This window comes from Clinocottus analis, unplaced genomic scaffold (assembly GCF_023055335.1).
Source record: "Clinocottus analis isolate CAN_PGR_092001 unplaced genomic scaffold, fCliAna1.0.p SCAF_6, whole genome shotgun sequence".
Lineage (NCBI taxonomy): Eukaryota > Metazoa > Chordata > Actinopteri > Perciformes > Cottidae > Clinocottus > Clinocottus analis.
Genome location: NW_027176218.1, coordinates 3,105,094 through 3,219,930, shown reverse-complemented (window position 1 = coordinate 3,219,930; position 114,837 = coordinate 3,105,094). Strand labels below are relative to the sequence as shown.

The 114,837-nt window shown below is 44.0% G+C and overlaps 6 protein-coding genes across 7 annotated transcripts in view; 4 read left to right on the top strand and 2 right to left on the bottom strand.

The window, feature by feature from the left end:
- Nucleotides 1–21,818: 21,818 nt before the first annotated feature.
- snx33 (sorting nexin 33) lies at nt 21,819–39,315 on the bottom strand. The gene is made up of 2 exons (XM_068603833.1): nt 36,936–39,315; nt 21,819–24,946 (listed from the first exon to the last, which is right to left on the bottom strand). The coding sequence occupies exons 1-2, from the start codon at nt 38,368–38,370 to the stop codon at nt 24,693–24,695; spliced, it is 1,689 nt and encodes a 562-aa protein (XP_068459934.1). The 5' UTR covers nt 38,371–39,315; the 3' UTR covers nt 21,819–24,692.
- Nucleotides 39,316–40,469: 1,154 nt separating this feature from the next.
- snupn (snurportin 1) lies at nt 40,470–48,204 on the top strand. Its single transcript, XM_068604068.1, has 9 exons — nt 40,470–40,525; nt 41,305–41,469; nt 41,885–42,068; nt 42,222–42,326; nt 45,424–45,520; nt 46,242–46,339; nt 46,506–46,583; nt 47,049–47,129; nt 47,244–48,204. The coding sequence occupies exons 2-9, from the start codon at nt 41,312–41,314 to the stop codon at nt 47,562–47,564; spliced, it is 1,122 nt and encodes a 373-aa protein (XP_068460169.1). The 5' UTR covers nt 40,470–40,525; nt 41,305–41,311; the 3' UTR covers nt 47,565–48,204.
- Nucleotides 48,205–52,600: 4,396 nt separating this feature from the next.
- Nucleotides 52,601–72,356, top strand: ptpn9a (protein tyrosine phosphatase non-receptor type 9a). Of its 2 annotated transcripts, XM_068603208.1 has the most exons (14): nt 52,601–52,703; nt 53,383–53,520; nt 60,071–60,214; nt 62,384–62,473; nt 63,705–63,829; nt 64,128–64,233; nt 65,546–65,656; nt 66,370–66,686; nt 67,194–67,281; nt 67,598–67,667; nt 68,613–68,691; nt 68,880–69,030; nt 69,585–69,792; nt 69,884–72,356. In XM_068603208.1, exons 2-14 carry the CDS (start codon nt 53,488–53,490, stop codon nt 70,072–70,074), a joined length of 1,713 nt encoding a protein of 570 aa, XP_068459309.1. In that variant the 5' UTR covers nt 52,601–52,703; nt 53,383–53,487; the 3' UTR covers nt 70,075–72,356. The 2 variants fall into 2 exon arrangements, with proteins under 2 accessions (XP_068459309.1, XP_068459308.1); XM_068603207.1 differs by lacking the exon at nt 52,601–52,703 and having other exon boundaries at nt 52,717–53,520.
- An 811-nt stretch (nt 72,357–73,167) lies between these two features.
- On the top strand, nt 73,168–77,274 carry LOC137804354 (paired amphipathic helix protein Sin3a-like). The gene is made up of 4 exons (XM_068603538.1): nt 73,168–73,379; nt 75,412–75,519; nt 75,880–75,986; nt 76,957–77,274. Exons 2-4 carry the CDS (start codon nt 75,421–75,423, stop codon nt 77,084–77,086), a joined length of 336 nt encoding a protein of 111 aa, XP_068459639.1. The 5' UTR covers nt 73,168–73,379; nt 75,412–75,420; the 3' UTR covers nt 77,087–77,274.
- A 4,455-nt stretch (nt 77,275–81,729) lies between these two features.
- sin3aa (SIN3 transcription regulator family member Aa) lies at nt 81,730–96,622 on the top strand. Its single transcript, XM_068602672.1, has 21 exons — nt 81,730–81,913; nt 83,731–83,947; nt 84,253–84,450; nt 84,729–84,835; nt 85,105–85,399; nt 85,528–85,779; nt 86,521–86,673; nt 86,897–87,052; nt 87,192–87,281; nt 87,631–87,749; nt 87,858–88,068; nt 88,185–88,301; nt 89,245–89,483; nt 89,642–89,825; nt 90,098–90,713; nt 90,876–91,045; nt 91,182–91,355; nt 92,379–92,471; nt 92,888–92,982; nt 93,316–93,508; nt 94,475–96,622. The coding sequence occupies exons 2-21, from the start codon at nt 83,762–83,764 to the stop codon at nt 94,703–94,705; spliced, it is 3,879 nt and encodes a 1,292-aa protein (XP_068458773.1). The 5' UTR covers nt 81,730–81,913; nt 83,731–83,761; the 3' UTR covers nt 94,706–96,622.
- A 9,165-nt stretch (nt 96,623–105,787) lies between these two features.
- The window catches only part of crabp1a (cellular retinoic acid binding protein 1a), a 14,256-nt gene continuing 5,206 nt past the window's right edge, over nt 105,788–114,837 (bottom strand). Inside the window, exons 3-4 of the mRNA XM_068603177.1 lie at nt 109,746–109,859; nt 105,788–106,181 (exon numbers count right to left, since the gene is read on the bottom strand). Coding sequence (XP_068459278.1) covers nt 106,131–106,181; nt 109,746–109,859 — 165 coding nt within the window. The 3' untranslated portion in view covers nt 105,788–106,130. The remainder of the gene's footprint in view (nt 106,182–109,745; nt 109,860–114,837) is intronic.

The window sequence follows — 114,837 nt, the reverse complement described above, 5'->3', positions numbered from 1 at the left end:
TAGCTGTGACAAGCTAGCTGAAACAAGCTAGCTGTGACAAGCTTGCTGAGACAAGCTAGCTGAAACACGCTAGCTGAACAAGCTAGCTGTCTGTCTGCCTGTCTTTCTGCTCTCCTAAGCTCACTGTCTCTTGGCCGTGGCTTCGTATTTAACAAATAACAGATATGACAGCGGTATCTTTCCTCTCCTCTAACTCAGTGAGAGAGCAAATAACCCAAAATGTCAAACTATTACTTTAACATCATCACACGATAACATTTTTCAGTAGTTTTGCTTTTGTGTGGAAAGAGGAGCACTTAATACGAACAAACTATTTAAAATGAAAAACCTGTTGCGACAACTTGCGCGGGTTCGATTGAATTTAGCTCGGAGTTATGTCATCATCCGTCATATGTTATTATCTCTGCATGCTTCCAGAGTGCTTGTAAATATTCACTGGACTGGCACAGCACTGACCGCAAATCTACACAGTATACACACTTTGCAGGCCACAGGCAGGAGGAGGAGGTTGCTCCGCTGGTGTTGGTCTTTAACACATCCGTGCTGGCTGACAGGCCCGGGGTGAGGTCATCTCACACTGGGATGCTTCCAGTTTCCAAGTCTGCAATTAAGACTTCATAAAAGCTGGTTGGTGCTGGGACGAGGGTAACGAATAAAATGCTCGACTGTTACATCGGGTAATGAAAATGAAGATATTCACAGTGTGTCTTTTTAAAATCTTCCCAGCTATTTTTTATTTTATTTTAAGCATTCCATATGTAAGCTAAATATACAAACTGTCATATATTGAACTTCTTTTTTACTCTCTAGGCTTGTTTTGTATGTTGAAACTAAGAAGCGCTTTGTTTCTCTCTGTACGTCTTTATCGTCACTCTGACCTGAGAGGGTTATCTGGTGGATGGATGTTGAATGAAGTACTTCCGGTGAAGTATAAAACGTGTACAATGAGAAAATCACATTTTCTTTATCCACTAAAGAACAGACTTTTCTAAAAGATGTTTGACTATTTGCTGTACATTTCTTTTCTCAAACTGTATACCGATGACACCTTATTCATTGTGAGTCATATACCCATACAATAGTTTCTCTGCAGTATTCGTCACCTCTTAAACTTATATTTTTTGTGGTGTTTCGAGAGCAGGACATGTGGGTAGAGATCGTAACAGAGCAGCACAGAGCTCAGGAAGTGATGTGTTTTAGGAGATTTACAGTGACATCTCTCACAAATAACTGAAATAAAAGTATTGGTTTTACCTTCGGGATACCACAGCCACATAATTCAGAATTTTACGTGTAAATATTGTTTTTTCGAGTAAGAATTTTGGGCTTTATTAACATCTCTCTATATATATTTCATGTTTTGTACATGTAACCACATTTCATTTGATCAACTGCAAAGTATGGCTGTGTTTGTATGTCTCTTTTTGTGTGTGTTTGTGCATTGGTGCCCATCACTCTTCTCTTGTCTGCTTCATGGCAGACTTTCATCGCCACCCCTCATTTTTCCTTATTTATTATTTCTGTCACTCCCTCACGCATCAAGTCATTATGTGCTTCGTCAGAGATTAAACTGTAATCTGTAAACTGCAGGTGCCTTTTAAAAAAATAATGATAATACAGAGCAATGTTTAGATTATGGAACAATTGAAATGTATTTTGCTGCAAATTGCCTCTGAGCTTTGATCTCGGCACAAATGGAAATAAAAAAACGTTCTTGCAACAAAACTTGCGTTCATTGTTTTCAGACTTTGTTCTTCTTCTGTTCAAAGCTCGTGTAATAAAAATGTAAACTGTAGACTTTCTTGAAAGAAATATCAATCCTTTTTATTTAAAACATCACCCCTTTAATTTGTACTTCTGCTGTATTATTTGCTGTGCATGCAGTAATTCATATTATAGCATGTTGAGAGTCTCACAGTATATTTATTTTTAAGGTGTTCAAAGGAAAGCTGGGCGTTGTACACACTCTATTTTCAACACATGACATGGCGCTACACATGCTGTGAAATGAATTATAATGCACGTAAATGTTATTTACAGTAATGGCTCGCGGTACATTTGGGCAAAGAGAAGAAATTAGAGACGAGAGACAGCTTTAAAAACGGTTTCCCAGAGAAAAACTTTTGATTGTCTACGTTTTAATTATTTACCGTAATAGAAAGTGCTGCATCTTTCTCAGGAAAACATCTTTTTTGTCGACCTTTTGTTGTCTGCTCTGTCGATGCTGTGAGGGCTTCTGACCACCAGGTGGCGTCGGGGTGCAAACCTCCCCTGATAGAAACCAGAACCGGTCTCGCAGCCATTAGTCAGCACTTTAACACGGATGTCTCCGTCTGTCATTCTTTCCAGTGAATGGCCTTTGCTTTCTGTGTTTTCTCTCGGCTTTGTACGCGTCCCTGCTCTCCTGTCTTCTCCCGGCTCTCACCGCTCGTCCTCCGCTCCGCTCGCGGCCCGCTCATCTTGCAGGTTTCATAAGCTGCATGGCCACAGCTGTTCCTCCACATGTGTCTGCTTATGTCATGGTCTCTGAGCAGCCGCTGTGTGGTGGATGTCAAGTCTCAAGTCGGATACGTGTAGAAATTACTGTCAAAAGTTAATATTGCTGAGAGGAAACCCAATAAAAACCACTCTAATGGACAGCGCAGGTGTAGAGTTAGCAGTTCAATTAGCATTTAAAAGCCGAAATGCTACTTTGTTTTCTTAACTTTGCCATAAATAAACGAAGGGAGTTGCTACCAGATGTGAATGAATACCTGATCTGAAGATCAAACATGAATCTCGGTGTTGTAATAGCTTGTATTTAAGGAGTCAAAACCAACTTGTGCAGGGACTGCATGTTCTTACATCGAAGGAGTGATTGTGGTGTTGTTCAAACTCGAGGAAGACATCATTTCCTTCTCCTGATACCGAGTGGGCGCCTCCCTCTGTCCACTCCCACAGATGTGCTTGCATATCGGTATTGGAGCGCTCTTTGTGACCGCATTGCCCCTCACTGGATGCTCCGGGTTTCGTCTTCAGGTTCCTCTTTTTGGATTGAAATGTGTTTCTTGACGCAGGAAAACCTCCTTAATGGGTTCTGCCTGGTTAGAACGAAGGGGCAGATGTTGTCTTCCTGACTCCCTGAAGACCAAGAGGAATGAAAACACACACAGGGAAGAGGAATCATTCTCAAGGAGCCATCTTGTATATATTCTAGTTGTGTTTTGAGGTACTGCCAACGGAGGGTATCAGAATCGCGAGAGACGGCGTCATTGTTCATCCATTGGGGAGAGAAATTGGCAGAAAAGAAGTCGATTCTGGCAGATGTTTCAACACATCTTGTGACACACTTCCCCTGCAGGAAATGTTCTCGATAACCCAAGTCCCTTTACAAGCAATTAAGTCAGCATTAGCTTTCAGCCTCTTGGAGTTTCAGAACATCGGTTTGCTTGTTAACCTTCAATAGAAGTCTGAGCCGGGGTCGTGTTGACATTGGCTTCAGCTCTAACAGAGACGTTGGCAGAGAAATGCCTGTTTGCGTTGGACTTTGCTTCACCGCAGTATCTACACACTCCATCAGCTCAGACGTGCAGCGAGTGGCATTCAAAAAAAAGGGACAGAGCTTCAGAAGCTGAATGTGTTTTAGGCGCAGGCTGTTCCCACCTTCCCCTCACATCTCTCACGTCGGTGCAGAAGTCACGACCCCGAACATGAAAACCTTCTCCGCCTCGTCGCTCCATCTCCGCCGTCAAATCTAATCCTCCACGGCATCGAATGCGCTCCAGATGATGCGGCTGTCCGCTGCCAATCCTGAGGGATCTCCTCTCAATGCAACAGTGTGGGGGCGACACCGTGATGTCTCATTATCGAGATTTCCAGTTCGTGAGTTTCTGTGGGAGTTATAAAAGCTGGAGAAACCACGCACTTTCATGCGCGATGCCACAGCTACAAATGTGAAGTATTTTGTGTATTAAGGCACTCACTGGTGACATGAACCTCCACTGAGTGAGACACACAAGCGTAGCCTACTTGTCATACAGATAAAATACAGTTGTATGGAGGACTCGCGTCATGTTGTCGACCTTATAGACAAACATACTTTTCATGTGTCTTTAAAAGAGGAATTAACGTGAATCTTTTAGTCTGAGTTTAAGCAAATAACTTAAAGTCAGAGGATGAAAATGTTTGCATGCAGCAGTTACCAGTAAAACAACAGATGTTGATGTTTCACTGCTGTTACTTGGTTTGACTTTATTGGGATGACAACGAGCCGAATTGAAGTTTGAAAATAAAATGCACCAAAAATAAAAACAGGTTCCTCATTTCTTTTTTTAGCTAAAATATATACTGTAAAAGCATTTCAACCACATGTAACATTCAGACTGTGTTCACACGCAGCTGTCAGAGAAGGTTGAGGTCGGGTCTACGAGGAAGGGTGTGTGTGCGTGTGTGTGTGTGTGTGTGTGTGTGGTGGGGGGTCAGGAGAGCAGTGTGTGATGCCTCGGGACGGGGCGAGGGTGGAACCTGGAGAACAGACTTTGAGACAGAAGGATATGCACAGACAGCTGGAAGAGTGTGTGTGTGTCAGTGTTTGTGTGTCCGTTTCCTTACAAACGTTCATGTTTACACCAAATCGCCTTCATGTTCTTTCGCGTCACTCAGATTAAGAATCGCTTTCCTAAAGCGGTCTGGTCTTCGGCCTGCTACTAAATCCTTCTTAAATGCGTCTGTAACCGACACGTTCACGGTGATAATTTCCCTGGCGGCTACTTGTACACTAAAGGGTCATCGGGAGTGACAAACCCCACAGAGGATAAACGCCACGGCTCTGCAGTTCACCGCCGCTCTTTGGCTTCTCTCCGCTCGCTGCTTTCGGTTCACTCACAGCTCCCATCAGCAAACTTTTCCAGATGCAGGCTGCTGTTTTTTTAGTGTTAAAAAAAGTGATAAACCACTTGGGCAGCAGTGAAGTACAAGCAGACAAAGTGAATGACGAGCTGATGAACACAGAGACGCAGATAAATAGCCAGAATGGAGACTCGCTTGAGACCAAAAACAGAGACTTTCATTCATCAGAAGGATAGAAACACAACTCTAAATGAATGCTCATGTTGCTTTACGCCTGCTGTGTGTGTGTAAATACATGTCAATATGTTCCCCACATCATCTTTTGAGGTAGACACCATGTCAATGTTCACTATGACAACTTGTTTCAGACATTAATGTCATGACAGAACATAGAAATCAGAGATGGACAGCAGAAAAGTCATAATATGTTTTGTATAGCGTCCGGATTTATAACTAAATTAGAAATGTTTTACATTCACCGGTCAAGTCTGCAAGGTGTGTGAATGTTATACTCAAAAACAGATTTGTAGGCTGAGCATCAAATATTTCTGGAAGTCGGATTACCAATAATCTAGACAACCTGAAGACTAATTTGTTTGAATTGCCGCTTATTGTTTAAATGAAAGTCTCGTACGAGTATCGATGGCGTGTCACACTTCAGAATTAGTAACCTTTTTTTAATCGAAACATCCCACGAATCTGTCTGTTAACTAGAGACATATTCTCTTTTTGGGAAATCAACAGAAGCGATAGAGGAAGGACGACGCGTCTGTTCTGCTTTTTTATTCTCGATTGTTTCAACCACATGTACTGATGTTTGTATGCTTCCCCTTGAACCTATGACCTCGTCTCCCAGCTCCTGATACCATGTAATTACGTACTTGCACGTCAACCTGAGACATGCTTCATGACTGTTGGGGGGAAATAAACCAGAGGGCTCGTCTGTGGACTTATTTTGTTATTTTGTCGTCGTCTTTGCTTTTTCCACTCAAAAGGTTTCGGTGTTCATGTTTCTCCCCCCGAACAAGTTCCCGGATCTGAACAAATAACTTGACGCGTCTTGTGGTATTGTTGTGATTAGTTGTCATGGTTTACAACTACAGTGTGTAACTATTCAGGCTGAATAAGTCAAACAGAAACGGATCTTTCGCCCGCGAGACCGCCGTTTGTTCCCCACGTGAAACGAGAAGTTTACTCCGTCACAAAGCCAGTAACGCCGTAGTTTATCTGACCCCGAACGACAGATCTATTCCTCAACCTAACTTAGAACACGTGAAACTGCAGCAAGGCATCATGGGAACCCTTTACATCTGCAGCAAGACATCATGGGAACCCTTTACATCTGCAGCAAGGCATCATGGGAACCCTTTACATCTGCAGCAAGACATCATGGGAACCCTTTACATCTGCAGCAAGGCATCATGGGAACCCTTTACATCTGCAGCAAGGCATCATGGGAACCCGTTTGCCTAAATCTAAGTTAAAGCCAGTTGTTTCCAGATGAAAGTTCATTTAAAAAAACAGGACAAATGAGGAGTTCCTCTTTGCAGATAAATGATCAACGCTCTTTCTACCTTTTCCCATTAAACCTCAACAGCAACAAGTGATTTCTATTGAATGAGAGTTCATTAACACGACTCATTCCTCAGCTCGCCCCTGACCCCCCGTTCCCCCCGTCCCTCTTGATGGCGGCCTGGAGGCCGGCTTGCCTCTGAAGTCACTGCACAGCTTATGTGGTTTTGTGGCTCTGACCAGCGGAGCAGATGATTCCTCGGGTCCGGCGCTGAGAGAGACTTTCACCCTCTCTCCTCCTGTGAGAAACGCTCTGCGGTCGCCGGGCTTTGTCACTCCCACTGGCTGGAGCACTATTGTCATGGAAATCCCTGTTGTGTTTCCCGTGTGTGTGCATGTGTGTGTGTGTGTGTGAGTGCAATACCCCGCAGTGGGGTGGGACAGACTACAGGGAGAGCCAAGAAAAACACAGCACTGGTCCAATATCGCCGCCCGCCCTGCTTTCATCCCTCCATTGCACCTCGTCCTTCTCCCCTTCCTTCACCACCCACCCTGCAACCTCGCCATATTTTCATGTACGAGCTCACCAAAAGTCACGAAGAGAGGCCAAGAGTCTGGCCTGGGCAGGAAACACTCAGGGTGGACCCCCGTCACCCCTCCCTGGAAGCCCGGGGTGGAGGGTGGAGGAGGGGGGTCATGCCCTCGGATCTGGGTGGTGCCGTTTCTCCGTCCATCTCTCAGGGTGGAGCTCTCTTTCCTGGGTGTATTCTGTCAATACGAAACAAATCGCATTAGTTTGAATGCACACATGCATGAACAAAATGCAGGTTTTTGCCATCTTTTCCGCACATAAAGTAAACACAAAATCCACATAGTTTCAAAATTGGCCGTTAAAATTTGCCAAAGTTTTCCCTCCTAGCTATTTTTTTTTTTTTGCAGTTTGTGATTTAAGCCAGAAAAGTTAATGCGAGTTCTCCCTGTTGATTTTGGACAAACGAAGGCACCAAACTGTAACGCGACCCGGAGCGAGCGCGGCCCCTGAAGGCGCGTGAGCGAGACGAGGTGGCGGTCGGATCCGATCCGGGCGGGCCAAAGGGAGAATCGGGCCGCACGCAGAGACGAAAGGTATGCGCGACCTAACGGGGAAGTTATTTTAAGAGAAAGACCTTCTGGAAATTCACTCAGGACTGTCTGGCTCCGCTGATTTTCATCACCGATGTTGTTCTACCGACGACCACATAGAAATCAGAAGGATGGGGAGGAAATGATGTTGGTCAAAAGACGTGAAATTGAACTTAACAATGTGAACATCAGGTCACCAAATAGAAGGAAATGAATAGACGACAACTAATGTGCTCTAAAAGGAAGGAAAAGTCAGTTTATTAGGCACAGCCAGCACGACGCAGCATGAGAACAGTTGAAAAATAACTTCCTGTGGCTCTGGACGAGCTTTGTGATAACTTAAGAAAGCTTTGCTTGGACTTTGGAACAAACAGTCTTACACAAGAGTGTGAAATATGAGATTATCAGAATCAGAACCATTTAATGTTGTATATGTTTTAACATACAAGGAATTTGTCATAGCGGGAGGTAACATTACATAATATTAAACAATAAACAGTGCAAGTAATGGGAGCATGACATCTACAATAGAATATGAAATTAAGATAAAGTGCACAGACAAAACAGATAAAAGTACTTTAAGGTGTAATGTGAAAGTGACTGTTTTATTGTCATTATACTTACTTATTATCCAGATAATCGTAGAGGAGCCACCTTGGATTTTTAGCTAATCTGTGGCAGCTAAACAAGCTGTAAACATAAGGTTGATATTTCATTTTTTCAGCATGAATTACTTTGAAAAGAACACAGAGTTATGACAAAATGTGAAGTCTGACTGCTTCGTGCTTGGTTGACAGCAGCCACGATGTTGTAGACCAACTTGTTTTTTAATCATTTCAAAGTTTGGAGGCGGAGGGAAGTGGCTGCCATCTGCATTCCAGCCGGGAGGCTCCACCCTACAGCTCGTTAGGAGAGCATTGAGAGCAGGTGTGAGGAAAGACACACCTGATCCTGATCTGCTCGTTAGGGAGGTGAACAAAAGGGGGGGGGGGGGGGTAGAGGAGGAGCAGAGGAGGCGTGCGACTAAAGAAGAGTGGCGCCTCCTCTCCAGGACAGAGATTATGTCGGCTAGCGGCTCGGCTGATGTAGTTTACTTAGTGTGTTTGAATTGATGTTTTTTCAGTTATTTTGTGTTTGTTGTATTAAAAACCTACATAACTGACTCTGTGATTAACTACCTTGTGTGTCCTCCGTACCGTCCTGTTACAATATCTTCACCAATGTATCGTTAAAATACTTTGCGACGACACAGTTTTGACAACACGCAGTTGGTTCACGGCTCCTGAAGAGCTGAAGTCTTCAGGTTTGCAAAACAGTAGAACATTATGTTCTAATAATGGATTATAGTATTTATACAGATGTTGTTTTGGCCCCTTGTTATTGTCAACCTGGTGTAACATGTTTTTTTCCTGACTTCTGTACAGCACTTGGTGACCTTTGTCTGTGATAAGTGCAATATAAATAAACTTTACTTATCAAAAGCATAGATTGAGCCATTTCTATCTGCTTTCCACCACATTGCACCGCCATCTTTCTAAAGTAGCCCAGAATGGACAAACCAAACCCTGACTCTGAAAAAGGCCCTTCGTGTTTGCACGTTACCTGAAGGTCACCAGAGTTCTCCCACATGCGTGTGAAGGGAGGTTTCAGTCGGTAACAGCTCTCATCACATGCAACTTGTTTGCAAATTGGGTGTTTTCTCTGCCGGCATGGAAGAGTCACTGGGATCTGTCTAATTGCTGGTAACATCCGTTCACAGTTTAGTCTCCAAACATCCAGGAATGCTTGAAACCACAGTCGGAGGAGGAGGAGGAGGAGGAGGTGTGGGGAGAATACAAAATCACAGCTCTGCAGGCTAGAGGGGGGGAAATGTTTGGCATGCCTCCACAGCTGAGCTTTTTTTTCTTTCCGTATCTTTTTCCCCTCGTGCTCTGACATTTGCACAGGGCGTGACGTGAGCAGGTTAAGTCTTTACACTTCTGTGCCGCATGCCACGATAATAATGCTATCTGGTGCTACGTTAAATCTCACCCTTGATGTGACTCCTGGAATGAAAAAGAGCCGCTACAGTTCAGGCTGGGCTGCAACTTTCTGTCATTCTTTGTGTGTTTTTTGTGTGTTTCTTTTTGGTTTCTTCCTTATCAATCAATGTTTTCAACATCCGTGGCTGGGTGTAACTCCTATCTGGTGAAGTAACATTAGCTAATGGAATATTTTACTTTCCTTTTGAACCTCAAAGTGAATGCATCGCCTGACAAAAAAATGAACAATTAGCTCTCAGATGCTAACAATCAGGGCTCTGCCTTTCTCTTTCATCATCACAAATGTTCTCATGCTTCGAGCTGCCTGGATTAAGTTGCCTGGCTCTCAAATGCTCAGTCTTTGAGTTTAGTGATGGATTATTTGTCTATGACGGGATGAACAGATCTTCCTTCCAACGCTAGTTCCACTATTTCCAAACGGAGTCCCGCCCTTAAAACACTGAGGGCAGTGGGTGTAAAACTCACGTAGCATGATGTTGAGCTGCATGAAGTCATGGAGATATTTAGCTTTGATTAAAACCTTTATGATGTTAGCAGTTCCTGTTTGAGAGCAGTTTGGTATGAAACAGTTTGACTGAGCAGGTGCACGGACCATGGCTCACCTGTCAGTTTAACAAATGCATTTTCCTCCTCTAAATAGAAGGTGAATGTAAGATCAAACAAACAAAATCTGCAGGGGTGGTGTTGTGCAATGTCTGTGACCGGGTGATTTTCTTGTCCAGTTTCTTCGATTCAAAACACAACTGTTTGGCCTTCACAAGCAAAACATTCATCTGACTTATTGTCCCTAAAGTTGTCGAACGCAATGTTCCAGGAAAGCAGTTGAAACATATCGGTGCCGTTTTTCTTCTCAAGGCAGTCGAAACTAAACGCACATTTGTAATCCTGGTTATTTTTGCCCTGGTGCTTTCATGCAGTTTTAATGGCCGCGTGGTTAAGCAAAAATGAAGGGTGAAGAGAAGACTCTTTGAGTGACAGGTGCCGTGCGGTCCCTGATCCAAGATGGCGGCGGCCGAAATAGCTCACGGCTTCAAAATGGTAATCCGCTGATGACTCCGACCACTTTTTATACACACTCCATGGTTCAGGGTTGCCTTCAGTGAAAACATCATTAGAGCGAATGAACTGTAGTAAGAGAGAGAACTTTGATCAGGGAGATAATGTTTTTTTGTGGCTTTTGTTCGTCCCAAAGCAGGAATGTTGTTTACGGGGATTGAACAGTGTCTCAGGAATGCAGACCGTCTTTACAGGAAGTAGTTGTCGTCTCCAGAGGGAACTTCTGCAGCCCGACTGCAGACCCAGAAGGGAGCGGTCGACCTATTCATTTCACGTTAATCAACAACGGGATGATACAACATACCTGTTTATAGCCTCTCACGGACAAAATGCAAACTCAGGTTTAATTAGGACGTTTAAGGTTTGAGAAGCTCGGTCTGAAACGGATCAGATCATCTAACCACGGGCCAAGTTGTTTAAATAATTACACCACTTGTCTCGACTTTCAAACCTTTAAAGCGACATATTAAATGAGCGAAATGAGTCCGCAGCTCCGAGGCCAAAATCTTGCCGTGGATTTATCGAGAAGCAGATTTTTTGGTAATTAGTTCGGAAGAATTTCCAGCCACATGTTTTTACAGCTTTTTAAAATCGGAGCCAGTGCCTGTGACGCTCCGGTTAAGTGAAAAGAAGGGGTTGCAAGAAGTGAACAGAAGTGAACTGTTGTGCAGTCGTCACGCCAAAGAGACGCGCTTCAGCTTCTGTGGTGGAAGCGCTCGCCTCCTGTTGAGGAGGCGTTCACAGCGGTTGGTGGGAGGACGAGATGGCTGCAGGTTAACTGGTTTGCGCCTCGATATATCACCTGTTAATACGGAGGGTTAAATCTGTAAATGAGCAGCTAATGGCTGCAGGGCGCGCTCGTTTTACGCATCTGAATCCCTCAGCGAGCCGAGAGGAGAACCAACACAACCCCAAAACGCTTTGTGGCTCGGTGCATTTTATTGAGGTCTATTTCGAACAGGACGCTTTAATTTCCTCCAGATTTTAAGGTTTTTATTGTGTTTTCTTGTATCTCAGTTGCCACTAACGCATATTTCTTCGAGCAATGTTGAAATGATTTGGGACTTTGACATCTTGACTTTATTTGGTAAACTGCACGCAGCCATTTTTAGATGTTACTGCAACATTACAAGTCAAAGGGACGGATGATATATATAATCACGGTGTGATGACATCATCTTCAGTTGAAATTAATGATAGTCGCGCCCTGCGTTTCATATTTGCAAGAGGTAACTTGCATATTTTTACCTCATCCTCCATATTTTCCACTTGTCGTCACAGTTAATACTGTCTTAAAATCTTTTCTTCTTTCACCCCATCAGCTCTTTCATACGTGATCACCCAGGGTTACAGTTTGAAGCCTAATATTTTGGGATGGCATAACCTTTTAAACTCCAGTCAGCACAGTCGTGTCCGTGCAGCACTTTGTCTCTTTAACGTCTCGTTAGATGAGAAATCTCTGTGCGGCTGCTAAGAAGCCGTCAGGTTTCAGGGTGTGACCTGACATTTCCACGACTTCTAAACGTCTGCGTTGTCAGCAGTCCAGTTCTTGGGAGAACAACTTCTCGTGCTCTTATTTGCAGAAACACTTTACGACATACCATCGACGTAGCCCAGCTATCTTAGCCAAGAACATACAAACCAAACTGGCTCTTTTGCGTCGGCCTCCGTGGTTCTCCTGCTAACTTTCAGCTGTTTGTGCAACCTTTCTGCTGTGCTGTAAAGTCCTACATGTGATTACATTTGTGACAAAGTATTACTATTAAAGGTTACAATCTAGATATAGAAGTATGAGATGATTTCCACACATTTGTGCATAAAACTTCAAGTTAGAAAAGTTCCAGTTAGCTGATGTTTTTTCCAAAGCGACTTACAATAAGTGCATTCAACAGGGAGTACAAACTCAAGAGAGTACAATTTCTTCAATAAAGTCAAACTAAGCGCTGCAAAAGTGCTGCTGCTGTCTTCATTCAAGGTGTAGTTAAAAAATGTCACGCGCCTGGAAAAAAAATTATGAAGAAATGTGCTTATTTAAGGGAAATCGACACAGACAACTGCACCCAAATACATTTGATCAAGTCCAAAGGCTGGCGAGGCCAAGACAGGCTGGACTCGAGTACTTCACCCCTGACATTACGGCGCGTTTTTTGTATTTCATCCTGGAAAAAATACTTCCAAAACTATTAACTAACATGGAGCCATTGTTGCAAAGATACATTTTTTTAAAGGTAGCAAACGAATGTCTCTGGAGTCGGCGTGTTTATTGAAAAGAAGGTGAAAGAGCATTGATGACATGTTTTATAAGGATACAGAAGTGCCCAGATTAGATTTACCATCCCTGCAGTTTCCATGCGACGATGACACAGCAGTACTTTTGTCTTGCTCAATTAGAGGCCGTGGTCCGGATGCAACAGCTGCATTTTGTGTCCTGGAATAATCGTTTACAGACCTTGTACTTGTCTGATCTGAGCCGGCGCTGTTCTCTTTGTTTACCCAGCAGCCCCTGCAATTTCCACAGCTACCTCCTGGCTGACTCGCTCGCTATCTAAAGATTTTTTGGGGGGGAAATTTCACAATTTCAGCAGAGAAGCTGAAAAAAATGAATCACCTGTTTCGGCCTGTGGCGAGGAAAATATGCCATCATCTTAATCAAAAACACACAGAGACACATGTATACATTCACAGGCCGAGTAAACATCTGTTGAATTAAGTACCGGGATTTAAGTATTCTATATTTTTGACGGATTACAATGTGTATGAAGTTCTCAGCACTTGAAATTCACTCTAATGTTAACAAACAAATGTCGAGGAGTAAAACGTTCAGTATGTTCCTCTGAATGGTCTCGAAGTATCTCGTTGCAGAAAATGGAAATGCATAAGTACAGGTACCTCAAAGTTGTACTTGAGTGAACTATGTCCCACTAATACTGCCTCACAGAGAGTAACGTGTGATTTAGGACCATTATCACAAGAAAAATATAATGCTGGCTCATAAATTAGCTCAATACATCCATAAAATCCGTTTCCTAGTCATTGTCTGTGGAGCCGCTCATCTTTCTGTCTTCCTGGCTCTCTTGTTTTTCATTTTTTGGCAAAAAATGAAAAACAAGGAAGGACACATTGGATGTTATACATACATATGTATATACAGAGTGTTTTTGGCATTTGTACTAGATGTGTATTCGAAAATAAGTACTAATATGAACTTGAGGTGGATACTTTTATCCCAAAAAGTGACCTCAGGGACCATATCATCAAACAGTCATTGCAACAGTGGAACCAGTAAAGATGTGACCTTTAACCCCTTTGATCTGCATAGAGCAAATGCTGTGTGTGTGTGTGTGTGTGTGTGTGTGTGTGTGTGTGAGAGAGAGAGAGAGAATTAGAGTTTTTAAAGACACACCGTCCCATTTTTCAGAGTTCTGTGCAGCAAAGTGGCACCAACATTGCTAAAGGGAATGAAAAACTAAATCTAACGTCTGCACCAACTTTACTGACCATTTAAAGACTTCAATCTGGAATTCCTACTACGCAAGAAAACAATAAACAACTTCAGCCTCCGGAAATGCACTTTTCTGATGGGTCCGAACAATAAGATTCATCTGGAACCAGTCAGTCCAAAGTCTTCGTCACCCCTCAACAATGCCGGAGTGGAGACAGAGAGGTGAAGGAAGGCAGAGAGACAGAAAGACAGATACATACAGAGATATAAGAAAAGTCTAGGTACTATAGACATTACGTAATGTCACATGAAGTGGCTACTGAGAGAGCCTTCTTTGGGAAGAGAAGGTTCAGCCCGATGTTCCCTGAACCCAATGTTTCCTCAGCTCTATGTTCCATCAGCCCCCATGTCGCCTTTATCCAATCTTCCTTCAACCCTTTGTACCCTTAGCCCTATGTTCCCTCAGTCCTGTTCACTCAACCCAATGTTCACTCAACCCAATGTTCCCTCAACGTAATGTTCCCTCAACGTAATGTTCCCTCAACGTAATGTTCCCTCAGTCCTGTTTCCTCAACCCAATGTTCACTCAACCCAATGTTCCCTCAACGTAATTCCCTCAACGTAATGTTCCCTCAGTCCTGTTTCCTCAACCCAATGTTCCCTCAACGTAATGTTCCCTCAGTCCTGTTTCCTCATCCCAATGTTCACTCAACCCTATGTTTTCTAAACCCAATGTTTTCTTAAACCAATGTTCCCTCAACCCGATGTTCCCTCAACTTAATGTTCCCTCAACGTAATGTTCCCTCAACATAATGTTCCCTAAACCCAATGTTCCCTCAACCCTATGTTTCCTCAACCCAATGTTCCCTCAACCCAATGTTCCCTAAACCCAATGTTCCCTCAATCCAATGGTTTCTTAACCCAATGTTCCCTCGACTCAATGTTCCCTCAACCCGATGTTCCCTCAACCCGATGTTTTCTTAACCCAATGTTCCCTCAACCCTATGTTCCCTCAACTCAATGTTCCCTCAACCCAATGTTTTCTTAACTCAATGTTCCCTCGACTCAATGTTCCCTCAACTCAATGTTCCCTCAACCCGATGTTCCCTCAACCCTACGTTCCCTCAACTCAATGTTACCTCAACCCAATGTTCCCTCAACCCGATGTTCCCTCAACCTGTTCCCTCAACCTGATGTTCCCTCGACTCAATGTTCCCTCAACCCAATGTTTTCTCAACCCAATGTTCCCTCAATTCCATATTTTTGTTGACATGTATAAATCATTTGCTGACATGTCAAACACTGACTGGATTTAGACCCCATCATGTAAACTGGCAGCAGCTGTATGCTGGGAACTGTTTATTCTCAAAGGGCTTTGACTGAGGAATAAGAATGAATGTTCAAGCTTTGAAGAAACATGAGTCATTATTTGTCGTACTTTCCCACATGTGTGTCAGTTTATAATAGTTTATAAATGGCCACTTTTTGTTGAGTTCCTTATTTGAAAACAAATGTGTGTCATAGTAAAAGGCCACATGGCCTGGGTTTAAAGTGTAATCTGTAAGATAAGGACAACATATTTGTTTAAAACATTTTTTTTAATCATTATCAATATCAACAGCAAATATAGAAGTCACAATATGTCAAAGACATCCATGTATTGTGTTGCAGAGATGGATTAGATTGGACCGGAGTTTCATTAGTTTGATTGAGTTTTACTTATTTATAATGGAATTGTTTTTCCAACTGTATCACACGTTGCACCTTTACTAGATAATATCGCTTTATTTCACCAGATTACAAGCTAAAAGCGTTTGGAACATCTGCGATAAAGAGTAATCTGGATCATCCTTTGTGTTTCTGCATAAAACTGAATGAGGAAAATACTGACCGTGACCTCTGTGGAAAGGTTGAAATAACACTTTTCCATGATTAAAGCTCATATTGGTAATTCAGGAAAGGGACAACAACAACCCTCAAAGACCGACTCCCCCAAAACTAGCTCGCAAACCTGGTCTGAGTGTTGGCTTTTGGCCCCAGCAGCAAGCAGCAGGAGCACGAGGAGGAGGGATTAGGAAACCCACCATGTGTGTTGATTCGACCATCTGTTGCCTTTGTTTCCTCCGCATGCTCGAGGAGGAGGACGCTGTAATCCTCGGCACCGAGGAGGTCAAGTCCGTGTCACTCCAGTCAATCCCGGAGGGAGACGACAATCCTGTCTGGTCATCCGTGAAAGTGATAGTGATGACACAATTTAACGCGAGAATCCCTTTTACCTCTTTAAGTACAGAGCAAATCACCTCGAGGGAACGCTTACTGGGGACTTTGAAGTTTTAAAAACTTGGATTCTTGACATGTTTGAAAAAAAAGTGTGCTGCGGTCAAACAGTTGCACCTCCACACATTCGCTTCTCTGCAGCTCGGGCTGATTTTTCATGAAGGGAAACTAATGAGGACTGTGAGTACGTCGTGTCCTCTGAGGCGTCCTGTCCAGCGGCTGGAGGTGCACTTTTCCTCCCGAGGCTACGCAGACATGAAACTGCTCCTTCCCTTCGCTCAGCATCTTGTTTTTTTCTTTTTACATTTTTTTATGGACATCTGCTGGCACTTTGGGCCATAACGCTTTTACCATGTGCCCCAGCAGCAGCAGCAGCAGCAGCAGCAGCAGCAGCAGACGTAAAAGAAATCCACACTTTTCCGCCTTTTTTTAGACGCGCCAGGTGTGTTGCATTGAAAGTTAGAGGGCATGAAGAGAAGCTAAGAATGTGCTAAGTCATATAAAAGTGAATCGCAACATGACACCCAGACCGGTAAGCAACAGGGTGTTTTTGAGTTTTATTTTTTTTATTTTTTATGATACAACGATTTTAGCACCGAGCTGGATCATTATCAACAACTGTTCCCTTCTGGAAAAGAGGTAGTTAGCTCATCCAGGCTTAGCTGTGTCTGATGGAAAAAGCCTCAAATGAGGCAAAGTTGACCGGTTTTCATTCCTCCCCTCTCCCTCCTCCACTTCCCCACTCTCACAAACTGGGTTGCTGCATAAAAGTGCACTGTTAGCATTACTTTGGCAATACCGTATGGTCTTGGAACTTTTTCCAAGGTGTCATTTTACTAGCATTGAGGCCTTTTTTTGCTGCACGAATAAATACTCTGCGGTGTGCAATATTCAAGTGTGTGAAAGGCAAACGTAATAAGTCTGAAAATACCGTTTAAATCTGCTTTCCATTTAGTGCAGGGATTTATGCTGCACATTTAGATATGCACTCCCCTGTCAGTCTCGGGTTTTCGGAGTGATTTTGATGACGCCGCCTGCTCCTGGCGCAAGTCACGACGGTGACATCACTGCGCCGTTCCAGTTGCACACCAAAGCCGGAAACATTACCGTCAGACCCGAGCGTTGGGGTTCAAATAGAAACATCTGGATTTGTTTTTATTTTCTTTTCAAAGGTTGAAAAGGAATTGGAAGAGCGTCTGTAACGTACACCTTGTTCCTGACAAACAGTGGAGCGACTGTGATCCTCCAGCGTCACTATTACGTCAACGCGACAGAGAGGAAGTGTTACCATAACGGTCCCAAAACAAAGACACCTGTTGTCGGGGGGTGAAAACAGAACAGGGAGCGGACCACTCAAAAAACGACACCATGCGTTGCCCATGCACTCAATGCATCACGTGTGTGTGTGTTTTTGTCATAGCATATATAATTTGGTAGTGAAAGGTCACAGTGACCTCACAGAGCACGTTTGTCGGCCATAACTCGAGTCCAAGTGGACGCTTGTGCCGAATTTGAAGAAATTCTCTTTGGGCATTTTTTTGTGACGCACAGACTCGACGACTTTAAAGAAAGCAAACGCACAAGCTTGTGTCACAAACGGGAATGTGAGGTAGCATCAAAGGTAACATAGGAGATCTGAACGCCTCTGGCGCCGGGAAGGACGCAAGTGAAGGAAACGGGGATGCAATTTAGAGACAAGGGAGCACTCGGGTGCTTCAGGCTCAGGTGTACTTCCTTGAGCACGCTTATAGCCTCACGCTCAGGTGTACCAACCGAGGCCTCTTTCAGAGTCTATTTAAGCTCGCACATTTGCAATAGCTTTGCAATTGTTATGACAATTTGAGACAAATTGTGAATTTATAAAAAAAATATATTCTCCTCAACTGAGCATCCTGTGAAAGCCCATTCCCGCCACAAAAAAAAAAAGTAGGACCAAAAAAAAAAAAAAAAAAAAAATTAGGACCAGAAAAAAACAAAAAAACAAATTAGGACCAAAAAAAAATAATTTTTTTTTTGGTCCTATTTTTTTTTTTTTTGCGTGGCGGGAATGGGCTTCCATAGTTTTTGAAAGAAAACATAATTATAGTTAAATAAAACAGAAAACAAAATAGATAATAAATATAGATGACTAATAAATACTATATGTACTACTACTATAGTAAGATAGATTCAATAATTAAAAATACAGGATGTTTGCAATTGTTATGACAATTTGAGACAAATTGTGAATTTATAAAAAAAAAATATTCTCCTCAACTGAGCATCCTATGAAAGCCCATTCTCGCCACACAAAAAAAAAAATTAGGATCAGAAAAAAACAACAAAAAAACAAAACAATTAGGAACAAAAAAAAATAAATTAGGACCAGAAAAAAAATAAAAAAATAAATTAGGACCAAAAAAAAAAATGTTTTTTTTTGCGTGGCAGGAATGGGCTTCCATAGAATCCGGATATGTTTTTGAAAGAAAACATAATTATAGTTAAATAAAACAGAAAACAAAATAGATACTACATAACTAATGACTAATAAATACTATACGTACTACTACTACTATAGTAAGATAGATTCAATAATTAAAAATACAGGATGTTTCCCCTGGCGGTGTGTGCACTAGCGGGAACGCTGCACGCAGGTGAACGAACTCAGAATAGGCGACCTTGAACTGGATTATTTCTACATGATCCTATGCCTTCAACTGTCCTATGCCTTCAACTGGATTATTTCTACATGATCCTATGCCTTCAACTGTCCTATGCCTTGAACTGGATTATTTCAACATGATCCTATGCCTTCAACTGGATTATTTCTACATGATCCTATGCCTTCAACTGTCCTATGCCTTCAACTGGATTATTTCTACATGATCCTATGCCTTCAACTGGATTATTTCTACATGATCCTATGCCTTCAACTGGATTATTTCTACATGATCCTATGCCTTCAACTGGATTATTTCTACATGATCCTATGCCTTCAACTGGATTATTTCTACATGATCCTACGCCCTGTTCCATGCCTTCAACCCATGTCCTATACACCAAACCTTCGTACAATCGGACTCTGGCTGTCTGAGCGGAGCCTCTTCGCTCAGGAGGCTGTGAGGAAAGCCTGCGAGGAGAGCGCTGCCTGAGCGGATCCTCACTCCACTCAGGTAACTGTGAGGAAAGCCCTGATGTCAGCCTCGAACCCGGAACCCCCGCGTGAGGTTCGTCTGCCTAACCCACTACACCACCGTCCTCCCGGACAAATACAATATATTCCTGGATACGTTTATCTTTAGTTTCGTGGTTCGTGGTCGTTCACTCGTTGCTTTAATTAGGTTATACTGGGAGACGGAATAAACAAAGACAGACTAACTGCGTGGACTCTAAATCTAAATCTAAATATAAAGCCTGGAGCTTTCAGATGTGCATTTTTCAAAAATAAAATGAAAAATGTCTAGAGTTTGAAAAACCCATGACGCAATGCAAAAAAAAATAAATTAAAAAATAACAGAATCTAAACTAACGGTGCCGGCCCAGGTGCATTTATAGTCACATGGGAATAAAAAAACAATATCAGCAAGGTACAAAATATGTAAATACTCACTCGTTTGTAATAGTAGAGAAACTTTACAACGGATTTTTCACTCCCAGTATAACACTGTGTTTAATGTTTTCCAATGCGCGAGTGGCGAGTCAGAAACACACTAAGTTACGTCTCAGCGTTGATATTGTTGACCCATTTTGTGCTTTGTAGATAAGAAAATGCCACCAAAAAAAAATAAAAAGAGACATCTGACGTTTTTTTCACCACGTGAGTAACTATCAACAAGCCAGGTTGTTGTTGTTAGTTAGTTAGCAGCAAGCTAACTACTCACACAGTGCAAACCTGCATTATTTTGAAATGCATTCAGCCTGCATCCTGCACGTCTTCCTGCTCTAATGAGTGAAGAGAGGAAGCTTTCTCTTCTACAGGGGGAGAACAATACTGTCTTCCCTTCAGTCAGTATGTGTACAGGTCATCAATGTTCTCAAACATTGGAATAACAACTTGTGAATTAACTCATTTAAAGTAAATTATTAGAAATGGACAGTCATATTAAATCATAAAAAATGTGAAATAACATATGTCCAGGTGCTATAACAGCACTTTTGGATTGTGAATTATGTTATGTTGAATATAAAACAAGGCTGTGCCATAAAATCTGAACCTATTACCAAAATGTTCTAAATTGCTTTCAAAATAAATACATATACTACTCATGAGGTCTACATTTATTCATTAAGGCATTATTTTGAAATGCATTCAGGAAACTCCCGTGCAGATGTAGTGCATGTAGTCTGTATTATCATGGTTGACAGTGTAAACATTGTCTACCTGTTTCTCGTGCATTATTGTGTTGTTGTTTTGCTCTATAGGGAACAGTCAGTTTGAGCCACAGTGACCATCAAGGAAGTCGGACATGAGGAGTGAACCACACCGGCCTGATCCCAAATTCATCCAAGTACCAAGATGTCTTCCTTCCCCTTAAATATAATGGGAGAATAGAAGTTTGTTGTTCAACTCATTGCTTTTGCAACTGCAACGCTTGTGACTTCACCTGTGATTGAGGAAATAAATAAACGAGAACGAGAGAAGCTGTCGAACTGATTTCTTCTGGATGCTACACCGGGCTTCCAATAATTGTACACGCTAACAATGGCGCTAAGCTAAAAAAAAAAGCGACAAAAAAAACCTTTGAAAAACTCAACAGGAAGGTCTCTCTCAATAAATCTGGAGACTTTGTCTTTAGGGTGAGCTGTCGCTTCAAGTGTTCACAAAAGTTAGCAGGACGCATCGTCTTTGGGGCCGTTAATGTCTTCGTAATCCGTCCAGTGGTTGTCTAGATATTTTACTTAAACCCAAAACAGTCATGCTCTCTGGTGGAAACCTCACATAGCTGCGGGGAACACAAGTGTCTGTACAAAATGTCACGACAACCCGACCAATAGTCGCGGAGATATTTCAGTCCGACAGACGCAACGTTACCACGTTACCACCCAATGCTTTTCAAAACACGCAGATGATAGACCTAACAGATTCCCCACTGCAACCCGACCATGGATGTGATGCGAAGAATTGGGCTCTATTCGGACTTTCAGCAAGATTTGCACTCACACTTCTTCTTTGAGTGTCATTTATTTCGGCACAACGTCATTGTGTACACAGACGTTTGCATAGCAGCTCCTGGGTGTCCTGGTTTTGGTTATATTCAGGACAAACTGTTTGTGTGTGTCATCACATCCCGCTCACACATATCCTTGTGTTCTACGTATGAGAGGGTGAAAACAGTGCAGGAGGAAGGTTTTGTCACGGTTTTCCTTCAGTGTTTCTTTGGTAAATTGCTTGTTGTTTCGACTTATAAAGGAGTTATATGGGCAATTGGAACTAAAATATGACAATCACATTTTCCGAGTACTTTAGTATAGTGAAGATATCGACGCCTGCGTGGAAACAAACTCACAGTATTGCTTTAGAAACCCACAAAGAAGAGAAAGACAGCAGGCGATCACCCTCATTACTTTTATTAAAACATTTTTTTCGGTCCCCTTCCCCTAAATCAAGTGACAAAGTACTTATGGAAAATCCCCATCTGTTATTTCAGAGACTGAAACCCAAGCATTGAGTTCCTGCAACTCACCCGGTCACACATCCATGTTGAGAAGCAGTCACCTGTGTGAAATGCCTGGCATTTAACGTGTTGTGCAGCTTTGGAACACGAGAGGAAAATGTCTTCTTTTTTTTTTTTTTTCTTTTGCACCTTGCATGTCGTTCATTTGCCTGAAATATGTCTCCTCATTTAATGTCCTTTACAGTTTCTTTGTGGAATGTGTTTTTTTCTTCTTCTTCCAAATGCTCCCTTCACATTTTCCTCAGAGTAGAACAGATTCAATTACAAAACCAGAGTGAACAATCAATTTCACTTCAACCTAACCTTGAAAAAGAAAAGAAAAAGGAAACCCAGTAGAAAATGGCCGACTTCTTTGGTCTCAGAGAAACTGTGATGAGTGCAAATGCTGACAGAGAAAAAAAATAAAAGTATGAAAAGCAAAGGGTCGTTAAAAAAACATAACCAACACCACATTTAGACAGCAAAGAGTTAAAGGCTGCAGATGTGGACTGACACACATCTGAGTCACGCACACACACGCACACAAACACGCACAGACCATTTGTTTACTGAGAAGCCTGCACTGACTCAGCATTTTTTTGTTGAGAGAGAGAGAACCATAACAAGGCTCTAACTTCAGATTTTGAATCTCTCAAGCACCGGGCGGAGATAACAAAATAATCCTTTCACGTTTCATCCTCACCCAAACGCACCACCGACTGAGAGATCAAAACCCTCTTCCATTAAAAAAAAAAGAAGAAGAAGAATCAGGTTTCCACCACTGAGGAATAAACACGGGCTGGAGGAGGAGCGTGTCGAGCTCACATAAAAAACATTCCCTACACTTGATGAGGTAATGCTCATAATTGCCGAAGCAGACGCCACATAAATAGGTTAACGTGTCGCTAAAGATAGTCTCGTCGAACCGCAGGTCGCCATGATTTATTTATTTTTTTTCTCTTGTTAAACAGGATGAGTAATGTTACTGGAACAACTCTTATTTAGTTATAAACATGTCATTCGGGCAGTGAAGAGTGCTGCTCGGATCCTCGCGGTCACTTAAATCTCATCCGGTAATGCAGAATTAGTGCACGAAATGTGAGAAACAAAACGTTAAAAAGTGACACATCACCGTGATCACAGCTGAAGGTAGAGCATTACAGTATTATTAATAAAGAAATAGGTCAACATTTTAGTAAATATGCTTATTTGCTTTCCTTCTTGGCTCTGTCCAGCAGCTTGTTAGCTTAGCTTAGTGTAAAGCCTGGAAACTGGAGGAAACAGCTAGCTCTGTCCACAGCTAGCTAAATTAGCCTCCCAGTTTCTCCAAATCTCACCAATGGCGTACTTCTTTTTTAATAATTCGTACAAAATCCAAGTGTAAAAAAACAAATTGAAGCCTTTTCACTTTGTTTTATGTACAAGTAAGTAACAGTAAGTGTTAGATACGCTTTGGACAGAGCCAAGCTAGCTGCGTCCCCCTCTTTCCAGTCTTCATGCTAATCTAAGCTAACCGTCTGCCGGCTGTAGCTTTGTATTAAACAGAGAGACATGAGAGTGGTATCGATCATCTCATCAAACTCAAGGCACAAAAGCAAAGAAGCATATTTGAGTTATTACAGCGACAGAGCATCTAGATGATCGGAATGATATTGTTTGTGCATTAGATGTTGTTTTAAATCATACTGTTTTTGGACCCAGACAACATTAAACACAGAACTCTACTAACAGGAGGAATTTGGTCTTGTGTCAACTAAGTTATTCAAACATTGAAACGCCAACTAGATGTTCTGCCTCACAAACTTTGCTTCAGACACTTCAGCTGTTTGACTTTGGTTGGCGAGATAAACCTGCTGCGACATAGAAGAATATATATTTTGTTGTTTTCCACCGTGGGAAAGCGAAGTAGTTGACTCGCTCACCCACACACACACACACTAAGACCCACTAGTGTGTAAAACATGTGCAAACTTGTTTCTAAATGCAACTCAATTGTAATAATACCCCGAATAAGCCATTATACAGGTAAATGGCCCATTTAAAATGATTCCGTCAGATTGCCTCAGATCCTTAAAGGCACACAAGAAAAAAGCTGATTTGCGCGGTATAAGTCCTCCACACGGTGCGACGTTAAGACGGACATTTGTGACTAGTTGAAGGAACGGAAACCAATTTTAAAGCAGTGAACACCTGAGCAAGGTGAGCACCGGGGATGGTGAAATCCCACTGAAGTATGCAGTGCACTTATAAGTTTGGTCAGAAATACAATATTTTCGTGGTCCGAGGGGTAAAAAAAAAAATCAGTGACTGGATTGTTTATCAGATGTTGCTCAATAAACCTGAAAATATACGGGGAGTTTAAAGAAAAAAAAATAGAAGCCAAAGTGCATGATGTTGGAGAGAAGGGGACAATTTAAAAACAGGACCCGTTTCATGGTGTTTACACTTTAAAACATCTACAGACTCGCTATGAATCTGAAACCTATAGTTACGAACACATTAAATTATGTAAAATAAACAATATGCTGTGACATTGCCTATGTGATGTGAATAAAAAGGTACAGTAGGTCTTGAAAAAAGTGACTTTGAATCCATCAAAGTGAAAGTTTTGTACTTTTTTTTCTCTCCAGTAACTATCGCTTAATTTATCCGCAAGTCTTTTCCAACTCAACCAAACACGACGAACACAAAACGCCTCGAGAGTCAAGACTTGGATCCGTCCTTCTCGTTTGTGTCTTGTCGTTTGTTGTTTTTTTTGGCATCTCGAGCGGTTCGGTGTCTTCACAGACAGTCGTACATGCGCAGGGTGCGCTCCAGTTGCTGGACGACGCGCTGGTAAAAGGCGATCTGCTCCGTGAGGTAGGCCTGCATCATGTCTTTGAAGTCCACCTCTCTCTGCTGGTGGAAGTGGCTCATCTCGGCCTGGAGGGCGAACCCGACCGTCCGGCAGCGTTTCCTGATGCCGTCGGCCTCGTCCTGGTCCATTTTCCCTTCGTCGCTCATCCGCTGGCTCTCCTTCACCTTGGCAAAGGCACCTGGGGAGTGAAGAAAAGAAAGTGATGTGTTATTCTAAAAAAAAAACTGTCACATTATATTGGTAAACTGTTTTACCAGCAGGTTAAAATGTCGTCCAAATAACAATTTGTGCCACGTTTGAGAAAAAAAACAGACAGTTCCTTAGATGGTACAGAAACTAAATACGTGCAGCAGACATAGAAAAAACAACCTAATCTAATTTATCTCAAGCGGTATGTGGTGATGCAGATAGTTCTGTTCCTACTTGCCCAGCTTGTGAGAAGCCATGACGTTTGAGCCTTGACCCGAATGCAACAACACATTTGATCGCATCGGTATCTAAGCCATGCAGGGAGTTCAGGTTTTCTTTACTTCATATTTTGGCCGTCACCCCAGTACAATGCAGGTCCAGTGTATTTGCTGCTCCTCATAGCGTCATAAAACTACTGGACATGTAGTAATATTAAACAAAAATGTGTCAGGATGTGGATAATCATTCATGTCTGCCGTGAGCCTTCCGAACACATTTAAAGAAGCATTCAAACCCGAACAAAGATGTTGTATCTGGTAGGACGGACCTTTAAAAGGCAACTAAAAAGTCACTATTTTCAGACAAAGTCAAACGTGTAGATTACGTCCCAAAAAGAGTTATTCGAAAAGCAGTAAAATGTGCTCCTAATGAAAGCATGAACATAAAAACCCTGTAACTAAAGTTGTAATAAAAGTTAAGCAAAGTTCAAAACCGTCTGAGATGTGTATTGCTCTGTGGGCTTTGGGTGGGACTGTGTATAAAAACTAAATAGAAAAAAACTCCTCTAGTAAAGTTCACCCAGTACCTCTTCCATGGCACTCAGCAAGACCAACAGTGTAGCTTTTGCCCCAGAAATTCACTCAGAAACAATTATTTTAATGTCGCTTTCCAAGGAGAAGAACACGGCAGACGAATGGCATGTCGCCACTCTGCATTTCCCAGCGGATTAGCGAGTCGGCGTCAGTCTCAAACAAGCATGCGCCCGATACCAGGAAGAAGACAAGTAACTGCTAGTTGTTACTTTAATGTCTTTCATGTACCCGCTGCTAGCCTGCAAGTTTTATCCATTAACGGTATATATATGTGCGTTCATGCCGCCCCTGGATTTCGTACATATGGAATTCCTGGCAGAAGTCTGGGAAAGCTTGAACAGCACTTGCAGTCGGTTCCAGCAAAAGGAGGCGTGTGGACTGAAGTCTGTGGCAGTGACCTACATTCATGTATTCTGTTTTCCACATGAGAGGAGAATGTGCATCACCAGATAGCATGTCTGTGGGACATAAAGGAAAGGCGCTCATGGTTGTGTGTGTGTGTGTGTGAACACGTACGTGGGGGTTGAATCAACATTTTTTTTGGATCAGCTAATGCAAAATCTCATCACAAAGAAAGCGTCACGTGCTCACCCTCGCAGCTAAACCTGCTCTCTAAAACTAAGCTAAAAACGATACCGCTAAAGCCGAAAAATACAAGCTACGCAAAGAAAAGCTGTGGCCAAATTAAAAGCAAAAGCAGTGTAAGTTTCCTACTATTATATGAAAAATTTAAAAAAAATCCCTCTTTCCCACGAAGGGCTTTCTGCCTCTTCTCACCGAGTTGATTTTATGATAAATGGGCAGTGGTCTGGAGAGTCGCCGGATTTGTTTATTTTGCCCAACCAGACTGGCTACCGAAGAGAGAGTTTAACTATTTCACATGTGACAGCTTCATGCATCTGTGCTGGGTAGATACCAACGAGGGAGAGAAAAGGGAGCAGCAAGGAGCTAAAAACACAAACAAGGCCTTCCAGGTTCTGCCAAGTTAAATCTGCCTCAGACCTTTTCATAGCCACCTAGATCGCAAATGCAATACCTGCTTCATGATCATACCAAAAGTATGAAGGTCTGAGGGAAAACCTGTGGCTTGTTTTCTTTCTATACTCTCAGCAGTTTATAAAAGTGGTTCATCATGATATATTTCATTTAATTAATGCAACCCTGGATTTGCAAAAGTGGATGGATGGATGAACCATTTCTAACATGTTTAATACATTTTAAGTTGCTGCTATAGCAGATAGTTAGCTGTAGCTGCTATGGCAGCTAGTTAGCTATAGCAGCTAGCCAGATATAGCTGCTATAGCTAGCCGTAGTGCCTCCTGTACATACTGCACTGTTGCAACAACCACACTCATAGTTTAAGTGTTTATAGGAATGATTGTGAACAATTCTTTTTTTTTTTTTTTACAATTAACACAAATGCCAATGCCTGGCAAAAGAAAATATTCAAGACTTTTTAATAGCTTCTAAACAAATCCAACGCTTTTCAAGACGTTTAGGATCTGCAGACACTCTGTCTAGTTTCAGTCATACAGTATGTGTGTGTGTGTGTGTGGTTGTGTGTGTGTGTTTGTCTGACAGAGAGAACAAGAATGAGGATAGTCAAGATTAATTATGGCCACAACCCTGTGGGGAATTGAACTCAGGCATGAATTCCTCATTCCCACAGCCCGGGGTCAGTGCGGTGATGCATTCAGGAAGTGCAGCACTTCTTCTCTTCGTCTTCATCTATCTTCTATCCATTTGACACAAACTGGGAACGGAAGTCCCCCTTTTTTAATTTGTTAGCGCCGCGTGTTGCTTGTGTTGACGACATTTCCCACCTCCCTATAGTAGCTGTGCTCCGGTTAAACAAAGCCGACACTGTTGTTGTTTTTATCCACAAAACTGCGAATCGTTCTAAGATCCAAACATTTCCAGAAAGCAGTTTGAAGCAAAGTGTGCTCTAAGTTGAACTATTCATCATCTGGAATCACAGTTTCCAGTAACAGCTGATTAAATAATTCCTCCTAGTTAATACAAAAGTGGAGGCGCCAGTAAACTGGCGTTGAACCTCTTTGGTTTGTTTAAAATCAACTGACCCCTGTAACATGGAGGCCGAATGCATCAATCAACACAACATGAGCTGATGTGGTGTGGCGCTAGTATCAACTGTTTAATGGAGGATTTTACTAGAATTGGTGTCTTTAGGGAAGCCGTATGTAGCGTGACTTCATGTGCCGGATTAGCTATCAAGCTGCATCCAGACACAACGTGGTTCTTGTAGTCGTGTAGCTTGTGTTTGTGCTGTGAACCGTTTTTAAATCAAGATGTGCTGCTTCAAAGTTGTACCTTTCTCTTTGGAGGTTAATTAAACACATGGGAAATCCTGCTTATGGTTCCACAATCCTCTAGAGGTGTGTGAGTTTGTGTGTGAAGGTTAATATGTGAAGGCATAGTCATTGACTTCACTGCTGCAATGCAAACCATATATATATATATATATATATATATATATATATATATATATATATATATATATATATATATATATATATATATATATATAACCATTTTTCCTGTAAGACTTGTAAGTGGGCTAAAGGTACAAATATTTATGAAGATTATGTGCTGTGGTTTGGTGTATAAACTGCCATAAATCGTTAACTCTCATACCCCAAAAACTGCTTCAATGTCCAAATACTGACGAGAAAACACGGTGTCGTTTTCGAATTTGCGTAATACGAATGACTCTCAAATAAACAAATCTGTGACTGTCGTTCAAAGACTTCAAACATAGGAAGAACTAACGTGAGTGAGTAAGTTTAGGGGACATTTTAGACGGGTAAACAGAAAAATGTTTCAACAGAAGACAAATGAGCCTTTTCACCACAAAACACAAAGCATTAGCGAGTTGTGTGTGTTTGGAGGGGGCGGCTGATATCTGAGTCAAGCGCCACTAAATTGATGAGGCGTTTGTTCCCTGTTGATCTCTCAATAAATAAATTTAAATAGTAACGACAACAAATAAGGCTTCTTGCTGAAACATGCTGACACTTGAAAGTGTTATTTTCCTGTGTTCACACCAGACAGTGGCTTACGATGTATCCAGATGCTTGCAGACAAATGCTGCCTTCAAAATCGGGTCGTGTTTACTGTATTGACGAGAAGAGTCCATAAGAAACATATGTAGTGGTAATGTGGTTTTCAGAAATGGAAGCCCATGGAGGTTAATGTTTTGGTGGATGATGGATGATGTTTTTCTTTGTTATTTTATGTCTGAGCTATATTTAGATTTTCCTCAGAGCCTCAGTTTTTACTGCAGCGTTCCTTGAGCATACCTGCTCGCCAGCTAGCTAAATTGTTAGCCCTGGTGGCTTCTAAACGACGACAGCAGGGTTACGTTAATGTCCACGTTGTCGTTGAACAGCAATAGTTGTCTCACGAGACGGAAACGCTTGAACGCCAAGCGCTTTGAATACTTGACGTCCCGCGTTGTAGCGCTTACAAGTTGCATTTTAGATAGCTTGTCGGGTTAGCTGGTGAGCTAACAGATAACACCGTTACAAGTCAAAAACATGCTGGCTCTAATCTGTCGCAATAGCTCTCTGGTCTTCTTTCTCTTTTCTCTGTGCCCCTTAACGTCTCAGGATTGTACAACATTTAATTCAACAATAGGTTATTGAAGAGGTAACAAGCCAGGAGAGGTAGCTAGCTTACATTTTGGTTCGCTATAAGGAGCAAACTGTCAGTTAATTTCCCATTTCCCTTGCTAATTGATGGACATAGCTGGGAATGATGTCGCCCTTTCAGTACAGTAAGTTGGAAAACTTCAGCGGGGAGTGGGTTTGCTGACAGACGGGCTAATAAAATAAACAACTACTACAGTGTTTTTTATTGTGTGTTGATGCACAAGGCAGCCATCTTGGATTTTGAGGTTGGGTTTGGTGGGGTTCGTCCAACTTTCCCAGTTTAAAAGAGAACGCAGCTTAATTGACAGCAATTTGAAAAGACATGTATTGACCTATTACAAGTTTCTGCAACTATTTCTTATTGTGGTGAAGTTCATACTCTGACAGAGGAAGAAAGACATGAAAGTGAATGCAGCAATAAGCATCCTCCCTGTGGCGCTCCCTTCCATCAAAGATCAGCACTGTCAAAACAGCAGAAATGTCAAAATTCCCCAAGTTGAAGTCGAGGCAATAAAAAAGTACATATTTACATCTTCCCCACAGTTGGAATGATGAACTGTGGTGATTTGAAAATGCTGGAATAACTGGGTTCTTAGCAGTGACAAAGTAAATACTGACATCTGAGCTTGACGGAAAGGAGAGGAAAGCTGAAAAGCACAGAAAGGAAAAAAGACAGGAAAAGAGATGTACAGCTGAAAATACAGAGGAAAGAGAGGCTTTAGGAGAGAAGAGAGGAAGAAAAACCGAGACGCAGCTTCAAGAATGCATGAGAGGGTCAAAAGACTGTAATATCTGCCAGTGTTTAATGTGGCTCTTAAGATCCTTGAAGATACACAAACATGAAAAAACCCTCTGCTGAGTAAGCTAACATTAGGTAATGGTGTTTACACCAACCAATCAGATACACAGATAAACCTGGAGCTGGAGTTTATGTCCTGAGCTGGAATGTGCTCACAATCGAGTTAAACCATCTCAAATATAATTTTCCATTTATCTTTTGGGTCTAATTGGCTACGGGACACTGACACAAATATTTCCAATTCTTTTTTCTTTCTTTTTTTTTATTACTTCAGGGATGAGGAATGTTTCAAAACAGAACCACCCTCTCTCCAGCTTCCAGAGAATCAATTACCAGAAAGCCTTAATCTGCGATCAGGCAACTTCCTCTGCAGACTGGATATTACTTTGTGCACATCTTCTGCTTTCTTGCTTGACCATGACTGCATCGGTCAAAGAAATAAGACATCGAGCTTCCCATAGCTCTTGATTTAAGCCATGCAAATAAATGTTCAACAGATGTTTATATATAATGTATATGCACAGACAAACTGAGGTAAAACTATTCTACAGTTACAAATCTACGCTCCTTTCAGAGATGTTTATTTAGAGGAAAACACTCAGCGCTGATCTTGAAGGGGAGTTTAATCAAACCCCCATAATGTGTATCTTACAACATTCCTCCACAAGGTCATTTGGTTTTATCCCTTTTCAGCTTATTTTTCATGCATTTGGATGAAGAAAACGGGGGTTTAATCACAGAGAAATCAGAAATTGGACTTGATATAGATACAGAATATGTTTTAAGCTGTTACGTCATCACACATCAAGTAAAAAACAACCTCACAATGTTACATCACAGTCTCTGTGACACTTGATTGATCTACAACAGTTTCAGCTCTTTTGCTCTGGAGCAGATGGATGATTTTCTCTGTTTGTTTGCCCCTTGTAACATTTATCTACCAAGAACTGTCGCGATAACCTTAGAGAGGCCTCGAATGAAAGATGTTTGGACGACCCTTCTGCCAAATGAAGCACTCGGTCAAAATGCCCCGGGGGTTTTCCCCCCCATTGTCCTGACTTTTACGATGCGCTTCTGCGCGACCGGAGAAAAGGCCAGAGAATGCAACGGCCAACAATGTCCTCCCTTCGGTGTCTCCATGTCAACCCCAGAGCATCTTGTCTAGCGCTACCATGACCACAGCTCCACTGGCAGCCGCCCAGCCGCTTCCTGACAGCGAAAGCTTCATTCCTGTCAGGAGAGGGGGGGGGTGGAGATCGGGTCGCTGACGGAGTAAACGCTCCCTTCGAACGTGACAAAGAAGACTGCGTTTTAAGGTTTTTTTTCGCCGCAGTGGGCGGTCAATGGTCCGAGCCAGAAAAAACAATGAATCTGTGAGCTAACAAATGCCAAGGGATGAATTGATCAAAACACCATCAAATGCAGATGCCTTCGATGACTTCTATTTTCCATGTATTCATAACAACGCGGGGACTCGGAGAGGCAACCTCTAGAACCCCTTTTTCCTGTTAAAGTCTATCCCAGCGTGCACCGAGCTAAAGGTGTCCACCCTGGACAGGTTTAGGTCTTAAACAAGACATATGGACAGACAAACCCATTCACATACACCGGCTTCCTTTGGGCCTGAGGGAACAAATGCAGAGAGAGAGAGAAAGCAAACTGGCCTCCAGCTGTGTGGCTAAACCGCAAACCACTTCTGCTACAAGAATTATGGATATTTGTCTTATGAGAGAGATTAATTGTTATAAGATACCTTATAGCAATTAATATTAGACACAATCACCGAACAAGAAACATTTTAAACGTCTTGTTCTACTTTAAATCTACCTTTTGAGGCACACCACTTCCAAATACAAGTGAAATATAGCTCAAATTCAGTTTTTTCAGCTCATGTCAACAACTATTTTTGATCTTTCTTGAGTTGCGGGGTCAGTCCTGTGATGAGCATACACGTGCACTTTATTTGTCCGCTTCATTGTGTGCCTAAACGCGTTGCATTGCTGCGAGGGCACAACCCCACCGCCAATGCAGCGGTCCCATTGAAATGAATGAGGAGGCTACATTTTTAGCGACGCTATTGTTTGCCTACACGTGACCTAAATATCTACAGACCGTGCCCAGTTTAAGCTTTAAAAAAAAATCAGCTGCGATAGCAAGCCGTCGCTGCCACTCCTTGGTGAAACACAGCTTTGTTGACACAGTGTTAAACTCTGTTGTAACCGACGTCACGGTTAGCCGTGGCGGCGCATCGGACCGCGGTGAACACGGACAGGTATCGATGCTTTGTCTAATCCCAGTTAAGCTAGATCCTCTCTTACCTCGTGCTAAAATCCGTCTCATGACACTTCACCACAGAAACCTCAGCGAGGAGGAGGAGGGAGGCTGAAGGCCGAGTTCTTGGAGACATCTGTAATCCCCTTCAGTGTGAAACAGCAGCGGTGGCTCAACCGGGCCAGCACAGACAGGAATGCAGAGTCATGAGGGATTGACAATTTGTGTGAAGACGTGGGAGACGAGGGCCTAGCCTTCGTTGAGATTTATGAGCGGGTAGACTGGAGAGAAAAAAATGTCACAACATAAAATAAACACGCGATTGATGTCCAGAAGGGTGCCAGAACCGGGTCCTGAGGTTTTTCGTCTACCTGCCGACGCTGCGGTTTTTCCCCTTCGCGTGTTGCGACCAGCGTGAGGAATGTTAATCCGCACCACGTTTTGTGAGACGACGTAAACACAGCGTGAGCTCCCGGCCGGCACTTTTGAGAAAAATTAAACAATATCGAGGACCGGTTCGGGTTAAAACAAAGACGTTCGCGTGCGTCCGTGTGCAGATCAAGGGGGCATTCGGCGCACACGTTTCCGTCAGAGCTGGCGGCAGGGCTTCTTCTCTTCCTTCGAAACTGATGGAGCGCGCATGTGGTGTTGTAATGTGTTGCCATGTGGAGGACAACTAACCTCTTGTCCAGACCGGCTGGTGCGCCGGGGGAGCGTCCCAGCGGAGCTCGCTCGTTCTCAAAATGAATAATGCTCCGCTCTGGTGGGGGATCCCAGAAGGTTTTATCCCACCATCAGCTACAACCCACCCCACTTTCTAGCATCTGAATGCTAAAAAGAACAAGTCGAGATGGAGAACGACGAAGCTCTGGTGCAGTTTATTTAAAAAACACGTTGTTGACTTTGTTTCCCTCGGTTGTACGTCCTTTATGGACTTGTACTTTTGAAAGTTTCAGGCCTTTTCGAGCGATTCACAAGATTGCAACCTCAAACGTTGCCTTACTCTTTCCTCAACGTGTCGTTCTGGGCACACAGGTGATGCAGATCGGCATCGCACGCAGAGCCAACGCCTCACATTTCATCATCGGATCAGATCAGATCAGACTGCGAGGCGGGTCGGTTTCACTCCATTGTGTTTTCTCCTTTGTGTTTAGTCAAAGCTCCGCCAGGTGGTTTTGTCTCAGATTAGAGGCCCGGTTGTCGCCAGAACCTGATCTATCTGCTTTACTCTCACGAATGCCTCACGTCAGCCCGCTGCTGTCCAATGTGACCTCAGAGGTAACACATTTAATATTCGAAGACCAGCTTGATGCCGGACCCGCGCAGCTCGGTTTGTGATTATGTACCATAACTCAATGCATTTCCAGGATTAGCAAAAGAGTAATCTGCCTCTCACACTAAATCCTCGCAGGCCCTTTATTTTATAACAATGCAATGTAATCAACCCGGGACTTCAAGATCTTCAGTGGTATGCTGGTGAGTTCAAGGTATTCGGGGTTAGTTTTGGCAGAGATTCAAAGTACAGCGGAGCATTGTGAGGTCAGACGAGATGTACTTTCCTTCGCAGATTGAGCAACAACAGAGACACAAAAAAGAAAAGTTGAAAAACAGGCCAGAGAAAAAGTGGGAGACAGAGATGTATGGAGACGTTTTTCTTTTCTTTCTCCCCTGACAAAACCTTTCCCCTCCCTAAGATCCGTTTTATCAAGGCCACATGCCGTCCCTTCCCAACGCCGCCGCGTCTCAAAGACGCTTCACATTCCTGCAGCTCACATGCTCACCAGGATCACAGTTACAGTGATTAAAAAAAAAGAAATATCCCAAGCTCATATAGAACAAAGTCAGGCAAAGGAAAAGGACATGAAGAGGAGGAGCAGAGCACCGGAAAAAGGTTGACCTCAGTTCTGTGTGTCCTGAGTGTTGCCACAGCTGTATCTGCTCCGGCTGAACACAAGTCCCATCAAGGGGAGCCGGCGGGCCGGCGGGGAAGAGCCCGCGGAGGGAAAAAGGGACTCTCGGCCTCCACGAAGACCTCCAGTAGTTGTTGTCTCTCGGCCGTGTACATTTACAATACCAGAGTTTCGGTACAGATAAATATGAGGTGATATTAGATGCTGCGAGCGATTGCATTGTAATTTGTTTTCATTGCCATGAAGCACATGTTTGGCATCTGTGCAAGATGTGGTCATCTTAAAAAATGATTCTCTTCCTCCTTTTTATGGCAACAACAAAAATCCCTTGGGGGTTTAAAAGAAATGTCAAACGTGATTGCAAAGAAATCATTGAAAAAATGTGTATACTTTCTCTCTCTCGCTTCCTTTCGTCCTAGTTTTGTTGATAATATTTCCATAAAGTGACGCTGTGCACCTTCGCAGTGCGGCTGCCACAATTACAAGATGATGGGGAAACGTACAAAAAAAACAGGAACAGTAGCACAGGTAGGAAAATAAAGGCCGTAAATCTGACTCGGTGATGTCATAAGCTTGACAGTGTTGAATTGAGGAAGTGGTGGTATTGAGCTTTTCATTTGAATGAGGAAGAACGTGTTATTCCTTTTAAAACGTTACAGGTCAGTTGACCAAAATTACAGATGTTACACATGTTCCTACTTATCCCGGGGTGGTGCTGAGCCAAGAGGACATTTTGGGGATATCCACCTTTATCAACCCAATATAATGTGGGTAAATGGAAATTTTTCCGCCGCGGGGCTCCGAGCGTTTTTAAAAATCATATTTCCGAGCCAGATATTTCAAAAACTTGGCTGGCACGTGAAACCAGAACTATCTCCACGATCGGACACCACACCAGGGTTCAATGACAATAATCATATCATGTCTGTGTGTGATTTGGGTGGACTGGTCCTTTTTTTTTAAAATATCCTTCAGATGGCTTTGTTTTTCATATTTATTCGTGGACGGAGTGACGAATTGTATCACAAATGACCTCTGCGATAACGATTGCCAGCTGTTTGAAGGAACGACGCTAACATTTACTGACGGCACATTTCCTTCCTGGCAGCAGCGGGGCCTTTTTTTTCCTTCTTTTCTTTCTTCCAACAGCTGATACAGTTATTTGTCCGAGAGCCGACACAGAATGCTGATACGCCCGTTCTCCCGCTGTCGAGGTGCCAACGTCGAACAGGGCCGACCTGAGCGGCGCTAACATTTCAAGAACGAGGTTTATGGAAAAAAAAAAAAAAAAATCTAAAAAATCGTCCGTCACAAACACACAACGGCCACGGAGTATTCAAACCAGGAATGTTAGTTTCAGTTTGGAAATGGTTAGTCATAAACCGCAGTTATGCTCGTGCGAAGTATGGAACGAACCAAAAGGAAGGACGACGTCACAGTTCGAGGTGACAGAAATTGGACATTCGGAGCATTTAGCAGCAAACAAGCATTTGCATCGTGAAGAGATAGAGTGTCTACCTGAGCAGTGAAAAGAAGTCCCTCCCCCTCTGTGTGTGTGTGTGTGTGCGTGTGCATGTGCGTGTGCCCCACCAGCTGTCTCCTCGTCAGACATATGTTCTGAATTTGGGATTCGGCACCTTTTTTTTTTAAAAAAAGGTGAGCTGATAAGAATAGCGCTCATCCGTGAAGCCGCTCCCTGCTCCCTCGAGCCCTCGGGTGGTCTGCTGTCACGTCCCGGCAGTCGGCTGTGTGATTGCATGTGTGTGCACGTGGTGAAGGGGGAGATGCTGGTGGGGGGGGGGGTGCACTCTTCACCTGACCTGTTATCCACAACAGAACGCCGAATCGGGAACAAACGTGCGTCATATTTGTATGAATTACTGAAGCCTCCGCAACTCTCACAGCTGCTGCTCGCCTCAGCCGGAGGACGCTACACTGTGGCTCGGTTGTGAGCGGGGTCGTCCTTCAATCGGCGGTTCAATCCCCGACTCCGCTAGCCCATGTCGATGTGTAATTGAACTTAACCCTAAAATTGCTCCCGTAGACGCGCCTACGGGCTGTATGAATGGTTGATGATACTGATGTGGCACCTTGCACGGTAGCTCCTCTCATCAGCTTGTGAATGGGTGAATTATGTCATGTGGTGTTAAAGCGCTTTGAGTGGTCAGAACACTAGAAAAGCGCTTTACAAGTCTGGGTCCATTTACAGCACTTGTTACGCAGCAATATTGAGCATTTAAGTCCAACTATAATCCAGTTCGTGATCAATTCTAATAGCTGTGACACGAGGAGCCCATTATGTGGCCTTGTGGCTGGAGGAAAGGCAAAAAGTTACTGTTCATTAAATTCAAAATAGGAAAGCCTTTGGACATTCAGTTCAAACATGACTGAAGCTGCAGGAATTAAAACCAGCTGGGAGGCTGAGGATACGTCCAAACATCTGCGTCGATCGAGGGTGTAATCATTGTCAGAGGATTCTCTCACATGTCAAAACTTCTCGCGTGTGATTCCTTACCTTTCTGTAGATGAATGATGTCGGGGAAGTTGACGAGCAGGCCTTGGTAGAGCGACAGCTTGTCCAGCATGTGGAAGAGGTCGTACTTGGGTTGCTCCGCAAACATCTCTCCGATGTTCTCGTAGGTGCGGCCCGTGTGGGAGATGGCTTTGTTGAGGGCCTCCGAGCTCTGGGGAGGGTCCAGCATGAACGCCTGGCTGACGGACTGGAAAGAATTCCCCAGCCGCTGGAACTCCTTCCTGAACCCGCCCAGGTGCTTGCGCACCAGCTCCGAGGCGACGTGCGTGAGCTGCATCACGCTGTCGTCCATTTTCTTGGCGAAGACCTTGAAGGTGTCGATGCGCTCCTCCACGTCCTGAAGGTCCTGGTGCTCGTTGGGGATCTGCAGGGTCAGCATGAAGTGGGCGCCCACCATCTCGTCCTTCTCCGCCCGCCTCTTGCCCAGCTTCCACTGCTTGTCGTCGGCGCACATCATGAAGTGCTCGAAGCCCTCGTACTGGGAGAGGACCGGGTGGCTGGTCATGTGGTTCATCCACAGGATCAGCCGCCGCTTGCGCTTCTCGATGAAGTCCTCCTCGAAGCGCCCCGTGGCCTGCTTCTCGGGCAGGTGGGGCACGGAGATCACGGTGAACTTGTGCAGCAGGCGGTTGTACAGCCAGTCGAAGTGTTTGTAGCGCCTGTAGACGGGACGCCCCGTGTGGCTCGGCGTGACCCGGTACGAAATGTACGTCTTGATGCCCTTGAACTTTGTCTGCTTCGTGGGGTCCTCGATGGAGCAGCAGAAAGGCTGCGGGCTCTCCTTCCACAGGGGCCCCACGGGGCCCATCTCGATGGTGTACGACTCGGCTATCTTTGCGTTCATGGGCACGTCGCCCAGCACGAACGCTTCCACCCCCGAGCGGACGAAGCTGGAGAACCGGTTGAGGTTCCGGCCCACCATGCTGCCCTTCCTGGAGCTGGAGATGCTGTCCTGCCTCTCCATGTGCGGCTTGGCCCGGTAGTGCACGTTGGGGTTGTTGGAGTTGGACACGGGGCCGCGGGCGTGCCCGTTGGCCCCGGGGCTCCTGGCGTGGTCGCCGTCGTCCACCACCGTCGACCGGTCGTCCCAGTCGTCCCAGTCGTCGTCGTCGTCGTCATCGTAGCTGGGCTGCAGGTGCAGCGGCGTGCTCGGGGTCGAGGGGAAATAGGAGGAGTCGTTTCCCAGAGAGCCCGCCGGGCTGATGGAGCAGTCGGTCACGTTCGAGTTCGAGCGCATGCGGATGATCTCCACGTAGGACGCCGGGAAGAGGCCCTTCTCCCCGCGGCTGTTCTCCCCCTGGAACCAGCCGTCCACCGAGTTCTCGTCAAAGATGACCAGCTCCTCGTTCTCCTGGATGCTGATCTCCTCTTTGTTTTCGCTCTGAAAAGTGTAGAGGGCTTTGGCTTTGGCTGACATCTTGGCGCTCCAGTGGGTCCGAAAGCAAACCACAAAAACAAAAACAAAAAACCTACATGCACATGGTGGCTTAGTTCATGTGGACCCTGCTGTCTCGACGCATGCTGTGTGTTGGAAACCTCTGACACGAGCTCACTGTAATATTTAAACTCATCTCAGATTACATGGCAGCTGTTGCGTCAGGTGTGCAACAGCACAGTACAACTTCAGCAAATTTGAACGCAGACACTTAGTAAGTCAACAGTTACGTACAACTATTACCTTTATTTGCCTCCTCTCCACAAAAACAGAAGTGTAAAATAGACCTACTGTGACCATTTGCATCCTCAGCCCATTGAGGCTCTCAGTCTTTTGTCTTTCTGCCTATTCTTCCCCCTTCAAAGTCTAACAACGACTTCCAGCTCTTAACGCTCCACAACACATGAACTTCCTCACGACAGAAGGGACTCTTGTTCCTCCTTTTACATCACAAACACAACAGGTTCAAACACACACGCGCACGCATACACACACACACACGTTCAAAAAAGCGGGTTTCACCAAAAAAATAACTCCGTGGGGTGATTTTAATCCGTAAAAAACAGGACCCGCAACCTCGCGTGGCATCGGGACACTTTGCTTCCTCAGTAGATCCTCGAGTCAAACATCTCTGGGACAAAGTGTCGTGAGGGAGCGCAGAGGGATGAGGGACTGTTCCCCCTCGTCGGGACTCAAACTTGCTGCGTTTCCCCTTGTAAACAGGTTCCTGCGCATCTTCAGGCAATTCCCTCTCCTTCCCCCCCCCAACAAAATAGCAACAAAAAAAAACAGCAACTAAGCAATCTCCTTCTCCAGAGTATCAACACAGACCACGGGGCAGTGTTGATCCTTGTGGGTTTATTCCCGTGCGCGCTGCAACAAAGTAACTCTTTCCATGACGTGAGGCTTGGACAATTGGAGGCAAGTTCGTCGTTCTTTTCCTTTTTTTTCTTCCTTTTTTTTCTTTTCTTCATCGGCTCCTTTTATATTCTTTGTGGAGGAGAACGAAACCGACTCAACGTCGCCCCCAACAGGAGGGTCACGGTATAGCATGACACGCAGATTACAACGTCAGGCCTCAGGTGATGTTAGATTAAATACAAATATAAAACATATATTTCTTTATTAGACCCGCAGGATTACAGCAGCAGACAGGTAAAGTGCACACAAGAGACACATTGTAAAATAAAGTCTAAAAAGTAATCTAAATAAACAGTAAAACATTAAATAATTCACAATAGCAATAATATATATACAGACAGAATGCAATTTATTAAAACAAAACATTTATTTTGCATCAGTTGAAGGGATTTAAGTGACCAAAGTGATTGAAGTGTTTTTGTGGTTTACTTTTAATCAGTTTACTGTTCATTGTTCCCGAGTACGTTATACATCCTAGTGATTTTACTTGGTAAAAAGGTGTAGAATAATACTTTATATATATATATATATATATATATATATATATATATATATATATATATATATATATATATATATATATATCAACAGTGCAATAACATGAGACATAATAAAATATCAAATAATATTAAAACGTACAATACAAATATCGTAAACAAACAAACTAATAACAGTATTTTAAAATAAGTGTATGAATAATGTTGCAGCTACTGTAATAGTATTATTATCCTTCCTACACAGTAGGAAATATGCATTGTATACACATATCTGAGTACTTCCATTTTATACAACTTTACACTTTTACTCCACTTCATTTATTTAAAAGCGTCAGTTACTTTGCAGATTTAGATAATTGATCCAATATATAAATTATCTAATGAATTATATACATTAGTGTAAATACAGGCTACCCAGCAACATACAAAACAGAGTACTTTTACTATTGGTACTTTAAGCATTTTTTGGTACTTTAGTTCTTTTAGTGAGGTAATATTTTAAATACAGGACTTTTACGTGGGTATTTATACACAGTAGTATTGTTAGTGTATTAATTCAGTCAAATATCCGAAAGATCCACTTTGTGTCTGTGAAATGCAGAAGTTTGTAAAACTCCGGGATAGTTTTCAGTATTTTTGTCGGCCAATTTAAAGTCGTCGTTGGTGGGAAAAGAAATGACAGCGTGACGTCACAGCAGCAGCCTCCCTGAGTCTCCAAGGTATCTACTGAAGCTAGCTCGTGATGTTATCACCGATGCTTATATCTGTATATATTTATCTGACGTTTTTTTGGGTCCCGGTCTTATGCCGGTAGACATTTAAAACAGTGGCTTAAAGCTCTAGAAACCGTGTTGCTCATGAACGGCCCGGCTAGCTAAGCTAGGAGGTTTAGCATGGTTCTGGTTAGCATTAGCTGCTAACTGGCAACGCGAAGCTAGCTAGCATTGCCCGGGCTTTTTAAATATAACATATATTCTTATATTTATTTATGTGGATTTAATGAAGTTACATGCGTGAATATTACAGTCAAAACTTCCTGCTAAACAGACACAGTGTCACATTGTGTTTGTAGCACCAGCTAGAGTTAATTTAGCTTGTAACGAAAGTACTCATGACTTTACTTTGTGGTCGAGAGTGCAGACGTTATCCACGTAGAAATGATACATAATCTGGCCATTAGTGATAACTTTAATAATCCCCAGTGGAGAAACTAATTTGCCACCAAAACCTCATACAACAATATACAGTGTCCACAGTGCACAAGAGACAATAAACACATTACAAATAATAAATAACACCATAAAAATGCCATATGAAACATGATTGACATTAGGTAAATCAACAACAACACTTTTATTGTTAAAGCTTCCTAAAAGTCAGGATCTTCAGCTTTTTGCAAAACAAGCAATCACCCACCTTTCCTCACGGTATCAGCAGTTCCAATACTCTCGAGAAATCGAATTGATTTAGGAAATCTTGAATGTATTGCTTTCAACAGAGCCCCCATGGATGACCTGACCCAAGCCCTCTCGGCCAGCTTCGCTGTGTCCAAGGAGCCCAACAGCACCGCCGCCCCCCACCCTCGGCTGGCCCAGTACAAGAGCAAATTCAGCGTGCTGGAGCAGAGCGAGCGACGGCGGCGCTTCCTTGAACTGCAGAAAAGGTAAATGACCTTTTACGTTTCAGGATTTGACCCTGGAGTTTTTAAATGTTAACTCACAGTATGGAGCTCTCATTGCTTCTACGGTGCACCTTGAACACATTTTTAGCACCACTGGTACTAAATCATGCAGGAGAAAAGCACGAGAGACCCTTTCTCCATTCACTTCTGCTTTATACCGCTCCAAGCTGCATACTTAGGACTACAGTAACAGTACTAGACACGCTAATGCTCCAGAAAGCACTTTAAAGACGGCTTCCTCCCAGCTCGACAGAATTTATCAACTTAAGAACGCAGGGCGTGCCGATGCATCGATGTGCGTTCCGGCTCAAATTTAAATGTCTGTCTGTGTGTTAATGTTGTGAGTGACTACCAGGGCTGATGTGCAGGTAAATTACACAGACGCTTTCATCTTCAGTAAAAGGTTAAACTACGTCAACCACGCGCGGCGTCTGGCTGATGGGGACTGGACGGGGGCAGACAGCGATGGAGAGGAGGACATGGAGAAAAAAGAGGCGGGGGAACAAGAAAAAGACGACCACACGGAGGAAGAGGGCATGGAGATTGAGAGGAGGAAGCTGCCAAAACATTATGCGAACCAGGTCGGTGTTTGATAAGATATCTCCTCTGCTGTATTCATCATTTTGTCCAGCAGAGGGCACAGGAGTTTCTCCAATGACAGCCTCACAGGCTCTTTGAACACAGTGTTTATGAAATGCTGCTTTGCTGCTAACAAAGTTCGTCCTCCTTCTCAGCTCATGCTGTCAGAGTGGCTGGTGGATGTGCCGTCAGAACTGGCCACCGATTGGGTGATGGTGGTCTGTCCTGTGGGGAAAAGATCTCTCATCGTTGCCTCCAAGGTACGAACCCGTCGCTGCCTTTCTGCTGTTTCACAGGATGTCAGACTGCTGGATGAAGAAGATTATTTTCATGCACCTCATTGATAATTCACCACCTTTTAGAACTACCAATCAAATACAGCTGAGATTCTGCAAGCTGCTATTGATTGGCTGTTGAACTGGTTTCCATCTCGTCGAGCCTTGATCAAGTCTTTCCACTTCCAACATTTGATTAACACGAATGCTGCAACTCATAATGTAGTAATTTCCAGCTACTTTAAAAAAAATATGTATGAAACAATTATTTCACATGCTACACATCCAGTATATTAAGTTCAGCATCATCTCTGTGAAAGTTATTTTATTTATTACACTATGCACTGAATTTATTACATATTCAACGTTTCTACTGTCATATTTTTTTGTGTTGAGATGGGGCAATATATGTTCTTAACGTGGAACACAATAAGTTGATTGTAAAGATAGTGGTGGGAAAATGCGCCTCGTGGTTTTACGATTATTACATTATGAGCTTTGATTTAATTTAAATTATTACATCATGCACCGTTAAGTCACTCTGTACGGTTATTGCGTTATGAGTTGCTACTCATGAACAACAGCAATCGGTATCTTTTCTAGCTTGAAAGCGCTGCGACGACTGCACAGAATCAATATTTTGAGAGGATTGTTTCACTTTGCATTCATTATCTGTGAATTTAACTGCCTTCCTGGTAACGGGGAGGAACTAGGTGAGTTGTTCCCGTGAGCAAGAACAGCAAAGTGCTGCAATTTTAAAATTAATAATATGGGTGAACCGTTGGGAATAATTTTCCTGACCCTGGCTGAGTTAGCGGTAAGTCTGAAGTGATATAATTTTCAGACTGTAAAGATGTGTGCTCATGGGACCATGTCAATCATAAAAATTAGCAGACTTCTGAGTTGATTTAGAGTCAGTTTGATAAAAATAATAGTATGCAGACCCTCTATAGTTGTTTAACCTCTTAAAATCATAAGTATGTCACATGACTACAAGAATATGATGCAAAAAGAAAATGGGTTGGCCATGAAAATATAAAACAAGAAATACAAAAAGTATGTTGTGTCTCACACACACATTTTTGCGATGACCACATTGTGTCCCAACGTTTAATACAGTATGTGCTCACGTAAATGTGAATGATGTATTTGTCAGAAAAAATCAACTCGTGTGAGAAACTAGACAATAGGATATTTGACAATTTTGCTTTAAAATGTATCTAATTACATTACATTACATTTCATTTAGCTGACGCTTTTATCCAAAGCGACTGACAATAAGTGCATTCAACCGTAAGTACGAAGTTGGAACAACAAGAATCAAGACAGAACAATTTCTCAAATAAAGTCAAACTACTGAGTGCCATCAGTAAGAGCCATCGAAGTGCCGCCTAAGTGCTGCCGTCATTGTCTTTATTCAAGGTATAGTCGAAAAAGATGAGTTTTCAGTTTGCGGCGGGAGATGTAGACACTTTCTGCTGTCCTGATGTCAATGGGGAGCTCATTGCACCATCGAGGAGCCAGCACTGCAAACACTCGTGATTTTGTTGAGTGTTGAGTTCGCAGCGACGGAGCGACAAGCTGATTGGCTGAAGCTGAGCGGAGCGAACGAGCTGGTGTGTACGGTTTCACCATGTCCTGGATGTAGGTCGGACCCGATCTGTTCGTAGCACGGTACGTAAGTACCAATGTCTTGAAGCGGATGCGGGCGGCCACCGGTAGCCAGCGGAGGAGTGGAGTAGTGTGAGTGAACTTCGGGAGGTTGAAGATCAGTCGAGCCGCTGCGTTCTGGATGAGCTGTAGAGGTCGAGTTGCATTGGCAGGAAGACCTGCCGGGAGGGAGTTGCAGTAGTCGAGGCGGGAGATGATCATGGCCTGGACCAGAACCTGTGCTGCCTTCTGTGTGAGCAGGTATTCTCCTGATGTTGTACAGCATGAACCTACAGGAGCGTGTTGTTGCAGTGATGTTGGCAGTCAGGGAAAGTTGACGGTCAAGTGTCACACCGAGGTTCCTGGCAGTTGGGGTCAGGGCCAACACTTAATTAAAATGTTGTCGATCAGTTGATGGTAGCAGGATACAGAAAGGGTTCTGACACTCTCTCTGTGGATCAATACTAACGTTGAGATTGTGAATATGGAGATGTCTTTAGTCGAAATACACGGCGACAATTATTTAGTTGCTGACTCGCGTCAAATTTTTACAGTTTCCTTGTAAGTAAAGATTTTGAACCTACAATGGACTTTTGTTTGCCGTCTTGTGGTTGTTGCACAATCATTGACTCAGTGGCCGTTGTTAAAGAGCTGATTAATCTAATTCGCTGAAGGCCTTTATCTTGCAGCCAGCAGCAGTCACGGCTGTAAGTCTCTAAGAAGTCTCGCTCTGAATGTTTTTTTTCATTGCTCAGTGTCTCGGGGATTACTTTGCTTTGTTACCTTTTTTAAAATTTTTTATCTAAATCTCACCCTTCAAGCTTTACTCTACAGTTTCAAAATCATCATCAGGACATAATTAAGAAGTTTGCATTTGTTTTTTTTTCCTGTGATAGTGTTGAATGTTGAACCCGTGCTTTGTTTACCTCCTATTGTTTTCTTTCCGTGGTTTACGATGAACCAAAATGCTGATCGGCGTTAGATTCCCGGTAACTCTGGACAAACCTGTCCCAGTCATACCGGCCCCAGAGGACAGGCATCCTGTCTCGACTCACACTAGTGTCACTCCAAACCCTTTGACGCAACCGTCTAGAATGTCCTCGCAGTGACAGTCATCTGGATCCCTCAATCAGTATTTCAGAGCTCACTGGCGACAAATCTAAAACAGAGCTCTTCACCAAACCGATGGTTTCCGTTGCTTGAGGATAACTTCATGAGACGGCTTTCATCTGCTCGCTCGTACTCACAATAAATTACGGTTACCCGCCGTGACACTTTTATCTTCGCCGAAGTTCCCGCGCAGCCACTGTGGGAAGTTGATGCTTAAAAATATCCACACGCGTGCTGGTGTGTTTCTAATACAGCTGAGCATTAATTCAGAAGTAACGTCCTCTTCAAATGTGTTTTTTATTCATTTCTTTTTTTCCTGAAGGGCTCCACTGCGGCGTACACTAAAAGCGGCTACTGCGTGAACCGCTTCCCCTCCCTGCTGCCCGGTGGGAACCGACACAACTCGGCCATGGGGAAAGGTAGGTGTGTCCTGTTGCGTGTGCATGCGGCGCAGTGACGCACAGGACGTCACACTTACACTCACGCAGAGGCCTTTTGGAAGATGAAGGGGAGACCACAGGTATGAAATAGGACACAGTGTTTGGTAAATGTGGATAAAATGTTAGTTAAATATGGAGACTATCAAAAGGAGATTTTAGTAAAAAAAAAATTTACACTTTTATTGCTACTTAAGTGGAAATAAAAGGAAAAAAACTGATTGTTAGTTGCCTTAATTGGGAGTATAGATCTGACTAAAACACCTAGTGAAGAGTTAATACTGTTATAATTACTCAGTTTAGCTTTTTTTTCTTGTTAACAAGCTTTTTTTTAGTCTTTTGGGAAAATCGTGTTCCAAAATCTCATTCAGAACCTAAAAGGGATTTGGACAATAAAATATATATATCAGGTTGTTTTTTGTTGACTTTATTATTTGGGAAATACCGAGTTACGATAATAAGTGACTATAAAGAATGTAATTATATATTAGTTTAGATTAAATCTTCCTTTATTAGTCCTGCAGTGGATAAATCCAGGATTACAGCAGCAAACGGGTTAAAGAGACAGAGTAAAATCAAAACAAGTAATATAAATAATAAACGCACAAAAGAAATTCTACAATACTGAATATTATACATACATACACACAGAGATAGATTTTCTCTATATCCGTAAATGGCTCTTTGTACGTTCCCCACGCAGACTACACGATCCTGGACTGCATCTACAGCGAGGTGGACCGAACGTACTACATCCTGGATGTCATGTGCTGGAGAGGCCACCCGGTCTACGACTGCCCGGTAAGACCGGCGTCCACTCCTACAGCGAGCAACCAGCAATCCAGGAATGCTCGTCTAATTGCCTCTGTAGCAAAGTCTGGGCCACAGATGTGCTCTTTTTTTTTTGGGCTTGGTATGCGAAAAGCAGTTTTTTGCTTGTTGACAGTATTTGTTTTCTCATCAACAGACCGAGTTTCGTTTCTTCTGGCTCCAGTCCAAAGTCCAGGAGACGGACGGCCTTTCAGAAATCGCCAAACGCAACCCCGTGAGTAACGGGTATAGAGCCGCCTCACTTTCGCGCACTCCATTTTGGTCCTTCCTCACGGCTGTTTGAGATACTGGAACTGTTGATTCGATCTTGGCTTTCTGCGTGTTGTGTTTGTTGTGCTTTGTGCCTCGCTGCATGTATGGGAACCGTGAGACAAAAGAAAAATGAAAGGTCCAAAAACGTCCATTACCGTCTTTGCGCCTAATTGGGCACTGAAGGGATTATTGCACACAAATCTAGACGATTACAGGGCTTCGAGGAAGCCCGAGTGAACTTTGAGTTTTACCTCTTAATCTGTGTGTTTGTGTGTTTGCGTGGTGCTGGCCAAGCAGGATCCTAATCAGGGGCTTAGTCTTTGAAGAGTAAACTCACTGCCGGAAAGCAATTCCTCACATTTGACAAAGGAGACAAACTGTGTTTGGACCTAACGACGTGGCGCTCTGGTTTTGTTTGGGCCCACAGTTCCGGTTCGTGAGCCTCCAAAGCGTCGACTGCGCCGCGGAGCCGATCCAGAAAGCCCTGGCCGCAGAGTACAGCTTCAGCGTGAGAAAAGTTCTCTTACGGCTGCTGCCGTAGTGTCCAGAGTCCGATTTAAAAGCAACTTTTCATAGGAACGCACACAGACAAACGTTTTGTCTTTGAATTTCCCGCCTGCAGGTGGACGGCCTGCTCTTCTACCACCGGCAGACCCACTACACCCCCGGCAGCACGCCCCTGGTGGGCTGGCTCCGCCCCTACATGGTGAGCGACATCCTGGGCATCGAGGTCCCCGTGGGGCCGCTCACCGCCAAGCCCGAGTACGCCGGCCAGCAGCTGCAGCAGATCCTGGAGCACAAAAAAACGTCGAGCGAGGTCCGCCCGGCCAACCGCAGCGGAGGCTACGAGCTGGAGTACCTGTCCACGCCGAGCCAGGACAGCGAGGACCCTCTGAACTTCTTGAATCAAAAGCCCATAAGGGAAGCCACCATGGAGGTCTGAGCAGGGAGGGGGGTTGCCTAACGAGATGCAAATTGCTAACTTGTCGTTGGAGTGGCGGCGGCCCACATATGGCTCTTTAGAATGTCTGCTGAATGACCAATTGCAAAGCATGGCTAATTCTAATCCGGCACCGCTCAGGACGCCCTCAGAGTGCAGATCAGCAGAGCTGTGCCTCCTATGCAATTTCTTTTAAACTCCGCCATTTACATCCTGCACCTGTCGCAGAAACCCCCCGAAACAGATCAGTGTCTTTCGGGGAGTAATTGCACAGTATTTAGCCGCTAAAGCGACTCGGTCTCGGTCTGTTAGGCCGCTTCCCCGTCGCAACGCCGTCGCATACATTCAACACGTAAAATGAGAGGATTTGTGCAGCGGTAAATGTTGTGCTGTGGTGTTATTTTTGCCACTCTGCGCTTTAAACGAATAATGCATAAGATAAATCAACTATCATCAATTTTTTAGCAACTTAAAAAGGGGAGTAGCGCTCGGGCGCGCTGACCTTTTCTAAGTTGCAATTGATGCAGAAATGCAGCAGTGACACGTGGACTTTAACGATTTAATGTTAAGTTTACAATCTGTGTCTAAGAGGTTTTAAGATGTTTCTAAATAAATGTTTTTTTTATTGACCTACACCGTGCAACGTGTTCACAAGTCGTCGTCTTATTTCTGAATCTCGAGGAGAGACATTTCATATTGGATTTATTTTTTAATCGCACTTTAAAAACTGTTGAAGTTGCAAAAATACTTCTTTTAATTGGAATCTGGTTGTTTTTGGATGCAATTAAAAGTATTAAACCAATTACAAATGTGGCGGTTCGACGATGAATTAAAGTTCCAAACCGAATGAAATCAGGAAAAACTTAAATAAATAAATAAATAGATGGATAGATAATTACTTTATTGATCCCCAAGGGGAAATTCAGATATAAATTACATAATTTACTCATACACTGAAGTGGAAGTTCTGTCATAGAATATCCTCTTTAACTGACTCTTAAACCCTGTGCAGGAACACCTCAGACCTGACGGCTGGTGTTCCAGTACAACGGGGAGACGTGACTCATACCGCCGATCAGCAGAATCCACGAGCATCTCTTCCCCGTCCGCGCTGAGCTCAGTGTGCTCATTCACCCAAAGAGCTGGGCGGAAATTGTCGAAAGTGTCTGGCAGGGAGGTGAACTCTGCTAGCGGCGACATGCACCAGCACGTCTTCTGAGAAACAGAAAACGACGAAGATCATCGCCTCTGGTTATCAGATCTGGGCTGCGTGGAGTAGTTTACAAAATCCAAGCAAGGGAGAGATCCAACTGGATTTTCTTGTTCTTTTTTTCTTTATAGGGAGGCTGGTTTGCTTGTGGGTTTTAACTAAAAGTGCACCTGTATCATACCGAGGTCTAGTCTCATGAGACAGATTATTAATGTGGTTTTAAAGGTCGTAGTGACAGCTATTGAAGGAGCTACCCACCCTTTTGGGGTCCTTCAACATGTATGTGGTACGATCATCACATTCCCTTCCACCTCTTCTGTACTTTGTGTTTAATGCCGAGTCGTAGATGATTTGCATTTTTCCAGAGAAAAGCCTCATAAGCAGCAACTTGGCCGAAGCCTCTGAACCTATAAAGCACTGAAACGTACTTTTGGAGGGCCTCGTTTCTCATGTGGAGACATCTTTTTGCGTCCCTGTTTAGAAGACGCGACATTAAAGAATACACAGCTGTCAAAATGGAGTACACGTTTCAGCTGGTTCAGCTATTTTTGTGTATTTGAGGAGGCTTCTTTCTACAAACATCTTAAATGTCCAGAAAAACCACGCAGTAAAAACAGATCGTAGAACAAGTTTTATCGCCTCTACTTTTGCGGCTTCGCTCGACTGGCACGCACTGCAGCTAAAATTGTTTGTTTTTTTCCAACGTAGATGAAAAAACAATCTTGTTTTCACCTTTTTTCCTGCTCTTTCGATGGTATCGCTGTTGCTCTCGCCACCTACGCGGAACGTAAGCAGGTGAAAACACCCCCCTCGTCCTCCTCCTCTGTGGAGGATTGTCATGACTTATTCTGGGAAACGTAGGAGATCTCTGAAGAAGAGGAAGGCGCACAACGCTGCTGAAGGGAAACTCTTCTTCAACCACAGTTGCAGTATCTGATCACGCACCAACTCCTGGAAAGCATTAAACGTCACTAATACACATAACGGTATTCAGTATCTGGCGGGTTGTTGGTCTTTTTTGGGTGAGTTTACACCTAAAAGTAGTCGCTCAGTAACGGATGTTTTGCTATAAAGGGTTTAAAGTATTTTGACTCCCTCCAGGCTTCTAGTATCTGAGAACAAGATGTTTGAAGAACGCATTTCATCGAGTACAGTCGGATGTTGTTGTGTGTTTTTTTTTTTTCCTTTCACATTCAGTCACCACGGAGCCGAGAGGCGTGTCGAAGAGAGCAGAGTCAGCCGTGCGGTTGCTGCAAGAATCCCGCTATTAGTCAGCAGCGCTGATCACTTTCCAGGAACTGAGCACCTGTCTGTCCGCAGTTACACTCTACAGAGTGCCCTCAGTCTCACGCACACACACACACACACACACACACAATGTCAGTTACTTGAGGCCTCTGTGATCTCTATGAAAACCCACCGTCACAAAGCTGCTGAGGAGGTAGATTTGTGTTTCTTCTGCAACTCCCTAGACGTGTGATGTGTGTAGCTAGCACCTGGCCGATCAGATCTTCTAAAGTTCACAACTTTAACATCATTTTATAATGTCTCGGTTTTTTCACGATAAAACCCGAGTGTGTTAAGACTTCTGTCCGTTTCCAGTCTCTGTGCTAAGCTAAGCTAACCGGCTAGCTTCATCTTTGAAGCGCAGACACGAGAGTTGTATTCATCTTCTCGTCAAATACTCGGCAACGTAGTGAAATGTCGACCTGTGACCTCTAACAGTTTGGTTGTGTATATATATTTTTGTAAATATGATCTTCCTAAATGCTGCCAAAAAAATCCTTTTCACTTTTTTAAGTTTTGAGAATAAAAAAAACATTTAAATCTTTTTTTTCTTTAAAAAAAAAAAAAACATCAGAATCAAACTTCACATTGTCAAGGATGTAAACTCCTCTTCATTAGGAGGCATTAAAAATCCTATTAAAACAATACTGAGGATATGACCTCCTTAACCTCCACAATAGGCCACGAGTACACAACGTTCACACAGTACAGGCCTCCACACAGTTGTGTAAACGATGAAAAACTTGTTACGAGTTAAACCAGGCCTTCATCTCTTGATTGAATGCATCGTTTGATGCATTCAATCCTTTTCTGTGCGGGTGGCCGTAACGTGGGCAGTGTTTAGCCAATCACTTGTTCCCAAATGACATGTCAGCTGGTTTGACAGGAAGTCTATTGTTGTCCACTCCCTTTTCCTTTTACTTTTCAAGCCAGACTTTCTCACGCCTTATTATTTACAGTTCGCCTCTTGTGGGATCTATTTTTTTTGTGGAAGGAAAATATAAGCGGCATGTGAATGTACCTACAACTTCCGACCTCTTCTTAGAAAAACACTTGAAGTCAGAGGGCTTTTCCTTGTTTAGCTGTAACAAGATGATGCGAAGGTTAACACAGCATTGAGGAATCTTACCAAACTTCTCACACACACACACACACACTCTGTTTTGCATCGGATTACTTTTACAACCCCATTAAAAACACATCAAGGTATGAATTAAAGGGCTGTCAGTGCTGTAGGAAATGCAATCTCCTGACTGCTGAAATATATTTGCAGCACATAATATTTCAATGAGTATTTTCTGTTTCCTATGGTGTCATGCAATTCCTGTAAAGCGCACTGGATTATGATGTAGCCTGGGGGATGCATGAGTCGAGTTTCACTAATTAAATTGCTATTCTTGCAACCAACTATTGCGGAAGGGCCTGCTCCTATTATTAGTTATTTCCTCTCACTTTATTTCATGCATTATTAATGTGTAGTGATAGTTTGGAGAGTGCTTTTGTGATGTTCACTTATAGCTAATGCACATAATGTGCAGAAAAAACAGTATATTTTTAAGTACAGACTAAAAAGCAGTATGTCAAAGAACCCTTCCTGCCACGATTTAAGACATGAAATGCTTCTTTTTCACTATTTAAAGCATGCTTAAGCCTTCAAGTTTCTGCATCCCACTTGAGTAAGTTGCGTATTTGGCCACGGTTGTCGTCCAAACTTGCAGTGATGTCTTAAAAGCATGCTCGTAAATGCACTTCTTCAACTGAGATGAGACGACGGACAGTCAGGACTCTGCAGAGGGAAGGGAGAAAGTCATCCGTGCCAGCCTGCCCTCCGTCCAGCAGAGTGAGGAAACAGGATGCTCACTGCAGACACCTTCACGCCCTGGACACAACCTATTAAAACGTCTCCTCTCTGGTAGGCGCAACATAACACCGAACATCAACACTGTACATCAACACTAGCAGACACAAGAGCGGCTTCTTCCCACAGGCCTCCACTCTGATGGAACACTTAAATCACTCATACGCTGTGAATAACACTCGAACACCAAGATATCCACTGCTGCCTTTATAGATTACACTTTTACTGTGTTTAATTCTGTTTATTTTCATTATGCGCATGATATATCACTCCTAATATGAAGCCTGCACTATTATACAGTTTATCTGTACATGGAGCCTGCACACACTGTACATAATAGCCGTGTCCAGATATCAATTTGGTATTAATTTATCTGCACTTTTTGTGTTTTTCTTTCATTACTTGTGTAATAAAATGAACATTTCTTTCATTTGAAGCCGGTTAGCTTAGCATACAAAATATAAACATAAGCTCAATCTACCAGGTAACATGTATGTTTACTTGTGTGTAATGTGTAGAGGGGGTTAGCTAAATAAACTAGCTAACTAACTTAAGCTAACGTTTAAGCTATATGAACGTTACGTTTACGCAACGTGAACATTACGTAACATTACGTCGCGTTAACGTCAACGGACAAACGTCCGAGTTGTGTCAGTCTTCTCGCATAACTCTTGGCTAATGAACGTCAGACCAACATGCACAGAAAAAGTTAAAAAGTTAAGCCACGTCCACGTAACGTCTCTCCATTATTAGTGAACAAAGTTTAAAGTCAAAACGTCCAATACAGGTAGTCCGTCCGTTATATTTTTAGCGTCGTGTGTGTGAGCGTGTGTATGTGTGTGTGTTTGTGTTCGTCAGAAGCTCCTCTAAAGGTGCAAGCTGACACTCAAAATGGTGATTTTCCTGTTTGGTTTCCTATTTTTATGAATGGAGGCGGAGGTCGTGAGCTTTTGTCATATGTTCTAGTCTTAACCACCAGGGGGGAGAGCAACATGGAGAATGAATACCGTCTCTCTCTCTCTCTCTCCTTCTCTCTCTTTCGCTCTCTCTCTCGCGCGCGCGCTGCGTGTGCGTGTCTCTCTCCCACAACATAAAGGCGAGGTTCAAGGGTAAAAACTTGCAATTCATGGCATGGAGGAGTCAGTGGGTTGAGCAGCAGCTCATGGTCTGAGCCCAGTTATCATCGAGCCGAAGCATTGCCTCGTCTAGCTGCTCGAGTGTTGTCCTCTTTTTATTTTTTTTCTCTCCCCTCTTCCCTGTCCTATTTCTTCTTCTTCTTCTACTACTCGTTTTTCTCAGTGCAGTTTGGGTGGCAAAGAGTCAAGCTAATTTGCCCCGCGTGTGTCTGTAGAGGGGGGAGAAGAAGAAAAAAGAGAAAACAGCGATTCCGATGCCTTCTTCCACTTTGAACGAGAGGGACAACCCCTAACCCCCCGTTTTTTCTGTTTTTTTTTTTTTTACACGAGGGACAGACACACAGACGTCTCCGTCATCTTCCACTTCATGAAAAAAGGACGCGTCTCGGTAAAAAAAAAAAAAGGAAAAGGTGACCAGAGAAACTGACGGGGATCATGGCAGCTACTTTATCGGCGGAGGAAGAACAGGTAGGCCTTTTACAGTCTTTACACTTCTTCCTTCTCTGTGTTTCCGTCGCCTCATTATTAAACGTCCCAGCCTCGGCCCTACCTGGAGGTATTTCTGTTTGTTTGTTTGGCCCTGAAGGGTTGCGTGAACGCACCGCGGCGATGGCGGGTGCGCAGTGGGGTTTTGTTGCGAAATGTTCCCTGAATGCGTCGCGGAAATATTGTATCGATTTTTGACGATTTTTTTTTTTTTTTTTTTTTTTTTTTTTGTGGACTCTCGCTGCATCAATATGTCAGTTCCTCTCCAGCGGCTGAGCTGCAAGTCTTGCGAAACAGGGCCGATATCGCCTCTGTTTTTTTAAATCATCCTCCGCAGACATACAATATTAATTCCTGGTGCTTTTAAGAGTTGTTGGTTCCAGGGCACAGACCGTGTTATGACTCCGGGAAAGAGTTGCAGACGCTGTCTGGCTCCACATTTGGCTCATCCAGGAGTGTATACAGTAAAAACCTGTTTGCAATGTGAATAAAGTAACGTGGCTTTGAAATATATTGGTTAAACTGACATGCATTCACACATGTAATCCAATTTTAAGAATAGAAAATGCATTGTTCCTTAATTTTTCTCTCTTTTTTTTTACATAGCCATAAGCCTAAATGAGTTTCATCAATAGTTGCTGTACTGTGAAACGTTTATGTAAGCACAACACAACTGGAGACTTAGTTTTGACAAGTTGCTATTGTTTCCTAACATCCCAGTATATTAAGATTGTTCAATAAAAACTTAAAGTGGCAAATCAAAAGTATATTCAAATTTGACAGTCTGGAATCAGGGAAAGTTTAACCCTAAAGGTTGTTGCATATTAACTGTTCCTCTTGATTGACTAAACATGCCTTTCAACTCTAATATTATGTGCGTGTATCATGCTCCATGGATGCAGGCCCTTAGGGCTGGATTTAGTTTTGGGGATTAAAAGAGCCAATTAGAATCTTTCCAGCAAAACCTGCTTTCCTCAACGTGTATTTATTACTCTTAATACACAAAGTGGCCCACTTATAAGGCTGTTCTACACCGAGATAAAAGTAGCTCAGTCTACTAAAACAGTCCTGCAGTAAATCTTATCTTCATGAACGTTATAAAATTCATTTCCCAAGCCATTTGAATTGTATTGTGTTATACGGAGAGGTGTCTCTAATATTTTGTCCACCTCATTTATATCACTGATGGTAGGCCGGTTACAGTTGCATTGACACCTCTCTAAAACAGTTTCTACAAAAAAGGAGCATTATAACGTCGATGAAGATTCAACTGGCAACGAGTGTAACTGCATTTTATCTTGATTTGTAGATTAAAGACCAAAGTTAAAGTGGCATGAACGGTATTAAACCGCACGAAACCCAACATGAGCAAAGAGACTGTTGTTGTAGTTACTGTGGGGGGAAATAATAATCAGTTTGTAGTATCTAGATGTTGAGTTGACGATTCTTTCTTTCTTCTCTGGTCTCGTGCGTGTCTTCTCTTCTAACTCCTCATCATCTGGCCAGCAGAAAGCCTTATCTGGCTACTCCATTTCCTGTGTGAGCCAGGGCCCCCGCTCGGGTACCGGACGCCCTCATTACATCCACAGCCTTGTGGGGGGTGGTTGGGGATGTGTGTGTGTGTGTGTGTGTGTGTGTGTGTGTGTGTGTGTGTGTGTGTGTGTGTGTGTGTGTGTATAGAGGGTGGAGGGAGGGGGGGGGGGGGCAGGGTGGCTCTCTCGGGAGCATACACGGGTGTAGTGGAACTTCATTCTAAAGGCAGCTGTTAAAAGCATTTCCACTAGACTCGGGGGAAGGGGGGAAGTTTATGAGTTACAGAGTCGTTTGTGTGTGTGTGTGTGTGTCATGTGCTTTAGAGAAACTGTGTGTGTTTGTGTGCGGTGAGTCTACTCCCAGGAAGCAGTGGAGTGAGAGAAATTGGGGAATAGGGAGAGAGTGACGTCACTGACTTCCTGTTTTGGTATTGACTCGTGCCAAATGGGACTCGCAGCAGCAGCAGCAGCAGCAGCAGCAGCAGCAGCAGCAGTCCCACATTTGTAAATAGGTTAGCGTGGCTTCTGTTATCAAATGGATTTTTGGAAAGACCATGTCAAGGTCAGCCATGAATCCGTTCCTAAAATGTAAAGACAAATGAATATGCATTGAGGTCTGTCGAGGTGTAATCATGATGCTGCAGTAAACACCCCCCTCACACACACACACTCACACACACACACACACACACACACACACACATTACTTCCCATAACCCCTTCAATAGAGTTTCTGTCTGCTGAGACAATAACGCAGTCACCGTGTACATTATGACTCCTGGCTGGAATGTGAATACTGCAGACTGTATGTCAATACTCAGACAGTATTCCCTGTAACAAAAGGATCACCAAGTAAAACAATACGTAAAAAAAAAATCTACTTGTAAGCCACTGCGGTACCATTTTTGGTGGCACTGACACATCTAAATGAAAGGCTATCAATTGAGTTACACCTAATATCTCAAAGAGTAACTCAAAAATGTGTTTATATAAACGCACGTTTTGGCCAATCCAGTGACTTAAAGGGGACATATCACGTTCATCTTCAGGTTCACACTGTTGTGTTTTCAGTTTCTACTAGAACACGTTTACATGCTTCAATGTTCCAGAATTACATTATTTTTCTCTCCGTTTCAGCAACTGTCTCTTTTTAAGCACCCAAAAACAACATTGTTCGCTCTGATTTGCTCGCAAGGAAAATGTGTTTGCAGCGTTTGCAAAGGTAACTTTCTCAAGACGTGGGTGGTATACACTAATGAGCCTCATGTGACACATGGGAGCTACATCTAAATGGCTGGTTGAATCACATGATTTCTGATCCGAGCAGACGACCAATAAAGTGATTTAGTTTGTGGGTCGGTAGGAACTCCAACACGCAATTGTATGCGCACGCAAGCACCGGACAAGTGAGTTTTTCAAGATATGCCCTCCTATAAATATTTGAAGAACAATATGGAGCTGACACAAATAGTCAAACGTGCGGAAAATTAACCTCATTCCAGCATCTGAAATATAAATAATTACTGGTTTTCTTGAGTCTTTGAATGTGAAAACATTGGTCGGACAAAACAAGCAGATCAGATTCAACTTTATTGTCATTGCACAAATACTGTGACAACGAAATGTAGTTTGCTTCCGTCCAGACTGCAAAAGAGGCAGTTAGGGCGCAGTGTGGTGGATAATATGATATTGACATAGACGGTATTGACATAGACAGCATTGACAGTATAAACAGGCAATCTGCAGACTTCTAAGTGTTCATCAGTTACTCGTGGTAGAGATTCAGATCCCACTTTTCTCTTCCTGATACCGATTCCTTTACCTGAACTTGCGTACCTGCAGATAACGTGTACCGATCTGATATAATTGCATTACATTTTTTAAAATTATTATTATTACTCCTTCAAACACATGGATTTATTCAAGTTTGTCGCCCAAAACTAGATTTCACAAGACTGCATTTGATAACGTGATGTCATGATTTACTTTTGCTTAACACTTAGTTTTACTGCATGGAGCTTGAACGCACCAACCGTGCTGCTAGTGGCCATTGGAAAGCTTTGTGTTTCCCGGTATCTCCACAACTCTGCTCGTGTGTGTATAGCACATGGCTGCACATGGCTAAAGTAAATCTGAGTCAGGGTCTCAAACCTTTTTTGGACCCGTGGACTTGTTTTCAGAGATGTTTTGGCAAGAAACCAACTACAACTCCATCCACTAACTCGCGGCACGACGTGTCCCGCTGCAGTGAACCCAATCAATGACCTATCGACGGTCATTGTCAACACCACCAATAAACAACCCCCTGACGACAAACTGGATTATGTAATGTCAGCTGTTAGCTGTCCGCGAGTGTTTTAAAATGTCTCTCAGCATTTGGGAAACACCAACCGAGGACATAAAGGCAGCGGAAAAATATAAAGACTTGTGGTCGGATGGACTCATTTCCGTCCGTTTAGATTAGCGTCTGTCAGTTAAAGCCGGAAATTAAGTGTTTCAAGAACTTCGAAGAAAACATCTCCTGCTTTTTTTTTATCAGAACTGGAGCGAGCCGAGCAAATATTTATGCATCCTCCAGGAGTTGAGTAAGTCACTCCTCCGCATTTGAGTCTTCCACTGCAGTCTTTTGGTGCGCTATCGCAAAAACAAACTGGTTTCATCCTCAAAATTCCACTCCGGCGGATATGGCCCCTAGTGCAGAAAAACCAAACAAGACGGGCTTCTCCAGGAACAGAGGGGTCACTGCCTGGAGTTGGCGGGGCCTCTCCTTTTAAAAGGCTAAGAGGGAAAAGAGCAGCTGTCAAACCATTGGAAATCTTGGAAACCCGGAGTGTACCTGACAGCCATCTGACAGGAAGTTGTCTTTGGCCGACGCCGGAGGATTGCCGCTCCACAGCGCGACAACAAAGAGCGCACGGGCCCACGTCGGGATGGAGCAACGTGGAGTTTCTGCTGAAGGACGGTACCGCAGAATGCGATGGTTCGTCTGGTCAGCGAGGTCCAACACATGTGACAATGATTTGGAATACTGCCTTTTTTTGTAGCTATAAAAGTTCTACAAGTTTGTTTTTTTTCCTCCGAAGAAAACCATGTTGACTTTTTTCACCTTTTTTCCATCTTTAGGCAGTTTTCCCTGTAAATAATTTGCAATAATACGACAAATCATTGATCCACACAGTATCTTACCTTCACTTGAACCAACTCAACTCTTTAGAAGGTTAAAGATTTAAGGCACGTCTTGTGATTTCCACCAAATAAACTAATAGACTAATTTGCACGGCAATAAACTCCCTTGATCTGGAGAAAATATACATAGTGAGTACAATGTGCATGAGGAGCAACGTTTAAACACATTTAGTGAGGCACGTCTTCACTTCTCAGTGCTCTCCTTAGGTGAAATGAGCTGGTTGTGCAACAGGACTCGCATGACATGTGCTCGTATGTTCAAAGAAGGTCTCTGGCGAGACCCGCCATCTTTTCTGGCCCTCCACTGTGCTCCTGGATCATAACTTCAATCCTTTCCCAGTCGGTGTTGCGCTCGGTTCAGGTCTGATGTCACAACTCCATCTTCCCAAAAGCATTAATGTATATTCATTCTAAGCATTGCATGTTGTAGCATCTGCTCGAAATGACCAGAGATCCATTCACTCCTGTGTGCTGAAAAGCCCGGGATCGAGACTGACACCCCTCCCCATGAGAAGCGACCTCTCAGCCCCTGTCAGGTGCAATCACCCCTCATCCCTTGCATGTTAAGGCAGCTGAACAGAGCAGAAGCTGCAGCCCTCCCTCCCTCCTCCCCCTCCTCCCTCCTGTCTGTGAAAGCACTGGCTTTCCTGAGGAGAGACAGTGGCATCCTGTCTCGAAGGCTCGGCGCTCCTCAGTGATCGTTTTTGTATTCCTAAAGAGCCGCGGACCCCCAGAACTCGACTTCCTGTCTCCCATGCGTGCCCCGCCGCGGCTGTTCCTCGCCAGAGAAGCGCGAGCTTTCATCGCCTCCTGTGTCGCCTTTTGACGATTCACTGGGTGCTGACTCGCGAGCTCTGCGGGTGCTGCGGGTGGTGGGGGCGAGTTCCTGAGGGAGTGTATAATAAGAGCGCAGGGGAGGACAGGAAGCTCTTGAAAGGCTGCCGGCTAAACGCATAAGTTATTTGCAAGCTGGGTGGAAGGCCATGGTGAACACGTTTCCCAAATTACAAGTTTGGTTAGTTGTTTTTAGATCTGAGCTAGTGTCAAAGCTAGCAACTTTCCTCCTTTATACTTGTATGCAAAAGGTGTCACTGCAACTGTTTTTAATTCACTGCTGTCCTCGCATCTTCAGCCCCAGCTCACAGATGTTTTCATCAGAAAAGCCTCTGTGTGATACCGGCCTCGCACCAAGTGGCAGACCGACACAGCTAGCAATTAGCTAGCGAACGTAGAGGCACATTTTGTGGCTAAAGAGACAGATTCGGTGAGTTGGTGGGGATCAAAACGGAGCCCAAAGAAGAGTGAACATTGGACTTGTATTCAGCAGGTGGCCAGAAAACACACTTCAAATGAATGATCGGAACTTTTTGAACCAAATTCAAACACAAGATGATATTTCAGTCGTGTTTTGAGGCCCGTACACTACATTTGGTGTTGTAAATACCTGATGCAAGCTTAAAAAAACGTATTACATACTATTACACACTCACTATGACTTAATGGCAAAGAACAAACACTCAGCCTGAATTCGCATGTTGTTTTTTTTTTGTTCACACATTTAAATTGCGTTCCCCCCCTGTGTATGTTCGGTCTGTTGTCACACGCGCAGAGCGCACAACTCTTTATGAAACGCCGTCATGGGCGTCTCGCCGGGGCCTCGAGATGCCCTCGAAAACCTCCCGTGAAGCCGTAGATGAAGCGCGCTTCCTCCGAAGAGGACGTATCGAGTTTAAAGGCCCAGTTTCACTTCCTTTCTGTTTGACCCTTTCGACTACGGGAGTACAACGTGTGTTTTTGTGTGTCTTGTTTTTCAGGCTACCAGGCAGTTTCTGGAGGAAATCAACAAGTGGACGAGTCAGCATGGAGTGTCGCCGCTCTCCAGGGAATTGGCCGTCAAGTTCCTCATGGCCCGCAAGTTTGACGTCCTCCGGGCCATCGAGCTCTTCCACAGCTACAGGGTGAGGACGGACGCGAGGGAATCACTTGGGTTGAAAATGAACCGTGTGCAGAGCAGCAGAGCGGTGGAGGTGGAGCCGCTCTGTTTAGCTGATGAGGACTACAACATGGCGACCACAGAGTGGCTAGAAGACAACTGACAAGCGTTCAGATTTAAAGAAAAATACAATTAAGATGAAACTTTTTCTTTTTAAATGTGCAAGAGAAAGCTTTTTTTTTGAGAACTTTGGGTATTGTTGTAGAATAATTTTCAGGTTTGCTCTGGAAGTTGGAGCTTTCATGAAGACAATTAAAGGTTGTTTTCTTTTTTGCACAATGGCAACAACAGAGTTTAGATGCTAATTTAAAAAATTGATATATTTTTGCCAAAAGAAGGGTTTAAATGTCTATACATCCCAAATACACATTTAAACCCTCTAAATCTTAATTATAATGCACATTAAAGAATATTTGTTTAAAAAAAGATGTTTTATTGGGGGTCCCAGCTGTGGGATTAATACATTGAAAACCTATCAACACCACAGTTTACATGCATTCAACACCTGAGTCTACAACACAGGGAAGCTTCCTGATTTCGATCAGGAAATATGTGCTCAAAGAATAAGTCAACAATCCTCATTCAGTGTCGAACCTCTGGACACTTTAATGGTTCACATTCATCCCCATCTTACTAAAGTTAATAATGTTATTAACAGAAAAGAGTTGTATGTCTCATGAAAAGACAAAAACAAACATGGAAGTGAAACCTAAATTTAGAAAACTCATCTATCAAGTCAACACTTTTTTTTCCTTCTGTTTGAACATCAGCAGAGGAAGAACGATCTAATCTCATTACGCTGAGCGTCAGCCGTCATTCCCACGGTCTGATGTGTTCTGTTAACCTCTTGTGACCGTTTCAGACTCGATGGCAGGTTGCAAAGAAATCGTATACATCTGCATCAAATGCAAAAAGCCTGACGTGCACGCAGACGTGTTCAGCTTCTCCAGAGAGCTCTAAACTTCTCAAGAACCAAGTGTTGCGCCGCCGTCATCAGAAAAGCTCATTGCTCGGCTCAGGCGAGGTTATGAGGTTAGATTAAATGAGGAACATAAAGTTTTACAGGGTGTTGGGCCTGCATGCAAAACAAATGTGAAACTCACAATGACATTTCATATTTCCTGGTCAAATGTAAGAGTTGCGTTGGGTTATTTATTTTGCTGTGTGTCTCTGAGCGTCGAGAGGCCTCCTGACGTCACTTGTAACGCTGTGTGTTGCTGAAATAGCAGTTGGTGATTTATTATTACCATCAAACCAGTAAAAAAAAAAAAAGAAATCGTCCTCAAGATGAAGCCTCCAGGGCAGCGCCAGAAGATCAGAGACTGTAAGGTCTCATTAACTTTTATGATCTGAATAATATCATGGAGATAATAATGCAATCGAGGCCTCCTCCGATCCCGTAATGAGGACCAGGAAGATGAGGAAACGGTCTCATTTTGTTCCTTATTGGCCTCCAGTAAACTGCTGTGCATTTACCGCAATATCTGAACATGCACATTACGGTTTATCTGCTCATTAAACTGGCTTGAAGGAGGGAGGGAGAGAGGGAAAAGGGGAGAGAGGGAGAGAGAGAGAGATCATATTTGCGTCTCATCACTAATTACATGTGACTGATTTTACATTAAATGACGGAATAAAAGAGCTGCTCTACGCGTGAAATCAACGGCTTGTTTCCGTCGCGTCATCTCGATCGAATGGAAAAGTTAATTTTTTATAAAAAACAAATAAGGGAAATGATTTTGGGTTTGCTGACTTCCCCTCCAGGTACGCGAGGCTTCGTCCTGTGTTTATAACCAGTCGTTTATTTTTTTAGACCCTGTAATCACAGTCAAGAGCCCACATTATTTAAAAGAGGAAGAAAAAAAGATAAATACAACAATAAATGGAAAAGAGACCTCCTTTAGAATGAGTTGAGGAAACTCCCACACTGTGTGTGTGTGTGTGTGTGTGTGTGTGTGTGTGTGTGTGTGTGTGTGTGTGTGTGAGATGGAAACCTTGCAGAGAGGAATCCTACTGGCAGGAAAGTCAGGCATCTCCATTGTTCACCGAGAGAAATTGGCCTCAAAGTGCAGTTGCTCGGCGGCGTGACTTCACCTGCTGTGATCTTCTTCTTCTTCTTCTTCTCTCTCTCCAGGAAACGCGTCTCAAAGAAGGAATCGTCCGACTTCAGCCTCAGGAAGAACCTCTGCGCTCGGAGCTGCTCAGCGGAAAGTTCACCGTGTTGGTAAGAGCGAGCGAAACGGAGAACGTTCAGCCACGTTACAGGACACGTTAAAGGGTTAAAGGTGGGCGATGTTCATGTATGTGTTAAACGAATCAAAACCAGAGGTATCGTCTTATTCCTTTGTTTTATAGACCTCCATTGTTCTCCAAAGACTATTGAGAACAGGAGAACAATGAGACGGATTGTTTTTTCATTATTTATAATAGATGGATTTTTTGGGTTGATCCTTCTCGCTGGATGCTTACTTGTGTTTCACTAAAGTGAAATAGTCCCCAACAAACGCACCATTTACTTGAGTGTTAAGATTCGGTCATAAAAAGACTTCAAAAACCTTTTTTTTATTTTATTTTTTAACCCACATCTTCAGTAGAAACCAAGTCAGGAAATATTGAAGGAGTCAAATCTCAAACTTCAGGTTTTTCTGGACTTTGCAAGGAATCAATCAATAACTTATCGCATCAAAGGTGATGAGCTCACTTTTCATTGACAAAAAAAGGTTCAGGGTCCAACTTCCGAAAGCAAGTTCTCACAATGAGCAATAAAGGGTCTTTTTGGGGTGCGAGCTATTTATTGATTGACTGGTGTGCCAAGTGGATTTCCTGTGCCAGATGCATTTAGCCTCTCTCACACACACACACACACACACACTCCCACTCTTCTGTGTTTGCCTTCTTCCTTCGCTGTTGACGTGGCATTGATGCTGCACATCCTCTCGTCTGACGTCGCAGGTCTCCGGCCTCGGCAGCGGGCTTCATATCCTGCCCGAGGATATTTTTAGCTCCCCTTGTGCCCGAGAACACAGGCTCTCATTTGCTTACACAGGGAGGACCGCTCGGTGCGGCTCCGTTCATTAGTGGAGAGCGTCTCGTTCTCTTGACACCAGCAGCCTTTTCACGCTGTCATCAAGTCTGACAATAAAAAAAAAAAAAATGATCCGTGTCCCTCCTCGGGATTGGAAAGGAAAGTAAATGGCTACAGGACCTGCAGCATCATGACAAGAATCACTCCTGTTAAATTGTTGACAGCCTGTTTTTCTTCCTCTGGCATCCTGCCAGTAACCGGGCTGTGACCGTCAGCGCCCCCCTGTGGTCACCGCCCCAGCTAATTTACAAACCCATTAGATTTTTATGACAAACACAACGGAGAAATGTATCCAATGCAACAGCTCATTTTGAGCTGTTTGTGAAAAAGGCTGGACGCTGATACAACCTGTTGGTCTGGTGTAATTCAGAGTGTACGGGATCCTTCGGGGGCCTCCATCGCCTTGTACACGGCCAAACTGCACCACCCCAACAAGACGGGCAACCACGTGGTGCTCCAGGCGCTCTTCTACCTCCTGGATCGGGCCGTGGAAAGGTGAGCGCTACTCGTGAAACGCTATAACCCCGCCTGAAACACTGCACCCTGCTTCAGCATCGGAGGCTGGGTGCATTATTTAACTTCCCAAATATATTTCCAAGTGGGTTCGTTTTCCTTGAACATGTGATTTGACTGTTAAAAGACAGCTTGCGCTGACTTGTGTCCTGTTTTTTTTTTTTTTTTAAGTGTTACTTAGAAGTCTGCTGTGTACTCGCCCGCCTGCATAAGTGAGTTGTTACCTGACCTGTTTGTTAAGATATCCGACACATTAACAAGAGGAGTCTCGCCCCCGCAGCTTCGAGACCCAGAGGAATGGCTTGGTGTTCATCTACGACATGGCGGGCTCCAACTACACAAACTTTGAGCTGGACCTGAGCAAGAAGATACTTAACCTGCTCAAGGTGGGGATTCACAGCGCTGCGTTAACCCGTTAAACTGTGGAACCAATTCAGTCCACAGACCTGCTTTTTCCCTGTGTTTGAGTCCTCGTAGGATCCCAAAATTAATTCCAATACTTGTGTTTATTGTATGTATTTGTTCAGCAAAGTCTTGGGGAAAAAAATGTATATCTTCAAAAAAAACAAACACTTTTAAAAGATATTTTGATCGTAACTATGAACATCCAGCATGATATGAGCCAGATTTCCCAAAAATGCCTTCTCAAGCGTTCAATAAGACACCTCTTTGGAAAGATTAGGACCTAAAGAATCAGGATCTGCAACAAAAATCACAATAAATCAAAGCCTTGGGCTGTTAGGAAGGAGTTTCAGTCAAAAAAACTGTGTAGTTCGGTTTAAAAATGGAAAGATTACGTATTTTATGCCAAACGATTGTCTGATTGGGGCATGCTGGGACTTAAAATTGGCACGGGAAGATTTTCGTGCACGGTTTCCAAAAGTTTTAACGATTTTACACGCGTACGGTAAATGCCAAATGAGGTAAAATATCTTTAAAAAAATGAGATGCATTATCCTAAAAAAGCACAGCAATATCGGTTGAATCATCTGCCAATGTTAAAAATGATTCCCTCCCCTTCAGGGTCGGGTTAACGCATAACTAAAGAGTTATGTCCATCTCATTGACTAAAACAGGATTGAATTAATTTCCTGCAGACAGAAATAACGTCTCACCGACTGCGTTCGACGAGCATAAGAGTCTTTTAATCCACACACCGTAGCTGCGATGTAGGCGCACTTACAGGTTTCCTGACTAAATAAGCACCGCTCTAAGTGATTTGTGCTTTAAGGATCTAGCGGCGTGTCATCTGGAGTCCATATATATCGGAGTCCAGACATTTCTGTGGCATTTTGTGCCCACATATCGATCTAAAGAATGTAGTCGTGGTCGAGTTGTGCTCGTCAGATTAATGTAATATATATATTAGAGCACCACAATGCTCATCACGCATGTATACCCTTATGTATTCATGTTTATTTGTATGTATTGTGCACGTCTTTTCTTTATATGCATATCTAGAAAATCAATACAAATTTGATCACAAAAAAATAGTCATTCTGCATCATCAGGACTCACGTGGGTGAAAGAAAGTTTACGCAATACTTCTTAGGTTTCTGGTGTCATCAAACAATTGAAAGTGACTATGAGGGTTCTGTTGACACCCTGAGCTCGTTTTAACCCGAACTGTGTGAACTTTTTCAAGGAAGAATAAAGTAAAGTCCTTTTGAAGTGCTGTTCTCTCTCTCTCTCCACCAGGGGGCGTTCCCCGCCAGGCTGAAGAAGGTGCTGATCGTCGGGGCCCCTGTTTGGTTTCGGGTGCCGTACAATCTGCTCAGCCTGCTCCTCAAGGAGAAACTGCGGGAGAGGGTAAGTGGAAGGAGCTCATTTCACTTTGTTTGTGATTATACTTTGTGTAAAGGGCGTGAGTGAGCGAGCAATTCGGTGTCATTGATTTATTTTTTTGTTGTGCAAATGAGGATTTGATGAGGGGGCTTCTCTTCCACAACTAGTCCACCCGGCTGCGTCGCACTTCCTGTGATGTTAATGCTCGATCACCCGGCGTCTACTACACTTAAGCTAAAGGCTGAAGCTTTATGCTAAGCTAAACGCCTGCTGGCTTTTAACTCGGCAACCTGAAAAGTGCTGCCGCTAACAAGGCTAGAGCCAGCAGGCGTCCAGTTTAGCAAGAAGCTTTAGCGTTTAGCTTAGCATAAAGTAAAGTAAAAATTCCACCAACCTCTAATTTGACTTATTATTATTATTCTATTTTTGATTTATTGATGATTTGATTAGGGGGCTTCTCTTCCACAACTAGTCCACTCGGCTGCCTCTTACTTCCTGTGACGTTAATGCTCGATCACCCGGCCGGCAGCACTGCCCCCTGGATAGTTTCATTAGTATGGATTTCCTTGAGTCACACGTCTCTACTGTAAATTGTGTTTCCGGATTATTCATGCAGCCAGGGACATAAAAAACGACACAATATTGATTCCTAGTCGGCGGCGTCGACCCTCTGCCAAAGAATTCCACAGCGTTTACCCGCGTGAACCCATTTCCACCCCTTTCTTTCCCAACTCCAGGTACAAATGGTGAAAACGGCCGAGCTGCGCCAGCACCTCCCCCGAGACTGCCTCCCCCAGCACCTCGGCGGCCTGCTGCCCCTGGAGTCGTACAGCTGGAACCAGCAGCTCCTGGCGGGCCAGAACGGCCGGGTGGACCCGGTGGACGAGCTGGTGGGCATTCCCGTGGAAGACCCCTCCATTCACGTGCCGGGGCCCGAGTCCATGCGCCCGCAGGAGCTGCTGACGCACCTCGGACGCCTCCAGCGCTCGGGCATCCACCAAGAGTACGAGGAGCTGCGCAAGGAGCCGCCGCCCGGGAGCTTCCACTGTGCACAGTGAGTCTCCGGCAGCAGCCGTGACATTTAGAGCGCCCCGGGAGTCTCATAACGAAGCGCGCGCCTCTCGAATGTGAGGATTTGATCGTTACTGGAGGTGGGGGAAAAAATCAATACAGCATAGTATCGCGATATTTTGTGTGCCGATGTTGTATCGATACACGGAAGCCAAGTATCGATATTTTAATTAATCAATTCTAAAAGTTTTTGGTCCCAGAATAGTAAAATCTATTTTTTGTTGGCAAAGCTTTCCTTCGGGGACAATTTGTGGTTGAAAAAAAGCTAATAAATCGCAATGTATCGCAGTATCGTGATAATATCGTATCGGGACTTAAGTATCGTGACGATATTGTATCGCGGGACCTCTCGTGATTCCCACCCCTAATCTTTACGTCGATAGGGAGTGGAATACATTTGGGTTTTTTTTGCGCTGTAATGTTGTATGAAACAAGCCAGCTGGCTGCTGAAGTCGTGTCAGGACGACAACGTTGTATTCTCTGTCTACAGATTAGCTTACAACCAGGAGAGGAACCGCTACGGAGACGTGCTGTGCCTCGATCAGACCAGAGTGCGTTTGAAACCCAGAAGGAACGAGGTGGGGTTTTTTATTTTATTGTCTTATTTTTGTTAATCTGCACATTACAGTTGTCTTTTAAAATAAAAATACAGCCAGTTCCACTCTTGATTGCTGTCAGCTAGCATTCTGATGCACAAGCTAGCTGGTATTTGTCCGGAAAGTGCAGTCACATTTAATTTGGTTGTGTTTATACTCTTCTAAACTCAATGAAAACTCCCATCAGCCACATAGAGACATGTCGACAGCTGAGCTGTACGGTCTCATTCCCCGTCATGGCACAATTCACCTTGTCTCCTCCCATCTTTTGAAGCGAAGCCTTTGTTTGTGCCCGCAGAGGTCCGACTACATCAACGCAAGCTTCATGGACGGCTACAAGCAGAGGAACGCATACATCGGTACTCAAGGTGCGACGAACTCTCACGTTTTTCTAACGCTTCACTGGATTGTATTTAAAGAGATAACGACATGTGCGGGTATAGATGGATACGTGGATGGTTTGACGGTTAAAACATTTTCTGACGATCTATAGGAAGACTCTCAATATGGAAAAGACGCTGAATGGACACTTTGTCCAAAGGGAAATATGAATGACTCCACCAACGAGCCTAATAGTTATTAAATCCATAAAGCTTTGTAATGCTCTGATGTAAGCACACTTCCAGGTATCTGCCAGGCTAAGCAGTACTCTGAGAGATGTCTGCTTTCAGGGTCTACTAGCAGGTCATCTGGAGTCAATAGCACAGACGCTCCTGTGGCCTCGGCGGCATGATTTCTTTCGCCCACATATTGATCTTGAGGACGGACTGTAGTAGTAGAGTTGTGCTCATAAGATTAATCTAACATATGGCGCAGAACCACAACATTAAGAGCCAGTTGAAAGGTGGTGAGCTTCTGCCAGTCAAGAGATGAACGACTTTATTTCAGACCAAACTCACTGATGATCGTCTCAAGATGCTCTCACGCCTGTCGTTGGGATAACTTGTGCCGGACCAAGGGGATACATGATATAAGATAAGATAAAATTACAGGATTACAGCAGCACTGCTCACAAGTAAATACAGATAAAAAATCAACAAAAAAATCAGTAACAAAATTAAACAGCAAGAAGAATGTTACATATACAGATGGAATAAAAATGTGTTATATTGTTGTGTTTAAGTTCTGGTTCACTTTCTTTGGCGTCACAAAGCTCTAAGAAATGAGTAATCATTAGGATTGTTTGTCTGGGAGTTTGGTGCAATAAGCTGCTGTTCAAAGCGGTCATGTGAAGATGCTCCATGACACAGAACACTGACTGGACTGAGGTCATTAAATGTGCTTTAAATGGCCTTTTGAATGTCCTTGTGCAGGACCGCTGGAAAAGACCTACGGGGATTTCTGGAGAATGGTCTGGGAACAAAACATGCTCGTTATAGTCATGACGACCAGGTAATCTGAATAGATTTTTTTTTTATATATATATATATATATATATATATATATATATATATATATATATATATATATATATATATATATATATATAAACTCCAAATATATAAGTCATACCTTGTCGAGTCAGAAGTCTTTCAGAATCAAATGATTTCACCCGCGTGTGTCCCGTCTCTGCGCCGCAGGACGGACGAGGGCAGTCGGAGGAAGTGCGGACAGTATTGGCCTCTGGAGGAAGGCGGGCAGGAGGTGTACGACCACATGGCGGTGGTGAACCAGAGGGTGGACCACCACACCCACTACAACCACACCACCCTCGAACTGCACAACACTGAGGTACGGCCACGGGGCCAAGAGCATGCACTGCAGCAGGACCAAGGGGGTTTATTAAGCATCCGGGGTGCAGACATGCGCAGTGGAATGAAAGATATGTTACAGTTCTTTATGCTTAAATCCATCTTCCACTCTTAAACTGGGTGAGACGGAAGCAGCACGGACGTTTTTTAAATGTTAATTAGTCAAATTAGAGGTTGGTGGATTATTTCTATATCTTTTTTTGTTTTTGCACAGCCTTGACTAAACTAAGTTAAACGCTAAAGCTTTATGCTAAGCTAAACGCCTGCTGGCTCTATGCTTGTTATTCATATATTTTTACACAGGTATGTTTAAAGAAGGGGAAAAAAAGCTATACCATAATTACTCAGGTTTGGAGCTCTTGTAAGTATAACAAGATAACTATAATACCTATAAAATACTGCATGTACGTGACCTCTAGAAAAGGCCTCACACAGCAATTTATTCTCTGAAAGACGACCGCAAATGGATACACTCCTCATCTGTCAGTAAATATTCAAGAAGCCTGCAGCTAAAGACACCTCGTCTCCATTCAGACATGTGAACAGAGACAAGTGAGTCATTTCCAGTACCTCAGCTGGCCCGACTACGGCGTTCCCACCTCCGCGGTGACGCTCATTGACTTCCTGGGAGCCGTGAAGAGACAACAGAGGAAGATGGTGAAGGGTTTGGGGCTCCAGTGGACCGGCCACCCACAGGGACCCCCAATGGTGGTCCACTGCAGCGCAGGGATTGGGAGAACAGGTGAGAGAGACCCTGAGATAGTACGAACCGGAGGATTTGCGTCATACTCATGTCAGTCGGGCATTTTCAAATGCATCCGTTGTCTTTGCAGGTACCTTCTGTGCGCTGGACATCTGTCTGTCCCAGTTGCAGGACGTCGGCTCCCTGAATGTTTGCCAGACGGTGCGACGCATGAGAACACAGCGGGCCTTCAGCATTCAGACCCCGGACCAGTTCTACTTCTGCTACAACGCCATTTTGGAGCACGCCCAACGGCAGGGCCTGCTCCCAGCCAATCAGTGAGCTGCAGCCCTGACGTCCACCCCCTCCCGCCGCCTTCCAGATTATTCCACGAGCCCTGAGATCCTCGCAGTCAATCTGTTGAACCCCAAGAAACTGTGTTGTGTGACCAATTTGTGAGTCCGGGAAGGGAAGCCCCCACCGAGCAGCCGTCCGTTGAGACCGGGGGCCGTTCTTCGTTGCCGAAGACGAGAAAAAAGGCTTGAGATTCCACATTATCGTGTTTCTTCATGTGACATTTTGTTTGTGCCGAGTGCTCCTGTGCAGTGTTGTGGTCTGCGGTGCGGCACGTTAGGGGGGGGGGGGGGGGGGCAAGTGATGGAGGTGATGTTCATTAACCTTTTTTTTCCCGTATATTTATTTGCCACTTTAAACCGACGGTTTATGGGACCTTTTTAAAGGAGTAGTTCACCCCAGAATAAACATTCAACCATAATCCACTCAGCCCATATTGGTTCAAACTTCAAATAATCATGACTTTTAATTGCATTTCAGTGAAAGTCAGTCGAGTTAACATGGTCATTGTGCATCAAAAAGTACTTTTCTCTTCGCAACTGCAGCGTAAAGTTTTTTGTTTTTTTTTAATGGCCAAATGATTATTACTGAGCACAGGCACAATGTATCTTGATCCGATGCTTGAAGATAGATCTAAACTTCTCTAATTGGTTTTGAGAAGAGCTGAGATGGAACCACAGTGGCTCGCTTATCTTCTTCTAATACACATATACAAATTATATTTATTGCAGTTTTTAAGTGACGCGGGCAAGACGCAAGTCACTGACACAATTTTTATTTTGGGGTGAAATAAGCCTTTTAACAAAGTACTTTTTTTTTATTATTCCAAATTGGGAGCTTGATCTCCACTCTCTCACGCGACGATAATGGATTTTGGTTCGCTTCATAGTTTGTACACCTCATGTGTCTGGGAAATATCGAGTAGTGCATTATTTTAGCACACACGTTTATGTCGCGTATAGATGGTACGAGCTCGTCTCAGGAGAGTCACGCTGAACACACACGGAGGGGAAACCAGCTCAAATTTTAAAAATATAAAAAAGAAGTAAAACAATTTAGTCAGGAAGTCTTTTGCCTCGAAGTTGTTGCATTCCTTCTGAAGTTGCGTAACGCATTCTCCTCAGCCTTAGAAAGAGACTCGGTAAAGAGGGGTGGAGCTCCTAAGTGGCCGTGCACATCCCCACTGTGATCACTGGTTCAATCGCTGTCCATGTGAAGTCCTCTTCTTAGTTTTATTGCATTTTGTTTTCTTCTTCTCCAAATATATCCACTGACCTTCCGTCTCACTCAATTGAGATTCTCTAACTTCTACATACGGGGAACTTGGCGTCCTCGCGGCCTTTTTTGCTCACGAGCGGCGCTTCAGTGATTGTGCACGCGCACACATTTAGAGCAGTCTGCAGTGACGACGCCATCGACGCGAACATCTGTGGAAGTCATCGGTTGAGACCTCACGAGTAGTGCAATACTTCCTTCTTTTTTTTAATTTGAACTCTTCCTGATGTGCTCTGAGATTAGTCGTCACGATGATGGGATGATACGACGCATAAAGCGTAATTCCGTAGCTCTACATGTGACGCTCGATTGTCAAATTTAGTGACGTAATAGGAAACATTTAGTGACCGTTTGGACTTGATGTAAAAACATCCTGCATAGAGCTTTATCAAGAGGATTTTTTTTTAAACAGGGGAAGCCAGAAATGAATGATATAAAAAAAAAAAGTGAACGGGCTCCCACACATCTGTGCCTGCACCCTTTAGGGTCCTCCTCGAACACTTTGAGTCAGAAATTGTGTCTGAAGTATATTTTCATTATTATTGTGTGACTTTTTATGTTCTACAGACTGTGGTTGTAATCAGTGCTTTCATCTGGTCCCAGTATCTTGCCATTTATTATAGAGTACATGTACAAAAACTGTGTGTGTGTCATATGTTGCATTATGTCGTTGCCGGGTGAAAACAACAACAAAAAACAAAAATGTGTTCTTTGCTACAGAATTCATATTGAATTTGCTTGTGGTGAAGCATTATTAAGTCTGCCATCGTCATGCACTCTGATTTTTAGAATTGTTTTTCCTTTTTCAATGACGGACGCAAAATGTGCCGTATTTTATTTTTCTATTTTATTCAACAACTGTTTTCATACGATTACCCAGGATATACAGTTATCTACATTAATTTTATATTTGTTCTATTATAACCTATTACTTTATCATTCGTATGACTATTGAATCAAGCTATACTGTATTAAATACAAACTATGTCAACGTATACGTTCGTAAAGCTGTGTGGTTTTTGGCTTTATTAAGCTGGTCAGTTAATGTAGTTCATTGATAATGGTATTTTAAAGTTGGCAATCACAGTCTTGTATACTATCAAACATTTATTGAGACTTCAAGACTGGTTTGAATAAAATCAGTATACAATAATTATTGTAAAGGAACTAGTTATTATAATACATATACCAATACCACTAGGTCCCAAGTCTGTTCTCCGGACATCTTTGACCGTGGATTATTCAGAAAGTACACTGTAAAAGTACTTCATAGTATTTGTGCATTTGGTCACAAATATTAATTTCATAAACTACTTCCTTTTCTTTTTTCACACATATCAAAGTTATAAGAAAAGCTATTGTTTTTTGGGAGGTTCTTCAACATTGGATTACTAAAAAAATTACTCAGTAAAAGTAGTCCATACTACTTGTGCAAGTAGTCTAAGAAGTACTAAGAAAAAAATATAGAAATTTCTTAAGCTACTTGTGGAAGAACGGGTTCAAATTGATAGAAAAAGACTCTGAAAGGAATTTAAACATAGGGTTATTCACACTATTTAGACAACAATCAATAATAATACTAAATACTTTTGTATTGTAGTCTAAATAATAATCAGTCAAAAATATACTCTTAAAGCATTATTCTGTTCATGCAACGCAAATTACATAAACTAAACCACCCGCGATCTTTTACTTTGAAATCGGGACCGGAAGTTGTCACTAGAGGGCTTTACGGCAGACACACACCGTCATCCCATATGAGTTAAAATCACGTTAAAATATGTATTTGTATTGTTTAACGTTTCAAGGTGCTACGTAGTTCTTCTACTTAACACCTCTTTAGCCCCAAAACAGGCTCCGAAGACGATAACGTGTATTTATAAACTTTATTATTTTAAAGGAAGAGCAGCTTTGCTCTCTTCCTGTTTCCACGCGCACGCGTCTGACGTCACACGTCTGACGTTTTTCATACGGGAGTGGACTCGTTTCCTCAAAGGAGACTCCCAACGACGAATCCGGTATGTTTTGACCACCCGACTGTCTCTAAAAGGTGTTTTTGAGCCCGCAATTGAACAAAAATAAATAAATAAACTAAACCACGCGGCGCCCGCGAGGACAGCGACGTGCTCTCGCGCTATTTTAACCACAGACCAACACGAGCCAGCTGACGAGCAGCCGTTCAGACAGCCGAGCAGACCTCAACAAACTGTTCACAGAAACCAAACGACGGGTCTGACGGTGTGTTCATACGGGTACCTGCACATATTAGTGTCGAAGGACATTAAATGGCAGATGAAGTAAAATAAAAAAAAAATGCAATAAAATAGCTGCACTAATGTTGCAGTAAGCTTCAGTAAAAACAGAAACCGAAAGTATGATTAAACAAAAGGTTGAAGGTGGCAGAAGCCAGAAAAAAAGGACGATGGGTTTTGCAGAGTTTAGAGGGAAGTGAGAGAAACTTTGCTGTAAAGGAACAGAGGAGATAATATCTGAACTTAGACTGGCACACGGTGCAAATGCAAATGTTTGTACTGTGGGCAAGAGGAATGAATAGCTCGTGTTATTGCAGACAGTCATAAATATGAGCACGAAAGAAGGCAGCCAATTGGAAACTTCAGCAAAGATAAAAGCACATTTATTTTATATGATAGACATTCTGCAAATGAAATCAAGAAGTTCAAATAAGACTGCTTTTTGTTGTTGTGGCACAAAAAACAACAGCAACATAAGAAGAACAAGATCAAAACAAGTATAATAAATAAGTAATCCCACAGTAAAGGTATAATAGAGTAAAACACGTTATAATCTGACTGAATTGTTAGCACATTGGATTGCACATATTTATATTTCACAGTGTTGTCAATATATTATTTAGATTAGTTTTTATATTAGGTATTAAATAGTGTAAAGGTATACTACTAGACATCCTGAGGCACACTCCACACCAGCTGGTGGCAGTAAAGCACCGAATTGTTGTTTGCCAACTACCAATTCACCTCAAAGAAGAAGAAGTAGAACAAAACAACAACAACAACAACAACAACAACAACAATCGACGCATTCAGCTGGAAGTCGCCAGCTAACGGGGTCACGAGATAAACTGAAACACACCACGTTGTTTACATTAAACAGCTATTCACAACAAGGAGGGCAGAATGTATGAACGGTAATAATACTGACACAAACATGCACAAAATATAACATCAAAGAGCGTTAATTAAAGGAGCGAGGTCTATATGATGTAGTTTCAGGGCGCTCCCTCTAACTGCTTACTGTTCCTCAAATAGCTTCCTCTGTACTGCTCATGCACACGCTAAGTTTCCTTGTTCTGCACACTGTTGCTCCACCGTCATCCGCAGCAGTCTTCTGGTGACGTAGCTGCTCTGTGACGTACGTAGCTGGATGGAGCTCCAGGCCTTTAGGAGGCTGCAGGTCGAGGTTTGGCTTTGCCAGAGAGTTTCAGGACTTCTGCGAGTTTAACAGAAGAGTCATTCAGACAAACGCAAACTTCATTTTATGTCAGCGGGACATTGACCAAGTTCCAAAAGTTTGGGTATGATATGTATCTATCTGTCACCTTCTACTGTTATTTCTATTTTTTGCCGCCCAACAACAAAACATGCCATTGATATCTCTATTTGAAATATCATATAAGTGCCTGTATGTACTTTTTGATGTCTTGTGTTTGTGTATTATTGAAGAGACAATAAAAATGTCAAAAAAAAAAGAATATAAAACAAACTGAAGCTGACATGCGCGATGAAAGCTCAATGAATCAATGCGCCTCTGTGTAGTTGACCTCGGTGAACCCTCGGGCGTCTTTGTGCCACTAAGAGCATCGGCTGTGTCGTTGGCTTTATTGTCAGAATAAAATAAAAACATGAAATAGTTTTCTTGCCGAGCCAAACTAACAGACGTGTCTCGCTGGCACAGCGAGCATCCATAAACTCACAGTTGACTCACTGCCACATGCCCCTCTAGCGAAGCATTGAATGGAATGAAGAGGCCGATAACGGCTAAAACAGGGTCCGTGTGCTTGTTTATTCGCAGGAGTTCACGATGAAGCGGCGTCTGGAGGATCGGGAAGCGTTTTTCGCGTCGCAGCAGCGGCGCCTCGCTGGCCACCCGGAGGCCTCCGTGCAGTTCAAGAGGCTCAAGGTCAGCCGGTCCGGTTTATTTTTAACACATTCTTCCAACGGAGAAAAAAAACCCTGCAAATGTCAAGGAGTGTTCGCGCCAAAGACCGTCAGTGAAAATAAATATACAGACGTTGGCAAAGGTTTTAGAGAAATATGTGGATTTTTTATCCCCTAAGATCTTAAGTAGATTTTAGACCTTTTTGCTCCCCATTGCGTGGCAGTATTTAAAAAGTGTAATATCAGAATCAGGGCACGCATCCATGCAGGAGGTTCACGGGAAAATGTTTAACCTAAAGCATGCACTTTTGCTCAAAGCAAACGTAGAGGTCATTATCCGATCGGCAGGTGCATGAACTTCTCCTCTTCTCTGTCACAAAAGGTAGAAGATGCTCTGTCTTACTTGGATCAAGTCAAACTGCAGTTTGGCAACCAGCCTCAGGTCTACAACGACTTCCTGGACATAATGAAAGAGTTCAAGTCTCAAAGGTGAGGAAGTTTGATTTAACATTAAAGAAGCTGCTGTTTTTACCACATGGCGTTCAAACTCTACATTTTATGAGCTGTAAGTCGTTCAGTCCGACTTTGATCAACGTTGTCTGGTAACTAAAATGCTCAATTCAGTACTAATTATGATAATGAAAATGATTGGGCCTCATTCAGATTTATGGTTCATTGTCAGATTGGGAAAATATACGCGGATGAATTCCTGACTGATTTTCCTAGAGATAAAACCAAGAGACGTGTGCATTCATTTAATCTTCAGGTAGAAACGTGAGTCCACAAAGACACTAAAAGCGTTGTTTTGCCCTTTTGCAAACGCTCAGAGCGCGTGGTAACGAAGAGCTGTGCATGAGTTAGTGGGCGTTTGAGGATTTAGTTTTAACTTTAGAGTTGTGTGAACGAAAAGCTGAGTCCATAACAGACGTATAATCCCAAAATCTAAAGGCATAAGTGTACCAACACGTCCATGCTCCTATATAATTCAAGTTTGGTTGGGCTGCAAGATGTTTTTTCTACTTCTACCAGGAGCTGATGAAGTTTGATCGTGTCTCTGCACTTTATTTTTCATTTCATTTTCTATTCTACTGTGGATTTAATTGTAAATATTTATGCTCCCATTTATTGCACTCAGCTTATTGTTATATGTTAAATGTTATGCACTTTACGCCAAGACAAATTGGCCAAAATGGCAATAAAGAGTTCTGATTCTGATGCAGTAAAAAAAGGAAGAGACAGAATATAGATTGAATAATCATTCACTGACTTCTAGAGGACTTCCTGCACTGTGTGGACATCGTGGACCAGATGACCAAACTTACATTTGTTCAATCATTAAGTTGCTGCTCTTCTTATTTGTCTTGTTCTGGTTTCTTTTTAAACACTTCCAGACGTGATCGTCAGGAGCACAGTCACCGCACCTTTTTGAATTAACTCTCTCTACTTCTCCCTCCTCCAGTATCGACACCCCCGGGGTCATCCGCAGGGTGTCACAGCTCTTCAAAGGTCACCCCGACCTCATCACGGGCTTCAACACCTTCGTGCCGCCCGGCTACAAGATCAAGGTCCAAAACCCTGTTGCCGGGTGAACACAAATAAATAAAATGTCTTTTTTTTTTGCGACAGAATTCATATTGAATTTGCTTGTGGCGAAGCATTAAATCTGCCATCATCATGCACTTTGATTTTAGAGGTGTTTTTATTTTAATGACGGAGGCAAAGTTTCCCTTTTTTAATTCTATTGTATTCCAACAACGATGGCCTAGAATATCTACATACATTTGTTCTATAATAACGTATTACTTTATCATCCGTATAACTATTAAATCAAGCTATACTGTATTAAATATAAACAATGTCAACGTATACGTTCGTAAAGCTGTGTTTTTTGGCTTATTAATCTGATTAATCGCTCATTTAATGTTGTTTTCCATTAAGAGTTTGTTGATTGCGGTATTTTTGACCGTCTTGTATACTATCAAACATTTATGGAGACTAAAAGACAAGTGTGTATATGTATATATATATATATATATATATATATATATATATATATATATATATATAAATAAAGAGTATTGTAAACCTGTAGAGACAAGAACATATGAAGAAAACATTAACATATGGGGAGAGATAAGAAGTTAAAAATTAATGAATATGAATGAGTATGAGTATGAATCCCGGTGTTTTGTGTTTTAATAAGTCACTTTACAGAAACATGAAACTACAGCTGGACAGACATTGAGCTGCATATTTTACGCAAGAGTTGCTGGAGACCAAAACCGAGTGAAAAGGACTGAATATTGGACTTCAATTTTGTCAAATGTTTAGAAATACGATTATAAAGTCGCTTTTTATCTGCTTGTTGTGTAAATGTCAATTGTTTGCCATAACTTTATGAAGTCACAACGTGTTGATGTTGTTTACTCCTTGAACATATGTATGAATGCAAGCGTAAAAAGAATTAGAATAGTTGTTTTTGTGTCACTTTAACAACGCAGCCATGACTGAGTTGTGTTTATAATAAGGTATTTAGAGCTACTACACGTTAAACCATCGGACCCCCCTCTTCTCTCTTGAAATGCAGAGGCGCTGGCTCCAGTAACGCTCCACACTGCAGCATACTTTGAAATAAAATACTGTGGATGTGACTGTGTGGTTTTTAACCACACTAAAGTGAGCAGTGTAAGCAGCGGCGTGTCCCTGTGTGTTGAGACGATGCAACCATGAAGCATGCTGGGAGCTGAATTCAGCAGCATGTGGGTATTTCTCTCTCAACAACGCTTGGTTTTTGGGTGTGGTATGATGTCCTCAGGGTGGCGGGGGGACCATTGTCTGTCCCTGTGGTACACGTGGCACTGCGTCGCCAGGCCCTGAATCCGACACCTGACGGGACCGAACAAGAGCGATTCATCTCAAAAAGACGATTACAAAGAGACGGCACACAATACAACCTCCATCACAAGAAGGATGGCTGAAAATGGTGACTGACTTTGATTTTAGAGGTATTTTTATTTTAATGACGGAGGCAAAGTGTCCCCTTTTTAATTCTTCTATTGTATTCAACAACGATGGCCTAGAATATCTACATACATTTTATATTTGCATTCGTATGACTATTAAATCAAGCTACACTATTAAATATATGAGATGGAACTGTTAACGGTTTGTTAAGTATATTCATGTATATAAGTACATAGTTAAATAGAAATATCTACAGTATATGTATCTATATATAAATTGACAAGATCTTATTGGATTATGACTGATCATTAACACGTTGGCAGCGTTTTAATGACGTAACAGGTGGGGGCGGGGCAAATTTAAATGACGCTAATGGGCCGAGGAGGTTAAAATGACAACAATGCATCAGATTTTATAAATGTGTGTATTACATTCACATTCTGCACAGTAACTATACGAAACAATACAGCGTCCATAAAGTAAAGTGGGGTAGAAGAAAATAACACCTGAATAAGATCATATAAAATATGATAACCCTTGATTAGTCCCGCAGTGGTTAAATTGCAGGAATACAACAGCAAGATACACATAATTAAATAAAACAAGTAATATGAATGCACAATAAAACAGTAAAGAATCTACAGTATCAATATTATACATAAAGACATAATGCAAATGTATTTAACAGGTATTCATATTGCACCAGTTGAAGTAATTAAAGTGGCTGAAGTGTTCTTACGTGTATTTGGGAATAAAGCGCAAGTACCGGAGCACACAAGTGGAGTAAATGTACTCCATTACTTCCCGCCGCTGCTGCCGCTGTTGCGCCTCCGCCGCACAGATGTTGGGTTTTGGAAGATCGGTCGTGGAGACTCTGTTGTCTCTGGGTTTTAGCGGGTTATATTCAAAATAAAATGACGCGTCCGGGACTGTGCGCCAATGCCGAGCGGAGGGGGGCGTCTCCAACTATTTGGTTACAAACACGAATCCGGAGTAAGGAGTCCTTTTTCTCGCTTGGTATGTAACAGCTGGTTAAACTACATAATATTCACATTGTCGCCGATGTAACGAGTGAGCGATGTTCGTGTTGGACGTGGGTTGGCGGCGCAGTCGCGCTTCCCTCGTGCTTTTGTGTCCTTAAATGAATTGAAGGGGCTTCTCTCTTTTTTGTGTATTTGTTATGGTCGACTCCAGAATAGCTTTCCACAAAAAAAACAAAAAAACAGGACTCGATTACATGGCCGAAACCTGCAGGACGTCATTGTTGTCTCCTATTTGCGTGGTGATAATGTGAGGCTGCCCGAGAAGTGGAAAACATTTCGTCTGTGCAGCGTTGTTGTGAGCTTGTAACGCGAAAGGATCGGGAGAGGAGGAGGTGGTGTGTGTGCGTGTGTGTGTGTGCGTGTGTGTGTGTGTGTGTGTGTGTGGTGGGGGGAGTTGTTGTGGTGAGACATGTTAGACATTTTACTCCCCGACTAGCGAAGTAAACAAAGAATAGGATCCGTGAAAGCGCGCGGTCCTCCTCTCTGCAGGAGAGAGACTGGAGAAGAAGAAGGGAAAATGGGGCTGCGCGCGCGCGCGTATGTGTGTGTGTGTGTGTGTGTGTTTGTGTTTTGGGAGCGCGAGCGTGGAATGGCGTGGCTCCTCCGATGTTTCCACACAGCGACGTATAGTTCCCCGTTCCGTTTGACTTTGGCATTGTTTCGTAAGGGCAACCGGATCCGCTCTTACCGGGGGAAAGGGAGGGGGGAGTTGTGGCCGCCTGTCGGGGCCGTGCTTCCACCGAGCCCGCTGGCAAAGTGACGGTTCCCCCCTCGAGATGATGCATTTCAGTGCCTTTTGTTTGGCGAGTGCAGCCTGTAAATACACACGTCGACCGACGCGGAGCGCGAGGGGTGCGGGAGGAGGAGGAGGAGGAGGAGGAGGGGGCTGATCTTCCTCACCGTGGAGTTCGGTGTTGTGCTCCACAGCCCGCAGTGCGTTGCCTTGCGTGCTTTTGCACAACGCTTGAAAACATACTTATTTTTTTAAAGCTGCTGGGAGAGAGGGGTGGCAGCCTATATCGTGCCTTTTTAAAGCATTTGATTTTTTTTTGTTTTTTTTCAAATGCTGGTCGGTCTAGTGCATGTTGTTGTTTTTGCAGAAAGGCACGGGATCGTGTGGTGAGACCCAGGCTCGAGAGAGAGGAGTACTATGTCTCTGTGTCGGTGCCGCAGCCCGCGGGCGCTGCTGAGTCCGCTGCCCGGGATGGAATGAGGAATCCCGGGCTGGTGTTGCAGCTCCGCCTGTCGTGGGCGATGGTTTATTTTGGAAGTTCCACCTTTTTTTGGGATTTGCGATGACGGTTGGCTGCGACGATTGGCTGGATAGTCCCACACGGGAGGCGGGACACGAGTGCAAAAAAAAAAAGAAAGAAAGAAAGAAGCAGACTCCCTCCTACAAATGTCACGTGTTTACCCAAACTCCAGGAAGTAGCTGGTTGTAGAATGGATCTCCCGAGTTGTCTGATGAAATCGAAATGCATCTGATCGTAGTGCCCGGTCTGCATGGTTAGGAGAGACTGTGTTGTGTCGTATTGGTACAACAAGGTACTTGGTGGGCCAAATGGGTGTTTGAAGTAACTGTATAGTGAATCCATATACACCAACTGGTACGTAATATACACCGGATTGTCAATGTGCCACAATGAATTAATGTTATGTCCTGAAAAGACCCAATGGCATAAATTCCAGTTTTAAAGACCTAAATTATAGGAGACCCCAAATAGGTTAATCAGGCCAAGAAAACAATGCAGCTATTGCATATTATGAATACAACATAAATACCCCACTTCACCCAAAAAACAACGAATTTCTGGTCCAAATGGACAGTATTTATTCAGCATTCATTATTTAAGGGACACATGTATGTATCTGTACTTGTAGGTTAAGTTACGTCTTTGTTTAAGAGGAAAAGAGAAGAGTCTGTCTCTTTACTATCAGAGGAAAGATCTCCCTGACTATAATTATTATCACTTACAGTTACGTAAAATGTTATACCGTCCACACACAACACAGACGGGACTGTTCACACCGCTGGTATTGTCGCGCTTCAAATCAAAATGGGCGTGCATGGTGGCGGAGCGAGAAACATTCTTGATTGACAGTTCAAACTCACAACCCGGGTTCGTCGCCCCGCCCTTCCGCGGATGCGTTGAACGAACTGACCAATGGCGCCTGCCTAGGGGCGGGGTTATCTCTGAAAACCCCGCCCCCATCTCCAGAGCTAACCGAACGGAGATTGTTTTCCTCTTTCGGGGGAGATTTTCACTTTGCAGCCCAGCCGCTTGAATTGTTTATTTTAATAAAACCACACGCATAAGTTGCTTTTTGGACGCATACGTCACTTTGGCATCTTCCCCCGAATATCGGATTTCAAATTTCGGATCTTCAGCGTCGCTACTTGGGAGGCGGGTGAGTTCAGCTGAATTCATTCAGCAAGCTAACGCAGCTACATACCGACCGCGAGCAGACGTGTGAAGTCCACCACGCAGAGAACATCGGTTTCTATCTGCTTGTCACTCACTTCGTAACCAGACCCGATGCGGGTTTTCCTTATTAATCGCGATTTCAACGCTCGCTTCAGTTCGCCTGTTTCAGTGAACATAAACCCCGCTAACGGTTAGCTGCATGTGCTTCGCCCCGGACTACTCATGTTGTTTACATTAGCTAGATAGCAGCTAACTGGCGGCTCACAGCCCCCCCCCCCCCCTTCCGAACCCCCTTGTCGACATGAACGACTTATCGCTGTGTATAATATACAAAAAATGCTTTCGTGTACTTTAAGGCTGCATGGCGGCTCGAATGTCGCCTACTTTTCCCGGCGTACTGCCTGAAATGGGAGTGTAATTTACGGCACCTCCCCCCCCCCCCCCCCACGCGCCACGCTCTAAATGGCGGGCGCGCTGTAACTCGAGGTCGGTGCTTGTGTCGCCAGGCCGTAAAGGGGATGGTGAACTAACGGTTGGCGAGCGGACACGGCTGTGTTTGTCCGTACGTGACCTATAAACGTTACGACACAAACGTGAGGTGTAGGTTTCTATAAATACTGCAGCCTCGCTTTCTTTGGAGCGAGACTTTTTTTTTTTTTTTTTTGGCGAGCAGCTTTGAGTAGTACACTTCAATGAGAAGACAGCCATTGTGTCACTTCTGCTCGAAACGTAATCCATTCTTCCTCTGTCCTTTTTTATTTTATGGATTGTCTGTTTTAACGTCATTCATTCAGATGCTTGTGGAGTTGTTGCCGTCTCGAGGAAGTTGTGAATGGCAGACTGACTCCGACGCTCCCTCAGCACCTGTTTGTTGCATCGGTGACGTAGGCTGTCTCTAAAAACTCGCAGTCTGCGCAGCCAATGAAAAGCCTTCAGTGCAAGTTAACAGCGAGATGCCTTCAGTCGACTCTTTAGAGCTGAATGAAAGCGTGCTTTCTTATTTATAAACCTAAAGCTGTTTGTAAGATATTCAGTGTTTTGTTTTAGCAAGCTTTGAAGATGTGTTTCACACAAAGCTTCAAATGATGAAACAGTGATTCATAACAAGGGGACCTTTCAAATGAATGAAAGGTGATAATGGCACAAGCTTTAAGTTGGCCTTTGCTTACACAAACGTACACAAATGAAACATCAGAGACAGTAAATTAAAGGAGCAAAATCTATATGTTGTGCTTACACATTCCTCCCCCCAAGCTGCTCATGCACACACAAAGTTTCCTTGTTCTGCATACTGTTGCTGCACAATCATCTGCTGCTCTGTTACGTACTCCATCCTGCTACTGTTCTAGGTTTGATGTTGCCAGAGAGTCTCAGGACTTCTGCAAGTGTAATCAGACAAACGCAAACTTAATCTGATGTCAGCGGGACATTGACCTCATTCCCCCCGAGGGGAAAAAAAAAAGGAATAAGAGTAAAACAAACTAAAGCTGACACGCGCAATCACAAGTCAATTAATCAATACGCTCCCCTGTAGTTGACCTCTGTAAACCCTCAGGCGTCTTTGTGCCACTAAAAGCATCGGGCGTATAGTTGGCTTTATTGTAAAAAAAAACCATGAAATTAATTTCTTCCCAGCTAAACAACAGAAGTGGCTTGCTGGCACCGTGCATCCATAAATTGTTGACTTCCCGCCACATGCTCCTCAGCAAAGTATTGAATGAAATCAAGAGGCTGATTAAAAAAAAATCTTCTGATAACCACTAGTGTGAAAATAGGGTCCGTGCGTTTGTTTATTCGCAGGTCTCTCAGCTCTCAGAAGAATGAGTTCATAATGAAGCGGCGACTGGAGGATCAGGAAACGGTTTTTGCGTCCCAGCAGCGTCGCCTCGCTGGCAACCCGGAGGCCTTCCAGCATCGCGTCCTGGCCCCGGCTCCGGCCCCGACGGTGTACGAGGCCGTGTCCGACAACATGCAGCCCACAGCAGGCGTCCAGTACTCCGTCCCCCAGGGATACCAGGTATACTATGCTTGTCACCTGCACATTTGCTTGAAGCTCATTGACTTTTAGATTTAAAACTAGGTCGACTACAGCTACAGCGCTTTAAAGTCACCCGCTGCGCATAACTCCAGCTGTCATTTAAACTCAGTTTGTGCTGCCTGTCAGAAACCGAAGCTCTGTTTTTCAACCACGTCTCACTTTTCATGAAGATAGATTACTGTACATACTTATTTTATGTGGTGATTTGATTGATTCGCACAGTGCTGTCCATCATGTGTCTTACCAGATGTACTAAAGTTAACTCCTTCCCGGCGTTGTCGTAGGTGTCTCTGCTTTCCCAGGTCCCCACCGTGGCCCAGAACAGTGGCGGGCATGGGCACACCCCGAACCCAGCCGTCCACGGCGGGTCCCACCACCACAGCCCCGCAGTCCAGTCCCACGGGCCCTCGGTGATGTCGGGGCACAGCCACACAGCTGCTCCCCAAGCCTCCGCACAGGGCCAGCAGTTCCAGAGGCTCAAGGTCCGTCAAACCGTTATTTTTTGACATGTTCTTACAGTTTTTTGCGAGGGAAAAAAAACGCCAGAATGAATATACATTTGTGTATTTTTATCCCATAAGAGGTTAAGTTGATTTATTGGTTGCTTTAAGTTTGAGCACATTTTCTGGGTTAGTTACACGACTTGTTTATAGCCATGCAGGATGTTCACGGGTGTAATATCAGAATCAGGGCACTGATTTAAAGAAGTAAAAATCCAATCAACAGGTGCATGAACTTCTCCTCTTCTCCGTCCCAAAAGGTAGAAGATGCTCTGTCTTACTTGGATCAAGTCAAACTGCAGTTTGGCAACCAGCCTCAGGTCTACAACGACTTCCTGGACATAATGAAAGAGTTCAAGTCTCAAAGGTGAGGAAGTTTGATTTAACATTAAAGAAGCAGCTGTTTTTTTTTAAGATGCACACCCAAAGTCAGTCCACTTGGGGTTCAAACTCTACATTTTATGAGTTGTAACTCGTTCATTCCGACCTTGATCAACATTGTGTGGTAACTAAAATGCACAATTCTGTACTAATAATAAAAATGATTATAGCTTTCTTGTCTGCAAGCTGCTTTTGGTTTGTTAAAACTCTCAATCCCCCAAAATGTTGGTTTGTTTTTGATTGCCCCTCCTCCAGTATCGACACCCCCGGGGTCATCAGCAGAGTGTCACAGCTCTTCAAAGGTCACCCCGACCTCATCATGGGCTTCAACACCTTCCTGCCGCCTGGCTACAAGATCGAGGTCCAGAGCGCTGACCTGGTCAACGTGACCACGCCCGGTCAGATCCACCACATCACCCCGTACGGCATTTCAGTCCAGAACATCCCCATAATCGGGGCAGCCACTCAAAATCCGCCCCAGCTCCCGTCTGCCGCGACCACTTCCGCTCCGCCCCTTCTGACGCAGCCCACCCCGGCCAAGATGAGCAAGGTGAGTAACTCATGAGCAAGTGACAAAAAGAAACATCTCTTGATATCGGGTGTTGTACAGTGCAGTATCTTGTTTTTAATGCCTCCTAAAAACTCTTCATGTTGTGCCCCTCCCCCCCCACCCTTCAGCCTCTTCAGCCCCCGACGTTGACACCGAGCAGTCAGAGCAATCCGTCCATCCCCGCGTACACCTCTCCTCGCTCGCCGCCCGTGCAGCTCCACCCGCCCCTCAGCGGCGGGACCCCCACGGGGCCGCCCATGCAGAACAACCAGCCCGTGGAGTTCAACCACGCCATCAACTACGTCAACAAGATCAAGAACCGCTTCCAGGGCCAGCCCGACATCTACAAAGCTTTCCTGGAGATCCTCCACACGTACCAGGTCCGTGGCCCGCCGCTGAAAGCCGCAGCGATGAGTTAGTTGCGAAGTACTTTTTATTGGCTTTAGAATATCTTATTCTTCACGTTGTCTGTGGGGAAGTGTCAGCGAATAGTAACCCTGCAGGCTCATGTGGTTACCGCTACGATTTGTCAACCCTAAATACGTAAACAGAGAATCAAGCAGACTTCTGGGGCTTACCAATGTCGTCACGTTGAGGGAGGAGCCACAGAATTCGCTGAACTCAGCTTTTCATGTCCAAGAAGACACAAACACGCTCATTTTGAGCAAAAAATACAATGTGTTTATTTGTGTTTCTCACAAACAATAATCTGTGAGTATGTGTAAGTGCTGCACGCTCCTGGGGGGGAAACACTGTCAATATTTATCTTTCTGCGACATGAAACACGAGTGCAGCCCCAGTGTGCTGTGCAAAAATAACATGTCGTGTGTACTTCCTGTTTAAGGAAGGAACCGCTTGACCTCTTGTTTGCAATGAAACCATTTCCACTTATGAAACTTCAAATGTCGCCGTTTCAGTGAGCTTAGCGACGTAGCTTCTATCGGCCCCGCGGGAGAGTCGACACAACGTTGAGTTCGACCCTCGTCTCAAAACCTTTTGCCCCAATAAATAATATGAAAATCTGCACGTGCATTTTCAGATTAGACGGCTTTGTACCCTTCTCACGTTGCTCAGTTTTCAGCAGTGAGTTCACGGTGAACGTCTGCTTTTTACCACTACAGAAGGAGCAACGTAACGCTAAGGAGGCCGGCGGGAACTACACGCCGGCTCTGACGGAGCAGGAGGTGTACGCTCAGGTGGCGAGGCTCTTCAAGAACCAGGAGGACCTGCTCTCCGAGTTTGGGCAATTTCTCCCCGATGCCAACAGTTCGGTGGTGAGCATTAGACCCTCGGGCTTCACTGTAGTGCATATGCAGCTTTTAGGATGGGCTGTTTCCTCTCCTCTTCCTAAAAGACTTCATACCAGTTAAACATTCTGCAAGCAAGTGACCCGCTGCAATAATCCCCATTGTATCTGCGGTTCTGGAAGTCCAGAGTCAAGCGTGGCGTATCGGTGCACCCTCGTCTTAATCGGTGTTTGTGTTTTTCCCCTCGTAGCTGCTAAGTAAGACCACAGCTGAGAAGGCGGAGGCCGTACGGAACGACCACGGCGGCACGGCCAAAAAGCTGCAGCTCAACAACAAACAGAGGCCCAATCAGAACGGCTGCCCGATCCGACGCCATCCGACGCCAGGGACCACGCCCCCCGTCAAGGTACGCGCGTTACATCCTCTCGTACCGCCGACGCTGAAGTCCACCCGTGCTTCCTTTTTATTTCCTGGCAGGGTTTTTAAAAATGTTTTAAATCACTGAACTGATGTGTTCTTGTCGCCGTTTTCTGTTAACGCTACAGAAGAAGCCCAAGTTGCTGAATTTGAAAGATCCCTCGGTGGCGGAGGCCAACAAGCATGGAGTCGGGACAGAGTCTCTGTTCTTTGAGAAGGTGTGTTTTATGTTTTTGTGTGTGTGTGCCGTGTTTTTATCTTTTGTGTTTTATGTGCAAGCAAACATTCATTAAATGAAAGGATATGACACCGGATGTGAAGGAAGAAAGCAATCACGACGTCACACAGCAAGGAATTAACCTCGGAAAGTAATACGCCGTCATATTGATTTGTCCTAACGAGTATCTGGTAATGGTTTACTAATATAGTTTTAACATGCGACCGTTGGAAAAGCTTGAAATAGTGAAGTATGTCAGCGAAGTGTAACTGTCCAAGATAACTGCAGCTGAGTTTTGTTCACTCGTCTCCGTCACGTTCTGTTCTCACCTTTTTTATTTCTCGCTTCAGGTGCGTAAAGCCTTGCGGAGCGCCGAGGCCTACGACAACTTCCTGCGGTGTCTGTTCATCTTCAATCAGGAGGTGATCTCCAGGGCTGAACTAGTGCAGCTGGTGCTTCCCTTTTTAGGGTGAGTACTCTGTCGTCTGGGCGAGAAAAACACTTTTTTTTGTTTTTCCACTGTGTTTATCATAATTAGTTGTTTTTTTTCTCTCCCACTTCATTATGTTTCATGCAGAAAATTCCCAGAGCTGTTCAACTGGTTTAAAAACTTCCTGGGATATCGGGAAACGTCCCACATCGAACCGTACCCGAAGGAGCGCGCCACCGAGGGCATCGCCATGGAGATTGATTATGCTTCCTGTAAGAGACTCGGCTCCAGTTACAGAGCGCTGCCCAAAAGCTACCAGCAGCCCAAGTGCACCGGCAGGACCCCGCTTTGTAAAGAGGTAAGAGCGGACGACCATTTTGTTTTTAAACCCCGTGACCAGTTTCCTAATTCTCAAAAAGAATTATCTCGACGTTGGATTCAGGTTCAAAGAAGATGTCGTGTTTGTTTCCGCAGGTCTTGAATGACACCTGGGTCTCCTTCCCCTCCTGGTCCGAGGACTCCACGTTCGTCAGCTCCAAGAAGACTCAGTACGAGGAGCACATCTACAGATGCGAGGACGAGCGCTTTGAGGTAAACAGCATCGTTAAACACGTGCGACTCGTCTGGTGACTTCACAGCGGGGGAGGGAAGGGAGGGACCAGCTGTTGCGTTTCCCTCCACCGCGATTTCTTTCTTTTAAAACTTCCCCTGAACAAAGACTTTTTCATTACTTACCAAAAGGGAAATTCCTCAGTGGCAAACAGTAGCAGATGTATGGTTCATGGTGCCAGAGGCTCCACTTCAGATTCGGCGGGCGGCATAACCTTAGAATTAACTCTGAAAGCTCAAAGTGGGATTTTTTTATGACGTATGAGCCACGCAAAGAATTAGAGACTGGTATCCACTTCTACGATACATCTTTACATGTCTCCAATGCAGCAACGCAAAATTGTACGGGTTTTTAAAATCTGAAAACATTGGCGTGGGAGACAACCCTGCACTTGTTGTTTTTATTTAATATTTTTATTCAGGGTTCTTATGGTCATGGAAAACCTGGAAAGTCATTGAATACAAAAAAAGTAATCCCCCAAGTTTTATAAAAGTCAAGGACGTGTGTTATGTTCATGTGTTCATGTCGTTCATTTACGCCGAGTTTGAAATAATGAATATTTTTTTTAAAGAAAGAGGCTCAAAATATAAGCAGGCGTACATACAGGCTTCAATATAAATATTTATTCTTTATATCAAACTATTGTCTCTGATTCATTTGTGTCATTTAAGGTTTACTGGATGCTCTGGTATTCTCATTGTTAGTTTAAATACTACATTTTCTCCCTTTTTTTTATGATTTCACAAAATGTTTGGTCATGCAAATTTGGTTTAAAGTCATGGAACTCAAAATGTGTATTAACTCTGTTCATCTATAACAATCAAAAGTGGTCCTAAAGTTGCAAAAGGTTGAGAACCGTTCTCCCGTATGATGAAGATAACACGCTATGCAATACTAAGAGCGTCCCCGTTTTCTCACCCGCAGTTGGACGTGGTGCTGGAGACCAACCTGGCGACCATCAGAGTCCTGGAGACGGTGCAGAGGAAGTTGTCCCGCATGTCGGCGGAGGAGCAGGCCAAGTTCCGCCTGGACAGCACGCTGGGCGGCTCCTCGGAGGTCGTGCACCGCAAGGCCATCCAGAGGATATACGGAGACAAGGCGCCCGACATCATCGACGGCCTCAAGAAGAACCCGGCCGTGTCCGTCCCCATCGTGTTGAAGAGGTGGGGGTCGAGCTCTCCGCTGAACAAATATCTTTCACGTTTATTTCCTGTTTTAATAAGCACATTTCCAAACATGAGCATGTGTGATTCACAGCTGACTGTGTGTGTGTGTGTGTGTGTGTGCGTGACTCGACTTTCGCCTTCTCCTCTCCGACCAGGTTAAAGACAAAGGAGGATGAGTGGCGGGAAGCCCAACGAGGCTTCAACAAGATCTGGAGGGAGCAGAACGAGAAGTATTACCTCAAGTCTCTCGACCATCAAGGCATCAACTTCAAGCAGAACGACACCAAAGTGCTTCGTTCCAAGTCCCTGCTGAATGAAATCGAGAGCATTTACGACGAGGTAGGTTTCCCCCCCGTCGCGCCGCGCCGCGCCATCGTACCGGCACTGACGCAAAACATGGACTCTGAATTAACATCCTGTGTTGGCGTTTAGCGCATATGTCTGTTTTCTTATTAAGATATTCTGCTTTAGCGAGCTGTATCTCACGTAGGAACGAACAGATTGTAGCGCCGCGCTCGTCTCAAGGTCACAAAGAAACCGTTGCATATTCTGTGCATGCAAAAAAAAAAAAAACGCTGACGTCGATTTTTTTTTTTTTCCGCTTTTACCAGCGCCAGGAGCAGGCGTCCGAGGAGAACGCCACGCCGCCCACGGGCCCCCAGCTGACGCTGGCGTACGAGGACAGCCAGATCCTGGAGGACGCGGCGGCGCTCATCATCCACCACGTCAAGCGGCAGGCCGGCATCCAGAAGGAAGACAAGTACAAGATCAAGCAGATCATCTACCACTTCATCCCCGACATGCTGTTCTCCCAGCGCGGCGAGCTCTCGGACGTGGAGGAGGAGGAAGAAGAGGAGGAGGAAGAGGAGGAGATGGATCTGGAGGAAGGCGGCGGCGGCGGAGGGGGTGGCGGCGCCGCCTCTAAAAAGCACAACGGCGTCCCCGGAGGCGGGAGCCCCTCCAAGTCCAAGCTGCTGTTCGGCAACGCGGCGGCGCAGAAGCTGCGCGGCTCGGACGACGCCTACAACCTCTTCTACGTCAACAACAACTGGTACATCTTCCTGCGGCTGCACCAGACGCTGTGCGCGCGGCTGCTGCGGCTCTACGGGCAGGCGGAGCGGCAGATCGAGGCCGAGGTCCGGGAGCGCGACTGGGAGAGGGAGGTCCTGGGCCTGAAGAAGGAGAAGAACGACAATCCGGCCGTCCAGCTGAGACTGAAGGAGCCCAGTGAGTAGCGACAGGCGGACGACCCCCCTTCGCGTGTTTCACGTCCTTAAAGGGACGGCGCGCCCCCAGAACCCGGAGTGCTAAAAATTGTAACTTCCGCCAAAGATGATTGAAACGTGAGCGCAGCCGTCTGATCGTTTGTCTGTCTTGCTTCTCCCCCAGTGGACATTGAGGTGGAGGATTACTACTCCGCCTTCCTGGAGATGGTTCGTAACTTGCTGGATGGCAACATGGAGGCGTCTCAGTACGAAGACTCGCTGAGGGAAATGTTCACCATCCGCGCGTACACGGCCTTCACCATGGACAAGCTCATCCAAAGCATCGTCCGGCAGGCAAGTCACCCGTCTGTTTGTTCGCTCGCCTCCGGGTCTCTAGTCTTAAAGTGTCCTCGCGCTTGGAGAAGGTCGTTTCCCGCCCTTTTTCTTTTTTTTTTTAAACGCCTCATTTGTCCCTTTTCCTCCCGTCCAGCTCCAGCACATCGTGAGCGACGAGATCTGCGTCCAGGTGACGGATCTCTACCTCTCGGAGAGCGCCAACGGCGCCAGCGGAGGAACCGCGTCCACGCAGCCCACCAGGAGCTCGGCCGAGGCCGCGTACCAGCGGAAAGGCGAGCAGCTCATGTCTGACGAGAACTGCTTCAAGGTAAAATACATGAAGTTCCTTTACAGTCAGTGGAAAGTTAGAGGGTGATGCAATTGGATTACGGGTGATGAAACGTTGTGCGGAAGATTTTTTTTTTTTTTAAATATGGAAATCTGTTCATTTGAGGAGAAGTTCTTTGATTAGGAATTTTCCGCGAGGCTGCAGAGTGTTTGCTTTAATTAATCCAGAAGTGGAAATGTGTTTGAGAGCAGGAGGATTTCTCGTGTTTATGAGATTGTGTTCTTCTCCACATCGTAGAATTAAACGCAAAAACTTCAGAGTGCAATAGAAGCAGTGCTGTGTGTGAAAACTCTGTCAATTGGCATTGAAAGCGTCTAAAATTAGGTTGAAAAAAATAAAAAAAATTGACAAATCACCTGTTAAATATGTTGAACATGATATCATTTAAGTTTTTTTTCCCGTGACATTAATGATTAACAAGCAGCCGAAGGGCAACTGCCGCCCACGAGCAACAATATTCCCTTTGATTGCTCGTTGAAAGCTTCATTTTGCCGTCGACAGCTGGCTCCAATAAACAGGTTTATCCAGTTCTGTCAAACATTAAATACAGTTCTGATTTTGGGAAAGCTGAGACTTAAAACATATTCACCCTGCGGGGACTCGGGCCGTTACATGCACTCATGGGAAAGGTTTTTATTTGCTTTCAGTCCAGTCATTGGTTTGAATTTGGGAGCAATTTGTTTGAGTGTCCCAAACAAATCAGTAACTGTTTATGAATTCTTTGATGGCCTTTTTAGTTTAGAGGGTATGATTTAAATTTTGTTTTTATTCTCGTCATTATCGACCCAACATCTTCCTCTTCGCCAGTGTTTTGGTACATTTTGTAAAAAGACAAAAAGGGTTTATTATCCCTTCTATCATAAGAGATAAAAGGACCTGGTTGTTGTTGTGTGTCTGCGCCCTCAGGCCTCTGAGCGCTCAGGACAAAAACCGTCTTTCACACATTTCCATGAGTTTTATGTAGCTTCGCTCTCGGTTCATCCTCCCTGTCGCTTCTCTCAGGTGATGTTCTCGAGGAACCGGTCGCAGGTGCAGCTCTCGGTGGAGCTGCTGGACACAGAGGAGGAGAACTCGGACGAGCCCATGGAGGCCGAGGTACGAGACTGTCGACTCCTGTCAAACACGGTCGCTTGTCAAGGTCTTCTTATTTTTTTACAAACCAATAAAGCAAATATACTTTGTGACGGCTGGCAGATTGACAAAGTTAAAAGCACCTGGAGCCATGATTTTTTTGGGGGCTTTTGACTCGTGTATGAGTCTCATAGTAAAGTTTATACTACATTTAAATAGTATCTTCATATTAAAAGAGGAAACTAAACATCCAGTGACTAAATGCAAATAAAAGCTGTCTTTACGTTCTGTCTAGTAAGAGGGTCTACTTTTCCAGCTGGAGTGGAAACACTAGTAAGGACCTATTGCCAACCTTTTGGTGATACTGGTGTCAGTCGTCGTGTTTATGTCCCGAACTCGCGTCCTAAACCCGGCGGTTCGCTTGTCCGTCTCGTCCGCAGCGCTGGTCCGATTACGTCGGCCGCTACCTGAACCCGGACTCCACCACGGCCGAGTTGAGGGAGCACCTCGCTCAGAAGCCAGTGTTCCTCCCCAGGTGAGTCCTCGCAAAAAAATTTGATTTTTGCTCAAATTTGCCAATATTATTTTTGAATTGTGAATGCAGTTTTATGTCTTTTGACGCAGAAAAAATAGGGTGATGTTAATGGTAAGGACTTTTTATTTTACTGCATAACATCAGTGTCTTGCTACCTGCCCCCCCCCCCCCTCCTCCCTTTTTGTCAAATGCAAAAGTCAAAATACGAGCCCATCTTGATTAAATTAACTGCAATCAATTTTTGTTTGTTTGTTTGTTCTGACACATCCCGGCCGGCTGCCACGAGTCGCTCATCCCGTTTTCTTTTTTGTTTCTCTTGCGCTCGTAAACCAGGAATCTGAGGCGGATCAGGAAGTACCAGAAGGGCCGCGAGCAGCTGGACAAAGAGGCCAGCGAGGGCGGCAAGAAGTCCCTGGAAAAGGAGAAGATGGAGTGCATGTTCAAGCTCAACTCCTACAAGATGGTGTACGTCTTTAAGTCCGAGGACTACATGTACAGACGCACCGCTCTGCTGCGAGCTCAACAGGTATTGGCTGCTTTCTTCCCCGCGACTACGACGTCCCCGACCTCCAAGCGACTTACTCGATTATTCTGCTTAATGGATTTTGACTTTACTCTCTTTTCTGGAGGCGCAGATCAGCGCTGAGGGTGTTATGTCTCAGAATCTAAAATAGATCCAATTGCTGCAAAGATATGCGGAAAAACCCTGTGACATAGAGGGGTGACAAAAGATATCCAAACATTTCCAGAGTAAAGTCACAGTGTATCGAAAAAGATACGTGTCGTGATTTCACAGCAGGTTTTTTATTGAACCAAATATTCTGCTCCATCTGTATTTTTTGGCGTTTATCCTTTTTTTAAAAGAAGAAATAATAATAATTGTGTTTCCTGCAGCTATTAACTAAATTAAATAACAACAAGACCAAAACCTTCTTTTATTCCAATTTATTTTAGGGGCAGACCTGCAAAGCTAAATAAACAAACATTCGGACAACATTTATTTTTATACGTTGAGTCGGACTTTTGCTCGTTCAAACTGTTAAGTTAAAGGAATAGTTTGACATTCACACTTGTGACAATACTGATACCGCTGTCTAAACATGTAAATAAGTAACCAGCAGCCAGTTAGCTTAGCAACACGGTCAACCTCCTGTTCAATCCAAAATGTACATTTTACCTGACACATGTCAACCGTTCAAGTCAAAACGGCAGCTTTAATCTAAAATGTCAAACTATTCCTTTAAAGTAGCACAAACTAAGCCCATATAATCACTGTTTATGGGGCGGATAGCCTTACATGGGCACGTAACATGCTGTGTATCACGGCTGACAGCTGATTGTTTAGGCTTCCTGCCACCAGTGAGAGACGCTCCAATGCATTAAGAACCGTGTTTGTTTAAGTCATCGTCTCTCCACTGATTTCTATCACAACACCCTCCCCCTCTTCTCCCCCTCTTCTCCCCCCCCCCCCCCACCCTCCCTCCTCCCTCAGTCACACGAGAGGGTGAGCACGCGTCTGCACAAGCGCTTCCAGGCCTGGGTGGACACGTGGGCCGAGGAGCACGTCACCCGCGACATGGCCGCCGAAACCAACAAGTGGCTGATGGGCGACGCGCGCGAGGGCCTCCTGCCCTGCAGCACCAGCCGCCAGCCGGAGATCCTCCACTTCGTGAACATCAACAAGTATCGCGTCAAATACGGCCCGCCCAGCAAGGCGCCGTAGCCCAGAGGAAAGCGGCGAGAAAGAGAACGCGAGAGAGACTGATTTCTTTGGAGGGGGGGGGGCGTTGGGTCAAACAGGTCAGGAGTAGAGAGTAGAGGGCCGAGGGCTTATTAATGTGTTTTTAAGGTCGACATGGGAGCACAACTAAGCTAAGCTACCGTGTGTGTGTTGCACCCAGGGCGGCAGGATTACTGATTTTTTTACCAGCGTTTTTAGCTGGGCCCAGTTGTTGGTTTTTTTCGCGGGGCCTTTTTGGTTGCCAAAAACATAGGAATCGTCACGATCCAGTCGCAGACCTCCAGCTCTTACCAGCATCCCGGGAGCCGCCTCTCACATCGCTGAGCCCCTTTTTTTTTTTCTTACGGGGCTCAGCGATGTAAACGGTGAGAGCCCCGTGAGAGAGAGAGAGAGAGTGGTGCTTTTCTTTTTCTTTTTAATACTTTTTATCACAACGGAGCTTCGGTTTTTGAACCATTTCGTCTGAGAGCTCACATGGAGGTGACTCGATCACACGGGGGGATTTTTTTTTCTTTTTACGAGCGTGTTATTCTACAGTATCCATGGGAAAACAATGTGGTGGACAAGTGCACTTATTTAGAAAAAGACGGGAGGGAGGGGAAAACTTTTACAAACTTTTTTTTTGTTTCCCAGGTTCGAAGGTTTTTTTTTGGACGGGGAGCACAACAAAAGTCTGAGAGATCTGGTTCTGACATTCCTGCGTTAAGGTCAAATCACACAATTATGTACCCATCACGAGACGGAGCAGGCGGGAGGAGGAAGGGGGGTTACACTTCCTGTTCCAGAAAAACACACGGCAGCATTATTAGAAACTGTGCCTGAGCCCTTTAAACGGTACCGTCGGGCCAACATCAAAAAGCACTGTTTCATTCATGTAAAAACAACTGAAAAAAAGAAACACATTTGCCACACAACACTGTTTGGTCTCAGACTGTAAAATTGTATAGCTTGTGAATGTCAAATACCTGACATATATTCCAGTGTATGTGTTGTGTATATATATATATTATATATAGTTCTATTAACACAAATGATCCTCGCCGCCCTGGACGTCAACCTTTTTAAAATGCCCTCTGCCAATACACCAGCTTGTACACACACACACACACACACACACACACACACACACACACGTTTGTCTCATTCTGGACTGTCCACATGCCGTTCACGTTGTAAATACACTGTATATAGTCTCAGACTTTTTATGACGGATCTGTGTCGTTGTGCTAGTAATACTTTCCAAGCTTACTGTGGACTTTAGTGATAAACGGCTAAAGTTAGTATGTATATGAAAAAAGACAAATGCAAGAACATTTATTACAGTTTTTACCAAAGGGAGTTGATTATTAAAAAAAAAAAAATTTTCTTTTTTTTTTTTTTTGCCACCCCGCCCCTTTGTGTGTTCCTTTTTATGTCTTTACTTTTTCACTTCTGTAGTAAAAAAAAGAAAAAAATGTGGAAAAGTAGAAATGTATCCAGGTCATCTTTCAGTTTTTTTATATATATATGAGGAATAACTTCTGTTTTTTTTTCTTTTCTGGATGTGACACTTGGTTGAAAAGAGGAAACAAAGAATAGAATCACTGCCTCCTCCTTCCCTTCCTCCCTTCCTTCCTCCCTCCCTCCTCTCCTCTCTTTTGATAACCGACACCGTCCGTGGGGATGCTGATCCTAATTTAATTTGTCTTCAGATGAATAGACTCCACATCGGTCTCACCTTGAGACGCTTCCCTCCCTGGATAGATTTCTGCTGCAGACATCAACCCCCTCAACACACACACACACAAACACGCACACACGACACCATATTTTTGATAATGGAAGAAGTCACACGAGCATGTCTTTAGTCCCTTTTATTTAGACATTATTTAAAGTAATAATAAAAATGATATTTGTAGCCTACGGAGCCCTTTGTGGAGTTGATTTGTTTATTTGTCCACACAATCATTCGTGTCATCTCCTTTTTTGGAGGGTTTATGTTTCATCAAACATTCAATACAAAGATTAGTCTTAGTTTTTCTTCTAAGATACAGTATGTACATTTTACTTCCTGGTAGTTAACCCTTCATGAAGCAAACAGGCCTCATTCACATGAGTTTAGACAATTTGATTAATTATAGTGTGTATAGAAAGTGTGAAAAACACAATAGTTGATCATGAATTACTCGTTACAGAATACTAAAACCAGCCACACTGTATTCATTGTTGTACTAATTGTACGAAATCGTAAAACGACATCTTTTTATGAAATGTCAAAGGCTTAAATCTGTGATTCTTCATTCTCAACGAGTCTTAAAAAGTCAGTTTCTTAATAAGAAAATGCTGTAGATGTATTTCTGCGCGCAGAAGTCTGTTCACATATTTTCTTGTAGCTTTTATGCGAGTTCAGGGTCCACTTCCGTGTTTCTACGGCAGCCCAGAGCGGACAAACCGAGCGCTTTCCGTTTGTCGCCATCTGCAAACTCACCACTAGATGGTGCCACATCGCACACACTGTACATTGACGTGAACTTATTACAGGGATAAATTTATTCAATTTCTGCTGCTTCTTCAGAACTTAGTTCACATTAATTAATTAGTATATATATATATATATATATATATATATATATATATATATATATATATATATATATACTGCTTGGAAATACTGAAACATTTGACTATATGAATATATAATTTCAGTCCATGTTGTCCACACTGGATTTCCATCATAATTGTTCTGTGAAGACATGTCGAGAGAGGATTTCAACAAATAAATGACAGTACATTGATAGTCTTTGGTGAAAACCTCCATCAGATGATGCATTCCCTTTAGGATCCTGCAGAGGGAGCGCTCCATCTGTCCACCAACAGAAAGAGATCCTTGCATTGTACACACACATCAACTTAAAGTTTAAACTTGATTATGTCGTGTTACATACATTGGTACATACATACATGACATTTTATACATTATTATTTATTATATTTACTCAACACATTCATGTTTAACTTGTTTGGCAATTTTGGGGAAACACTGTGATACAAATGTAGAGCCCAATTATTGTCATCGTCTTAACTCACTGTACGTCTTTCCTTGAGTCACACATGCGTAAGTCAAAGAGCTCTGAAGAGTCAATGAAACTATAAATGCTTCACAACGTTGTGTGTAACACAAACCATCCTCTTACTCCTCATTGTCAAACAACAATGAGTATTATGACTCATCACATTGTTATCGATGACCTGAGAGATGAGATGAGACAGACAGACAGACAGACAGACAGACAGACAGACAGACAGACAGCTTGCTAGCTAGCCAGCTAGCTCTTGGCAGCTTTGTGTGTGATTCAGGTCTTGCTGGGAAGCTGGCCTCTCGTCCGGCCTCTATGGGTGGTCCCCCAGATTGTACAGTGAGAGCAGAGGGACTGAACATCCCCCCGAACGTCACCTCCCTCACAGTACCTGCAGCTTTCAGCCCCTTAACAAAACACTGCACACACACACACACACACACACACCCTTTACCCACTTGGCCGTCATGGTGCTGAGGCCCTGACGAGGAGTGAGGCCGACACATGCCAGCAGAGCCCTCCATGCCTCCCACTGGCAGCGCTAACAATGAGTTCCTCAAAGGCAGCACCGGCTGAGGGGGAGGTTGTTCCTCCCTTTGCTCCCCCCCTCCTCCAAAAGCTCTTCTGCGTGATTTCTTCCTTGGAGTGCACACTCCTGAACTTTCAACAGCGTTCAGCAGCCTAATGTCGGCGCTTCCGCAACTTCTGACTCGGAGAGTGGAGCCATTGTCGCGACCACAGAGCCGCTATTGTCCCTCCGGCTCGGAAGGCCTCGGCGCTCACAATGCAGAGCAATTAACTCACTGAGAGCGACCACGTAGATGCTCTGTTCCTCTATCTCGTGTGTGTGTGTGTGTGTGTGTGTGTGTGTGTGTGTGCGGGGAGGAAGTTTTTGACTGTATCGCAAACTTCAACAGGCTTCCACTCTTTCACAGAAGAGGAACGACACTTCTGAGTAGTGGTCCTGAACTCCTCGTGGACAATCTTGGCAACCAGGACAAGAAGTTTCCAGCGTTTGGATGATGGCGGGTTCCTTAAGGCCCCGTTTACATGCATAAATATTCATGCGGTTTGGCCTTTCATTAACACGAAAACAGAGGTTTTATGACGGAAAACGATCATTTCTAAAAACTCAAAGCCCAAGTGGAGATCTATGAAAACTCAAAGTTTTAGGTCCTCAAAACGTCACCGTTTTGCGACTAAAAATGCATCACGTCATATATGAGCGTCCTCTTTACAGGTTTGGCATAATTATGACGGCGCTCGGTGACGTATTCATGCAAACAGAAACTTTTTGGAAAACGATCTTGTGCGAACGACGTTATTTTTTGAAAACGGAGGGGCAGAAATATTCGTTTCTGTAAATACCCGGCTATGTGTAAATGTGGCCTGAGACATCAATAGCGCTGCTGAATAAGGCCAGATTATCTAAAAGGGTGTATTTTTAGGAAAAGGTTACGAGGTTCGACGACCGGCGCATTAGAAGAAGTATGAATTGGAGCAGATATAAATAACACACTCCAAAAAAGCCCTCATCGTCTTTCTTCTTCTTCTTTTTCCCACCGCTCATCCGTCTCGACACTTCTCGTGTGGTTTCTCTCCATCCAGAGGCCGATTTCTGGTCCGTGTGCGAGGATCTTTTTTGTTTTTCTTTCTTCCCTGCATGAGGTGTGTCTCTGTGTTACGGGCGGACTCGTCTCGATGATGAGAAAACCCTGCAGGCTCCTCTGCCCCGATGAAAAAGGATTAGTGGAAGTCTGGCACTCTTACATAACCGCTGCGAGCTGCTGTGTGCTCGGGGAGTTCATCGCTTTCAGCCACTTGAACAAACCAGCAAAAAAAAAGGAAAAAAGAAACTCTCCACCGACCTTTAAATGGTAATTTTACATGCGGAGTTGTCAAACACAGAAGGCCACCTCTCCTCCGGCTGAAAGCTCGTGTTCTTAGATCTTTATTGAGGCTGCAGGGTTCAGAAAACTAAGAACACGATGCACCAAACGCTGTCGGCCCACCACTTTGCTCCAGACTGAAGTGTCTCGACAACTATTGGATGGATTGCCAGGACATTTGGTACACACACACACACACACACACACACACACACACACACACACACACGTTCAAGGTTCTTAGAGGATGAATCAGAAGTGACTTTGACTTTTCCTCCTGCGACCACCGTGAGGTTCACCTTTTAAATGTCTGAACAAATATTGGATGGACATTTTGGTTGCCGTCCCGCAGCAAAATGAAGCCTGCGGCGGAAAAAGTTCTGCATTTTAAAAGGCGTTAGTGTGGATGTAGCCGGAGGCTTTATGGAAATGAGACCTTGCTGAACATCAGCATGTTAACGTTGTCAGTGGGAGCAACGTCAGCATGCTGATGCTCATATTTAACTCAAAGCGATGTCGTGCCGAAGAAGCCAGCTCGCCCCAAAAGAGTTGAGGTCGAAAACTATTTTTGGAGCCCGAAGGCGCTATTTCTCTGGTACTATTGAGTGTAACAAGGGCACAATTTTCAGTAAAGATGTGTCTGTTTTTCAATGTTTTTTGCACCACAATTGTAAATGTTGTCCATTCTATTGTTGTATTCTCAAAGAAAACCCAAACTGCATGGTCATACCTCTCGAGACCGCCAATAGATCGAGAGATATTCCAGGGCGAGCCTTAGAAATCTGAAGATTTGTAACATAAAGGGTGGTAGTTTGAATCCACGCTCCTCGGGTTCAAAAGTCTTCAAGTCAAGACTTTGCACATCTGTTGGTCGACAGAACCAGAGGACAAAAGCGAACACCGACCGCGTGACAAGGATGATGTGAACTTGATTTGAAGAAGGGAAAAAAAGCTCACTGTTTGGCTGCAACTCTGAAATGTAGATTGTCCCTGAATGCACCGCCTGTGCGTGACAAAAAGTAAAGAACGAAATGGGAGAAAATTAACTATTTATGGCAAGTTTCTGCAGGTTTTGTCGTCATTCTCTGCTGAAACGAAGCTGGGAAATCCAACTAAAAACCTCTGAAAAACTGGACAATGCGTCTAGAATATTTCCCACAGATATTAACCGCTGGTAACCTAAAAATATACGAACATAATAGTTTTAACTAATAAGCTAAAACATGCACAACCCATTATAATTCAGTTTTGCCGTTTAATACACTCAAATGTTACTCAGGTGCCTCAAATGTAAATGTTCTTCCTTTTCTCACTCAAACATTTGTGCAGAGGTGCCAGAGTGCTGTGTGTGTGTGTCTGTGTGTGTGTGTCGCCTCCTGAGAAAGCATTTGGGACCCAGGCGTGACTAAATTTATCACAAGATGAAAGTCTTTGGGGACATCAGAGGCACAAAGCATGCTGGGTACACACACACACACACACACACACACACACACACACACACACACACACACACACACACTTGGCTGAAGTTGACCTTTTCTCCCTTGGTGTTTATATGCGTTACATGTGCGTTAATGTGTCACACCTCCTCCACCAGAGTGAACGTGTTAGTCGTCACCGTCTGCTGTGGATTATTCATAAGAAGTTGGTAAAAACAAATGTTGGGTTGCCAGGTTGTGAAAGACCTTGTGGGCAAGTGTTTATTGATCGTAATGAAAGTGAAACACATGAAGACTCTTTGAGCAGCGCTCTGCAAGCCATACTGAAAGTCGGCCATTTTCTTTCTTCTCCAGATTATTTTTGAAACATTTACTTGTAACTCGTGGTCGTGTTGTCTCCAGTGCTTCTTGCAGCTTCAATGTTGTGTTTAGTTTGTGTAAAACATTCCTGATCATCGGGCTTCTTGTTCTTCTCGCTCCGGCTGACGTGTTTTTGTTTTAGCGTCGTTGCAGCGTTCCCACATCTCAGCAACGACCTCGGTGCATATTAATGTTATCATCCTCATTAGGAGACGTGAAGAAAATAAGACCCAAGTTGTTTCAAACTGGAATGCACTCGTTAGTCCTAAGTGTTATTTTGAAACTCAATGGGGCCTTTTTTTATTTTAAGCATCCCGAAATCTCCAAAAAACCCACTTGGGCCGCGGGAGGAGCTAAAGTGGCTCCACCGAGTGGAGACGAGGAGGGACACTTTTGTTTTGTTTGTCTTTAGGAAGCGGCGTCGTGCTCCACTGTACTCACAGAGGCTCCACTGTTCGGGGGAGCCCAAAAAAGAGAGAGCAGCAAGACAGGCGGAGGGGCCCCTTCGCCGGCTAAAATGGAGCATAAACACAACAATCCCTTCATTCAGCTGTTTGGACCTGCCATCTGAACAGCGGCTTGTCATTAAATTAACATCACAGCAGGCGCGCGCCCTGGCCCTCGCTTCCCCCGGAGCATTGTGGTGCACTCGGGAGGAAACTCATTCTTTCAGGGGGATACCGGGTCAGAAAGCAGGGCCGGCGTGGACGCGTCCCCCTGCAGCCTTGGCGTTGAGGAATGGGAACAGTCGCCGCGCCGCTGTGTTCGTCCTCCCCCCCCCCCCCGACGCGAAGGCCTGAGTGTTGAAAGCACAACCTTTTAATCCCCTGGCAGCCGTGAAGGACAGAGACAGATTTGCGTCTTTTTTTCTTTGTTGATGTCGTGCCACTTTCTCGCCGTATTCACCCACGAGGACGAGACCGGAGTCGAGCGCCAAAGGGGCGAGGCCCCGCGACAACGCTTTTTTTCGCCCGCGGAGAGGTTGCGTTGGCCCGGATCACACACTGATGTGTCGTGCACCTGCTCCAAGGGGGGGGAAGTGTCTTGAATGAGTTCCCCCGATGCTTTTCCAGTTGAAAGATTTGTATTTGCAGCCGTGCACCGAAAACACTGAATTAGCACCCCGAGCAGCACAGAAACGCTGTTTGACCGAAACAAAAGCTAAATTATTGGTCTAGACGGAAAAGTCGAAAATGGAATACAGTCACTGTGCACAATCAGTGTGAGTGGGTTCGTTTCTCTGTTCTCATCAAGCTTTTGGCGGTGAAAAAAATCCTTTCTGGCAAAAAAAGAAAAGGGGAGGAAACACCCTCAGCTCACCAGAGGAAGGAAGAGAGTGTAACACAAGCAAAACCAGTTGAAATACCTGTCGTTGAGAATATTGTTTATGCACGAGTGAGTCGCCGACAGCGGGGTCGGCTGTCCAGCGCTCGGGGTCGACGCCGGAGGGCCCAAAAGGACCGGCTGTGGGAACAAGAGCAGAGGAAGAATGGCCCGCATCGCAATGTCTAAAAGCTTCGGTTACGCCGCACATGAAGTGTGATTTATGGAGATCGGTCAGTGCAGAACTTAAATGTCCGAACGACACAGAAAACAGGGAACTTTAGAGTGACGAGCTACCTGGTCTCAAGAAATGTAAAACTAACGATATACCATGTACCGAGCAGACATTACAAAGAGGAACTGTGGCCATCACTTCAATATTTTAGAGGGAAACCTTGTTTTTAATCTGCTTCTGTTTGTCTTTTCCTTTATTCTCTCTTTTTCAACGTGAAAATTGAGAGAAAGACAACACACAAATGGGCTTCATCTAACTTCCTGTTTGTTGTAATTAGCTCTGGGTTGTGTTAAACTATGCTGGGCTCCTGCCGGCGGAGCAGGAACAACCGTTGGTGAGTGAAGAGTCGGTAACTATTATTTACTACGCAGGGCTTCAAGTGAGCTGCAGGCAAATTCCCTCATTTCCTCTGACTTGTACACGTCTGCCTGCTCGTCCACAAGCTGCATCGTGCGCTTTGATCGTACTTTATCGGACGGAGGGTGCAACCGAATCCTGGATCCTCCTCATCCACTGGACATTTGCGTCGACCGTCCTCGCCTCTGCGTCCGAGCGCCTCGTCGGTGAAACGAGGGGCAGCTCAGACCGCCGGGCAAACCGGGCTCCAAAGACCAGCGAAGCAAAAGAGGTCAGACGGATGAACTGACCACACGACGCTTCTGTGTCTGCTCGTTCCAATAACGTCGCCTCCACATGACGGGGCCCCGAGGGGCAAAGTCACACGAGGACAAGTTTCCTCGTTTATCATTTATTTTATTCATTTGTTTGTTTGTCAGTGAGCCAGAGTCTGAGAGTCCAAAATGTCCAACAACACAATGCGACTAAGAGTCATCGATAAACAGACAGCAACGTATCAATGGTAGCGTAATCCCAAAATAAATGCCAAAATTCTCCCGATGCCCCGCCCTGAATTTAAAACCCACTACGAAGAATGAAAGTGCAACCAATGTTGTCTCCAGACCTCCTTTTCCCCTGTGTTTGAGTCGTCCTACGAACCCCTAAATGAATGGCAATACTTGTGTTTATTGTATGTATTTGTTCAGCAAAGTCTTGGGAAAAAATGTATATCTACGAAAATATCACTTTTAAAAGATATTTTGATAGTAACTATGAACATCCAGCGTGATATGAGCCAGATTCCCCAAAAAGTGCCTCCTGGAACGGTCACTAAGACACCTTTTTGGAAAGATTAGGACCTAAAGAATCAGAATATGCAACAAAAATCAAAATAAAACAAAGCCTTGTCCTGTTACGAAGGAGTTTCAGTCAAAAAAACTGTGTCGTTCGGTTCAAAAGTGGAAAAAATGACGTATTTTATGCCAAAAGATTGTCTGTATGGGGCATGCTGGGACTTAAAATGGGCGCGGGAGGATTTTCGCGCACGGTTTCCAGAAGGTTAAAGTCGCCTACAGCCTCCGTGACCAGTGGACTCTTGCAGAGGTGCAGCCGTGGCATCAGTCACAGCTTGTGAGGCTTTTGGCAGCGTTTGCTCGCAGTCTGCTCTGCTGTTATCTCGCCGCACCACTCCGTCTTTAATCTGGTTTTTCTTCTTCTTTTTTGTTCGAGCTGCGTCAGACACAAAGACGCGTGTCTCTCGGGAGCGTCTGGGGAGGAGTCAGGAGCGAGTCGACGCGGCGGGGCGGGTGAGACAGGAGCATCATGGGATGTGGGTTTTTTTTATTAAAAAAAAGCAGTTTAGGGCTTTTAAGAAGTGTGACTGAGTTCATCAGCGGCTCCGAACGTGCAGCCGTTGTTTTGTCTGTGAGGTATCAGGAGCACAAGAGCAGACGGCTTATTGTTGTATACTTTCGATTTTGTGTCCCAAAATCACAAATTATTTGCCACATTTGCCTCGGTGGGCTTTACAATCTGTCCCAGGGGCTTATATTGGATTAGGAAAAACTCTCCAAAGAACCCTTTCTCGGGGGGAAAAAAAGGAAGAAACCTTCATGGAGCAACAGAGGAGGATCCGTCTCCCCGGATGGACAGAAGCAACAGATGTCATGTGACCAGAAGGAGCGGCGTAACGGAGTTACAGCACGTTACATGAACATGACAATAGTCATACAGCCAACAATCAGGCTGGTGGGAGTCAAGAGTTTTCTTAAATAATATAAGGTTCTTTTTAATCTTTTTTCAATTCCTTTTAGACGTCCACTCTCTTTACAGGCTGATTCATACCTACGAGTACGTCAACACTCGTGTTCACACAGACAGAAACCTGTGAAGACGTCGGCCAGCCCAAGACGAAGTTGTGTGTCTGCAGAGAGGTCACATTTAAACGATAACATGTCAGGAGGCGAATGCATTGAACCTTGAGCCGCACCCGGCGTCACAGCAGAGCGGCACAGAAGATCTAAAAAGCTCAAGAAATCAGAGAAAAAAAATAGGAAATGCTTAATATTCACATTACAACCACTAAGAAAACTCTTTCTGCTGCTGAAGACCATGTGATTTGATCAAAAGCTCCAGAGCAGCTGCTGAATGGAGCCGAGGTTGACAAATGAAATGCTCGCCTCCATGTTTATTTGGTGTTTATTTAATGATGCGTGGTGCCGTGGAGCAAGAAATATGACACGACATCAACAGAAGGAGGTGAAAAAGAAGAAGCAGATTCTTCACTTAAGTTTTTCAAGTGGTTTTATGGCAAAGGAAACGTTTCTTTGGCTTCTGGGATTGCTGACCGTCAACATGTCTGTTTCCAGGATACTCCATGAGCTAACGTTTTAGCATATAATTTTAAAAAAAAGAGGCTGTGCGACTGTTTGTTCTGTGTTTTTATTGTTTCCTGAAATCGGACATGAATACTTAATCAATGCAACTGATGACTACTTCCTACGTACACAGCTGACAGGGTTGCGGGTATGGACACTGAGATAATCCAGCTACTGGACTGCAGACACAACACTCACGACAGATAACCAGATTACACAGACACTGCTATTTGTTTGTGGAGACTACCGCAGACCGCCGCTGAGAGATTACACAGGATACTTTGCAAATGCGTTAGCGCGTGTTAGCATGAGTGTTGTTGGGGTTTAACGGGTCGTTGTGGTCCAACTGTGGGCGTCTGTCTCGTCCTGATGAAGGTTTTTAGGGGCTTCACTCCCGGGTGTAAACCCGTGTGCACACTACGTCGTCCGCCCCGAACGTCTGGAGGAAACAAAAAGATATTTGTGTTTTAGACACTTGAAGGTGAGCAGGATGGAAGCCCATTTAGAAAGTCATAATAATGAGATAGAAAATTGGGATTATGAGATAGAAAGTCAAAATTATGAGATAGAAAATCGAGATTATGAGATAGAAAGTCAAAATTATGAGATAGAAAGTCATAATAATGAGATAGAAAATTGGGATTATGAGATAGAAAGTCAAAATTATGAGATAGAAAATCGAGATTATGAGATAGAAAGTCAAAATTATGAGATAGAAAGTCATAATAATGAGATAGAAAATTGGGATTATGAGATAGAAAATCAAAATTATGAGATACAAAATCGAGATTATGAGATAGAAAGTCATAATTATGAGATAGAAAGTTGGAATTATGACATAGAGAGTAGGGATTATGAGACAGAAAGTCATAATTATGAGATAAAAAGTCATAATAATGAGATTGAAATTGAGATTATGAGATAGAACACAAAATTATGAAATAAAAAAATTGAGATTATGAGATAGAAAGTCATAATTATGAGATAGAAAGTCGGGATTATGAGATAGAAAGTCGAGATTATAAGATAGAAAGTCATAATTATGAGCTAGAAAGTCATCATCTTGAGATACAAAGTCAAAGACTGAAGGAAAATGTTGAAATTAGCTTCACATTTAGAATATTTAGTACGTTATAAACCATTCTGCAGTGTTTTGACATCTGCCTTCACAGTGTGAGTGATCTCCTCATGTCAAGGAAACCCCACCAACCAATGACGTGCCTCAACACCGCGGTCAAAATGGTGGCCGTGAACGATGAAGACGAAACCAAAAGAAACGACTTCACGCGTCCCTCGAATGCACGAGCTCGAAGAGCCGCCATTTTTTCCTCTTAGCCGGAGTAAATCCACACGTCTTTGGCCCTAAAATGTTTTTCAGACTAAACCAATTAAACGGATCATGCAGATGGTATGGAAATGTGCTCCAATTACAGTGTGAAGCGCACAGACAATCAAGACCTTTGAGATTACGCTCTCTACAATGGCGGGTTGTCTGTCTGGAGGCTTTTTTTTTTGGGTGGGGGGGATGCAGAGAGTTATGATTGAGATTCAGACTTTGTTTTGGTTTTGCTTTGTCCCGAAGGAACGAGGTCGTCTGGGTGCAAAGAGGACTCGTAGCTCTTTTTCTCTAAAGAGAGGCTTCAAATCTTTCCAGGATTTTAATGACGCGGGATTAGCATTTTCTTAAGATTTCTACTCCAGTGGGCACCACAGTTTATGAGCTATGATGCTGTTTCCTTGTGGATGACGAGATATTTAGTTGAATGGCAGAGTACTTTATGAGAGTTCAGTCATATTTGTATCCAATCGCAGTCAAATATTGACAGAAAATAGAGGGTGAAATATACAAAAAAGGACATTTTCTTTTGTGTGTTATTTTATATGTATAATATACGATTGTTAGCTTCACTACAAAATCAAATAAGTTCAGCTGTCCTCTACTATGCCATGATTTAATATAGAAAGTTTGCATAATATATATATAATATAGAGTCTGCAGGGACGTGAAAAACAAGTTATTTGACTGGAATCGACGCCTTTGAACGTAATCCAGGCACCAGTTACATATGTTTGCCTCCACGACCTAATTGGGAAACAATTTGGAGATGTATAAATATATATAAACGTCATTTTGAGGAGACAGGGCTGGAATTTTCCTTTTCGCCCCAATCAAACCAAAACTAAGCCACTATTTACGTGTCAGTGTTGTCGTTGCAACAAACACACGCTGCGTGCACTGAGAAGCGACCTCGTGCCGTCTGCAAACCCGACTACGTGACGACAGATTGTGTCTCCTCGTGGCTAATTCCCCCCCCCCTTGCGCTGTTAACACTGATCAGAAAATGTCTGAATCGAGGCTCTGCAAGCTGCGCCGCAGACAGCGGGTCATCTGCAGGTTGTGCGACGGCGCGACAGCGAGGAGGACGCCAGGCGAGAAGAGCAGAGAGACACAGACGCTGTCACAACTCGGCCGGATCAATCTCCATCAGTGCGTGAACGCCTGCGCTCCCTCCGGGGCCGCCGGGGCCAAAAAGTGTCACCAGAGTGGCAGCGCTGCAACACATTCTGCTTTTGGAAAAGATTTAATATGTTCTGGCTTCTGGGAGGATAATGAGGTCAAGATTAAGAAAGAAATGCATTTATAACCCTTTCGTGAGCACCTATTGTGCAAGAACAACTAAGAATGTCATGAATACATCAACTTTTAGCGTCGCGGTCGGCGCTAAAACCCCTACTAAGCCCGCCCACTTGTTAGCCGTCCAATCAAATGCAAAGGGCTTGATTTGAATCCCTCTTGTAGAAGTACACACTCAAGTACTCCGTCTGCTACTTGCGGCTGTTCAAAAGTTCGGGCGTCACTTAGAAATGACCTTATTTTTCAAAGGAAAGCACTGTTTTTTTTCAATGAAGATAACAGAAATACACTCTATGCATTGTTAATGTGGTAAAAGACTATTCTAGGTGGAAACGTCTGGTTTTTAATGAAATATCTACACAGGTGTTTAGAGGCCCGTTTCCAGCAGCTATCTGCAGTGTTCTAGTGGTACATTGTGTTTGTTAATCGCCTTAGAAGACTAACGGATGAGTCGAAAACCCTTGAAAACCATTGAAGACCCTTGAAAACCATTGAAGACCCTTGTGAAAATGTGTCTGGGTGACCCCCTTTTGAACGGTAGCGTATAACTCATCAAACATCCCGTGATTACGTTTTCATCTGACGCTTCTTGAGCTGTTGCTTCAAGCTTTCCGCCTTTCTTGCAAAAAAAATACTCAGAACGGAGCGTGGGAGCGTCGAGCGCTCGAGAGAGAGAGAGAGAGAGAGAGAGAGAGAGAGAGAGAGAGAGAGAGAGAGAGAGAGAGAGAGAGAGAGGAAAGCTGTTGAGTCCCTGAGAACCGCTCGTCCGGTCCATTGGTCTTGGACCGCCTCCCCCCCCCGCACGTCGTTCGAGGGGGGCTTTGGACCCATTGACTTCTGCCCATATTAATCTGGCTAAATACAGGGGGTATTACTGCAGTGTCAGCGTAGCAGCTCCCCTTGTTCTTCCTTTTCAGCGTCTCTCCGCGGGGTGGATGAAAAGGCATGGGCTCCTTGGGAAAACGGCCCTCTCTCATTTCCTGTACGGAGGAATCTCCCGGGTGACTTCACACAATCCCTGCCTGGTTTCATTAACTACTTCTCAAACGGAGTACACAATCCCATCTCCGTGCATGCACCTGATGCTCCTTGGAGTCTCCATGAGAACAAGCCACGTGACAGACAACCCATACAGATTAGCTCTACCCATCACCTTCACTCCCTCTCTCTCTCTCTCTCTCTTTCTCTCTTTCTCCCTACTGAGAATAACTTCCTGTCTTCTTTTTGTTGCACCAGCCTGAAATGAGACTTCATTAATCACCTAAAGGCCTTTGTCTTTGCAAATAATGACTTTTTTTTTTCTAAGCGCTCGTCCATCAAGAAGCTTTCAAGCGAGATGATGAGTCATCACCGCCGCCGCGCGCTCACCAGTATGAGCTCGTCGCCGTTGAGCTCTCGGGTCCAGTGGGTTTTGGGGCCGTCGCCGTCCACCAGAGTCTGCTTGCAGTACATCTTGTTCTCCGACACCCAGGTGGCGAGGCTCTGCAGAGGAGGGGCAACAAGGTGCGAAGGTCAGTGCGATGGCGTCAGTGAAGGTATGAGCACGTTAGCCAGTGCCAGACTTAAAATCTGTGTTTATCAAATGTGCTTTTTCTTTTCAATGCTAATTTCTAGACATCCTAACAAAGGGGATTTAAACCGGCGTCGTGGTGCCAGCTGAAGAAAACCCTCCCAGACGAGTGGAGGCTGTTGTAGCAGCAGATTAATTCTCCCGGTTCATGAGTGATATGTTCAATAATCATAAATAATATCTGTATATTTTTGGCCAGCCTTCTGTAAAATGACACCTGTCCCGTGCTTATTCATCCACGGCCGGACCCTCGAATGAACAAAAGCCACATAATACTATAAAATCCTCTTAGCGCTTCGGTCGATCAGGGTCTCCATCCGCTAATTCTCTTCCATAATATTTCAAATGACTTCAACAGGATTAGTCAGACTTTGACTTCAGGAATAATTCCTCCTGAAGTAACTGACTCGGAGAGGAGGAGGAATCCAAAAGAGAGCAGGACCAAGGTGACCTGTGGCGCTAATTTGTGTGAATGGAGAGGATTTATCATTTTCTTCCATTAAATGAGCTCTTATTTCATTACCTCAACTGACACAAAAGCTGCTCCGTTCAATGGAAACAAAATCCAGTCACAGGACTTAAACGCACAAATTTGATGATGTTAGATTTGATCCGACGACATCAAACAACATTTGACTCGTGACTTCCCTTCGACTCGAGCCGAAGATTAAAAAGTATGTTGTTTAAAAAGTGCACCATGCACCCATTTATTTCCTGAGTACAAATCAAAGCTATTCATTGCCAGCGAGTCATCATTTAATTCCTAGTTTGATCCAATCCAGTCAAGTTGCAAGACGCAGTTCGAAAATGTGACTTGAAACTGAAAGTTTAGGACTTAAGATTAGACAATCTTGACTCATGACTTGGTCCCAACTCCCCTACAATCCACCTCCAGTTTAATACTTATTCTGTTTGTTTGATCAGTAGGCTCCAATAAAAAAGCATAAAAGTAATACATTTCTGAGCTTTAAAGGTGTACCAGGTTTTCTGCTAAGCTACGCTAGTTTTCCTGGCTGTAGCTTCAAATGTCGCCAAAAGTGTTGGCTTCGATGTTGCTATCTCTGACTCTGATCATGTTTTCCCACGCTGCTGATGTTAGTTTTTCCTCTCGATAAAGCCAGCTGCATTTCCCCTTTTCAACGTAGCATTTTAAGCTAGTCTCCAAAAGTCTGGATCTGATCAAAGCTGCTGCTGCTTTGATCCAACTCAACTCAAATCTGGACATAATGAGGTCCCATCGTGTTTTTCAAGCGTGTTCTTGCACGTTTGTATCGTTGCTCACGGACAATTTCTTTCAAGCAATTTGTACATTTTCTTTGTGTCACACGAGGCGCCGCTGCTCAGTGTTGATTCGCGGCCTCTGTTTCTCAAAGGCGAGCGTTAATCACCGTGCCAAAGGTGAGGGAAGCCGCCGTGGATCCCCGCAGGCCGCCGTCCGCATGCTTTTGCCAAGTCGAACAACAGCGGGGGCTTTTCTCCAGCGCTCCCTCTGATTTTCTTTTTCTCCTAATAAAGCCCGAACCCGGAGGGTCGATTAGCCACGGCTCCATTTTGAACTCAGCATCCGTCTCAGCCTCTTGACTCGGACGGATTTTCTCTGGCTCTCCCTGTCGCACAGACACACTCTCACACGTCGTCTTTCTCTTCTGAGTAACACACCGGAGCTTGTGCACACACAGACACACACATTTGAGACCAAGACAAATTCATCCTGCATTTGTTGTTTTTGTTTTTTCACCATGTCTTGTTTTCTTTAGCTTTTTAGGCTAGTTATCGGAGCATCTGCTGCCTTTGGCTTTGGGTCAGACTTCCCGTTGCTTATCGGACACAACCAGTGAGTCTAAGAGCCAGGAGGACATCTCATTTCCTGCTGGGTTTACAGTTTATGTACGTAGGGTTTTTACAACTTTTCTTTCAGAGCCTGAAATAACACGCCCGCTCCCTCCTGGACTCATATGTTTTATCACATTATCTCTCTCCCGTCAGCGTTTGCGGATCACTTTTCCTCCTCTCAGTGAGCCTTACGCTGGAGGCACAGTTATCAAATCAACTCATAAATTGATAAATACCACGTCTGAGTGGTGACGACTGGCAGAAATATTGCATTTTAGCTGATGCTTTTATCCAAAGCGCCAGGAAGTAACACCCTTTAAAAACGGAGCTAACTTTTCTTTAATTGAGTAAAGTTGCGTACCCGAACTAAAAAAGGTATTTCTGCAACCACAATGTCTATTTTAATAAACTTGGTATCAAAATAAACAATAACACTTGTGAGATATTATTCAGATGTCTTATTACCACTGTATATGTTATTACTGTTATATGCACACAGCACAAATAAAAGCAAAGTATTGAAAGGTGCTTTTTTCAGATAACTACTTGACACAAAGTGCAACAAAACTGACAGTAAAGAACTCACAACTTGTGGCATGATAGGTCTCCGCAAGAAGCTAGGGTCATATTTAATCATTCCACTTCTTGTAAAATGTCTTATTATTTATTCCCCCCTAAAGAGAAGGCTTAATGGGACTTTCTGGGTCATGCGTACTAGACTGATGGATGTCTCAGTTTATTGCACTTGGGGATAGTTGCAGTTTTTCCCCCTCACGTTGGCTCTAACCAGACTTCTCCTCCGTCTTTTACCATATTTTGCTTCTCTTGCTCAAAAAGCAGACTATATTTTCCAAACACACTTGACCGCAGTCACAGGTGCGACCGAATCAACCCGGATTATAACTTTAAATATGCTGATGTTACAGACTTGTGCCTGAGGAGCAGACTGAACGACGCATCATCCTGACTGTAAAGAGACACAGATTCGACAAATGGGGGTTGCAAATCCAAAAACTCAACATTTTGCACTCTTCCCACTCGCTTCTCCGCCAACAGATTTTCGTTACTTTCCTGTCATTCGCCTGCAGGCCTGTTCCTGCCTCTCCATGCTAAAGTCCGGGAAATACAGTACCCATTTTAATCCGTTTACTCCGAACCTCTCGGAGGCTGCAGCTCACATATCGCCTCCACTATTAAATTATCTGTCAGGAGTCAAACGTCCATCATTTTGGAAATAATTACAGCGTCTTATCCTTGCCCACTTGTTGCCAGTAATGTGATGAAACTCTTCCGTGGTTGCTACATCTGTTTCTCGAGTCAAATATTTGTTATTACAGGCTTTATTTCTGATTCTCAACGTCTCCGGTGACTGTGTCTGTTGCTGCACCGCAGACGCTAATATCACTTCTCAAAAACTCGGAGCAGCAAAACCTCCAGTTTGTCTTCCGCCTCCACTCCGGTGTCTGTTTCTCTGTTGTCTCTGAGACTGACAGGAAGTCTGGTATCACAGTCTCCTCCTGGAAGTGAGAGGAGGCCGTCTGACCCCCGCGGATTAACCCGGAGGTTTGTTAACCTCGCGGCGGTGTTAATCAGCCCTCTGCTCTTCGCCAGCCACAGATCAGCGTGTAATCCCTTGAACCACAGGGGCAGCCGGCCTCAGCCAAAACCCACTTATGGTTCTGCCGCCGACTCGACTCGCTCCACCTGAGGACCAGCCAACACCACATGTGCCCCTCTCCCCGGGCACATGTGCCAATGTCAGCGGGCGCCGCCTCCTGCGGGTCTTAGCTCCACTCGGGCGAATAATCGCCGCAGAAGAACACGATGTGCTTGTTGCGGAGAGACACCGCCTCGGTTTCCGCTCGATGAAATGAGGAAAAGACGTGTAAATATCAATACAAATATTCGGTACATTACGAATAAATGTTTCCCATTGGCTCTGTAATCCAGCTCGGGTTGTTCGCTAAACCTTTCGTCTTTTATTGAGAGTAGCTAACGGCATGAAACTCAGTGAAAAACATCGAGCTGAAACACTCTTTCATTTATTTTAGCAACTTTGTCCGGTGCCGGAAGGACAAACTTGTTTATTAGTTCGTAAATAGGTTTCGGGTGTGGTACGGAGGATACAGAGATTATATTCAAAAACTACATACTGTCCCTAAAATTGGTTTAAATATACAAATATTCACCAAATATGGATGCAGTCACCTTCAAACTTGGACATTAGTCTGAAGTGTCTTTAAAGGTGCTTAACGTAAAACTGAGAACGTAGCTATTGACTCTAAACGGCTCTCAACATGGCGCTGGCTCGCAGCTAACAGTGCTAACATCGCTAACAGTGCTAACAGCCGTAGCAGAGGGATTACCCATATGACCCGTTATTCTGAAAAGCCCAATTCTCTGAAAAAAACCTCTCTGTTGAAACTGAAAACCTTTTTGTCGGCCAGCTTGTCATCCTGGAAACAAACGGCCATTGTTCCAAAATAAAAATACTCTCAATGCAACAACACAAAAGCAGACGGCAAATAATTATTACTGACTGACATGAATCATGAAAAACAAGCCTCCATCTTAACGCCTTCTGCGATGCTTGGTGCTCAATCCCTTAACAAGTGGACGTGGCAAATGTGTGATGACAACTCGACTTGAGGCGTCTTCGTGGCAAAGAGCTGTCTGGCCCTGCCCACTACCCAGCATGCCTCAGGGCACAGACAGACGACGCCACACTGTCTCCCGAAATCGGGAAATAGGTCACGTCTGCAACACGTTGTTACTGCGAGATGAAAGGCAAAGACGACAATGTATGTTTCAGACTTCAGCTGTTGTTTGTTGTTTTGCAAACATTACATGATGCAGCGTTGCATCTCACTGTGATGGCTGCAGGACATTCAGCCTTCATGTAATCTGCACTGCTCCAACCCAGCAGGGCGACGTGGTCAGACCAGAAAACACTCATTTCTCCGGCTTTTGGCTGAATTCTGTTGAATGGTTGTCGTGCATGCACGCCATTACGCATTTTCCCCCTTTCCATGAGCAATATCTCCTCTCCACGAGCAT

Coding starts and splice junctions, on each gene's coding strand:
- snx33 (XM_068603833.1), bottom strand. CDS start 38,370: ATGTCAGCCAAAGCCAAAGCCCTCTACACTTTTCAGAGCGAAAACAAA. Junction 24,947..36,935: donor CATCATTCATCTACAGAAAG/GTAAGGAATCAC, acceptor TTCACTCCCCAG/GTGCCTTTGCCAAGGTGAAG.
- snupn (XM_068604068.1), top strand. CDS start 41,312: ATGGATGACCTGACCCAAGCCCTCTCGGCCAGCTTCGCTGTGTCCAAG. Junction 41,470..41,884: donor TTCCTTGAACTGCAGAAAAG/GTAAATGACCTT, acceptor TTTCATCTTCAG/TAAAAGGTTAAACTACGTCA. Junction 46,340..46,505: donor ACCCGGTCTACGACTGCCCG/GTAAGACCGGCG, acceptor TCTCATCAACAG/ACCGAGTTTCGTTTCTTCTG.
- ptpn9a (XM_068603208.1), top strand. CDS start 53,488: ATGGCAGCTACTTTATCGGCGGAGGAAGAACAG. Junction 68,692..68,879: donor GTTATAGTCATGACGACCAG/GTAATCTGAATA, acceptor TCTGCGCCGCAG/GACGGACGAGGGCAGTCGGA. Junction 69,031..69,584: donor TCGAACTGCACAACACTGAG/GTACGGCCACGG, acceptor GTCTCCATTCAG/ACATGTGAACAGAGACAAGT.
- LOC137804354 (XM_068603538.1), top strand. CDS start 75,421: ATGAAGCGGCGTCTGGAGGATCGGGAAGCGTTTTTCGCGTCGCAGCAG. Junction 75,520..75,879: donor TGCAGTTCAAGAGGCTCAAG/GTCAGCCGGTCC, acceptor CTGTCACAAAAG/GTAGAAGATGCTCTGTCTTA. Junction 75,987..76,956: donor AAAGAGTTCAAGTCTCAAAG/GTGAGGAAGTTT, acceptor TCCCTCCTCCAG/TATCGACACCCCCGGGGTCA.
- sin3aa (XM_068602672.1), top strand. CDS start 83,762: ATGAAGCGGCGACTGGAGGATCAGGAAACGGTTTTTGCGTCCCAGCAG. Junction 88,069..88,184: donor GGACCCCGCTTTGTAAAGAG/GTAAGAGCGGAC, acceptor TTGTTTCCGCAG/GTCTTGAATGACACCTGGGT. Junction 91,356..92,378: donor CTGACGAGAACTGCTTCAAG/GTAAAATACATG, acceptor CGCTTCTCTCAG/GTGATGTTCTCGAGGAACCG.